This window comes from Daucus carota, chromosome 9 (genome assembly GCF_001625215.2).
Source record: "Daucus carota subsp. sativus chromosome 9, DH1 v3.0, whole genome shotgun sequence".
Taxonomy (NCBI): Eukaryota; Viridiplantae; Streptophyta; class Magnoliopsida; order Apiales; family Apiaceae; genus Daucus; species Daucus carota.
The window spans coordinates 12,969,179-13,113,357 of NC_030389.2; the positions used below are offsets into that span (position 1 = coordinate 12,969,179).

The window sequence follows — 144,179 nt, forward strand, 5'->3', positions numbered from 1 at the left end:
TCAGAAATATCTATAAGGGGTTTTACAAATAAAATGCAAAGAAACATCACAACTTGACATATTAATACTACGGGGTTGTCCGACGGGTTGACTGTGGTTGTCCGACGGATAGGCTGAGGCTGTCCGACGGGTAGGCTGGGGCTGAAAAAACACGTCGCTCAACACACATAATGGACGTCTACAATAATCATTCTAAACACATTGTGAAAGCCATGTATGAGTAAAGGTTTCGGAATTACATTGACACGTCCAACATTACAACATTTCATGAGACTGCCCGACGAGTTGATCAACTTGTCCATATATAGTCGACGCCTTCAATCTACAACACGTGATGGTTTGAGAAGATGACGACTTACATGTATCACATCGTTCAGAGGTGCACAAAAACTTTGAGAGGTATTTGTCAATATAACATCGAGCGAACGGGCAAGCAGAGTCAAGCAACAAGATCATCATTATTAAATCTATAGAAGGGGCTGACGACATGTAAGGGACGTTGGGCTAAGGAAATTCCATGGGTCTTGTGGTCCGACGGGACAACACTGAAGATGTCGACGGGACACACCCATATAGTCTCGTCTATGGAATTGAAGATGTCCTGACGCCAGAAGTCATGACATCGACGGCAAGATATGTGTTGCAAACATATGACGAGAGGAGGCACTAGCACATGACATGGACGTTGTGCATGAACTAAGAGAAATGGCGAAGATACGGATGGAGTCGTACCGACAGAGTGTAGCAAACGCCTACGACAAACATGTTCATGTCAAGACATTTAACGTTGGCGACTTGGTCTTGCGGAAGGTATTTTAGAATACTATGGATATGACGGTCGACAAGTTTGCTGACACATGAGAGGGCCCTTACCTTGTTGACTCTATAGTTGGACACGCAATATATCAGTTGTCAACTTTGGACGGAATATCAATACATGCACTAACAAGGAAACGTTTCGTATGACTTGGAGAGATTTTATTAATTAATTAAATAAATTAATTAATAAAATCTGGGGCTATTGTTATAACTGGAATTTTCAACTACGACGTAAATAATTAATTGCTGAATTATAGAAAAATGAATGGTGTAAAAATAAATATTAATATATTTATTTTTACTAAATTTATTTTTGACAATGAGCTGCGCTTGGATAAACGAGAAGAATGGTTCAAAGCTGGGGACGTATATCTCGGAGTTTATATTTTGAAATGGTTGAGAAGAGATAAGGAGGTTACGAGAACGTGGGAGCTAAATGGAGGGTAAATAGGAGTAAAGCCAGGAGAGAACTCTAGTGGCTGCAGTATATATAAACACTTCTATCTGAGATGAAGACCACGATCTGCCAGTAGATAAAAACTGATACACTACTTATTCTCTTTAGCTGAGCATAGCCTACTACCTACACACCCATGCATTCCATCAACCTACCTAATTATACTAGCTCATCTACAAAATCAACGCACCTTCTAGTTTGCTTTTTTCATTTTAATATGTCATTTTACCATTAGCAAATTGTATCAAGAAATTATTGTACGCAAACATTTCATAGTGGAAAGATAGTTTCGGCTGGGTATTAATCCCCACCCGCGGTTTTTACCCTTTTTCGGGGTTTTCCGCGTCACCAAATTCTCGTCTTGTTTTATTTACGTTTTTGTTCAAATTAATTCACTTAGCACTCACCCGTACAAAAAATTGTTAAAACAGTTTGTTTTCGTTTCTTGATTGTAAGCGGTGGTCTTGATTTGGTGATGAAATCCTGTCACGGTTCAGGTTGATAGCTAAAACGGTAGCTCCATCGGGACATGATGAAGAGGGTACTAGTAATTCAACGAGAATGCATGAAACGAGAACTTGTATTTGTATATACATTATCTTCAAAATATCGTTTGATTGTCTCTTCATATGAACAAACGATGACAATTTACTATTTGTTCGATTCGATCATTGAGGTAGATGCTGCATGGTTTTTATTATTAGATTAACTTTTTTGTTAAAAAAAAAAGAGAAGAAGACGACTTTTTTTTGATAATTTTTTTCCTTCAAAAGATAAGGAGGAAGTATATTAGAGATGATATCGAAAAACCTAAATATTAAATAGATATAAAATATAATGGCAATATGTGAATATTATTATCCAAAATTTTGGGTTGCAGTGGTGTCCCATGCCCCCATTCATCTTCCAGGTATACACACATCCCTCATTCATTTTGTTTAAAAAATCCAATATCGTGCGGTAGCATCAATGAGTTGTCATTTAGACAACACAGTGTTTATTTGCACAATATGCCATGTGTGTTTATGTTGATGACTCGTGTATACACGCAGAACCTCACAACAATGTGGAATCCCAATAATTTAGTCTGATTTTGTCAATGTCGTTCTATCTCTTCATCTGTCGTTATAACTAATTCATTCATTCAATAAGTGGTCCATACCAGATTTAAAACCGAGGACCTAACCGTTGCTGCAGCCTGCAAGACCTGCTCAACTCTATCTAGATGTGAATTCCATGTCTATGCATTGCAATTTGCAGCTTTGCAATCATCGGAATGTTTCCACAATTGACAAATTATTTGCATAAATCGATTTTTCAAAAAAGGGCAGTTTTTTGTGCTGTAATATAACCTAAAACAAACGGTATGCATGATTTTACGACTATCATTATTCATTATTTAAGGGTCGGTTTGGGCAAATTTTTCTTCGAGGGCTTGTTTCTTTTGAAAAATTTAGATATCTATTATCTATTATCTATTATATCTATTATATATATAAAAAGGTTAAGAAGGTGTTGTGTATTTGATATTTAGCAAAAGAAAATAAGAATTTATTTGAGAAAAAAGTAAAGTTCTGTGTATTTTCTTGACAAATAAACTTTTATTTGTGAAAAATAAGGTCAGTCAAACACGTCCTAAATATTTTTATTATATTTTTGTTAAAATTTAATGTATTTAGAATAAATGATTCCGCTCACACTAATAAATAAAATTCCTATATCTACATAAATCATTCGACTAAATTCGTTATATATTTTTCACATAACATTATTCTGTTTTCATATAGTTACAAAAATTCATTTTCATGTTTAAAAATGACTTTATCTCAAGATACGTGGGAATAGTGAACGTCGGGGGAGTAGTATATCCGTCAGGTTTCTTGATTAAACTTAATAATTCATATGAACATGTAAGATGTATGTCACAGTGACATAACAGGTGGTTTGGGAGTTAGGTAAACAAAGACAAGGTGAAGAATGAGTTTTGTGCGAAATGACGGATTATAAGTTCATAGTTGTCGCAACAGAGATTAAGATTATCTTATTTACCTAGTATTACTACTCCCTCTGTCTCATTTAATTCTATACGTTTATTTTCAACTGCTCGACACGCATTTCAATGCTCTTATAAAATATAGTTCCGTAACTTATTTTTGAGATTTTCTTTTTCTGTATAAAAATATAACATCCGAACTTTAATTCACAAAAAAAAAATTAAAAATATATGACACAACTACACTTTACAGGAGTATTAAAGTCTGTGTCGCGTCCCCGTCCCCCAATGTATACTATTCAGGGGGACGGAGGGAGTATTAATTTGATTATGCATTATTTGAACAAGTCGGCTTATCCAGAATAGTACAGTAGTAAACTTGTCATTTCATCTTATCTCACCCAATATCTTGTTTTGTTATTCACGTGTTCAGGTATAACTTTCCAACATTTTAGGTAAGCTGTGTGTAGTATTATTTAATATGGCTATAGAATTATAGTTTTGGCGGGGCTTTTAAACCCGGCTTCTGGAGTTATAAGTTAGAAGCATTTATTCGTACCGTTTGTGTAAGAAGTCGAAAAGCACTTATAAAAAGCTAAAAATCCCAACTTTTGTTTCATGATATTTATTTTTTTCTAAACACTTTAATTACTTATAAGTCTTATCTAAATTCTAATTTCTACTTGACTTTTTTTTTGCTTTAAGCAAAAAGCACTTATTTTAACCTCGCCCAAACGCCCCATAAAATCGGAGCCACTTTTCATGAAGGATAGGAAACTCCACACAAAACTGCTTTAATTTCTTGTGGCTCACGCTTAAAATAGGCTATTCAGGTAAGTAAAAAGTTGTCACTTGTTTCTCTTCCAAGTTATTTCATCTCTCACCACACAAACATTGCCTAATACCAAAATTTTCATTTGATTAGCACGCTTTATATCTTCTGATTTATGCATATTTGATACCGAACAACTGTCAGGTATTTAAATTTCTGTAATCGATCAAAATATGTGCCGAGTAAAGTTGTTAGGGAAGCCATTATGACAGCCAGAGCAGCATGAAACTAAGGGCTGAGTTTTCTGCCACGTGTCATCATATGACAGGGAGTTTAGTATGTGAACGTTATCTTCCTGGCCAATATCTCATGCGTTCATATGTTTATAGCCAAACAAAGAGTACAAATTATTAATTTCCACATTGCCTTCCTCACTCTCTTAGCTTTTGTATAATGTGTTCTCAGTTTCCTACATTAGAAAGTAAGTTTCCAAGTTTCTTCCGCAACTAATAAACTCTGTTCTGTTGAGTTATGTACGTGTATTCTTATTCGGTTTGTCTAGTGTGTGCTCATGGGTATATACTAAAAACTAAATTTTATGTATTTAGTTCATTTTGATTAGTATGGTCGTTGTATATGCAGAGAGTTAGACTTTTATTAAGAAGTAGAGCGAATCAAAATGAGTTAAATGCATAGAATTTAGTACTTAGTATGTGCTCATGAGCATATCATAGAAAAACCGATTCTTATTCAGTATTTTTGCTGCTTGCATGAAGATAATTACTGTACATAGATACATGTGAACAAGTACATATATAGCTCTTACAACTATTCAAATAGAGTACTAGTTTAAATAACTGACAGGGTATTTGTCATGTCTGAATCTATAGAATTGAACAAGTAGCTAGGCCTGACAGCTCTTGGCTGAAATGAAGCCATCATCAGCACCGAAAATCGCGCAACCGGAGTCGAGTTCTTCAGCTAGTTGGATGGTTTTTGATGAGAACAATAAAGCGGATGCGGATGCTATTAGGGAGAGGACAGCGGAGTGGGGACATATGATAAATCCGGAGGATGGAGACCGGAGTCGAAATGCGTCCGAGAGATTCGGACGCAATAATTCGACAGAGTCGGAATCAGGTATCCCGAGAGTCTCGCAAGAGTTGAAGGATGCTTTATCGACATTGCAACAAACATTTGTTGTGTCGGATGCTACAAAGCCGGATTGTCCGATTGTGTATGCTAGCAGTGGATTCTTTGAGATGACTGGTTATTCGTCAAAAGAAGTCATTGGAAGAAACTGGTAAGAACACTACATAAATGTTTGTCGGTTTACCTGGTGTGCCGATGAGCACATGCGAAGCACTAAATTTTATGTATTTAATTCATTTTTGATTGGTGTTGTTTTTATATATATAGAGGATCCATCGTTATTAAGAAGTAGGAATCGATCAAAATAAGCTAAATACATAGAATTTAGTGTTTAGCATGTGCTCATGAGCACATCATAAAAAAACCGAATGTTTATAATCTTCTTCTTGAAGTAATTAAGTTAACATTTATGTAGCTTCATTTTAGCTTCCGATCCCATATACGTAGAAATATTTTGTCGGTGTTTTAAGATATCAGTCGGTTCAATTTGAATGGATATCAATTTTAATTTTAACGTTTTCCATCATGTTCTTGTTAATATCGAATTTTAAACTTTTTTAAAAATTTTAATTAACCAAAAGATCATTTTAAAATTGTGTCGGGTGTTATATTTGAAATTTGTAAACACCCCAAGATCCTAAAATGAAGAAAATTGTTTCAATGTTTATTTTTCCACAAATAAGTAGTGCAAGGTTACACAGCTGCAATGCACTGGTTGAGTGCCGATCCAAAGATTATAAAGTTTTTGAAAATTTAAATTTCTGAAGTTTAGAATATCAAATGGGGTGGATAGTTCTCTTAAAAATCGATCAAGAACTTTAAAATGGCTTGAGAAGGGGATAGCTATGACGTATCAGTAATTCGCAACTTGTTGCGGTTGCAGTCGATTTCTACAAGGACCAGAGACAGACCAAAATGAAGTGGACAAAATAAGACATGCAGTGAAGACAGGAACAAGCTATTGTGGAAGGCTTTTTAACTACAAAAAAGATGGCACTCCGTTTTGGAATCTACTTACAGTTACACCTATCAAAGATGACTCTGGCAAAACCATTAAATTTATTGGGTACTCTACATTTCCCTTCTCTCTTCTTATTTTAACTCATTTGTTAATTTTGTTTCACATAGATTGTTATTTTGTTAAGTTAAATTGATACGAAAAATGTGATACCTCTGTGCAGAATCATGTATAATGTCCCATTTTAGCTTGTTGAGTGCTTTAGTTATACCTGTCACATTGGGACTTGTTGACAAACTCATGTGTTAAGTAGAGTAATAGGAATGAATTGAATTAAAAATAAACAGAGTGAATGATAATTAGCAAATTAAAGGCGAAAAGAATGATGTGACAGGGGAAAAAAACCTAACTGTTTAAATTTACTTTAATAAAATTTGTGTAGAAAATGCATAGAAGTAGCAATTAAGGCATTCGTTCCCAAATTTGTGGGGTTTGGCATTCTATAGGTTTTTGTTTATCTGGTAACTTTTCTTCATCTGACAAATGCAATGGTTATTTGGCAGAATGCAGGTTGAGGTCAGCAAATACACAGAAGGTGTTAGTGAAAAGCTATTGCGACCAAATGGACTGCCCAATTCCTTGATTCGTTATGATGGTAAGGGGAATTGCTAAAATTGGTTTTCAAAATTACCCTTCCTGCATATTTATTCTTCGTAATCTTACTGTGCTAGCTCGTCAGAAGGAAAAGGCCTTGGGTTCTATGAATGAGGTTGTACAAACTGTGAAGCACCCACGCTCTCACAAGGACGAAAAGGACTATCCAAATATTGATTTTACTCACTTAAAACCATCCGAAGTTGAAAGTTTGCATGCTCCTAATAGACAAACTCCTCGTGTAATGTCCACAAGTGACCCATATCTCAGAAATTCTACTCAAGACTCCAAGAGTAAATTTAGAAAATCACAGCATGCAGCATCAATGGAGTGAGTTTCTTTCTAGTACATCTATTTATTAGTTTTCATTATACTTCTGCAAATATTTATTACTTGTTTAGAGTGCTTCAGCAAAATGAACAGGTGCTTCAAATCTTATTTCTTATTCTGGATCAGCACTAGTAATTCATGTCTATTGTCTTCAATTAAGATAAATGTTACTGATTACAACGTATCAATTAGATTAGTTGTCACTCTTCCAGATATCGTTTAAGTAATATTTGTTGAGAAATTCATGAAGAACATTATACAAGTATGAATGCTTTATTGGCTACTGTTTGTTCTATTCTATAAGGAATCAATAACTACTAACTTCTATATGTGATGATAGATGATGCAGTGACAGCCAAACTCGATTCTCACCCTTACCAAGAAAATCTAGATCACAACTATAATGTTCAAGTTTAATTCCCGAATTTTAGCAAGTTATTTGGTCATAACTCGTTCTTTGTCTCTGTAGATATTTATCTTATTATGATCAACATGCAAACTGTAAGATTGTTGTTGGCTTTAGTACTTCACAAAAATAAGTCAGTAATTATTGATGTCATATATGTGTAGTGGGTATCAGGAGAGGTCTTCTAGCACTGCAGTAAAGCTTGAGGATCAATTGAGTATTGAGCCTGAAGTTCTTATGACAACAGACTTGGAACGCTCTGATAGCTGGGATCGTGCTGACAGAGAAAGGGACATACGTCAGGGAATTGACCTAGCAACCACATTGGAGCGCATTGAGAAAAATTTTGTTATATCAGATCCCAGACTTCCTGATTGCCCCATCGTAAGATAAAAACTAAAATATAACTTTCATCTTACTGATTGCTTAAGTTACCTTTAAAATTCACTTTTGTAGATTGTGAAATACTTGTTGGTTGTTTTGCTGTTCATTTGGATTAAACTTTAACTATCACCATGTTTCCCAATGCGCAGATATTTGCATCTGATAGCTTTCTCGAGCTGACTGAGTATACACGGGAGGAAATATTAGGAAGAAACTGCCGGTATAAACCTTCAGTACATCTACAGATAATTCTATGTAACATTTGACTTGTTTTACTCTTCTGGGATGTGTATGAGTTTTTAAAAATGCTTTATCAAGGCCTCATCCTAATTGATTGACTTTCTTATCACTTTGATTGCACAATTTCTTTTGGATGACAGTTAATTCTTAAACACAACTGCTGAGACTAATGACTTTTCAAATTAGATCAAAAGGTTTATAGACATTTAAGTTTTTTAATTCTCTTATATATCTTTTTTTCCTTTCAAAACAAATATATTGATCTGTAATATAAGGTTCATGTTACAGGGCCATATCTCATATGGTTTTACTTTCAGTATTGGTTTTGTGACGGACTAAACTTTTTACTCATGTATAAAGATATCCTTGTATAATAGCGTGTTGTCCAATCAGATGGATCTCAGAAAGTACTCAAATTTAGTCTGATACTCAGATGATATTTTAATGGAAGATTTAGAGTTGGTCCCCTAAAAGCTTCAGTACTCTTTACTGTTATTCTAACTTAAATAGTTGAGTCCCTCACCATGTAATGTAACTAAACTTTTGCCTATTTACTCGCATATTTATATCATATATGTTAATTATCTAACAAGAATATTGATCATCCAGATTTCTTCAAGGACCTGAAACAGATCAAGCAACTGTACAAAAGATAAGAGATGCAATTAAAGAACAGAGAGAAATTACAGTGCAATTAATCAACTACACTAAGAGTGGTAAGCTATCGCTTTCAGTAGATTCTCTGTTATTTAGAAGATTTTTATTTGCTGACAATCTGGGAACTATTATTTCTTTGCACGATATCAAATATTAAAGGGAAGAAATTCTGGAATCTATTTCACCTGCAACCTATGAAAGACCAGAAGGTAGCCACTAAATATGTATTTAATTAGTTCATTATGACCCATTTTCATGGTATCGAAATTTGTGTAACCTGCTCCTGCTAACATTTAAATTTAATGAAACATCTGCAGGGGGAACTCCAGTACTTTATAGGTGTCCAACTAGATGGCAGTAATCATGTGGAGCCACTTAAAAATCGTCTTTCAGAGAGTACAGAACAACAAAGTGCTATGTTGGTACATCTTCTGTAATTGTTTTATTCAGTTACCAGAACCAGATATTTTACTGCATGTCATCGTATGTTTATTAAGTGTTCTTCATAGATTGTTTATCTCCAAGTGTTTGTTTTTTTTTTTTTGCTATCAATTTGCTGTAAAAAGGCACTTATATATTAATTAGGAAAATATTACCAACATTTATGAAATATCACCTTTCTGAAGTCATGATGTAGAACATTATTATAGCGTTGAGACACAATAGTATATTGGTGATGTTCTATAAAGTAATGATCCAAGATAATTCGAATGTTTTTGGTGCACTAGAAACTAGCCATTTTTGAAATATTTATAATCACAGCCAAATGAGGGAATATGGGATTGATTTTAAGCCTGAGACAAGCAGATGTGCATACACATTAAATTAACTCAGGTAAGCATTAGTTAGGCGCTCAGTAATCAAGAACATTTTAGATGTCAGCAGCTCATAGTTAGTAAAAAGAAGGGATTGGAAGCATGCAATTAACGCCTGTATTATCAAACTTAATTTTGTATTGAATAGTCTGAAAAATTATACATGCTACAAACGGATTAATACAGATCGTAGCAGCCTCTTTGTCATTGTATTTTTGATGTCCCAAGAGGTAGTCGGGACTTCCATTATACCCATCTGCATTGCTATGACACCATAAAATTGTAGAAGCTTAATCTTGCCATAAAAGGGAAGAGTGGAACAGTTAAGTGGCAAAAAATCTATAAAGTTAAAATAACATGAAATTGTTGAGGGAATTACTGTCCCTACACTCGGACAATAGTGGGAAGACTGCTATTTATAAGTGCGAGGGAACAATACGAAAACTTAAACATCTTCTTATGCATATTTAGAAAATCTGAACAGAACAAATGATGTAATAGTAAGAGAAGTATTATTGCCACCTAGTGCACCTATTGTAATATAAATTTTTTATAAATAACTAGATATTCCATATTCACATTTTCTGCAGGTCAAAGCAACCGCCAAAAATGTTGATGAAGCTGTTCGGGAACTTCCTGATGCAAATTCGGTAAGGTACTCTTTTCCACTCTATTTGAATGTGGATAAAGTTAATGTGTGTTCATTATCTTGTTACAATAATTCTTTGTTGATCAATTTTTTGGTCCTGCTAAGGTAAAAGATGATTTTTTTAGTTCAGTTTTTTTTTCCAGCTATTTGCTCTTCTTGCAGTTTTGTAAGTTGTGCTAGTTAAATATATTTGCATCATAAGTATAAAGAATGCATTTTTGAAAACAAATTACTTTTCTTGCACACTTTAAAGAAAATATATGAAGTTTATCCGCTGAAAGTTGTGTACTCTTACACCAAAAACATTTTTTAACTTCTACATCTGTAATGAAACATTGTGATTTCCAATCTATAGGGTCTCTATTGTTTAATACATTTTGAAGCTGAGTAATACATAAAACTATATAAGGAGAACCCACATTAAAAGGAAAGAAATTTATTGCGCAAGTCCTCATACTCAATTTCCATTTTGGCTGATACAAGTTTGAACATTATGCCACTGACAGACTGTTGATGACTTGTGGGCTATCCACTCTCAATCTGTGGTGCCAAGACCTCACAACAGGTACAATTCAGGCTGGCTGGCTATACACAAGGTACCAATTAAGAGATTTGCATTATATTAATCGAATACGTCTTACTATATATCTCTAGTAACTTTAATCATATTACTGCACTATTATCTGAGTAATATGATTCCTCTATGTTTATGATCATGCAATATGCTTCTCGTAGTCTCGAGTCTCGATTTTGGAAGACAAAACAATTTGATGGAAAATACAGTTTGTAATCCGCTATGCTGATGTAATTCGAATTTGTAATGTTGTCATATATCAATATAGCTGAATGGCAGAATTTAGAACATATTGCTGACCACCACCCCCGCTCTCACTCCCCTCGCGTCCCATTTCCCATTTCTATGCAGTATTTACACTGGGTGGATGGGTGGGTGGGGGGGGAGGGGGGGGGGGGGGACAAATGTGTTGTGCATTTCACAACAATTGAACTAAGGACTTGACCGGTGTGGATTGTAATAGTAGCACTTGGAATTAGTCTTTACTTATAAAATGAGTTAGGTTCATAAATTTGATTTCACAGTATATTTTTCTGGTTTAATTGGAGAGTCAGATTCCATAAAAGGCTATGTAACTCTCATCAAGCACTCAAGCGAAATCGAAAATTTGCAATTAAACACAGGAGTGAGTGTGGAGCTGCAGAACTGCATAAGTTGCTCCTTGATTTGAGTTTTTTTTTTTATATTTGGGTGCCGACACACAAAAACCGGAGTCCTTCACCTCCTTTTGTTGCATAATATTTATTATATTTTTCTGTAATTGTCTGTTGTTGATTTCTATTGAACAAAGTGTTCCTATATCAATGCCGAATCTCATGTTATATCATGGTATCTGCATTGTGTACTCTAGTACTGTCACAGGCGGTACAGGCGCAAAGTTATATGTTTCGCTAAAGACCTTGTTACCTTTTTGATTTATAGATTACTGCGACTGGGGAGAAAATTGGATTAAATCATTTTAAGCCCATAAGACCATTGGGTTGTGGCGACACTGGAAGGTGTGTTCACTTTTCCTACTCATTAAATGCAGCAGTCACATTACTGTAATCTTTGGCGTACTGCAATTCTGCTTGGTCATATGTACTTCTGCCAGTAATTAATGCAGTTAGTATAAACATATTATTACTTTAAGCAGTCATCAATATATCTTACAAAAGTGTGAAAGGGATTTTTGATATAGTAGGATATTTTTCAGCACCTTCAAATCAAATCCAATTTTTTATTTTGAAAAATCATATGATATGTGTAATGTTATCAGTGCATCTGCTCCTTGAAATGAAAAAGTATTTGTTTGGACATTGTTTGGACATTTGGCACACTGATTTGTGCATTCAGATTAGTAGATTACACTGATGCTGCAAAGAAGAAAGAATTGAAATGAAAGGACATGAATGATAGAGGGAAAGAAAATTTCCTGTCTAAGATTAAGAAAAAGAATAATCAATTTTTTTGTAGATAGGTTATTTTATAAATATTATAACACGTAATCATAGGAGTTGTCAAAGTATGAACATTATGTATAGGCAGACATCTTGAATTGTTTGATACTTTCCCACTATATTTTTACATAATTACATGTATGAAAAATTGATGTCATAGAATATCTGACACGTTAAAAGCTATCTTGTGTCAACATAACATTAAGAAAATTCAGTTTATATACAAAAGTCTCTATATGGACATGCCGGTGTTATGTAAATTAACTTGACTTGGAGATTCAGGCTTGTCATAAAACCTAATGACTAATCAAGATAGGACATTCGAGTAAGTACTTGGTTGGCCTTAATGATGAGACTGCACCATCTGATACTTATGGGGGATGTTTACTAGCACAAGTCCTTTCTTGATTGTCTACTCCTCCCTCTATCCTAAATTGGATGATCCAAACAAGTTTCTTCTTTAAAATTAGATAATTTACTTAAATTTAAGAAGAGTAAGGTTGATAACCATTCATCTGACAAAGTTGTACTCAAGAGTAGAGATACAGAAAAACAGTTCTGCTAATTACTGCTGGTTACATGCAAGTTTCTAATGTTTAATTTTTTTTGAGGAACTTTAGCACTCAATTCAGTCAATTCTTTGCTGCAGTGTTCATTTGGTAGAACTAAAAGGAACAGGTGAACTGTTTGCTATGAAGGCGATGGAAAAAACCATCATGTTAAATCGTAACAAGGTATGAATGCTTCATATTTCGAGATTTCTTACATATGGCATTCTATCAATAATATCCTTCTGGTTGTTTCATCATAAGCTAATTGTTGTGCACTTTTACTAGTGTGATCAAATAGTTATATATGTAACTATTCACTCTCTAACATATGTGTGTGTGTGCGCGCCTGTGTGTGTGTAAATATGTGTGTGCATTGTCTGGCCAAATCATATAACTAGAAGGGTCACAAAGAATCATGTGCAGAATTTTTTTACAGGAAGACAATTCTTTTCCATTTCCTTAAATTGTGATTGTTTATCATTTTGGATTACATTCTTTTTGGAATATAGTCGAGGCGCCACCACATGATCTCTTACAATTAATTAGGCAAAGGACTGGTTGTTTATCACTAACTTAAGGGTTTCATGCGAGTCTTATGTTGAAGTTTGATGTTATTTACAACCATCTTTAGTACATTTCCTACACTGAAGTTTGCCTGTATATATGCCTTGGTTTGAGTGTTGAGTAGATATGGTCACTATCTTATTAATCTGCTGAATAAATTTCCAAATGATATCTGTTGCCACAATATCAATTAATTAGTTATCTACATTTGCTTTGGCTTAGCATCATCCTTTTAAACAAATTTCAAGTTCGCTACTGTCGGCATATAATATAATACAAGCTCTGCTTACCGTTTTCTATATATATGGAACTATGCAAATTGTTTCTTGATACTTAATTTTTCTTTGTACCTCATATTTTCTTATGTTTCACTATCGGTGATTTTATGTATGTGCAGGTTCATCGAGCATGCATAGAAAGGGAAATCATATCATTACTGGATCATCCTTTCCTCCCAACCCTATACACTTCTTTTCAGGTGTGTACTAAACAAGCATTTAAATGTCAAGTCCAATATATTAAAACCTAATCCAAAGATGTTTAAGATTGCACGGACGTGTGCCACCTCTGCTCCACAAACAGGGTGGGCAAGTGCAAGATATCTAGAACTAGTCACTTATTGGTGCTTTAATATAACATTTTTTAACAGTTTGAAAGCAGAATTAATGGTGTATTTTCTGGCAGACTAACTGGCATAGATCATGTCACTTGAAAATCCCACTTAGAAAAACACAAAGGACATTACTGATTTGTGGTTCCAACTTTGGTAAAAATGTTAATGTAAACACGTCAAGAGTTCCAAGAAGAATTAAGAGAAAATAGGTTTCATATTTCTTAATACCCTTACAAAATACATGATACAACCTCGCAAACCAGAGTTATTTTTGTTTAAGAAGTCTGCCTATTTTAAATTTGTGGTCAATCATGCATGGTACAACTTTGTTTGCACATTATAATTTAATATTACTTGATTGTAAAAGATTTGTAATTGATTGGGCTATACTGGTGGCACTAATCACTCAAAGTTGTTTAATATGAATTCTATATAAAGAGTATTATTAAGAATACTAAGCTTCCACCAATAGTATGAAAATGGGTAATTAATTTTTACAGCAACAAGTGGACGAATAATTTGTTATTTACTGGTTTATATCACAATATGGCAGTAAATTACCAACTCAGCTTATTTATTAAACATTATTGTTCCATAGCTTTTGAATACATAGTAGACACACTACTCCGTCACCATAATTTTCCTAGTATACTTTAAAATTTCTTTAATATGTATCTAGTTATCCTCACTCAGATCATGCCTCATTTCCATCTACTTGCATTAATGTCTTTTTTTTTCAGACTTCTACGCATGTTTGCTTGATAACGGACTTTTGTGCTGGAGGGGAGTTATTTGCCTTACTAGACAAGCAGCCACAAAAAATATTTAAAGAAGATTCCGCAAGGTATATAATTAACATTTGTGATTAGAACATATTTAGATATTTAATAAGGCAAATACTTATCAATAACATTTGTGACTAAAAATATTTAAATATTTGTGACTAGAATATATAACTGATACTTATTTTCCTATACATGCTGCAACCATCATTCTTACATTTTAGAATATTTATTCTATTTTTGAAAATTGGTGCGTGTCATGATGGTTATTTTACTTGACTGTTGTTATACCTTCCAAAAAATCTTCTTTTGATGTAAAGGGTAGCAAGCTGATAATTTCCGCGCTCCTCTAAAATGATCTATCATAGTTTTTTTTATTGTCAGAAGGTTGCATATAAGGAACAGCACCTGGAGAAACTACTTAATCTGTATACATTTTTAGAGTTGTGGTTGGTACATTTTATATAAGCTCAACACCGTAAAACCATAATATTAAGGAACTGTCTTTGCTGAATGATGCAAGTACTGATCATATAGCAGTTGTTTTTCTCATGACTGCCTATTAAAAATTACCTGTTATTTCAATACAGGTTCTATGCGGCTGAAGTTGTTATCGGCTTGGAGTATCTTCATTGTTTAGGTATTTAAATAATTGAGAGAGGTTGCTAATAATGGTCGTTCTGTTTTAAAAATATTTCATAGATGCAAGTTCTTGTAACACACTTGGTAGTATACTACTATACAGGGTGTACTTATGTTACCCTGTGTCTTATATTGCGAACTAGTTGCCCTTATATACTTATAAGTTATAAGTATATTGTTTTGCCTGTAGTGCATCTGACATCTTTGATAAGTTTCTGATATATATATTAAATTTTATTCGAGTACTAATACTCATCTTTTCGAACATTAAAAAGTCTTTGTGAAAAGTTATTTGATGTTTTATAATTAATTTCTTTTTTGTTTTTTTAAGTCATGAATAATTTCTTTTCTTCAAGTTCTGTTGCTTTAATTGTCTTGTGGATCACAGAAGAAACAGAAAGCTTGGCTAGATGGGTGTCGATTGTCTGCTTAAGTACTAAATTGCTAAAATCATAATATTCTAGTGTTTCTACATGAAATTCATTTATTTTAAACCATTTGGTTGAGTATCCTTAGTTTAGACTTATTAAAACTGCATCCAGGTACATCTGAAGTCAGTTTCTGGCTTACAACATTGATCACTAGTATATTACACATTACAGTTGGTTGAGCAATCTTGTGACATCTGATTTTTTTCTATGTTAATCACACGTGTTACAGGTATAATATATCGAGATCTGAAACCGGAAAATTTGCTACTTCGGAAGGATGGGCATATCGTATTGACTGACTTCGATCTTTCGTTTAGGACTTTCTGTAAGCCCCAAGTATGCCACTATCCTCCTGTTAAAAGTTTAGTGTTAGCAAGTAGATTATTTTTAATATCACTCTGCAGTTATGAATGCCACGCCTACTAACAGATCAAAAAACACCTTTTATTAGCGACTTTATAAAGAAAGTGGAAGCAGAACTATCTCCCAAGTATAACTAATACTTGAATTCAGTTTCTGTTTGATTCTTTTTTTTTTTTGTCAAAATTGATATACTAGCAAAATGTACTGGTTGGAAAAATATACTTGTGGTAGCAATATTTTTGTAGTTATTTAAAGATATCATCCTACAGCACAACTCAAAATTTCTATTCCAAGTTATCCTTCAATGTAAAGGAAGAACAAAGTTTCACCACTAAATATAAGTTGAAATCTATATAATTCTTTAACTTAATCTCATCAATTTCGATGTGTTTCCAGTTGTCTTCTTAGACTGTAATGCTCTCAGTTTTTTATTATGATGAGGCTCACAATTAAAATTTTGAAGCATATTGTTACATAGGCCTTTTATGGTGACATAGTTTTGCTTTTAAATTTCTTGTGTTGCACTTGATTTTTCTGCAGGTCATAAAGCATCCAGTACTTAAACGTAGAAGATCCAGAAGCCAACCGCCACCAACATTTATTGCAGAGCCTGTTACACAGTCAAATTCATTTGTTGGAACTGAAGAATATATTGCTCCAGTATGCTGATTCATAATTTTATCTGAAGATCATTCTTTGTTTTCTATTTTTCTTGAAATTTTAAAGAGTAAAACTGGAGAATAAACAAATAAACCAAAAAAATAAATAAGCAGCTAAACAGAACAATTTAAAGACAAGGATCTATTGCTAGCCTAGTGGCAAGGCTCCTTTTCCCTCCTTGTGAGCAAGGTCATTGATCAAATCTGCACAACTCTTCGTGTATCTAATAAATTATGTTCCAAACTATACAGTATACAATATGAAAGAAGTAACAAAAAACAAAAGGAAATCACTCCTAACTATAATATGCTTCATAAACAAATCCATTACTAACTGTTGTATAATAATCCCAATATTATAATGAAGTCATTTACTTGTAACAAAGTGCTAGATTCATATAAATATAAAGAACAAACAGTTAGTAAAATATGAATTTCCTCCTGGCCCAGCATAATATCCCTCAAGTAAAGCATGTATCTTTATCACATGCACTTAGCTTGACAGATGTGGATTAGTTAGTTGCCCTTAAAATTTGCTGAACACATCACAAAGCTGATTATTATTCAAATTGCAAGTTTTTAACTGTCTGAAGCCTGGTTCGACCTTATATATCAGGAAATTTATGGATTTTTTTTCCAGGAAATTATTAAAGGAGGTGGCCACAGTAGTGCTATTGATTGGTGGGCACTTGGTAAGCACATGAAGGATATTACACAAATTTTAATCTGTCTGATAAATCTATATATGTATGTTCTGTGTTATTTTTATATGGTATCCTATTTAGTATGATCCCTTTTACATATTCTTGAAGCAACTAGCATTCTGAAGTTCTTACTCTTGTTGTAAAATGTCCCTGTCTTATTTTGATTGTTTAATACACAGTGGTGCCTCCTTGGTGATATATATCTGGAAAAAATAATCAATTTTTCGGAAAAAATTAAAGTGATATTCCTAGAATAAATGTGAAATAATAATAATAATCAGTCTTGAAGCACTTAGCAGCTTACAAGGGAAATTTTAATGCTGTAGAGTGGATAACCATTATAAGAAATCGTCACTTTTTGAAAGTAAACATCTCATTCTTGTCCAGATCAAGCTATTATCTTCATTTCCCTTTATCTGTAAATGATCTATTTTCTAAATATCAGGTATACTGCTCTATGAAATGATTTATGGCCGTACCCCATTCAGAGGGAAAAATAGGCAGAAGACTTTTGCCAACATTTTGTACAAGGACCTTACCTTCCCAAGTAGCATTCCGGTAATATTTTATTTTTTTTGAAAATGAGCATATAGATATAATTGTGCAAGTTGTTCTGTTAGGGATGGTGTTTATGTTTAGTTTGAGCTTCAGCTGTAGTATAATATATATGGGATCTGTTCTCCGTAAAAAAACTTATGTAAGAATAAAAGAGAACTCAAAAAATGATGATAGGAAGGATTTGTTTTAGGTACGTCAGAGTTTTATCAGTTTCACTATAAACTTCTGCATATTTTTTCTTTTTAGTATTTTGTTGAATTGCAAAGCGTAGTCGTTTTTGTAAGTTAAATTTCTTATGTTGTCCTGGTCAGTTAAGATTTCTTTGTCTGTCGCCAACATAGTTATTTTCTATATATGTTGTTATGTTTCTTCTTTGTCCAGGTAACTAAGTTATCTAAAAGTTCGAGTAAACTATTGCTGCAAAGGGATGATAATATGTAACAATATTTTAGGTGATTTTTCCTTTATTAGTTTGATAGCAAAACACAGAGAAAAGCTTCTGAATTTCTATATAATATTTACTATTCAGAGGAAATAATTTTGTAGCCATTCTTTTCTCTAGCTCTTTGTCCAAGTCATATCCATTATGGACTTGGGTTTATTACTTACGAGTGCATGAACCGATAGCGTTTCTCTTTTAAACACTTTGTAGCATTGTAGCTGGTGTGAATTTTGCTTTGTACAAAATGCAGGCGAGTCTGGCAGCCAGACAGTTGATTCATGCACTGTTGAAAAGAGACCCTGAGAGTCGGTTAGGATCAAATGGTGGTTCCACTGAAATTAAAGAGCACCCTTTCTTCCGCGATATTAAGTGGCCTCTTATTCGTTGCATGGTACATGCTCTTGATAATTGAACACACTCACACACCGACCTTGCCTCGGCAAGGTATGACCCTTCAACCTCTCTCAAAAGGGATGAGGTTGATACTGTGAGGCATGGTACTTGCTCTTTAAAATCTATTTAAAAAAACATTGTGCTACGGCTTTGGAAAAAAATAAAAAAGAGTCCCCATAAAGATTTTAGCATATATCAAATATATATACCACAATTTTCTCCGATTAGCCCTGAAACTAATAAAGATTAGTTTAGTGGTTTTGGCATCTAAATGCCATATTAATTGAAAATTTTATAAGGCATCTTAATATCCTATGGTACCACTTTTCGTCAGTAAAATTACCATTTTTTCTGAATTTAGTTTCATATTTAAGGTTTTCAGGATAGCTAAATTTGTGGTTCAAGACAATATTTAAAATGTTTTTATGCCTTCGCAGCAACCTCCACCTTTAGATACACCTCTTGAAATCATCGGAAAAGAGTCGAATGCCAAGGAATTAAATTGGGATGATGATGGAGTTCTTGACAGTAATATTGATATCGATCTATTTTAGAGGTTTGAATTTACTAATTACAAGCTTATTCTTAAGCATATTCGAGTGTCTGGTTATCTAATATCACCCTTATGCAGCTACGATTGAAGCAAATGGTGATAGGCAAAAGCTGATAATCCTAAATATTGTGCTATCTTTGTTCTGCTGGAAAAATCACCCGATGGAGAGTCTGATCAGAGTTTGTGTATCATCATTGTAATATCCTGTTTAAATTATGTTATGTGCAGTTAGTTATCTTGAGTTAAATTGTTTCACATGAATAAACACCAACAAGTATGCTAATAATCCATTAAATGTGATAGGGAAGAAATGTTTCATCTGAATAGTTTGTATGTGTCTGCTCATTGTCACCATTTTCACAATTAATGCGGAAATTTTGTATACGCAGACATTTTAGTTGTAAGATTTTGATTCTTATCCAAATTACTATGAATTATAGTAGTGTGTGTTTGGTTCTGATCATGTTCTATAGAATATGATATCAGAATCCAAATTTTGTTAACTGCTGGTAAACATTATATATCAGGTACTAAAATATTTATACAAATAATTTACATTTTTGTCCAAATAAAAGTAATAAACAATTCGTGCATAACAAGGATATGTGCTAGTATAAACACAATGACAGAAAGGGAAAAAAATTCAAAAAGTGTTATGCAATATAATCTTAGTAAAGTGTGTGTGTGTGTGTGTGTGTGTGTGTGTTAGTTTTTTCCCGGACTCTGGGGGCTGCGGGGGCTGTCTGCATTCTGTTTGCTCTGGTTGATCCTGGCAGCTGCAACCAACGATGCTGCGACCCCTCCCGGATGGGTAGTGATGTTAGGATCATTCCTCAACTCTGCCCCAATAACTCCTTCAGCATCTCGACGTGTCACTGGTTTATCTGATGGTAACTTTGAAGCTGCGTCCTGAGATTAATCACATGCACAATTTTGTATCGCATTTCTTCATAGCAAAAGATAAATATTGGCGTTTAAAATTAATATATTTCCTGAAAACTAACCGCAAGAACTTCACTCAATTTGGTTTTCTCCTCGTATTGTGTAAGACGAGCATTTCTTGTTGCCGCGGATTGAGCTGCTGCAGCCACACCACCAGGGACGATGTTGGTACGGCCTGTTGCTCTGACTTCTGCAGCTTGTATTGCAGCTGCATCACTGTAATCAACTGCTTTGTTTCCTGATGTTAATGCTGTTGCTTCAAGTGCTTCACCAATGGTTATTTCGCCTCTTCGCTCACCAACCTTTTTATCAAAGGCGTCGTTTATCAGAAATCACACATACATTTAAAGGGCGTCTGAAAACGTGCATTTCATTTCGAAAAATGGATTTCAAATGACAAGATTTGAGTTGTTATATCAAATTCTCATATTTATACTAATATCTGAATGTTTTGCATTTCAAATGAAATCCAAATCCATATTCCCAAACAGATTATTTGTTTAAATTCAGAATTTCAAATGTGATCGAGGTTCCTAATTAGACCTCATGGGAATTCAACCATTTAAGAAATTGATTTGGATATTTATACAACAATATAGATCAAGCAACTCCAAGCTATACAAAAATGTATATTACTTTTCACTAACATGACTTGGGGCACACAACTAAAAACATATTTGCATGGTTCAGTGATCATTGGCGGAACCAGGATTTAAAACGACTTGAAAAAAAGATGTTATTTGTACCTCTTGTCTGACGACAGGACCACTAAGCTCAATCTTGTCATTTTTGGTTGCTAATGACTGCTCAAATTCCTCTCTTCTGGGTTGTTGGCTCATTCTGATAAAATCAATCCAAATTGATGATAATGGGATAAATGACAAAAATCAAGGTTGTGAGGAACTTAAATTGTAATGGAAGAAAGTGCATGCACCTAAATATGGATAACCATACACTAGCCATGAAACCTATTGGGCAACCGTGAAGAAAGCATTGGACTCAGTCTTGCCATGTAAAAGTCGTTTTTGTTACATTTTTTCAGCCAGAAATACATTTCTCCTTGCTTCACTTGACACTCTGTCTTAATATATTTTTTTTGGATTTTAATGTTCAACTGAATAGTTGTATAATGGGAAAAATATCAAAGTGGTGATTCGTTCCATTCAAATATATCAAGTAAGTCACCACTTTCCATTTTGGCTCAAATTGGTCACCGAAGTACCTCTTTTGTTCAGCCCGTTAGATTCAAACAAGCGGAACGATCGTTTTTAACATTAAATATTAAAATAAACGTTAAATCAATAGAAGATATTCACGTGGAGATGAGTTGGCATGCTAATTAGATTAAGACAAAATAAAATCCAAAGAATCTCAGACAAATATAACATGTATATGTATATGTCCTTCATTTCCCGCGCATATATGTATGTATATTGTGTATATTTGTCTCAGATTCTTTGAGTTTTATTTTGTCTTAATCCAGTCAGCATGCCAACTCATCTCCACATGGCGGTCTTATGCTAATTTATTGTTTGTTTCAACGTTTAACGTTAAAAATCACCATTCTGCTTGTTTGACTCTAACGGGTTGAACAAAAGAGGTACTTCGGTGACCAATTTGAGTCAAACTGAAAAGTGGTGACTTACTTGATATATTTGAATGGAATGAGTCACCAATTTGATATATTTCCCGTTGTATAACTAACCAGATGGCCCGCCCTGGAACTTACATATTTGTGGCTTGTTTCGTTAATGCTGGGTTAAAAACTTAAAAATGAATAGTATGTTATTAAGAAAATTATAATTTATATTTTAATATTCAAAATAATTCATAATATTATATATATTAAATTATATTATTAAAATTTAAGATACAAAAGTTTGATCCATTACAATTATTATTATTAGATTATAACTGTTATTACTTAAATCAAATTGATTAGGATCGTAATTATAAATTTTCAATATTTCATTATGATTTTATTAAAAGTTTGATGGTTTGAATCCTGTCAACAACATATTAAAATAAATTATTAATTTAAATACAAATAAGAATACTATTAATTATTATAATTTCACGTGCATCACACAGATTATAGAGTGATATACATATACATACAATTACTCAAATACAATCGTTATAATAAAAGTTAAATACAAATTAAGAAAAACCATTTGTAGAAAAACCATTCTACAAACATCATTCATCCTTGGTGAAGATTTATTCCGATCCCTCAATCCAACTCGTGCTGGCTAAAATCTCACCAAGACTTCGAATAGGTTTGGAATCCGACTCGCGCTTACTAAAACTTCGAACTGGTTCTGGTAAAGGTGCTAAACAATCCAAGAACCCAAACTTAGCCCTATTATGGTTCAACTAGACCCAGCCCAACCCTCGACCCTATACAGACTCCATCAAGGCGCATTTTTCTTAATTGCATTAATTTATTGTTATGGATCAAAAATCGAAGGGTGAGCTTCGTGCTTTTTGACTGCTGTTGTGAGTCGGAACTCAAACGGATCCTTACAAGATGCCTACGTTTCTTCAGCGGGGTGAAGAATTAAGTCAAAAACGTAGTTCTAAATTGGAGGAGTAGCCCCTTTATATAGTGATCTATGGGTTAAAGATTGATTAGAAGTAGGATCTCAGGTGTTAGATAGAAGTAGGTACTTGAGTTTGAGATAGGATATGACCGATCCTTGATCCTTACCTTGAGTTGTTGGAGGTCATCTAGGACTCTAGATAGTCATCTATGAAAATCAGAGTCCTTGTAGGACTCTTGGAGTCTTAGATTCATCAATCTGACTCCTAGTCAGAGTAGGATTCGAGGTTCGGGCCTCGACAGGGATGGGGGCTCGTTCCTTGAGATTGGACAGCCCATGTTTCTCTAACGTGGGTGTACAACGAGCTTTTTATAGCCTCAATTTACTAGCTACGAATTTTGGATGATAGATCACGAACCCGGGCCTTCTTTCTTAGGCTTTTATCACACATGGACCTTCTATAATCCAATAATTATTAGGATTAATTTCAGACCCATATCATTTGCCCTCCAATTTTGGATAAGCTTCGTAGAAACTTTTCTAAAGTTTTAGAACATGGGATTCGTTCAAGGCAGCCGCATTTGAGGGACTTTGAGGGCATTCTTCCACTAATAGCATTAGACGACTTCTTCAGCCTTTTCAAGAACTTTTTACTGACTTTACGAGCCTTTTTATGGAGAAATTGTTCTTATAGTTCACGTCGTTTAGTGTCATCAAGCATTTTCATATTTTTGCAGGACTCAATTCTATTTTTTTTGGAATTTAATGATTTATTTCAAATTTTCTAGAATTTTCGGGCCAACAAGTAATTTTCAAAATAAATTGAAATTGAAATTTCAATTTTACGGAACTTTTCCAAAATCTTCGGAATTTTTCGGAGTTTTTTGAGGAAAATTAGGCACCTAGGTCGACCTTGGGGCTCACCCAGGTCGAGGGCGCTCGTCGGGCGCGATAAGGCGTTAGGCATCCAAGTCGACGCTGGAGCACACCTAGGTCGATTTAGGCTGCTCAGGGCACCCAAGTGGACGTTAGGGCACTCTTGGAGAGCTCCTCTAGCGCTCTTGGGAGCTAGGCATTCAAGTCGATGCTAGAGTTCACCTAGGTTGATTTAGGACGCCCAGGTCGACGGTGGGACGCTCTTTGGGCGCTAGAGCTCACCCGGATCGATTTAGGACGCTCAAGGTGCCCAAGTCGGCGGTCGGACGCTCTTTGGGTGCTTCTCTGGCGCTAGAGCTCACCCAAGTCGATTTGAGGCGTTGAGGGAGCCCAAGTCGACTCTGGGGCGCTCTTCGGGCACTTCGTTGGTACTCTTGGGCGCGTCTCGGGTGCTAGAGCTCACCTAGGTTGATTTAGGTTGCTCAGGATGCTCAGGTCGACGTTGGGGCGCTTCTCGGGCACTAGTGCTCACCCAGATCGATTTAGGATGCTCAGGACGCCCAGGTCGATGTTGGGGCGCACTTCGGGTGTTGGGTGTCCAAGTCGATGCTGGACCTTACCCAGGTCGATTTAGGGCGCCCAGGTCGACGTTGGGGCGCTCTTTGGGCGCTTCTCGGGCGCTCTTAAGTTTAATCATGGGTTAAACTTGTTAAATCATGAGTAATCATTTGATTATACAACTATTAAGTATAATCATGACTGATAATCATCTGTTAATGTCATTAGCTAATCCTTTAATAAAGATTAGGCCTTAACTAAGATTTTAGGGGCCCTTTTTAGGCTAATCCCTTGATTAGGGGTCTATTGAGATTTCTTTGAACATCCAGATCTACATGTTCCAGGGGCTGAAGTGTAGACCTCATTGAGCTCTAATTAAGCTCCTTTTGTTCATCCAGGTCTATTGGCTCCAAGAGCAGGGGTAGACCTCATTGAGCTCTATATAAGCTCTTCTTGACCATCCAGGTCTACAAGCTCCAAGGGTTGGAGGATAGACCTCATTGAGCTCTATTTGATCATCCAGGTCTATTGGCTACAAGAGCTCGAGTATAGATCTCATTGAGATCTAATTAAGCTCTATTTGACCATCAAGGTCTACTCGCTCCAAGAGCTAGATGATAGACCTCATTGAGCTCTAATTAAGCTCTTCTTGACCATCCAGGTCTACAAGCTCCAATCGCTGGAGGATAGACCTTTTTGAGCTCTAATTAAGCTCTATTTGACCATCCAGGTCTATTGGCTACAAGAGCTGGAGGATGGATCTGATTGAGATCTAATTAAGCTCTATTTGACCATCCATGTCTATTGGCTCCATGAGCTAGAGGATAGACCTTGTTGAGCTCTAATTAATCTCTATTTGACCATCCAGGTCTATTGGCTCCAAGAGCTAGAGGATAGACCTCATTGAGGTTGAATTAAGAGTTTAAAATGTGTTAAAGTCGAGCCTTTCAGAACTCACGGTGTCGAGGTAGCTTATAGTCCAATTGACACTAATCTTTTGTTTGTTGTTCAATCATGAATTAATATATCGCTTAATTTGTTCAAACATGAATAATCAATTAGTTACACAACTATTAAGTTGAACAGTAGTCACCCGTACATATCACAGGCCAATCTTTTAACTAAGAATGAGCCTTGACTAAGGTTTTAGGGGCCCTTTCTAGGCTAATTTCATAATAGGATTCTACTGGGCCTTATCAGGCTAAAGCTTGGAAGAATCAAGCTGAGGGCCACAGAAAGACCGTAGAATCCCTATTTTGATTCATTCATTTTAGATAAACAAATACTCAAGGAAAACATTGAAACACTAGATAAGGAACAATCCTCGAGATATTTTATTGAAACTATAGTAGAAGAGATAAACAACTGAAATCAACTAAGTTTGAAACTAAATGACCGTGGTCTATCATACCTTATTCAATGGTCATCTACTTACTAAGACGATCAAACATAATAAATTTTCAAGTTGGTGGCTTGCCAACTCCTTGCAACCTCAACTCCATCCAGGGTCTGAAGCTTGTACTAAATCCCCTTTTCTGAAGAATCGTTCCTTGACTCGGATATTGTAGCAATAGGAAGCTCGTTTCTGGCTTTCCACTAATTTCATATTGGCCTGATCTTGGACCTCACATATCATATAGAGAGAGCAAGTCTCATTCCTTCTTTATTGGCTTTTGGCTCAAACTGTTGGTCCCTAGTGGAGGTGTGAGTAATTTTGAAAGGCACCACTGCTTCGGCTCCATAAGCTAACTGAAAGACTACAAGTCTTGAGTCTCCACAGACCTTTAGTTTCTTGACTCTCAAAGTTCTAGCTAGTCCAAGGCCAACCATTAAGTCTTCACATTCAGCCTCGTTGTTTGTTGTAAGAAAGTCCAGCTTTATAGAATACCCAATGATGAACCCATTAAGGGTTTGGAGCACAAGCCATGCACCACTAGTTTTTGTTTTTGAAGCTTCGTCAAAAAGCTCCTTAGGTTTCTCCTCTTCTTTGGGTTCCTCTACCTTACTCTCCTGCCCCACGACTTCCTGGTTGTTAATGGTGCATTCAACTAGGAAGTCATCCAGAGCTTGAGATTTGATTGCCACCCGTGGCTTGTATCAAATGTTGAATTCTCCGTGGTCTACTGCCCATTTAATCAATCTTCCATTAGCCTTCACTAGCATATCATCGGCATAGACCTTCATGGTCTTCCCAGTTAGATGATCAAACGTCATAACCTTTTCTGGTTAATATAGATACAAGGAGATAGGAACCAAGTCTTCAATCGGTAGAACCTGCCCCCCACCCCCGACTCCACCGGGTTTCAAGGCTGTAACATAACAACTCCTGGCCGTTATTTGGTATCCTTTTCCTTCTCCAACTCCTTTCCCTGTTAGGAACTTGATTTTTTTCAAGTAGTATGTGGATGTTATGGCTTTAAAGTCAGAATCATCAAAGATTAACGTAACCTCGGTCTGGCCCTCTTCGGGGTTTCTCCAACAATAAACATCACTTCTCTAGCATAAGCCTTCTTTGAGTTACCAGAAGTACCAGCAGCGGTTGGGCCTCCAGATATTACATTATTCACAGGCCCTCAAGGTAAGTTCTCCTATCACGGTCATCAGTGTCCCTATCGCAACTATCATCGTCGCGGGGATTCCTATCTCCGTCCTTGATATACCTAAACAACTTGCCTTTCTGGATCAAATTAAAATTCAATCTCATCCTTCAACTGCAGACAGTCAGCGGTCTTATGTCCCATATCTTTATGAAATCTACAATATAGGTCCTTGTTCCTCTTTTCTGGGTCAGTCCTAATGGGCTTCGGCCACGAACTTCTCGCTCTTTCTCAATTTCCATTAGAATCTGACTCTTGGGGGCATTTAGCCTCGCATACTCAGTGAACCTCGGTCCTGATTGCTTCTTGGTGGATGACTTTTGACCATCTTCCGTCTTCAAATACTTATTATCAGCATCATATTCAATATCGTTCCCCCGCTTCTTAGAGTCCATGGTTGGCCTTGGTTGTTCAAGGATTTTTCCATGATTTCCTCTGCCTTAATATATTTTCCGGCCCTTTCTTGGAGCTCATTTATGTTATCAGGGGCCCTCTTGGCTAGTGAGCGACGAAAATTGTCGTCCGTGATTCCTTGTTGAAGGGCGATCATCGCTACCTTTTGGTCCGAATCCGGGACCTTGAGTGCCTCCTTGGTGAACCTATTCATGTAGTCTCAAAGGGACTCGTTCCTGCCTTGGTGAAGGTTCATTAACAAAGCAGAACTCTTGGCATGGGTCTTTCTTCCAATAAACTGGCCTATGGAAGCCCTACTCAAGTCTGAAAACGAGGATATAGAGTTTGGGGGTAAACGACTATACCAGTCTTGAGCCATCCCGTTTAAAATATGGGGAAAAACTCGACACTTGATGGCCTCCGTGACTAGTTGCAACAACAAAGAATTCATAAATGTCCGTACATGACTGACAGGATCACTCGTTCCATCATAAGCCTTAATAGTGGGCAATTTGAATTTCCTTGAGATCCTTGCTGTCATGATCTCCTCCGTGAATGGTGGAATCGGGTTATCTGGATCACCAACAGCCAAAAAGTGATTTTATTTATACATGAGTTTTGAGGGTTCTCGGCCCTTGATTGAGGTTCGGGCGGTTGCTACCTTGCCTGGATTACCAACATATCTCTCTTCAGTTGAGCAATTTGCTCTTCAAAAGCTCGAATCCGGTTCTCATATTCCTGATTCGTAGGTCCACGGGACTCGGGATTATTCTGTCTAGGATGGTGTTGGGAGCCTCGGCCCCGATCTCCATCCCTCCTTCTGCGTGATGGAACATCATAATCCCTATCCGACTCTTCAGATGAGTCGTAATCCGTCAGATAAGCATCATATTCATTCGTGGGTCCTCTCGTTGTCATCACGACTGTTGAATAATGAGTCCCAGCATCGAAGGTTATCGCCATAAGACTAGTCATGGGGGGCATAGTGCCGAAGATCACGGTACTGAGGTTTGAGCGGCGGTGGTTGCGCCACTGCCGATAAGGGTCAACGTGACTGGTGGTGCGATGGTGACTGGATTTGAGGTTCTAGCCATGTGGGTGGAGAGCGGAATTGGTTGGGTGGAGGTTCCGGCGGTGACCTGAGAAAAGGGTGGATGCTGGGTTTTGGTCTTGTCTCCGGCCGAAGAAGTATGAACTTCTTAGCATAATCTAGTGGATCCCATGGTTGTTGTCTTCTTCCCACAGAAGGTGCCAACTGTTATGGATCAAAAATCGAGGGGTGAGCTTCGTGCTTTTAGACTGCTCTCCTGAGTCGGAACCAAACGGGTCCTTACGAGATGCCTACGTTTCTTCAGCTGGATGAAGAATCAAGTCAAAAACGTAGCTCTAGATTGGAGGGCTAGAGCCCTTTGTATAGTGATCTCTTGGTTAAAGATCGATTAGAAGTAGGATCTCAGGTGTTAGAGATCTAGTAGAAGTAGGTATTTGAGTTTGAGATTGGATAGGACTGATCCTTGATCCTTATCCTGAGTATTTGGAGGTTATTAAGGACTCTAGATAGTCATCTCAGAAAATCAGAGTCCTTGTAGGACTCTTGGAGTCCTAGATTCATCAATCTGATTCCCAGTCAGACTAGGATTCGAGGTTTGGGCCTCGACAGGGCTGGAGGCTCGTGCCTTGAGGTTGGACAGCCCATGCATGTTTCTCTAACGTGGATGTCCAACGGGTTTTTTATAACCTTAATTTATTAGCTACGAATTTTGGATTATAGATCACGAACTCGGGCCTTCTTTCTTAGGTTTTTATCACATCTGAGCCTTCTATAATCCAATAATTATTAGGATTAATTTCAGACTCATATCATTTATACTCGATTATTAATTTAGTGGTTTGTATGAGAGTAATATCTCCCATATATATACATATACATAAAGATATAAATATAAACCATGTGAAATCTTGTCTATGATGTCACTCACTCCTAATATGACATCATTCATCCACGACCCATCCACGACCCCATACAATCCATCTCAAGTCCATTGGAGCCTCACTCCAGCCCATTGGAGCCTCACTGAGACAAGCTCTAAACAAATCCAAGAGTCTCCACCACTATACGAGGCCCCTCCCAGCTCCATTAGGCCCTACCTAAGTCTCACCAAGTCCTAAATCCGAGTCCATTCCTCACAACCTTTTCTAGTACATTGATTTCTATTTGATATTTATTAAACTGATTTTTATGGGAGTAGAAAATTGTATATATGCAAATAAAGATGTAAGGGACAACATGTAGTCGACATTCATTTTATTTATATTATCTGCATATAAATTGTGAATATCTTATTTTAAAGACCATACTTCATGCTAATTTTACAAAATATATACTTGTGTAATTTATAATTTGCAGTTTAAGTGTTTTTTCGATTTGGTTTCAAACAAAAATTTTTGTCATTATGCACCCTAATGTTTAAAAAGCGCTTCGATATGCACCCCTTTGATCATATTCCGTCAATTTGACTGTTAAATTTAACGGCTGGAGGGGTAAAACAGTAATTTTGTATGGAAAGAATCATCAGATGGAAGTCTACAAAATTACTATTTTACCCCTGTAGCCGTTAATTTTAACAGTCAACTTGACGGAATATGGTCAAAGGGGTACATATCGAAGCGCTTTTTAAACATTATGGTGCATAATGACAAGAAATTTTGTTTGAGACCAAATCGAAAAAGCGCTTCAACTTATGGGGTGTAAAGTGTAATTTACTCAATATACTTTTACAAAGTTAGATAACCATTAATCTTGATCTTGAAAAATTATTGCTACCATTTATCTTGATCCAAAAATAATTATTGCTATATTTTATTATATTAGTAAATAAATTATAGCGTAAGTGCACTATATATTATATAATATAAAATTCAAGTTTGAAATTTTTATTCACATAAAATAACAAATTACAATTTGGATATATGACAAAAGAAACTTTTTCATGAACATCATTATTTGTATACTTTTTTCTTTTTAGGTTGATAAATACAGTAACACGTGAGACAATAACATACAATTGATCATGAGTGAGAGTATAACTAGAAGTAGAAGAACATTTTCTTATTTACATTAACCCAAATCGTCATTGCAAAACATACATGTACTGGCAACTGTCATACAAAAAACTATTTCAAGTTTTTGTCACGAGCGTCATAATAAATCTTGGGATAATATATATGCAGTTTTCGGATGACATCTCATAACTATCTCATACTCAATTTTTCATTTAAATAATGTTTTACAACCATCAATGTACATTGACAAATAATAAGAATATGATTTATAATTCCTTGTTAACATGATTACAACATCAATTTTTAACTTAAACTCATGATTAGGAATTCCAGGCACGTCAATGGAATTGAAAAGGTCCATAGAGAAATTTGAATTATGATCATTTATGTCAAGGGGCGGGCCTAGGATTCTAAACTTACCGTGACCTGAGCATTTTTTTTTGCACGTCCAATGAGAAGACAAATAAGCAAACTATCTTATAAATGTAAAAGCAAAAATCAAATAGTTCAACTATTTACTTGCAGCCTCACATATGCAAAGACTAGTAATAACGATTTTGGATGGCCGGGGTTAAAACACTTGTGCATCCTATTCATTATCCAAAATCTGATTGAAAGGATTTCCCACTTGATCAGTTACCTCTTCTACTTGATTTTCCCTATTTCTCCCAGTTTCCCTCTTAAGTTCATTTGTGTGTGTGTGTGTGTGTCTATATATATATATATATACCAGGCTAGTGCTCAAATGAGAACCCCAACTAATGTGAGATATGATATCTAATCTCAGCCCCACATTTTTATCCCTAAATTAAGTCACATCCGCACATTTTATAACCCACCCATCCACCCACCCACCCATTGCCTCCTCTGTCTCTCTCGATTGTCTCCCCTCCACCTCCTCCAACCCACCACCATCACGCACAGCCCACCACCATCACGCACAACCGCCCACTACCATCAAACACCAGATCTATTGTCTCAAATACACGCGCCCCTGCTTTCATCCCCTCCCCCGCCCCCGCCTGTCGCGAGCTCCGCCGCCACCGCGACCTTCATCTCCGACTCCTCCCCCGTACATGCACCGTGGCAGTTCTCGCTCATCCCCCGACTCCAGCCTCATCTCCTTTCCATTCTCCACTCTAACCTTCAATATCCATCCGCCATTCCCTTCGACATGTATGTAGCAAATCTGAGATATTTTGTATGGAGGATGTATGTATGGCTGAGATTAGTTGGGGGTTTTTGGTGGTGTTTTTGATATTCCGACGGTGATTTTGTTTTGTAGTTGGTGATTTTTCGAATCTGAGGTAGATGGTGGTGGTGTGGTGGTTTTAATTTTCAGATGTTGATTTTTGGTTTTCTGGCGGTGATTTTAAGTTATCCGGTGGTGATTTTATTTTATAGTTGGTGGTTTTTCGGATTTGGGGGGTGGTGGAGGTGGTTTGTAGATTGTGGAAGTGTGGTGATTTTCATTTTCTGGCGTTGATTTTTGGTTTTCTGGGGTGATTTTTAGTTTTCTGGTGGTGATTTAATGTTTTCCAGTGGTGATTTTATGTTTGCCGGCAGTGATTTTCTAGTGGTCGTCGGAGCTCGTGGTGGTCGCCGGAGCTCGTGGTGGTGGTCAACGGTGGTTGAAGGTGATAGGTAGTTGAATTAGAAGATGATAAAATATTAAAATATTAAATGAATGGTGAGAGATAAATATAATGTATTTAAATGAGTGGCTGAGATTAGATCTCATATCTCACCATAAGATTGGTTCTCACTGGAGCATGACTCTGTACATACATACATATATATATATATATATATATATATGTATGTATGTATGTATTTATGTATGTATGTATGTATGTATGTATCTCTTCTTTCTCTGCCAATCTCTTAAATATCTTCATTAAATTCCTATTTGTTATAAGAGGTTGGTGTTCCATCTTATAAGCGTACTTGAATGTAGGAAACACATAACCCAACATCAAACCTAATTTTTTAGCTTCATCTTCATATTCAATGACAACATTCAAATTGTTACACTTATCTATATCTACTTTTACATCAACAATAGTGGTCTTCAAAAAGAATTTTAACACTTTGTTATCACCCATTTTGCAGATATATGAAGCAACTAACAAAAGCATACTTGTAAGAAGATTAACAGGTGAAAATGTATATATATCCCTACAAGAACAAATATGTATATATATGTGCATGCATCTCAAACAAACACTACGACTACTCATATATGCATTACACGAACAAGAAGAGGGTAGAGGATAGAGAAATCAGTACATGTAATCGAGATTGATAACGAAGAAGATGCAAGTGACGACGATCGACAAACCCCCCTTCACTATGCAGAGTTTTGCTTGTTATAAGTCTGTGTTTGGGGATTTTTCTCTTTTTCTTCTATTCAACACGTGTAATCGTATTTTAATTGTATTCTGTATTATTTTCAATTGTTAATACACGCTTAAATACTTAAATGCTTCTGTACTAACGTTTGCTTAATGATTACTCGACGGAATGATTTTTAACTGTCTAATGACAAACACAATGGTACTAATACTCCGAGTATCAAATACTCAAACAAACATGAAATTCAGACACAGATCCATACAGACAGAACACATTAGCAGACATAAAAAAGATGAATTTAATATTTGTCATAATCCCGTTGGACATTCATCCAGCAACCCACATATGGTGGGTAATTAAATGCCTCCGGGCATGACCCAAATGATGAATCCACATTTTCACAAATCACAGTTTAACAGGAAATACAAATAGAAAGGAAAAGGAAAAAAATAAATAAAATCCCACAAGTCGGTTCAACGCTTTTATTTCTCTTTTCTCCATTTCAAAACCTGTCCCCTCTTCATCTACTTATACACACGCATATACTTACAACTATACACTCCCTCGAAACTCACAAAAATGGCGGACCGAGGCTTAAAAGTGATCGACGGAGCAGACCTTCGATCCACCGATCTCACTCTGCCGGAGCTTACTTCCACCGTCACCGGCGATCATCTCATCAAACTCGTAGAATCCGCCGTTTCCGCTTCACTCTTTGGCCTTACATTGCCGGAATATCTCAAGTCTTCAGCTCTCCGCCGTCTCGACATCGGCGAGTCTTTTGCGACCAAGGAGTTTCAAGTCGACGAAGCTCGTGTTGTTGCTAAAGACTTTATCGCCGCCATCGCCGATCAACTTCAAGGTCTTTTACACGATTTTAATTTCTTCGTGTCGTGTAATTATCATGTATATGCATGTGTAGTAGTTATGAGAATGATTTGATTTTGCTGAATTGAGTTTGTTGGATAAGTAATTGAGTTGTTGACTGTATAAACCGATTCGTTGACTGGATTACAAATTACATTTTACTAGTATATCAATTGCTTTACATTGATAGAGCTGGCTTGGCGGAAATAACGATGAGATGGTGAGGTGCTTACTGCGAATTGTGAATTCAGATCATGTGCAACTTCTCGAATAATCAATTTTACAATAGTCACAAGGAACTGCTGAAATATGATTCTATATATCTGCATGGAATTTGAATTTTTATGATATTAAGTAGTTGCAGTAATTTTTTGAATGTCTAATCAAAATAGAGTTGAAGGACTTTTAATACAGGTTCTATATGCTATTGGATTGTGTGTGGGTATTACTTTGCGTACTTAAAGGTTGGTAAATTTGTTGTGAATGAGCCAAGTTTATAGAATAGAGTTGTTCAACATAAAGAGAGCATGATTTGCCAAGAGAAAAATATTCTAGTGGAAGTTTTTTAATAAAGGACAAGATTAGTTATATGAAACTTAATCTCCTTTGTGATGCAGCGGAGTCGAATTCATACAATATAAAGTTTGTAATAATTTTTGTACATTTTATGTTTCCGGAATTCCTAAAGTAATGGAAGTCAATGGAATGAGGGCCTTGTGCTTTAAAAGCCAATATATAGCTACCGCCTGGTTTCTGAAGTTTATGTACACTCTAATCTAAACCACTTTCTTTATGTATTCTTTACGAGATTAGTTTATCATGTCATTAGCTATATGTCAAATTGTGACTTTTAAATAGGTTCATGTCAGTTGGATGGCCATTTCAAGACATGCCAGAAGAATTGCTTTATGTAAACTGTATTCTGTTTCTCCCTTTCAACTTTTTATTTTGGAAAAGATAGAGAATCAAGAAGTGCGATGGTTATCCTAGTTTGAGTTCGAGTCTAACCTCCACACTTTCACTGCTTAAAAATATTTTGACTATTCAAGAAAAAAAAATATATTCATTACAAAGCTATCTGCAGTTCTTAGATAAGACATGAGAAGGTTTTTCTCCCAAGTGACTGGTTTACCAATTAATTACTGTCTTGACTAGTCGACTTTAAACTGATAAATCCATTTAGTAGTCCCTATTAAAAGAAAGTTTTTGCTTTTCAGAAATAAATGTTTTAAATTAGATAAGAATAGGGAATTGTTATAATGTTCTGCTAGACCCGTTAAAAATGCAAAAGTATTAAAGATTAGATGGGTATAGTTTTTCCTTTGTATGGAGATTTAACTAAAATTATAATCTGTTACTTCTAGATTGGTCAAAGAACAATTTGTACAAAACATTTGTTTGCTTGTCATCAGTGTAAAGAGGATGTAGTTTGTTGTTTACTATGAATTTTTTGCTTTCAGATGATCCTCTTGTTGTAGCTGTTCTAGATGGGAAACCTATTAGTATGTTTTTGGAGGATGAAGATGATTTTGCAATGTTGGCAGAAGATCTTTTCACTGATTTAGATACCGAAGATACAGGAAAGATTAGTAAAAAGGAAATAAGAAATGCTCTAGCCTGTATGGGTGTTGAAATGGGCATTCCTCCTCCTTCAGGTTAGTTTTTATTTTCATTTTGAAACTCTGTGAAACTGTGATTTTAACAATTCTCTAAAACAATTTATACCTAATTTTGAGGATACTTGACAATCTAATTTATGTGTCAAAAGTTTATTTGTGTTCCAAGTGAACATGTTGCTTCCATGTAACAAGGTTATGGATGATCATAGTTTATAGCTACCTCTGTTGTCACCGAACTTCTTTAAATAGTTCATACTCTGTATGTGTTTTGCTAGAGATGGCGCTTGTCCAAATATACTGATTCTTTAGAAAGTTTGAAAATGGTACCAAAGTCAGTATATAAATGTTATTCTATATGAAAAAGGTCTTTGACCAGCCAGTAAGTCTTTCCGTCCCACTCGCTAGCGACTGAGAATTTTCAGCTACAATATGAATTTTTTAGCATATTGGACACGAACTAAGACATTGTTAAATTAATATAGTGACTGAAATTGCTCAGCTATGGTATGTTTAGCATATTGGACCCAAAATAAGACTTTAACTTAATTTAATAGAACGAGTTAGAATGATACTACAATATCTTGAAGATGTAAATATAATGAAATGGAGTGATTGAAGAATGGTACTATTCCTAACACTTTGCTAACATAATGAAATGGATCAATTATACCTGGTACACAGTGCCAATACTAATATCTATCTGTTAGGCGATGTGCTGTACTCACCTGTCAATTTTATGATTGAACAGAGTTTCCGCCTTTAAATGAAATCTTAAAGAAGCATGGAGCAGACGAAGACAAGCAACTGGGGCAGGCACAATTTGCACTAGTTCTGCAGGCAATTCTGCAAGATCTGGCAGATGCTTTGGCTAAGAAGCATATTGTCATTATCCAGAACATCAAGATCAGTAATGGATCTAAGCTAATTAAGGTAACTGGCGCCCTTCATTTCTTCTTTCTCAGGGAAGTTATTGGCTGCTGGGTAGCAATGCCATCCACTGGTTGTGAATATTAGTGAGATTGCCACTACTGTTTATTATTATAAATTCTTGCTGGTTACAGTAGTAAACTGCAAGAATATTTGACTACCTGTTTATTGTAGATTTTCTGGCCTACTAGGATGTTTATTACCGAAAGCTAGTCCTATATATTATATATTTCTAGGATGAAAATAATGCTAAAATAATGCTATGCGATTGGGAAATAGCATGTTTAAATACAGCCAGTTTTATATAATGCTATCAAATTTTTAACTATTGACCTGATCTCGTTTATGCGAATGCTTTGCAGCTATTGGCCAATGAAAAGCTTTTGAACAACACAATAGATAAGATATTGCAGGACAGCCATTTAGGGAACGATGAGCCAACTGAACAAGTAATTAGGCAATATCTCGAGGAAAATGGTGGGGAATTAGGGTTGCCACCAAAAGCAGCTGATGATGATGTGATTCTTTTGTATGATTCTATATTTGCTAATGTAGTTACTAAAAAGCAGAGTACTTCAGAGTCAGAGAAGGACGATTTTAAACTTCTGATGATAGAGATTCTTGGAAAATTCGCAGAGCAGCTTGAAATTAAACCTGTTCTTCATGATATTGACAACTGAAGTCTGAAGGGTGATCGAGCGGGCAACACTTCCTATCTGTATTGTTGGCCACTTATGTTTCGATATCATATATATGTATACATTATATACTGGATTTACTTGGGGACATATATCATGTAACTAACTGATACAAAATATTACAGCAAAAGACTTATGCAAGTTTACAAGTCCATGCAACTTTTTATTTTCCCTTCTGACTTCTGAGGTAGAATCATAGAAAGATAGCATATTATTAATATGATACTGAAACAGCTTGAATACTTCGATGAATATAACCAATACAAGTATGCTTTAAACTAAGCTTCTGCTATCCCTGCAGTAATCGCTAGCAGAGCACCCCTTTACGTTTGAAGTTTTATTAAATTTTGATCGAGTATGCTCTGTGTTTGAGTTGTAATAGGTTGGTTTTGTGTTCTTTTGCACTTGTCATGGCTAAAGCACTACAATATGTGGCCAAATATCATCAAAATTTATCTCTTATGATCAGTTAGCTATTAATTGAAATCTGATTGTGATTATTTGTGTAATATATACAGTTGAAAATGGAAAGTGGGAGTTAAGAAATGAACGGTAGAGGACTTGAAATGAATTGGCGGTAGTCCTGATCCCCAATTTATCTGGTAACAAACTCATTGTCTAAATTTAGAGTTGCAAAGGCTGGTTGGCTGAAATGCTTCTACAGCAAAACATAAAATTAAATGTACAATACAAATACAAATAAGAAGAGTTGTAATAATAGTTTCATTCTCTAGAATAACTCTCTTCTCATTTGCTGGCCGAGGCGGTTCATACTTGCTCCGCCACGGCCGGTGTATCATCGTAATCACCATCGTTGCCACCGTCGTCTTTAGCGACAAGCTTCATTAATAATTATCCCTAATTATTTCTGACAGTTTTGTTAGGACACAGATATACTCTCACGTATATTTATGGCAGATAAGGCGGAGAAAGCATGCACATCTTCGTGCTCAGAAATTGAGTTGTTGCAGCGTTTAGAACAGGTACCAGTGCCTACCAAGAAGAAACTGAACAAGCAAACATCCATGTCTGAAAAACCCCGGAATATGTTATGGGAGAGGCGCAGGAAACAACACAGGAAAAAGAAATCGTCAGACAGCAATGACGTTGGTAATGTGACAGACGAGGATCTCAAGGAGCTTAAAGGATGCATTGAGCTAGGTTTTGGATTCAATGAAGAGGAGGGATCACAAAAGCTGTGCAATACCTTGCCTGCTCTTGATCTTTACTTTGCTGTCAACAGACAGTTTTCTATGAGCCCTGTTCAGAGTCCAGGAAGAGCATCATGCCCTGCGCTTGGAGCCTCGTCTTCCTCACTTCCTGAAACCCGATCCTCATCTTTTATCAGCCCCAGCCCTAGAAGCGGTGATTCAGACCCATGGAAGATTTGCAGCCCAGGTGATGAAATATATCTAGCATCACAAAATCTATAAAATTCATACATTTTGCTCAGATTTTTCATCGGATTACATATCAGCCTAATTGTGTACTGGGTGTTTTTATTTACAGGTGAAAATCCACAACAAGTAAAGATGAAGCTAAGGCACTGGGCACAAGCAGTTGCATGTTCTGTAATGCAATCATCATCAGGAGGGGGAGGAGCTGGCTAAGCATATGTACACGCAGGAAAATATCGAAACAGAATAGGTTTAGCAGATTAATGGGAATCTCAGTTATCTGAGGATCAAACAGGAAGAGTTTAGGAATGGATGTCTTCTAGGATTGTTAGTTACTGATATCCTTGTATCATCAGCTAAGTATATAGGTAGCGGAACGATCTATTGTTTGATCACCATTGTATGCAAAACTTGTATGGCCCTCTTTCTCCTCTCCTGTGAGGAAAAACTTAATGCTCAACTGGTACCTGTATTGAATTTACTCCTTTTGTTCCTGTTGTTGCACATTGTTTCACTTTATTTCCTGTTTTTGATCCGGTTGAAACTGAGCATCCATGTGCTCAAGACCGGCCCAAGAGACTTGAGTGTCCAGACGGATTTTGAAAATGGTGCCCCTTATTTCCCAAGATCATAGAGAAAAAATTTACATAATCAAAAAATTGTTTGAAGATTAACCCAATCATTTCAAATGCATGTAAATATATATAGGTGCATAAATTTATCATTATATACTGCATAGGTTATAATAGTCAAAACAAAAAGGGAAAATAGATTTTTTTGCCACTCAACTTATAGTGTTTTTAGAAATTTACCACCCAACTTATTTATTTTTGCTTTTAGTCACTAATGTTAGGTTTGGTTTTATTTTTAGCCACCAACTTAGGTTCGGATTTGATTACGAGCATTATAATAATTTTTTGTAGCATCATTTATACATAGTGATAGTATGTAATATTTTGATGATGTGTCGTATGTTTATATCTTTATATATAGTAATAATAATATAAAATGAGCCGATGAAAATTAAAATCAGAAAAAATCGTAATTAAATTCCAAAAATTCAATAAATCATGAATATGAAATTAATGACTTCAAACAATTGACCTCCTCTCATAAGATAAAGTGTAATTGAGTAATACGACGCATCATCTTTCTCTATTAAAATTTCAATCGACTAGCTCAGTCTAAGATATCTTTTAAATTTATTTTCAAAAATTTTAATAACTTTGTCTTATTACAATTTTCAAGATAAATAAATAGAGAGAAAAACTTAATTTTCGATGATTGTCCTCTATATATAATACATCATTTTATATTATTATTACTCCCTCCGTCCCTCTCATCAGTTTACAGCTTTTTCTACTGCTTAGCACGTATTTAAGAGTCTTATAAAATATAGTTCCATAACTTATTTTCGTGATTTTTTTTGTGTGTAAAAATTCAAACGCTGAATTTTCATTCGAGAAAAAAAAATAAAATTATATTTGAAACTACATCTTTTAAAGGCCATAAAATGCGTGTAACATTCTTATCATCCAAGGTAAACGACTTTGGAGACATAAAAAGTACTATATATAAAAATACAAACATATATGAAATTATCAAAATATTACAGACTACCACTATATTTTAATAATGCTACACATAATATGTAATGCTAATAATTAAATCCGAACGTAACTTCAGTGACAAAAAAAGCTGAATCTAACACTAGTGAGTAAAATAAAAAAAAATTATAGTTGAGTGGTTAGTTTCTAAAGACGCAATAAGTTTAGTGACAAAAAAAATTATCATAATACTAGTAATCAAATCCGAACCTAAGTTAGTGGCTAAAAAAAAAACCAAACCTAACATTAGTGACTAAAAGAAAAAATAAATTAGTTGGGTGGTGAGTTTCTAAAAACGCTATAAGTTGAGTGGCAAAAAAATCTATTTTCCCAAACAAAAAACAATAGCATTAAATGTTGGGTCATATTTGTATTCTAAATGGGTTTGTCTAGTGTGTGCTCATGGGCACATGCTAAGCACGGAAACTCATAAATTTAGTGTGTTTTCATTGGTGTGAATACAGGGGTCATCATTATTAAAAGGGTGTAAGCCAATCAAAACAAAAGAAAGTTATCAAACTTTGTGCTTATTGTGTGCCCATGGGCACACTACAGAAAAACAAATCTAGCCTTGCTATTACAATTCTGACATGCATATGCAACACTCCCTTTTCATTGTCATTAATCATGGATCATATATTGTCTCGTTAAAATCTCGTCAGATAAAAATTTAATGGGATAAAAAATTTAACTAAGGAAAAAGAGTATCATCTCCTCTTGGAAAAATTAAGCATTCATTAGGAATTTTGCTACAACATATTTTTGGATTGATTTATGCAATACAATATAAATTTGGTATACACCAATCTACCAATCAACCATTAATGACACAATAATACATCATTAAGGCATAATAAAGCTATCTTATATGGCCCCCATGAATTATAGAATTCAAATATAATAATCAGCATTCTATCAATCAATCTTCTAATGAAAACACAAAAATTCAAATTAAAACTATTAGAGAAAAATTAAATTCCAAACATAAACAAACTTAAAGAGAGTCAACTTGCAATTCAAAAAATAACTAAAATTAAGATCCAAAATTACTACTATTAAAACCAAACTATATCCAAAATTACAAAGCTAAAACTAAATCCATACAATAAAATTAGTCGATTAGAATAAACATTCATCATGTACACTAGCGAAAAACTAAGAATCGTAAATGAGGATACAGTACACATAAAATGTAACTAATCATATAATATAAGATCGATTAATCTTCTCAAATTCTGACAAAAAATAAATAAAAAATGATGAAATAGGATACAAAACAACCCATACAATAATAGATTCAAGCACACAATTATATCTAATTATAAAAAAAATAAAATATGAACCACACCACAATAAAATATACCGTAAATTAATAAATAATCACATAATCATAATCATATAATTTTATATTTTGGAAAGAGCACACATGTTTTTCATGTTATTTTTTTTAATGAATTTCCACATATCTGAGTCATGACAATCTTGAGCACTCTGGCTCGGCCAAAATTAGTACGTTGCATGTTTATTGATGAAGAAGAACGTTATTTTGATACACTGTGACTTGGATTTGCCTCACTACCTCACCGTTTGCCTCATGAGATGGACCCATAAATCTAAATGAATTTGGTGTCAACACATACATATTATAAACAAGAGTTGGGCTCCTTGGAGACTTATTCTTTTGGAGTCTTTGGAGACCATATCTACAACCCTTAGATTAGATCCAAACTGAATGGTAGATGTGTAGGACATGTGTCTTTTACTTTTTAATCAAAAATTACTGTATATCGTCAAAGTATAGTAGCGTTGTAACCGTACACGCACAAGATACTAACCCCTGCAAAATACGACAGTACCAATCCTATGTTCTTATAGACTCTCCCCTTAATCAAGGGCAAATCTTTGAGAGATAGTTACTGGATAGCTAAAGAACTGCGGAACAACAGAACTATTGCGGAATTATTATCGGATAGCAATTTGACATAAAGAATCTATAAAATGGCCACCAATCTGAAGGTTCATCTCGTAAAACCATTTGCAGAACACCAAATACATCCAAAAACCTAAAAGATTATTGGGGTGACAAAAGATGGAATAGAGACAAGAACACAACTGTACAGCAGAACAATGAGACAATTAAGGGGTACATGATGAAAGACAATAGATTAGCCGAGAACCGCCATCCAGAAATGATGCAAGATTCGTAACTGTCAATTGTAAATTCTACATATTGTACACATACTCTACAGAAAGATACAGAGTAATGAAAAGAAATTTTCTTAATTATAAATAGAAATTATATCAGCCATTGGATTATAAAATGGATCAAAGGTCAAGATGCAGGACTCCAAGTCTCCAAAGATTTGGGGTCTCCACTGAACTTAAGCCTTATAAACAAATCATTATATAAACTCACAAATGGATTTTCATCCGTCACACGGACGTCTGCATATATAAGTTATCTCTGACAAATAAACAAAGTTATTTAGAAAATCTTGCATAAGTTAGTTCATGCACAAAAACTATTTTCGAAAGAATTCCCATAATATCTCTCGATTAATGATACCTGTTAACGGAGGATTTTGGTTAACAAGAATTTTGTGAGTTTGGGGATTTATGGTTTATGAAAAAAGAGGGGTTGAGCTTGAGAGATGTCTCGATTTGTCTCGTGTATCGGATCTCATATCCCAAGATGCCTGCGTACCTATGTTTTTATAGGATCAAACCCACACAGTTCTGTTAGGATTGAGCCTATCCCGAGAGACTTTAGGGATAAGCTATATTAAAATGCTGAATTAATTGATTTTAATCTAATATAATCTTCGAGTTGTGATACTTTCCTGATTTAAAAGATATCATTTGGAGATATTTTCTGTGATTGTTGATTCTTTCCTCGTTTCAGAGAGAGGATAATTACTTGTGGCCAGGTAATTAATTAATAATCTGAATAAATAAAAGAATTTGGGAGATTAATAGGAAAATAGGCTATGCCAAAATATGGCATAACAACAACCCCCAGTTCTTCAGTGTAGCTGGATGTACTGGAGAACTAAAAACTCTTCGATCTTACAAATTCCTGTAGTCGCTGAAACAACTAGAAATAATATATCAGTAAAACATATGGACATTATAGTGCTAGCAGTATATGCGTAGATGCAAGTATGACATCATGTAGGGACCAAAACCGGATATAAATCTGCCAAGATTTTTAAAAGTGCGAGCTGTATAGTTTAAAATCCATGCGGACTTTATTATCAAGTTAGGACCTTGGCATTTGTATCGAACCCGAATTGGCGCACACGCTCCTCAAGTGTCAAAGCAAAACGCAGGATGTAGCAGATACAAGTCTTTTTGTCAAATGAATATACCTGAGCGAATGTGTGTGACACATTGACAGGCCTTCAATCATAAAAAATTACCCCTGTGCTCGTGGAGCGGGGCCTTCAATAATGTAAGATTACCTTGTGCTCGTGAGAGAGCGGGGCCTTCGATAAAATATGCTGCAGACTTTGGTATCCGCCATCTGGTAGTTGCTGACTCTTTTTTGGTTGGTGTAGCATTGCAGGACTTACAAGTTTGCCCAGGCTACCCTACTTGACAAGTTCAGTTCGCAAGTTTGAAATATTTTTTTTTTTGACATATATAACCGCGACAATATGCAAAATATTTTACAAGCGCAATCCAACATATAATAAGCATGATGATTGAAAATTGTCGCAGTATAAAAATTTTCTTAAAAATATGATCCTTGTAAAATCCTTCAAAATTGCAAGATGTACTGATAAATATTTTTTTCTTTAAGAGATGCAGCTCGTACGAAATTTTCAAGACGCACAATTATCCAAAACATAAATATCTCGTATGATATATTTTTTTAAAATAGACGTGTTACCCGAATTTGGGCTCACGAATAATTTTACAAGCATAAAAATAATACTCGCACAAATTTAATATTTTTGACAATAATACTTAATAATATAACCTGTACGCATGCATGACGTAATTTAATATGCAATAAAGATGGAATGAGGTGAAAAAGAGAACTTATCTCATAATTTAATAATGCCAAATTGGAATTCCCAAAATGTGGCCAAATCCAGTTGCATTCTTGGTCCCAGACCGGTCGTACATTTGAGTTTCATGAAAACCTCTCGTAACCCACCCCGTATATTCATTATTATTGAGATTTATCTGTCCTCCACAGATAAAAATAAATCCTCCCACTGTGGTCGCCAATTCTTAATGGAGGATTTTGGTTAACAAGAATTTTGTAAGTTTGGGGGTTTATGGTTTATGAAAAAAGAGAGGTTGAGGTTGAGAGATATCTCGATTTGTCTCGTGTATCGGATCTCATATCCCAAGATGCCTGCGTACCTATGTTTTTATAGGATCAAGCCCACACAGTTCTGTTAGGATTGGGCCTATCCCGAGAGACTTAGGGATAAGCTATATTAAAATGCTGAATTAATTGATTTTAATCTAATATAATCTTCGAGTTGTGATACTTTCCTGATTTAAAAGATATCGTTTGGAGATATTTTCTGTGATTGTTGATTCTTTCCTTGTTTCAGAGAGAGGATAATTACTTGTGGCCAAGTAATTAATTAATAATCTGAATTAATAAAAGAATTTGGGAGATTAATAGGAAAATAGGCTATGCCAAAATTGGTTGACAACAAATGTGGGCACTTACGTGATTGTAGGAAGAATATCCGAAGAACATGGGACGGGGAGTGATGGATGGTGTAGCTGATCTTGTGGTTTGATCCTCGAGAGAAAGAAAGAAAGTGTTCTCAGACGTTTCTCATCAAGAATTAGCTTATTAGCACAAGAGGCCTACGTACCCTTATTTATAGGGGTTCAAGCTACCACGTAGTTCTTACGGGCCAAACTTCTTAGCATGGGCTAAGTGTCAGTCCGGTCCATCAGGGCCCAGGTCCGTAGGGCCTTGAGGGCTGCCGTCAAAAGAGGCCCATACTCGCATGGCCTAGGCCCATATGGCAAGAGGCTGTCATGGAGCGGGTCGAAATGTAGATAATGATCCAATAAGCGGAGGTAAAGACCTCGAGATCCATACTCGTGGGCCCAACGGGTCCAGGCACGAGCCTTCACGTCTTCATCATCCTCTATGGGGCGAGGGAGCCCGTTCATCCTCTATTGGGCGAAGGAGCCCATTCATCATCTTACGGGGTGATGTAACCTGATCATCCTCCATGGGGCGAGGGAGCCCGATCATCATCTTACGGGGTGATGTAACCCGAAGTGGAAGGCGTAGCCCTGATGATGAGAGCCCAAAGGACTTAGTAGAATAAAGCACCTGACCTTTAGGGATGATGACCCCTATAGAGTCCTCCTTAAGGCCTAGCTGGATAGTGAGCCATGGGATGGGGACCCCCCAGACTGGCAACTTTCATCTATAATGACCCCCAAGGATAATGAGGCCATGAGATAGTGAGGCCCTAGGCTCACTGTTCTATCTTCATGATGACCTTTAGGGATGATGACCCCTATAGAGTCCTCCTTAAGTCTTCATAAATATTCTAAGTAGCGGGAGCTCATCAATGTGATGGCCTATTAGAATGATGAGCCCAAAGAACTCAGTCTAGAACAACCATTGAGTCCAGAATCCGCGGCCCAATCCTCCCTCCAGGCAGGGGAACCAGATAATCTTCATAAATAGAGGTGGACAGGCCCACCTCCGTGATCCATATATGACTATGGGCCTGCCGAGGTCCATGCCGATTTTTGGGCAGAACAATACCTATCGGTATAAATAAAAATTCCCACTATACTTCAGTATTACCCAAAGATAAACGGTATTACCCAAAGATAAGTAAATATTTTAAGTTTTTGTTTTTTTTAATTTATTTGCTAAATACAACATTTAACTCTGCATATAAAATTTTGAGTTTTACAAGATATGTAGAATAGATCTACATTCTCTCTTCATAAGACAAGATGATATTCTGACTTCTGAGGGATATAAGAATACAAAACATTGTGAATCTTTTTTAGATTATTCAAAAGATGATCAAGACATTGAAATAGAAATATCTTATATTAACACCGAAGTTTAACATATATATAAACTTGTGAAGAGAGCTCTTTCACAGCTGCCAAGTCCTGAAGCTATGTTAAAGTATCTCAACAATTACACTTTACATTGTTCACCACCTGAATTGTTCTCTGTTTTTTACATATACATACAAGCAAACCAGAGGCACTAGATACTGAAAGATACTCCAAAGCCTGCTTTATTTCATACGTTTTTCGACATCCTTATTTCTTGAAGTAGATGTTGGATGGATCCATGGTTATTCCTTGTAGTAGTAATAGTCATTCTTATTTTTTTCATGCTGAGTAACAGATGATCACTTCTGCTTAGCCTTGAGTTGTTTCACATATTCCTCGGTGGCCTTGAGTGCTTTCCCGTATTTGCTTATCAACTAAAATTTCAAAATTTAGGAATCATAATCATGCACTTTGCATACTTATATCCTTGAATTCTTCTTTTATAGTTGTGGGAGCTAATTACCTCGTCAAGTTCAGTCGGGGTGATGATCAAGGGAGGACTCATAATGATGTGGTCATAGACGACGCGCACCAGCATCCCAAGCTTCTCACACTCTGCTCCAAAATATGCACCTATGCCTGAGGAAAAGTTGCATGGGTGATTCAACCATGTAAGATGACTACTTTACCATTCCTAAAACTACAAATTTACCCCATTCTTGAGGGAAGAGATCAGTTGGCGACTTGTTATCTGTGAACTCTGTCACAATGATTAAACCAGTTCCTCTAATCTGCAAATGAAAATGTATATACTAAGTATGCATTAACATGCAAAATCAGTTAGATATCTCAGTAATTACCTCGCCAATAATTGGACTGTCGGAAAAGGCCCTTATACCATCTTGAAACTTCGGAGATAAGTTCTTCACCTGCTCAACAATATTTCTCTCCCTGGAAATGAAGTACTACATGATTTAAAATCTGGTGAAGACTATATATATATGTTATTGACATAGTCAGCTACACTCGGATAAGCCTTGATACAAACTCATTAGTTATGCATAAATGCCTATCTAATCTAGTTATACCCACCCGATGCCAGGAAAATTGTACTGCATGTTGCAATATCTCTAACTAAATCTTCGTCCTAGCATAGCTAGGTGTGGAAAAGGTTAAGAGTGTTAACCCAAGTGTTATATTGAGAAGTCGAGAAAAAGTTGCATTAAATGTAATAAGGGTCCAATTGAAGTGTGGAATGTTAACAAGATGTATTTGGCAACTAATATTCTTGCTTGTTAGTATTTCAGCTTCATGTGTGCAATAGAAAAGCAGGAAACTTGAATCTCACATGGAAATGTATATAGAATAGTAGATCATTTTCTTGCAGATAATATGTTTATGAGCTAGCTAGGGAACGTAAAGTTATACTTAAAACTGTGATTACTGTATTCTCCCATTCGTAACTCCTGAGACTTGTTAGCTCACATAGTAGATCATGTTCTCCCAGATGATACGTATTTCAGCTAAGAAAAATTAAATTGATACTTAAACTGTTATTACTGCATTTCTCCCATTTGCAACTCTGGAGACTTGTTAGTTTATGGCTACATAGTCATGAAGAATTTATTACACCTTCAAAGCTATTCAAGTGTGAAATTAATTTTTGAATTGAAATCAGTGGATGTTATAAAAGCATACTTGTAGATCTTCAGTGCTTCTAATGCAACAGCACAGGAGACTGGATGCCCCGAAGTAGTGAATCCATGATTAAAAGAACCTGACATAACATAAGACTAAGTAATGTTTCCAAGATGAGAGAAGTGGTAATCACTGTCAGAATGTTTCAAAATCATACCCAGTTTGTTGCTTTCAGAGTATATAACATCTGAAACTTCAGGGCATACCAAAACAGCACCAATTGGCATATATCCGGAAGTAAGAGCCTGGAGCTTTCAGTTAGAGATGCGAGGCAAAAGCAAATAAGAAGTAGACAGACTTTAGTCCGAATTTACCTTTGCTACAGAGACAAGATCTGGCTTGATATTGTATTTATCGCAGCCAAACATAGTTCCCAGTCTTCCAAATGCACAAATCACCTAGAATGCAAAAACAACAGTGGTTGAGGCTGGTGTACTCGCCTACGTTCACAGACATAGCTTACCTTTAAAATTTACGCAGAAGAAATGGGAGTACCTCATCAGCAATAAATAGAATGTCATATTTTTTGACAATAGCTTGAATCTGCAGAAGGATTATATATGATAGTCTTGTTAGGGTCAATTATGCATAAAAGATAGAGTAGGAAGAACTATTGCTAAGGGGACATCACTCATATTATGCACATGATGCATATTTATCATAATGTGTTTGAATCAGCAGGATACTTCAACACAAGACCGAATGATGAGAAGATCTTACAAACGAATCGCTTACATTAATATGGAGCAGTTTAATCACATTACAAATAGAAAGGAAAGCAAAAGTTAAGCTCACTTTATCAAAATAAGTAGCTGGAGGTGGAATGACTCCTCCTGCCCCTATGACCGGCTCTGCAATGAAGGCAGCGATCTGGTACAAATGATAGTAAAGTCAGCCAAGAATCATTTCTTGTTTAAATCATATTATTCATCTAAAGGATGGTTAGGTACCGTCTCTGGTCCCTCTTTTAGGATAAGCTCTTCCAAATTATTAGCTAACCTTGTTGAGAAATCTTCTTCTGTCTCACCTAGATGATTCAGAATACCCCACTTAGAACTTGGAATATAAATTCTGTTAGTGACAAGAATTAAGTTATGCAGAGTAGGTCTACCTTCAATACGATATCTCCAATAATGAGGGCAATCAGTGTACAAAACAAATGGAGCGGGCAGATCAAAATTCTGATGCAGTGGAGTAAGGCTGCGAAAAGAAAAGGTCTGTCAATAAACACGTTTTTCAACACACAACAAAAACACCTTTAAGTGCTTACCCTGAAAGACTAGCTGATATAACAGTAGATCCATGGTACCTGTCAAGAGGAATAGATTACATGAGATATGAAATCTAGAAATAGAGAAGTGAAGATACGTAATCTGTCAGGCAACTCACGAGTTTAATCTGGAAATAATCTTTTTCTTGTTTGGCCTTCCAAGTGCGTTGTTATAATACCAAACTAGCTTTACCTACAAAAATATTATTGCTTTCAAATTCATATCATAGCTATTATTTCAAAGAAATAAAGCTAAGACATCAATGCTTAAGACAGTAATACTACCTGAGTATCATTGGTTTCTGAGCCACTATTTGTGAAGAATACTTTCTTCATTTTATTAGCAGTAAACATTTCCAGAAGCTCCTTCGCGAGATCCTGCACAATTTTGACAGGAAACTTATATATAATTGAAAAGCATGTCTGGCGAGAAATGCTTTACAAGTGAACAATAAGCGTACCAGCGTGGGTTTTGTGGAACGATTCCAAAAAGAATGATAAAACGGCAGGGTGCTAAGCTGTTTAGTTGCAGCATCAATCAAGCGTGGTTCACTCCCTCCTGGAAAATGATAGCAGCAGAAATATGTAAATTTAAAAGGACAGTATGTGAACAGGACAGGAACGGAGAGAGAGAGAGAGAGAGAGAGAGAGAGAGGGAGAGAGGGAGAGGGAGAGAGAGAGAGAGAGAGAGAGGGAGGGAGGGAGGGAGAGGGGGAGCGAGAGGGAGGGAGGGAGGGGGGAGAGAGAGAGAGAGGAGGGGGGGAGAGAGGGAGGGAAGGAGGGGGGAGAGAGAGAGGAAGGGGGGGGAGAGAGCGAAGGAGGGAGGGAGGGGGTGAGAGAGAGAGGGAGGGAGGGAGAGGGAGGGAGGGAGGGAGAGAGGAGGGGGGAGAGGGAGAGAGAGAGAGAGAATATACCTAAGGCTGTGCACCATAGACCAGCAAGAGAATCAAGATACTTTTTTCCATTCGTGTCATAGACATAACAACCCTACAAAATCAGTTGACAGTAGTCGATTCACTTGATCCAAGCCATGCTAATGTAAACAGTGGTACTATATAAGCACAATCAAAACCTCTTACCTGGGATTTGGCTATGAGAAGAGGTTTTTCATTCGTTTGCCACCCAGCCGTAAAAGGTGGCAGCAAACCATGTCCTTTATATCTGATCATTACATCGGAGATTCATAAGTATGTTAATATCTAGACCCAAATGTTGCAATCCAATCTTCTTGAAATCTAATCATTAAAGAGAAAGTGTACCCTTGATCATCAGCATCATGATGAAAATCCTTGTGCATGGATGTATTTGAAGCCATATGTCTAGCTACTCTTATACAATAAGCTTCTGATAAACTTGTGGAAGCTGCTGCAGCCTGCAAACATCAAATTTATATAAATTCAGCATTCAACTCACAGCTTTCCTGTAAATAAACCATTTACACACATTGCTTATTCCTTGGACAGAAATTATTCTATCAACACATATATTCTTTTTAAGTAATAGAAATAACTTACTTTTTTAGGAAAATAATATTCGTACAAATTATTTCCTCTTTTTAATCAAAGTCCAAATAACTCTTTTTTATTTTATTCAAGGTTTCTTTTCCGCAGACAAGTTAAAGTATGAGCTCTCATTTTTATTTTATTTACATACCTCTGTCAGATAAATATGAAAGTTAAGTTTTTCATAGTTCAAAATATAATGAAATGCTGAACACGGCATAATACACACACACACACACATATTTCTCAAAATACATATTTTGATAACTGTGATAGACACTAGTAGCTATTATTTTAAACCAAAACTAAAATTATCGAGATATTAAAATGCGTGGTTTTAATTAAATAATTGTTCATAACAAGAATTTTTAAATTGTAATCGTTTTAATCATTTAGGTTGTGTTCACTTGGATTGAATAGAACGAGGGGATAATGGAATGAAAAATTATATAAAAGTTTTATGGAGAAAGAAGAAAGTATGAGATAATAGTGACAAAATATGAATGTATCTAAATTTCTTGTGATAAAAATCGTAAGGAAACATGATGTAAAAATAAAATGAGCATTCCGGTTAGTATTACAGTTAAAATAGTTAGAATGGAATGATTGAAGGAATGAAAATTATATACATTTTTTTTTATCAACACCATTTATAGAGCACAAAATTCATTCCATTCTTTCTCGATTCCATTCAATCCAAGTGAACTCAATCTAAGTCTTATTCGTATCACAATTATTTAGCAGATAATGTACAAAATCTGTGCAAAAAGTAAACCTACATACTAAATCTTGTAGCAAAACAATTAAACTATACATAACGAACCTGTAGAGCAGATTTTCTAGGGGTGGAAGCTGCTACTAATAGAGAACAAATCCAATTTTTCATAACTTTATACTTAACAGAAGTAGCGAGAGCTTGAGAGGAAGACGTGTATATATAGTAAAATATAGGCGAGAATCGTTTCGTTTGAGAAGTTTTAAAATACACATTTTTAATACATCTCTAGAAACCATAGGCCAGAGAGAGACTCTCACGATTGGTGAATCAAAATTCAAAACACATTCGTGTTTTCTTTCTTCTTTTCTTTATTTATGTCATTCTCTCTTTTGGATGCAAAATCATTATACATTTCTAGATACATGTATGTGTGTGTAAAGTGGCAAGTTTTTTACTCTTTATCATCTATCTCTCTGGCTGGGCAGTCCTCTCCCAGTAACTTCTTTCAAATGCATCATGTCCAAGTATATCAAACTGAATGTTTCCTCAAAAAGCTTAATATTACCAAAAGGCTACTCTATTATAATGAGTAGAGATGGTAGAAAACTATCAGTTTGGAGAGGGAGGAATGGAGGATCTCGACGAGTTGTGAAATTGTGCACAAGTGGGAGGGGGGAATCTCGTCATTTTTGAAAAATTGCACAAAAGTTGCATATTCAGTTCCGCCATCTCCCTCTCATATACATAGAAAATATGAAACTTGCACAAAACAGTTTAATTGTCTTTTGAAAACTTGAAATTAAAAAATAAAATAAAATAATAAATCACAAGACCAGCAAACTAGAAACAACTTCTTCAAGTCAACCGGAACCAACAAACTGACATATGGTAGGATGTAATTAATTTTGGCGCATAGGGGATGAAGCCCCACTAAGGTAATAACAATTGTTGTTCTCGACTGATTGCAAGAATGTCTCTGATCCAACTGCAGGCTGATACAAGATGTTAGGAACATTTAGAGTAACAAACAAATGTCTAAGTTTATATTATCTCTAACCCCGTCAAGAAGGTTTTCGCTTGCCTCGACTTGTTTCCAGTTGTGTAACATTCCAATGCTCTTGAGATTCCATCTCTTTCACACTGTTTACTATGTCTTGAATGTTGTTAGACAAATGTTTATTATGCTCCTCAATGTGCTCAAAAACTAGCTCCAATTGCCTTTTGTAGGAGGCAGCTCGTTTTTTCTCAATAGCAAGCTGCTGGGACAATTCCTTTATCTTGTCGTGTTCATTCTGTATAAGACCAAACGATAACAAAAAGTTAATCAGTCCGCAATGTTTTGTACATATATCTAGATATATTGAAGGACTGCTTGCTGCACAACAAAAACATACACGACAGCCATATGTAATAACTGCTTGTTTTTGTGTAAATTTTAAATACCCAGGAACTGGAAGTTCCTTTGTCTACTTATCAAAGAACAACACATAGTAACCGGTTTGAGTTTCAAGCCAGTTGCAGTTACATATCTGATTTACATCGAAGCAAACGAGGGCCAAGTATCCAACAACATGCTTATTCTGATGTTCGTCTAATTTAAACAGGAGAAAAATTATAAAATGAATCCAGAATAAAAATTAAAAGCAAGAACATCTAATCTAGATGCCATAAACTAGGCGTTTAAATCAAGTTGAATACATGCAAAGATAACAGAAGTTTCTACAATTCAGAGGTGGTCCAGCATCAAAACCACACCACAACTGGAGCATCCCAAAACTGACCTAGAAGACATATTATGAGTTACAATTAGCCTACTTGTTTTAGGATATCCATTTTATTTTGGAGAACATTGAAAACCTCCCTCCGTCTCACTCATTTCTATACAGTTTTTTTTTTTTGCATTGTTTGGCATGCATTTCAAGGCTTCTATAAAGTACAGTTCTATAATTTATTTTTAAATATTTTTGTTTCTGAATAAAAATTTAAACATTAACTTTTTGTTCATAATAAAAAGAATTTTGAAATAATCTATAGAACTATATTTTATAAGAGCTTTAAATGCGTGTCGAGCCCTCTGTCCCAAACATATATAATTCGCTCGCTGAGATAGTGGGAGTATTAGACAAAACATCATATCATATAAAAATTTATATATAATATATTGAGATAGTCGTAGTAGCAAGGAAAAAGGAGAGAATCAATTAAGAGGGAGATTCGTCGGAGTGAAGGGATTCATTGAGACTTCAAATGAACTTTACAACTTTTATTCTTTGTACTTTAGTTTTTATTCTTATGCTTTGCATTCTAGATTCGTATTTATTTTATCTTATCAAGAGTAGATAATCCTTTAATCCAATTCTTAGGTAGTATCCATTGACATGTTACGTTTGTTTAGTTGTATTATATTTTCTTTTGATTATTTGTCATTGGAAGCTTAATACAGTTAAGGGGAGTCCAACTTTAGTTTGAATTCTTAGAAATATGGAGATGAATGATAATTCTACATAAACACAATTTAAGTATTAGATCAAGTGGTGATAGGCGAGTTGTAGAATTAAAAACTCTTGATTCTTAATAGTCTGAAATTCTTGATTCTTAATAGTCTATAGTTATAGGTTAATTGACAATGGGAATGATATTTAACAGATGATTATGATTTACCTTGGGGAGAGAATTTTATAATTATTAGAAGAATTGTTTTTAGCTAGACAAAAGACACAAAGTAGACACTAGTGAAATGAGGAATCCTAATTATTGAGTTAATTTTTCACGTATTTATTATATACTTTGTATTTGTTTATAAAATTAATTAGTGGATAATCACATGCTATCAAACGAACCTCCATAATTCCATACTTCTAAACTGTAGTAAACAAAAGGCTTAAAATTGATATTAGTCCATCCTAGTGAACAGGTTTCACAATATACACATCAACAACAGTATTAGGTATTAGAGGCAGTAATCATCCCCTTTCCTTTGAATCAAAAACCATACAACTACGCCGGGTGGGGTTTGGGCGGAGGGGGTAATGAGATGGTTTTGCAACTAACTAAGCTCATAATTTCCTCTATTAGCTTTGTTTTTCATCAAATTAATTTGTTTATGAGAGTTCCAATCACATCTCATCAAGGTGAAATTCGAGTCAAAACTATATATTAGTAACAAAATTGAATATCTGTGCCCAAATGTCGTTTCTTGCATTTGGTGAGAAGTTCATTGATAATGAAAATGTTTTAGTGATGGAGATACCGAAGATCAGGACTACAATCCCGATAAGGAGCAAGCTGAGTTAAGTGAGTGTGGCTTTTATTCTAACTCTTCCAGTATGGATAGCAGTATAGCACTGACGAAAGTATGTAATCACAAGAATCATAGGAAAAACAAGAGTACACTAGTAAAGAGAAAGAGAACAAAGCACAACATAGATTGAAGGATAAAAGTAACGAGAAAGTTAAAGATAGTGGGAAGGAAAAAGGTAAAGAGAAGGTAGTAGAGACTGGACATTACAATGAGAAGGACAATATGAGTGACGATATTGGATAGTTTGATTCTAATGGCTCAAGTCACTATGCTCATAGTGAAGAGGAAAGGATAGCCTCCGAATCCACTGAAGAGGAAGAGAGATCCTGGACCTAATCCAGAGACAGATTTGGATGATCCCAAGCTTCAGTCAGGAATGTAGTTTGCAACAACTAAAATGTTCAGAAATGTTGTCAATAAACAAGCAATAAGGGAGTGCATGGATTATGAAAGAATAATGAAATTTATTTATGAAGCAAAGTCATTGGAAGATATATGCTTCCAAGATGCGGAGGACAGACACATATCAGATCAAGGTATACAACTCCAAGTATACATGCATAACCACTTTTCACCAAAAATAAATAAATTAAAGATGGATTACTGAGTAGTATGAGGATGATAAAAGGATGAACCCGACATGGCCTTTAGCAAGGTTTTTAAAGAAAGTTGAATGATGACACTGTCATGTGTCAATATGTGCAATAGTAAGGGCAAAGAGAAAGGCTTTGTTCAAGATAAATAGGAAGAATGTTGAAAAAGGTATGGAAATATGGAAATGAGTAGTTGAAGGTGATGCTAGACAACACAATCCAGATAATGACAAAGGATCAAGAGTTTGCTAAAGGTTAAAAAAGGTTCAGGAGTTTCTATACATGTTTTAGGATGTTAAGAGAGGTTTTAGAAATGTTTGTTGGCCCATGTTAGTTTTTTATGGCTGCCAATTAAAAGGGCCTTATGTTGGTCAATTACTTGGTGTAGAGGGATGTGATGCCAATAATGGGGCTTATAAAATTTGATTACATCAGAAAGGGCTTATATCATTTCTAACATAACATCAAACTAAGATCACCATTCAACAGAATACTAAAACAAAACTAACACCAACAGCAACATACATAACTGCATCTACCAAAAGTCAACATACTTAATTACAAACTAATCAAAATCTTCAGAATCAGGGTATTCAACTGCAACTTCATTCATCCTAGCATTCAGCACCATCTTCATCACAACATCAAACAGACTAACTATGCCACCATTGATATTTCGTGCTTCTGCTTCAATTTATTGAGCTATTGAGCTTCGTGCCTTTGAATCAATGTTTCACTCTTGTTGCTCCTTAATTACATCAACAGTTCGATTTTGAGCTCCAGTGGTGGGTCAATACTCTAACGGAAACCCCATGTATTCTCAGCACACTCTCGGAACTTCATCTCATTCGATAATAATCGCACATGAAATCGAGAATCATATCACATTCTTCAAGGGAGCAAGTGTTTGGGAGACCGTGTATTTAAAATTAGGGTTTATGAAAGGAAAACATATTAATAAGGGCAAGTCTTCTCCACGCTCAGTCGATAACAATCACACAGAAGATCGAGAATCGCATCACATTCTTCAAGGGAGCGAGCCATTTCTTTGTTTGAGGGTGAATGTACTTGAAATTAAGATTTATACAAGAAAAACATATTGAAATGGGGGAGACATTGTAATATATAGACAATATCTCCGTTGTAACATAGATGGACAAAAACACCTTTGATCAAATACACAGAGTTAAGAGGATTTGATGGAAGTACACAGATGGTAAAGGTGGCAGGTACTTTTTTAATTTCAGTATCTCAAGTGATCTGACATATAAAGTGCATGTACACAAAGCACACTCAATCTATTATTTTCAATACTTAACCTATTACGCAGAAATCTGCCACGAGTTAAATTCATAAAACAGCAGCTTATTATGCCGTTATTTCAGTTCAACCTGCATGTGTTAAAGCCTCAACTCCCATTTTGGCCCTTCAGCAATAGAATGATGAACTAAGCTTAGCCACTTGATTGTCAAATTTATTGATTTATCGTTAACATATAGAGACTGGATTAGATTATTTCAGAATGAAAAGTAGTATATTAACCACAATTTACATAGTCTGGTTGGTACTGAACTTATTTATCTGCCAATTTCTGAACCTCCAAGAAGTATGTAGGACAAAAGAAAAAACTGAAGGTACATCTCAGCAAGGAGCTTTTACTTACAGAATGAACTACGCTTTCTTATTTCTGTAATGCAAAAGATGCTTAAATTGTCAAAGAGATTAATAAAGAAATCCTACTACACTTGGAAATGACTGATAAAAACAGGAGGCAGAATAGCAGTTAGAAATCTTAATAGGATACCATGCTCAAAGAAAGCTTTCCACCCAGTCCTCTTCTAATCTACATAAGTCATCATCCTTGGCCAAGCCTTTTCTAAGTTCTCCTATTTAATGTCCTATTTTAACTGGCATTAATACCTTGTTGGCTCTAGAAATTTGGAATACGCATCAACCAGCAAATTTTGATGTACAGAATCGTGCCTCCATGCCTTTAAAGTTTGGCACTTATACAACCGACCCGTTTACTTATATTCCATATTTTCGTCCTATATAATCCCTCTTTATTTTGTTTCCAAAGAGATAATAAATATTTTTGTTTCTGAAATTTCCACCAAACACTATTGGTATATATGTTTGTGACTGAAAGATTCCATACTCCATGCGACAGCTCTGGTATAATAACCTTGTGCTTCTAATATTAAATTCAACATTTACAAGATTCCCCAAGTCGCAATATTTTTCTATTTATCTAGTTCGGTTCTATGTTACTCAGACTCGGGTACGGAGTGTCGGATACGACACATATCCGAGTGTCGGACTTGGTAATCTTGAAAAATTAGGACACGGGGACACTGTCCGAATTTTGGACACGGATACGGGGACACGGAAAATTTAAATAAATTAATTAATTTTATATAATTAAATTAATATTTTTTATATTTCTTAATTATTATTTTTAGAAAGAAAAACAAACAAATAGATTTACTTAATAAAAAACGTTCAGGGCCCGGAGATGTCTGTTATACATAGGAGTACAATATAATAATAAATGAGGTAATGTTTCTTTTGTGCAAAGTACAGCTGGACGACTAGCACAGATGAATGTGGACAATATAATGTCCTGATACATGTATCATGCCATACAACCTATACACACATCCATATGTCTTCTTTTAAGTCTTTTTCTTATCGTCTTCACTTCATCTCCTGCTTTTAAAATCTCTCTCATCTTCGTCCTTTCATCATCATCTCTTCTTTTCTTTTGTATCTTTCTACTACAAGTCTACGACGCCTTCAATCCAACGAGCTTCATATTTTTCCGGCGACGGAAAAAGTGTCGGTTTTGCAGATGGCGAATCCGCCCCGTATCCCGGGTTGTGTCCCGTGTCGTGTCGGGTCGACACGGGTACGGTGGCCGGAAGCGACGAGTCGGAGTAACAGAGGTTCGGTTCAGATTTATTGATCTAAAAAAATTTACGCAACAACTGGGGAAGATTTAGGAGAAGTGGTAATCCATTTGTGTACGAATCAGATCAGAGAGTAAAATAAAACCAACTCTTCTGGTATATGAGATGATAGACAGATAGAGCTAGGGGTGAAATTGGTATAAATGAAGAAAAAAGATGGAGACCCTAGGGATGTATAAATGTCAAACTTTAAGGGTACCAACTACAGTTTTGTACCTGGAGGGTTCAGTATATTAGGTCAAACATTGAGGCCCCAAATAATATTAGCCCTTCTTCTTTTCTTTCACACAACGTATCATCCAAACTAACATATGTGTTGGTTTCCAACAGCAATAAAATGAGTCTTGGGAGGCACATGGAATTTAAATATTAATTTGTATTTATTTCATTTTATTCAGTAAATTTATTGTCGTTTATAAAATGTTATATAAACAGTTCACTTACAGAATAAAAAAAAAAGCCTTTGCTTCCTTTATAATCAAGATTTTACTTGGTAATTAAGTTTTGGGGTTTACTCTAACATAAGAATATGTAATCTTCTATTATTAGAAGACTTTGTTTTAATATTGAAAAGAGATATTATTTCTCTTTGTTACAGGCAATGATCCATACGAATTCTTCTCTTCAGCGGAGAAACCCTAGAACCCTAGGTACAGTATCCTATTTTACATAAGTTTTTAACTGTGACTGAACTACAGAAGAATTTTTCGACGAAATGAGAGGAAGTGATAATACCATTTGATTACGGTACTCTGGTGTAGCATATTGCATGATTCACTGAAAGTACAAATGGCATCACTTGTAAAAGAATAAAAGAGCTTTTATCAAACTGAGGCATGGTGTAGGACTCTGCATATTGTAAATATTGTAAAATTTGACAGGGTCTTAAGAGGCGGTGGGATAAAATAACCTTGTAATGCAGAGAATATCTAGAAACTTGGATATATAATTCAGTAGACTTATTCTTAAACATAAATCATTCTATAATATTCAGCTCGATTAAAGAACAAATATTATAACTATTTACCTATATATAACCTAAAATTTGACCAGTTAAAATACCAACTAAACTTTAAAAAATATGAAGGATTCAAATTCCCAAATATCAAAATCTAATAAAATTAAGGAAGTTAAATATTGTAGAAAGTATTATAATCATACTAAGAAATTAAGAGCAAGTACTCAACTAATTTATCTTTATGTATTAATATCATACAATTACTATTGGCTAATTGTGCATTATGCACAAATAAGGCATCATAACTAAAGTGAGACCAATAGACCATTCTCGCAACAAAAGAACGGACTAACTGATACTTTAATATTAAATACAACTGGAAACATGTCTTCGAGGGAAGTCAACAAGTTTTCTTTCGCTTATTGAACTTTTTTTGGCTTTAAAAGCATTGTTTCACAACACAAGTTTAATCCTTAAAATTGAAATCAAACCTAAAGCTTGTCTTTTTCTGCTAAACGTATCAGTTTTTCCTAAAAGCCCCAAAATGGCAGTAATTGTTATTTCGATTTATATCAGAAAAAACTTCTTAGTGAACCCAGGAGTAATTTCATAATAAGCTTTCATGAATTTAGTCAACATGTCTTACAAGGATAATTATATGTAAAAATATGGTTCCTATAGAGGTACAGTATCCCCCTAAAAATCAGCCTAATTTATTGCAAATGCATAGTAACATTTTAACATAACATATTTCAGTTCTAAGATCTGTGCAACACTAGATATTAAATTGTGTTATAAAAATGCAAAACTCACCGGATATTGATCATACATCAATTCCCTACGACCTTTTCCAGGGGTCAATCCATGAGTGTGCTCCTTTACAAATTTCGTAACTATCCATTTGCCATCGCTGGCCTTTCTGACCAGAATCATCGCTCTGCAACCAACCCTAGTTTCTGCCCTTTGTCTTACAATCTTCTCACGTCTGTCAGGCATCCTAAATCCCTCTTTATTGCAAACAAGAGCCCGACCAATGGCAGTTCCATCTCGCCTTGATCGAGAAAGTTTGCTCACCCGAATAACGAAACCTAATCTAGTAGCATATGTGTTATAAAATGCATGTGCAGCTGCCTCAGATTCAAATTCCTGTCCAAGATATGGTTCCTCTGAACCTGATGGGGTCTTATCTAAAGGAAATAATGCCCTTTGAGAGAGATCTTGATCTGATTTAACGTCAAGAACCTGTTGAAATGTACCTTCATCAGAACTTTCACCAATCTCGTTTCCATCAGCTCCCCTGCCTTCCATATAAATGGAAGCACCAGAAACCTCGCCGTTGTGATCTTCATCAACCTCAAAACCAACTGCAACATAAGATTTCCTTCACATGTGTTAATATCCGAAAAAAGAAAACAACACACAACTACCTACCCAAAGCTGATTACAATATAATCAATCTACTCAAACAAATGTCAACATCAGCATTGGTCCTTATGCAACATTTAGTTTGATGAATATTTTAAGTTCAATTTACAACATAAACAGGAAATCATGTAACAAGACGAATTATGAAGACAAATAAAGGAATGTTGTACTCCCGACTTCCGATTACACTAGTATAACTCCAAATGCATCAACTAGAGAGACATCCATCAATGTAAATCTATCTTATCAATCACAATGTCGCCATAATATATAATCATTAAAAAGTAACACCCCGTGACTCCGCTGAACTCGTATAATAACTTAATTGTTCAACTTCACCTTTTGCTATAAAATACTCGAAAATACTTTTCTAGAAACGCAATTGTACAATACAGGACTTGCCTAATTACTGTAATTCAAAAACTATGAATGAAAACATCAATACATAAAAATATGGAGTAATTAATCTACCTCTATTGAAATTAATAAAGAATATTAGAGGCAAATTATAAGAGATACCTTGAGTAATCTGATGATCGGAAGGATCAGCGGAGAGAATATTCCGGTCACCGGCGATACAATCATGAGTTGATTCATCCATCTAGGAAGAACATTCAATATTACCAAAACAGAGAACCAATACTTGGGTATGAATTCAGTTTACTAGGGGGAAAACCCAAAATGCCATATGGTATAAAAAAAAAAAAAAAAAAAAAATTAGCCCCCTTTTATGCATATTTGTCTATTTTACTTTTTTTAAATCGAATTGATCTATTTTACTTATTCTTAAATTCTAAATTCTAAATTTATTCTTCATCTTTTCTTTTTCTTTTTACTTTTCAAGTGCTGTGAATATTTCTGATTTTTTGAAAATAGTTCATCAAAATAAGAACTTATTTGTAATCCATAATCTATTATTTTAAATAGAATGAGGGTAATTTAATTTTATTATAATTTTTTAAATGAATAATATTTAATTGTTATAAATTTTTATACTGAAAATATCTTACATTAGATATTAATTAAAATCAAATTTTAAACCCGTCAACATAATCATTAAAATCAAATATTTACATCAATAAATAATATACAATTCAAATATTAGAAGCGTGTATAATTTAATTTTACAATAATATCATGTTATTTTAATATAAATAATAAAACTCACGAATTTCAAGTTAGTATTATTGAAAAACATATAGAAATATTAGTATCGTATTATTCAAAAATTATTATATTTTTCTATAATATATAGTGATATGTGGGTCAGACTGATCGAGCTCATGCAAACTGAGTCACACAGTCCAAAATAGGCTTGTCAACCGGAGATTCGATCCGATCCTAAATTTAATAAACGGGTATGGAGTGTTAAAAAAATACGCGATCCGTTATAAATCCAATCCGATAAGGATCCGATCTAGTAAGGAGCGGATACGGATTTTATGTGATCCAATCAGTTAAAAACCCAATCCAACCTATATATCATGTGCAATAAAAATAATATAGATTATAAGTAATTCAAAGTCTTCAGACTTTAGAATTTTACCTTGATAAAACACCTAATTCATCCAAACTCAGGTCCCAACTTCTCACGACATGATAGATTATCTTTATCTGTCATATATAGATTACCATTAACAACAAACAAATAGCCTATAATTGCCACTCTTTTTGCACAATCCTACTGAAAGACGACTATATAAGTCTATGATATCTGCAAAATTACTTCAGAGCTTATTCAAATATGGTCTGTTTTCTTTCCCGTCTTAATTTTCCTTTGTATATATGTTGCTTGAATTGTTTATGCACTTCAATACAATTGTTGATTCTTCTTTTACTTTTCAGGATAAGAATGATAAAAATTAGAACAAAAGTATGAGAGCAGACAAGGTGACTGATAAAATGCCCCAGAAGCCTGATGTGGTGGATGTAGATGCAAAAGATGATAAAAAAAAAAAGAAGGAAATTAACGTCTCTGGTATGGAATGACTTCACCATATATAAAGACTCTGCTGGAAATGATAAGAAGTCTTTTGTTGGGGATAGCAATTCAGGAACTAGTCATTTGGCTGCTCATTTAAAAAGGTGCACTGCTAAAATATATAAAGATAGAGGCCAAAAAACTATTGCCACTATGAAAAATTTGGATGGTAAAACCAAGGATGAAACATTTAAATTTGATCAGCATAGGATCAGGATGGATTTAGCAAGGATGATTATTAAGCATAATTGCATTTAATATGGTTGATCATGAGTTTTTCGAACATTTTTGTTTTGGTTTGAATCCAAATTTTAGGCTCCCGACTCGAACACTGTAAGGTCTGATATCATTAAATTGCATGAAGAGATGAAACATAAGGTCTATGAAATGTTGACGGGGTAGATTCTAGGGTTACACTTACCACTAATATATGGACTTCTGATTCAAAGAACTTTGCATATGCTTGTTTAACTGCACATTTTATCGATTCTCATTGGGATTTGAAGAAAAAGGACTAGAATTATAGAGTAATTGGATGGCCACATGACGGGGAGTCTTTATTTAGATTTATCTCTCAACTAATCATGGAGTGGAACTTGGATAAAAAATAATTTTCAATGGTTGTTGATAATGCCACATCAAATGATACATTTCAAAAATTTATTTTTCAACAAAACAAATATTTGTCCATATAGTAAATAACAATTTAGGCTTTGTTAAAGTACACGTGTCAGTAAGAGATACATGCATATATACACAAAGTCCTCAACACAACTAATTTTCTATCGTTGCCGAATTCTACATCTATTTTTTCTCTCGACTTCTCTCTTCAAGTCCTAATCAAACCAAACTCAAAACTTCACCAAAATGAGATATTCTTCAACACTCACTATTTCTACAGTTCCAAAGACCACTAACTACCTTGCCATTGTTGACCCCTCTCTCGCCATCACCTAGTACAAGTGTTTTGTCCATTTGTTAAGAGTTTCGTATATTGCTACAGCCTTAACTACAAACCTCACTCTATAAACAAACTTTCTTATGAATTTTGGAACTCAACTATAGTTACAAATTAATGTGGATGTAGAAAAGGAAAGCTTCAAACAAGCAGTGACATATAAAACCATTGGATGAAAATAACATGAACGGGGCTCTAGGACTGCTTGTGAAGAATTACTTAGTTGTTCCTACTGAAGATGAGATTCATAAGTTTCTATCATTATAAGATATATGCTGATGAGGTGGAGTTGGCCAGGCTGAACAAGAAACATCTCAGGAGGGAGTGAAGCTTCATGTTTGATTCTATGTTGAAGGTGTTTACCTGTAGAAAATAAAACCAAACCAAACAGACCTAGTATATCCCACTTAGAGCCGGGTCTGGGGAGGGTAAAATGTACGCAGATCATGCCTATACTCTAACGAGTAGGGAGGTTGTTTCCGTGCAGATCCCCGGCTTAGTGCAAGACAAAGTATAGTGTGAGATATATGTAAATAGTACCTAAGCCCATGGTTGCTAATCATCAAAGCATACGGACATAACACTCAAAAACCTCTTTGTCGCTAATTCATCTGTCCATCAATAATTTGAACCTTTCATTAAAGCATAACGTCGGAACAATCAAAACCTCTGTAAGCCACGAGACCGAGTCTCAACTACTCTAATATGTTGTCTCTAATCAATTTTATCTACTGTCATATCACCCGTGAGATTAGGACTCCCATATCCAAACTTAATTGATCAGCCCACGTCCGACGGGGCCGACCTCTCTTTCTCTTACCCCAAACCAATATATCTGAGAACACATAAGATAGCACATAGATAGTGCATTCACTTGCTTATTATGAGAATCAACTCAATATAGAAAGATTGATTCCTGAGGAACAATCCATTAGGCTATGGGGAAAGAAATTCAAAAGTTCATAAGACATAAGTATGATTGGAATTTTGTGCAAATACAACTTTGATACAAAGAACAAACGTCCAAGATGAAAGAAATAACAAGGATGGGGATGATGACACTAACTTCAGCAAGGAAAATCCTTCAAATCCTATGTCAGATGATTCATAGAGGTCTAAGAATATAAAAAATAATGGGAATAATATGCATGGGAAAATGACAAAAAGGATGATAGAATGGGAGATGGTAAAGGAGGAGATAGGACCACAAAAACCTACTCCAAAAAGAAATAGTCTACCTTGGATGATTTCACAACTAGCTCTACCACATCTCAATGCCACAAGTGACGTTAATCCACAACAAATGTATCTCTAGCTGTTTTACGACTTGTAACTCCTACCAAAACTCAAACCAAAATCTCACCTCCAAAAATCGAAACACAGAACCCTATACAAACCCACAATCAATAATCAACTAGCAATAACCCTTATTCTAATTGATAAAGGGTTCAAACTAGTCGAGAGATCAAATACTTTTATGCCTACAACCAAACACATTTCGACATATAATATTGCCCAAGTAATGATCAATTGTAGAAGGGAATTTGCATATAATTGTATAATATTTTAGACTTTTTGATAGACAATGAACACAAATATGAATAACAAACAGTTTTTATTGATCTTTATATAAAAATTGTTACAATAGTCTATCAAGAAATACTGATGTTTCTAAGAGCTGCCATGCTTTTACATCAATCACTGAATCAAGTATAACAGTTTTTGATAAAAACATCTTTTATTCTTCAAAACAGGCTTCATCTTTAAGCACTCATTTAGAAAATCTTTTTCAGCTCGTATAATGATTCCCAGGATTTAGTAATACAAATTGCAGTTAGATTTAGAAGCACAAAAATATATTTTCCAAGCTTTTAGTTATTTTGGAATCATTAACTACCTTTACTAGTTTTCATATTTAGAGTTTTGATGTAATCGAAGTATGTAGACGAATTTACCTTAATGTTGTTTGTTATTAATGGCCTATGTTTTATTATTAAAGAATTATTTAAACCAAATCGCACTACTTTATTATCAAATCAAATTTGTTTGAGAAACAAAATTACTCATACAAACAGGTTAAATGAAGAATTTGTTTATTTATACCAACAATTTCCTGCAACGTTATTATGACAAGAACAAGAATAGACTTGCATGATTAAATAACTAATTTTTTTATATAATTAATTATTTCTGTTAAAATATATATCGCCCTGCGTCGCGAACGTATTTAGGAGTTTATATGTGTGTGTGTTAGTTAAGATAAGCTTTCATCTTTTATACTTCATTTATACAGAAATTATATATTAAAAAGAATGCATAAAAGGGATGACGACGAACACGTATTATCCATTCGACTTCATTTATATACAAAAGATATAGTAAGAATTTTAGCAACCACTAAACATATAATAACTTTTTTATACGTCATCATTCGTTTATGTAATTTATTAAACTAAAGCCGATCCCGTATTCCTTCACCGGAAAATGTAGGGATAATAAAATGTCATTTATTCGGTTTCGTTAATTACTATTTAACTCGACACAAATTAGCACTTACTAGTCTGATTACTATTAACTCGATACAAATTAGCACTTACACTCGATACAAATTATCATTTATTAACCTATAACATTTAAAAAAAATTATTTGGAAGTCAAAATCTATACTTCGTCATATATAAAATGGATAGTAAATCAATACAAAATTTTAAATATATGGACATCCGTCCCAAATTATGATGTCTTTGCATAGTATAAATGTATTCTATTAATATTTTTTTATTTAATTTATTTCAATGCCAACTATTTAACGTTTTTGAAATAAATATTAAACGTATTAATCTTTTCTAAATAATAATCAAATCATATATACATATCTATATAATCATATGCAAAATAAGGCACATATTACAAAATAGGTAATCGATTTTAGCTTCATATGAAAATTACAAAATCCGTAATTCTATATAAATATATTTATTTTATAGTCAATTGGAAAATAAAAATAAAATAAAACAACAAATTACCATCTCTAGGATAGCACGTTTACTTTTCTACCCAGAAGATTTGAAATAGCTTTAAACTTGGCTAATTTCACGTTCCTAGATCCTTATTTCAGGCCCAAAAATACATTTCAAAAAATCAAAAATAATTTCCTCCGACACTCACACAATAAGAAAATGAAATAAGTAAAAATATAAAAAAATTCTATAAATTACTCCTGTATTAATAAATCTACCTATATATACACACATACACACAGATATATAAGCAATATAAACGCCGAACAGCTCAACGAGATAAAGAGAGAGAGAAAGCGCGACAACGAACAACGAAGAAAAATTGGCTTTGATTTTCGCATCAACTCTGTAAGTATCGTATCTATCGGTTGTATCTATCGTCCAATTCGTGTTTCGCGTTGTTGATTCGTTGAATTTTTGAGATCTGAATGTGTAATTTTTGGATTATTTGACGCTTCTTGATATTTAGGGTTTTGTGTTCATCGATCCGTTCAATTCAAGATCTTTAATCTGTTTTGTGTATGTATATGTTTGTGTGTGTGTGGATATGTTTGCGATTGCGGAATTAGGTTTTTCTTTGTTGTTTCGATGATTTTAATCCTTGAAATTGGGGATTTTTATGTGTTCCTGCGTGTGTGAATAGGTGAATTGGTTTTTGTGGTTTCGGTGTTCGGTGAAATGAAATTAAGTGAGTTTTGGGGGTTTTATCTGAGAAATGTTGTGAAATGTTATGTTTTTCGGTGCGATTCTTTCTAGGAGGTTTTGTTATGTATGTCTGTGTAATTTGGTAGTGTTGTGTGTCGTAAAGTTTTTTCTGGAAGTTTTTTACTTGTTCATTTTTCTACTAGAAAGGGATGAGTTTTTATCTTTTTATTATTTGTGATTCGGTTTGTTTGCTTAGATTTAAGTCATTACTTGGTAAAGGTTTTCAATAAAATTTTTAAATAAACCTTGTTTATACTTTGAAGATTGACCCTTTTTGCATGCAATAATACGCCAAATAATTTTCAAGTCCTCAAAGTACATGCCTAGGTGTTATAGACCAATAGAAATGAAGTGAAAGGCTGTTTGAAACTTGATTTCAGAGGATATCAGTCCTTGTAAGGAAGGAAATAGTCTGGGGATTGTAATCCCTTGAAACGAACTCGGCTGTTATTGCAAATGATGATATAAGTTAGACTATCGTCAGTACATAACTCCAACAGTGTTCTTGTTATCATTTCTTTCATGTTGTAATTTATGTGGGATTTATTTGATTGCTGTTACTAATGTTTTGGAGTCTTAACAATAACGGGCCTGGTGTACAGTTTAATAGATGTACAACAGTTGGGACATTCATTGAGCTTAAATAAGGAAGCCGAACCACAGTTATTCACTTAGTCTCTTAGTAGCTCATATTATTTCCTCTTACTTCTATGGTTCCACCCTCTTTCTTAATTTCGAATCAATGCTAAACCTTACTTTTTAAGCATTTGTACTTATCTTCTCTGTCAAAGGGGTATAATCTTACGTGTTGCAATTTCTTTAGTCCATGATTTTTCAGCAGTTGTTGTGAGATGTTTGTTTTTTTAGTTCACTGGTTAAGATATGATTTTGGATTGTTATGTGATTTTTTTATTGAATAGGAAGTTGTGAACGAGTTTTTTATCCTGAGATATTGATAAGGTTGATTCCAAGGCAGGAAAGATATTATAAGCTGTTGGTCTGTTACTGCATTGCATCTACTATTGTACCCACACACATTGGATGTACTATAGCTATCTATCAATGAAAAGGATATTTAGCCGTGTAAGGGCTGGTCATTGTATAAGCCCCTATGACAACAATAAACATTATCATGTGTGTGTGCTTAATTATTTGTAGTGAAGCAATGACTTGTGTTTATTGTGTAATAGTTATTGCTTTTTATTCTATGACCTCATTACATGCAACATAATTGGTTGTTAAATGATATATAATTCAGAAAAAGAATTACCAAGAATTCAACATTGGAAAATCAGTGTCTTACGATAGAGTGAGCTTAATTTGAATGTGTTTGATGTGATATATTGATAACTGTAATTATGGAGTATAAATATGTACATTGAATCTATGGATATAGACCTTAAGATTTTATCTGGGCAAGGGAGACGAGACCAAGGAGTCGAAGAAATGGCATTCTGATGAAGCTAAGTGGTGGCTGGGTTTGATTAGAAGATGGTTCATTATGTTGATGTAACTGTAGATCCATAATGTTTTTGTTGTCTTTAGTGCTCAGTATTTTATGTATTAAATCATTGCGGTTTGATGGGGAGAAGTCCAATACTATTCTGTGTTTGAGATGGCTATTGTAATTGCTTATATGGTTTAATTTGCATTATAATAAACATTCATATCGATAATTTGGGTTACGTATGTATTTTAGTTTTTCTGTGATTTAATACCAAATAACTGCATATTTTATATGTATATTTATTTATATGACATCTAATATTGATTTTATCTTTCTATCGCAGCAGATTTGGTTTTATCCGGTATTATATTGTATACTTATTTACTTTTCCCATTCGAAGGCGATCATTTGAGTGAATTTTTGCTGATATTTCTTCTAGAGGTCTTTCGTGATTGCAGAAGCATTGCTTGGCAGTGTTCTAATGTTGAGCCATTGGACACTATCTCTTAAAGATAGTAGCCGCAACAACTAGAAACAGTTGGATATGCCATACACTATTAATTGGCATCAATTTTTAACATGAGAGGTGTTGGCATAAATAGGTAGATAAGCTGGGACGGGACAATGTTATAAAGGAACCCTGTGCCATTTCTAAGAGCGGGGCCATAATTTTGTTTTACGAAATAAAATTAAGTACTAGTAAATACACAAATACTAATTTATAACATCTGGATTCGGCTCTTGTTCTACCTCTTTTCTCACCTGGTGCTACCCAGCGCCGTCCCTAAGAGGTATTACTCAATAATAAGAATCTGAAAGAATAGTTGTTGACTTGGCCGCTGATTGAGTATCGAGGTAGACAACATTTAAGAGTTTTTGTTTCAAGAAAATATTATGCATGCACATCTGTCTGATATGTTTCCTTATATCATAGTTTGACCTTTAATGTTATGAACCGCCTTACATCTTATCAATGGTATATCGTCCTTTGTTATTATTATCTTTTTTCAGGTACAATGTTTATTTAACAGTTTATAAATGTTTGTTGGTTCACATTTTGATTTTGATTCTATATTTAATAATATCAAGCGGACAATGTGTCGTAATAGGAAAAATTCAAGTGTAAGGTATCCTAGGAGAAAATATAGCAAAAACATATGATTGAATTCCAATTTACTAGTACTTCTGGATCCTACATTAAACTCCAATACGTATGCACTCTCTCATTATCGGAGGTTCCCCCACAATCTTTTGCTCTAGGCTTTTAAATTAAAGGGCAAGTGGTCTGGTTTTGTAATGGAAAACTGTACAAGCATCCATCTTATCTTTTACAAAATCTCTAAATAAGAGTTGTTTTACTATAATTTTTTTTATTATTATTTAAATATGATGGCTTCTTCACATAGTATTGCTCTGTGTTTATTAAGTGTATCATTATAATGATTTCAGTATCTAATTGGTGCATGTATAGAAAGCGTGATCATTTGGTGCATATTGCATCTCTTATGCTCTTCAGCACTTTTATGCCAAGTAACTGAGACTGGGTTTTGCTGTTGTATTGTAGATTTTACTTGAATCTATAGAAATGTCTCCAGCGACAAAATCAAAGTCCAAATCTAAGGAGAAGCCCCTCACAAAGGCTACCAAAGAACTGCAGAAGGCTTCTCAGAAATATCCCGAATCCAATAATGGTAGCACTCCTGCAAGTGCGTATAATCCACTGTCTGGAACATTTCATAGCCTGGATTCTGCGTCAGGGACCTCTTCGCCACCCCTGCAGAGCAATGGTCGTTTTCGTAATATAGAAGAAACAGATGATCACTCTGGTAACCTGCATAGAACAGCTATCGAGTATGATTCCCTTTCCAATAACGATAGCTGTTCCGGTGAATCAGAGGACCATAAAGAGAAGGCAACTACTACAGCTATTCGGCCGGATGTAGTTACTGTGTCTGACAATGAGAAGCGAGAAAAGATCCGTCAGAAGAATGAGAGGAAACACCAACGTCAAAGGGAGAGGAGAGCACAAGAGTTGCATGAGCGCTGCAGTGGGTATCTCATGTCAAGGAAATTAGAGTCATTATCCCAGCAGATTGTGGCAATGGGATTTACTTCTGAGCGAGCGACTATGGCTCTAATGCTGAATGAAGGCAGACTTCAAGAATCAGTTAATTGGCTTTTTGAGGGAACTGAACAAGAGTCTCAAACGAAGGATATTGGTAGTGGTGCAAACTTGAAAATTGATATTGCTGAAGAGCTTGCTCGGATTTCTGAAATGGAGGTTAGGCACAAATGCTCGAAACAAGAGGTTGAAAGAGTAGTTGTTTCATGTGAGGGTGACCTTGACAAGGCAGAAGAGACGTTGAATTCTCAGAAGCCGGAACCTATTACCCACCCAAAGCCTGAGGAGAGTGCCTCCCTGAAGCATGCAATGATGCACCAAGAAAAGCCTACTTCTGCAGTCACTACACTACTAAATAGGAATGAGGGTGAGATGGCATACTCTAAGGGGGCAGTTGCATTGCCAACACACCCTGCAACTGGGTCTAGAAACCAACTTTCTTCAAAAATTATCCCTTCAAAGCCCCAAACAGAGAAGAGGGTTTCAGGAAATTACAATTCATCTCTGTCATACTCATCTACTGGACCTATACAAGTAGCATCTTCATCAGCAAAGGTGATGGCACAGCTTGGTGTTGGCTTGGAAGGGAGACCTTTTCATCAGGGAGCAGCAATTAAGGAGCCAATAGTTATGATGCAACGTCCCCAATCTATAAATATAAAGCCGAGTAGTGTCATTAACAGCAGTGCTTCTCCACCAGGGACAAATCAGTGGTATGGTAACAATGTCATGGGTGTTGATAACATGATTCTTAATGGTAAGATGGTGCACAGTCAGAGTTCAGGAAATTTCGGAACTGGTTCGCAACACTTCTATCCCCAATCACAGAGTAGAAATCTGGGCCCGGATAATCCTAGTTCAAGGCAGTACAACACTCAAGCTCAATATATGCAGCAACGTGCATACATGTCCAACTCGGTTGATCCTGTGGCAGCAAGGCCGGTAGCCCCCTCTTGGAGTCCTGTGGGCACTTCATCATCTCCTTCACTCACTGTGCCATCTTCTCTTGGTCTATTTTCTGGTTTTGGATCTGGTGCAACTTCAGGTTTACCTTCTCATGTCGATTGGAATGCAAGGGACATGATGTCTCATTGTGATTACAATAGTATAGATTGGACACTGAAATCAAACCCCATGTCGCCTCCAAAATTAAATGATTTGATGCTAGAGGACAGATCAGGTGGCCTGATGCGGGGGCTGTCGTCCATGCACAGTACAAATGGGGTTAGAGTTGCAGGATTGCAGGATGGCGGACCAACGGAAGCAACAACTTCTGGTGTTCCTCGAGAGTGGACCTCACCTTTTGCTGGGAAGGACATCTTTAGCTTGCCCAGGCAATTTGTTACTTCTCCCTCTCCTTAAGATAATTAGGGAGTAGGATAAATGAAATTTAGGACTAAAAAGAAATAGACAGCTTTGGTGAATTTAGTGTTGGAATGGATATGCTGGTGGTTGTTTCTTTCTTCCATTAAACAAAGAGAGTTGTTTCTTCTTGCTTAATGAACTATATGATAAAAGCCTCTTTAAACGCCTGATTTGCATGTTTGAAATTGTTTTGTTTTTATTACTATCTTAGATATGCAGTAAAGTACTAGGAGCAGTCACTTGAGATACAGTGAAACACGTGTCGCCACTTATTTTCTGTATTACTAGAATATATATCTTTACTGAGAAATCACATAAGTTGATCTTTGGTCAATTGGGGAAAATTTAGTATCACACTAAGGATTCAATCTTCTTGATTATCAAGGGGAGAGGAAAAGAGAACGGATAGTGGTACCTGCTAGTTGCTTTGACTTGTATATCCTGTGAAATTATTGTTGCTTAGACCTTTATCCTGTGAAATTTTTGAATCTGTCTAATGACAGATCTCGGTTTCCCCTATCCATCCAAGAAGAATTATTGTACATCATACTTAGATGTAACAATATCATGTTATATTTCATATATGCTCTTTAAAGTATAGCATAGCATACCCTCCGCCCTAGATCTGCACATATATTTGAAGTACCCTGTGCCTCCAAAATCCTGAACCCAAATTCGGATAGTGTAATTGGATGACGCCACGAGTCTTATCCAACGTCATATCCTCAGGTGAGTTTTAAGACATTCAAATTTGGGCCTAATGGTTTTTTCTCACATGTTTCTTCTCTTCTGTTTCATCATAACTTCCCCACTCTGATCTTATCATAAATTGAAGCTACTCTTGACGCTTTATGAATTTCCTCATGAAAATATGTTCATGTGTGCTCACAAGTCTACTGTAACATCTCAATTTCTCTCTCTCTCCCCCGAACTTTGGCTCATGTGCATAAGAAATGTATACCAAGAGACCTTATAATAAATTCTCTTGAAATTAATTTACTTTTTAGATGCATCTTCTTCACCACTCATTCTATATTGAGCATCTATGTTAAAGTTACATCATAAGGATTAATGGTTAAATACTGTAGTAATTAGTATAACTCTGAGGATTGTCTGTGTTACTAAGAATTTGCATTACTATGTTAAGTCTTTGCTCTGACACTGTGATTGTGTTAAGAACGGTGTTAAAGAGATTTGCAAACCAATGTAATCTCAAACCAAATGTATTATTTGTATAATCACAGTAGAATAAAAAAAAATTGCATCTTTTCTTCAAGACTAGCACCGTGATTGTGTCAAGACTTGCGCCATGATTGTGTTAAAGAAGGGTGTTAAAGAGATTTGCAAACCAATGTATTATATGTATAATTAGGGTAGTATAATATTAACTTTGCATTTTCTTATTCAAGATTTTGAGATTGAAGTTTTTGTTGTATAATCCATATTTATTATTTCTATAATAGAGCAAATATTTGTATTTTAGGATTGAGTTGAACTCAGTTCTGAATGATCAGTTCTGAATGATTGATTCATGAATTTTAATGAACTCAGTTGATTGTGTTATGTGTTCTTTTTATTGAACGGCACAAAATTAACAATAACACGAAAGGGACGTGATACATGTAATCCCTCCGTCCCCTCAATTTGTTAACATTGGAGGACGGGAGCTCGTCATGCATTCTAATATTTTCATAAAATATAGTTTGATAAATTATTTTGAATTTTTTTCCTTCCTGATAAATATTTACAATCTAAATTTTTATACATGAAAGAAAAATTTCAAAAAAAAATATGAAATTATATTTATTCGCGCCTTAAAATGCGCACCGAGTAATGTAAAAAAAATGTAAAGAAATGAAAGTGATGGATGGAGTATTATTCAAATCAATATCTAAGTGACAATAACATGACAACAAACGTGACGTATTATTTGACCCCACATTTAAATAGGAACGAACTAAATTTAGATAGCCCAGATTATTGAACAAGGACATGAACTTTTGTGTTGAAAATAGATAGGATAGATCGTTGAGAAGGTTGGATTATATACTTGATATCGAACAATATGAAATTAACAAAAACACGAATAACACGACAACAGATGTGATAATATGTATTACTTGAACCAATATCTAAGTAATAATAACATAACGAAAGACGAGATAACACGTATTATTCGGACCAAATTATAAGTAGGAAAAAAAAATTGGATTTAGATGGTCTAGATTATCCAATAAGGACATGGACTTTTGGATTGAAAATAGGTAAAATAGATTGCTGGAAAGGTAGGATGATATACTTAATGCCTTTAAATTGCATGTACCATGAATATATAGGCTTGATATAATTTAGAAAATAGTAATACGTGGAGGAGGTTAATGAAAAGGGTGCATATTTTCTCGTGAGAAGTATATTTTTTTTAGTCCTAAGACTTTCACATAAATGAATTGTGCCAAATACAATACCGAAAAGATCGGAAGAGCTTCTTTCATGCATAAAAATCTTTCCTAGAACCAGAGGGCATGTCGAAATGCCCCACGAAAATTTAGATAAAAATTTTGATGTCTGGAAAAAAAACACTCAAAAGAAAAGCAAAGTCCGCGGAACTAAGAAAAAAAAGAGAATTATGATTCAAAAAAGTCTCTCAACTAAAAAAAGTTCATGCAGAGATTGCCCCGAAAATTTAATCAATAGAACTTTAATGACTGAAAAGAAAACTTAGATGAAAGACACAAGATCCGCGAAAAGGAAGAAAGTAAAGAGAAGAGAAAAAGGAGGAAGACAAGAAGGAAATAAGCACAAAGGCTTATGTCAGGCACCGAAACAAAGTCATCAAAATGACACAATTGTTAATAAACGGTAAACAAAATCGCAATATACGATTAAAAGGTCATCAACTATGACACTCACTTGAAAGGAAAACAATAACTAAAACTGCATATACAAAAAGGCTATAACACAATTACAATATAAAACATTATATGTCTAACTATAAAAAATCACAAAATCAAATTACGAAATATATAACCAATGACAAAGGACATATATGACAAATACATTTTAAAATATTAAGACAAAAGATATTGAACTCATACCATTATCGTGGGGTCAATTCACACGATCCTTACCTTATCGAGTCTAAATAGATGCAGACATCGGACATGGTTAAAAATGAATTGCAGTCACCTAACTCGTTATTGAATCATGCCAATTGATTTATCACCGAATCAAAATCTTGAAAATCCAGCAGATCTAACATTCAAGAACATATCCAATGAGGAGTATTATTGAAAAAACTTGTGGGTAGTATATCTAGCTAATTGGAGTAATGGGTCATATTGATTCATGCTAGTGGGTATACTCAATTCTAGATATTTTTAGGTAATTTTTTAATATATTGATATTATTTGTGCTAGTGTAATAGCCTCTTCGGATTTTATTATAGTACTTGTTTAGTGGAATTAAATTTGAGAATAACTAGTGATTGTTACTTTATGTTAACATATAAGATAATGTTGTGAAATATAAGTCTCATTCTAATTGACAATTCTTACACATATGTATATTTGATCAAATAAGGAGCATTTTTATGGATATCATAACTGATCATTATCGATAAAAATTGTTCTTTCCTTTTTCTGCACAAAAAGACGATAAAATTGGGCGTTGTCTATTTCGTGACACTTCCTATATTAATCAATGCTTATCTCATTTCTTAATATTAAATGTAAAACTCCCAAAGTGTTTATCCATTTAAGATCTAAAGTTTAAGCTAAAAAATATATGTGCTCATTTGTAATCATATCCACTTTCAGTATTATGACCATTGAAACTACCTTTTATTATACTGAAAATTCTCAATTAGTATACTTCTGACCAAATTATTCAAGTATCCAAAAAGTTCTTTTCAAATATAATTGAACAAATTCCAAGTGAAATAAATTACTTTAAGTACCTAACAACATATGACCACATATAATAACTCATACAATATTGTCCTCCATGTTTGTAGAAAGGAAAATGCTAACTGTAAAAAATGTTCCCAATCTCAAACTCCACATGTCATCTTCTATTTGATATGTTAACAATAAATGAAAATGAACCCCCTAAATTTACATCAATTAGCATCAATCAAATCATCCTATGTTGACATATCCTCCATTTCATTTCGTTTAAGAACTTTTTTGAGAAAATATTTAGGATACATAGCACCACTCTATAGAAAATAGTATATTCTGTCATTTAGCAAGTTAGCTAGTTCTGAATAATAGTTTTATCAATCAACTTCTAGATTTCCTTACTTCTACCTAGTCTCTTGAATATAACTACATCTAGTTTTCTTTTTCACAAGACATTAGCCAATTGTATAATTCTCTAATTCAAATTTAAACTACTAATTTTGAAGTTCAAACTAGTCAATCCCTATATCCCTCAACTAATGCCAGACTGATTTCACAAAAATATGATCACTATTATGATCAATGAGCAAAAATAGATTAACAAACATATATAGTGTAACTAGTAGGATACCAACATTAAGCAACTAACAGGATCAAATATAAATTAAACAGGTTTAAAAATAATTATTAAATAAAAATGAATACAAATACCATCATAATGAATAATATAACAAGAATTACCATACCAAGCTTGTTTCAGGTCACTAGTATTATTCAATTGTGAATGTTAAAAGAACCTCAATTCAATGTCTTGTATTACACATAAACAATCCTAATCCTGTAAAACAATATAATTCAACACTATCAAATGTAGTAAGAATGATCAAATTATAACAAAATATTTATAATCAATTGAAAGATTACAAGATTGAAATCTAGAGATTTAACGCAGATAGAAAATAATTTATACAAGAAATTTAAAGATTTCAAATGAAATGAATGTATAAAAGTGCATATATATGAATATATGAAATGAATTTTGAAAGGAAATAAAAGGGAAAAAGAATATACATATATTACGATGGAGAGATATTTAATGGGTAGGTATGTTAATGATCACCGGCGATTTCTGATTAATGGCGACATAGTTCAGGATATTTGACACGTTTCAAGAGAAAAGCGATTATCGTGCGCGAATTCTTCCCACATAGTTACTAACAAGAGTAATCTTAGGGATTGTTCGCTTCACATTATATAGGTGTCGGATGCGGGTTTCATCATTCGATAACCATATATGGTCTTTAATTTGAAAATGTAAATCTTAAATTCATAACTCAGGCCCATAATATATATCTTTTGATACCCAGGTTGGAGGTGGATATGAGTGATGGGTATGTGGAATAAAATTAAATCAGTTTATCTACACCTCTACTAATAAATTTAAATGTGTATTCCTAAAATAAAATTTATGATGATGTTGTTTAATCTTAAGTGAGTAATAGTTATTTACATCATAATATTTTATATACGGGTTAATTATCAAATTGGGCACTCACTTCACATCAATATATCATCCGGGGCACTCTCGAATTTTTAGTCTCATTTGAAACACTGTTTTCAGAAATTGTATCAGTCTTAAAAGTAAAAAGTTAAATTCAAAAACAAATCGACAGTTTGAGATGTGTTACTCATGGGGATTTAACACAGTAGGCTATAGAGAATATGTAGGTACGATTAATTGAATTTCTGCGTCCAAAAAATGGCTATATATGTATTATTAGGGTTCTTCATAACCTATCTCTTCCACCATCAATTTTACCCATTTTTTGGATGCAGAAATTCAATTAATTGTACCTACATAATCTCTATAGCCTACCGTGTTAAAGCCCCATGAGTAACACTTCTTAAACTGTCGATTTGTTTTCGAATTTAGCATTTTATTTTTAAGACTGATACAATTTCTGAAAACGGTGTTTCAAATGAGATCTAAAATTCGAGAGTGCCCCGAATGATATACCGGTGTGAAATGAGTGTCCAATTTGATAATTAACCCTTTTATATACTTGTCAGTCAACATGTGAAGTCAATAAGCATTCGTAATCTTGGATATCTTAATCTTAAATAAACTATATAGTAAAGTCTGTATAACAGGAGAAGCGAGAAGACTGAGATATATTTCCCTTCACAACATTGTCAGAGCTATAATAAAGAAATTTTAAAAGATCAAGATTTAATCATGTTTTGGGGTTAAATAATAAATTTTAAAGTGAATGTAGATCGTGGAGATAAAATCTAACACATTTTAAGTACAATGTCGCCCAGTCAAAGATTTGCAATATGCTGACATGTTCAAATGACTTAACGCAAACTCAATAATATTGTACTGGAAAGTCATATTTGGTGTACTTAAATTAATGTTATAGACAAGTGTTATTGTCTACTAGAAAAGTCATACGGCAAATTCTCTATTACTTATAATAAAATCATTTACCGTAAACTCTCAAGACTCTACGACAAATTGAAGAAATGTTTTATAACAAACTCTTCGAAAAAATGAAGAAATATCTTATAGCAAACTCTAAAGACTTGTAACGAAGTGAAGATGTTGACAAGTCAAAGAATACTACCACAAAGTGACTCATCAACATGATATATAACAAGTTCTAGATAAATCAAGACTATAGCAAAGAGTTCACGAAAAGAAAACTAAGTGAAATTTGGAATCACCTACAAAATTTTTAATGGAGGCCAAAATTTGTAGCATCTACACAATTAGTAAATTATAGTTTTATACGATGGGATAGGTGCCAAGCATATAACATCGATGGGTAGGTACAGTGATTACATATGAAAGTAATTAAGTGTTACTTCAATTTTTACTCAACCAATTATAGAGAAAGAAGTGAAGTGCTCTACACTTCCTTGTTAACTCTCCACAAGGTGCCCCAATCAACAACGTGCCATACACTTCCATGATCTATTCACTAAGATTTCCCATACAAAGTGTAAGATTTTCCATACAAAGTGTACAAGAGTGTAACATACATAGTAATTAAGAAATTCTTAGTGTTCAATTTGTGCTGCCCTCCTTGCTATATATTATTCTCTCTCATGAAAGCAATCTAAGTTGTCTTGATGTCTCTCCTTGAGGTGTCCTCAAGTGTGCACTAGTACCATCACTTAAAAAATAATTCTTGATCTGCGAGGTCCTCTTATAGAGTGACTATCAACGTGCTATATAGAGTGAGTATCGGTGTAAGTGGTACTTGAAATATATTTAAGTTCTTTTTAGTTGAGGTGCCTCATGCATTACTCTATGATAACTTTCCCCGTAGTACAACATATGCATGAGAAACTTGTTAATTTTATTTTTTTGTTTCACATGGATGCATGTAGCTTGAGTGGTCCCACCAGATTCTTTACATCGTAGAACGTCATCTCAACACGTATTTAAGGCTCTTGTTAAGTATAGTTTCATAATTTATTTTTAAAATGTTCTTTTTCTGAATAAAAATTCAATGTTTAGAATTTTATTCAGAAAAAGGAAATTAAAAAAATAAATTATGGAACTATACTTAACGAAAGCCTTAAAATGGATGTCGAGCCCTCCATCCCTCAGCGTAAAGAATCTGGTGGGACGGATGGAGTATAATTTTTCATTTCATTCTCCCCTCATTCCGTTCCATCCAAGCGAACACATCCTTAGATCGTATTTAACACTCCTTCTACAATCTAACTTATACTAGAAGAAAAAATGACTGTTAATCTTAGATGGTATTCAACACCCCTTCTACAATTTAAGGGGCCATTTGTGTGAGCTTATAATAAATGCTTCTTGCTTAAAGTAAGAAAGTGAAGTAGAAATTAGAAGTAAGTTAAGAATTATAAGTGATTAAAGTGTTTGGGAAAAAATGAGAATCCATGAGATAAAAGCTAGTAGTATTCTCAGCTTGTTAAAAAAAGTACTTGACTTTTTACACAAACAGTACGAATAAGTTTTTATAACTTATAAATCCAGAACCCGGGCTTTTAAACCCGACCAAACACCCCTAACTCATACAGGAAGAAAAGATCACAAACCGTCGTATATGAATAGAAAGGATGCCAGCACTAAGATTCCAATGCAGTTACATAAACTACATTGACGAAGTTTTACATGTCCCCGTGAAGATCAATCGAAGACAAACCGCGCTTAGAGCATCTCCAAGAGACTATTCATTTAGGCTCCTAACTTGAGATTTGAGGAGGGAGAGGAAAAATGTTGCTCCAACAGACTCTTAGTGGCTCTTTAGATTATCTCCAATAGGCTCTTAAATAGGCTCCTAACTCAAGATATAAAGAGGATGTTCAAAAATTGAGCTCCAAGAGCCTCCTAGTGGCTCTTAAAAACCTTAAGAGCCTCTTCTCTCTCCTCTAATTTAAGTGCTACTAGTTGGCTCTTAACTTCATAAAATAATCATTTTCTCCTATTCTTACATTAGACTCCCACTACATGACAAATGTTTGAATTCAAAATATAAATAAAATATAAGTTAAGAGCATATATAAAGAGCATTGTTGGAGTTGACACTCTTAATTTTATATTAACTTACTAGGAGCTTAATATTTTATATTATATATAGGAGCCAACTAGGAGACTATCGGAGATGCTCTTAAATCACTAAAAACCTCTTGTTTCTCTCTCCTCTCTCCTCAAAGTTAAGGGCCACCACATTGCTCTTAATTTAATTTTTCACAATAAAAAAATCCTTCCCTCCAATTCACCTTCATCTTTCCCTCACTTTTGTTATAGTGGAGCCCAATATATGAATAAAATATGAAATAGAGAAGAGATGTAGAGAGTATTGTTGGAGTTTACACTCTTAACTTTGTCCTGAATTGCTAAGTGCCACATTTTTTATATTATATTTAGGAGCCAACAAGGAGGCTTCTGGATATGCTCTTACCTATTCAATCGCGCTCACGTAAGAGGTTATCAGTAAGAGGTTATCAGTAGGAGGTCATTAAGACAATAAATATATACTCCCTCCGTTTCAAATTACATGTCCACTTTCAAAAATTCACATAGTTTAAAAAAAGTGAATTTTGAAAAAAAAAGAGGTGGGTCAAGTCATTAATTGAACATAATATGTGGCATATGGTTGATCTTGGATATATAAGTTAGAAATATGTGAAGTAGAGTTGGTTTTGGAAATATAAACTTGCACTGAAAATTGAAATGGACAAGTATTTTGAAACAAACTTTTTTTCCTAAAGTGCACATGTATTTTGAAACGGAGGGAGTACTGATTTTCTTTGGGCAAAAAAGGATGTATATTGATTTTTATTCGGATCAAATATAAACTAAAATTAAATCACTTGAAAAATTCGATAATGCGGTTTGGATTCAAACTGAACCGGATCAATTTGGATAATTTTTGGTGGCAAACTGACAATCACCCTTCCCACGCACAAACCTGTTTTCATATCACCAGCCATGGAAATACATACAAATATACATACATTTATTCATATATTACAGTAACAAAGATGCTAGCGATGAGTTCCCAGACTCTACCACTCCCAATAACACACACTATTTCACACACAATCTCCGAAAGAACCTACATTCCATCTCACATTTACACACACCCTTGTGCTACTTTACTTGAACTCTGCACTTCTCTTGAACAACTTCACCAAATCATCCCTTTAATCATCAAGAACGGTCTTTATAAAGAGACCCTTTTTCAAACTAAGCTCATTAGTCTATTTACCAAGTTTAATAGCTTAAACGAAGCTGCTCGTGTTTTTGAGCCTATTGAAGATAAGACTGATGCTATGTATCATACTATGCTTAAAGGGTATGCTCATGCTTCGGTTTTAAATGATGCGGTTTCGTTCTTTTGCCGGATGAATGTGGAAAATGTTAAGTATGTTGTGTATAACTTTACTTATTTGTTGAAAATTTGTGGGGAGTTTAGGGATGTTAGAAGGGGGAAAGAGATTCAGGGGGTGTTGATTGTTAATGGGTTTGGTGGGAATTTGTTTGCTATGACAGGGGTTATGAATTTGTATGCCAAGTGTGGGTTGGTTTTCGAGGCATTTAAGATGTTTGAGAGAATGCCTGTGAGGGACTTGGTTTGTTGGAATAGTATGATTGGGGGGTTTGTGCACAATGGGCTTGCCAAGGAGGCGTTGGAGTTGGTTGGGGAGTTGCATAGGGAGGGGTTGAGGGCTGATCATGTCACGATTGTTTCGGTTATGCCTTGTGTTGGTAGTATGGGGGCGTTGAATATTGGGAGAGCGATGCATGGGTTTGTGTTGAGAAGTGGGTTGGAGTCGTTTGTGAATGTTTCTACGTCGTTGGTTGATATGTATTGTAAATGCAGGTGCGTGGAAACTGCACGTTTGGTTTTTGATGGAATTGAAGGGAAGAATGTTGTGTCGTGGAACTCTATGATTGATGGGTATGCCCAAAGTGGGGATGGTGCTGAGGAAGCGTGGTCGCTTTTTCAAGAGATGTTGAATCAAGGGGTGAACCCGACTGGAGTTACTATAATGGCGGTGTTAGTTTCTTGTGCTGTTTTGGGTGATCTTGAAAGAGGTAAATTTGTTCATCAGCTAGCTAATCAATTAGGACTAGATAATGATGTGTCTATAGTGAACTCTTTAATTTCCATGTATTGCAAGTGTAAAAGAGCTGACATTGCTGCCGGTTTGTTTAAGAATATACAAAATAAAACTATTGTTTCGTGGAATGCTATGATATTAGGGTACGCACAAAATGGGTATGTGACTGAAGCTCTTGATTACTTCTGCAAAATGAAACTGCAGAACTTGAAACCTGATTCTTTTACGTTGGTAAGTGTAATTCCTGCTCTTGCTGAGTTATCAGTGACACGTCAAGCAAAATGGATTCATGGTGTAGTAATTAGGGGTTGTTTCGACAAGAATGTGTTTGTGATGACTGCTCTTGTGGACATGTACGCAAAATGTGGAGCAATTTATACTTCTAGGAAGTTGTTTGACATGATGGATTACAAACATGTAACAACATGGAACGTTATGATTGATGGATATGGAACTCATGGGTTTGGAAAGGCTGCAATCGACTTGTTTCACCAAATGTTACGAGGGGATGCAAAACCAAATAGTATAACATTTTTATGTATTATCTCAGCCTGCAGCCACTCGGGGTTTGTGGAAGAGGGAAAACAGTTCTTCACCATGATGAAAAAAGATTTTGCAGTAGAGCCTTCAATGGACCATTATGGTGCTATGGTTGATCTGCTTGGGCGATCTGGCCGGCTTCAGGAGGCATGGGATTTCATTCAAAATATGCCAGTTGAACCTGGTATTAATGTATTAGGTGCTATGCTGGGCGCATGTAAGATCCACAAAAATGTTGACTTAGGGGAGGTGGCAGCAAACAGGCTGTTTGCAATGAACCCAGAAGAAGGCGGGTATCATGTGTTACTAGCGAATATTTACTCTAATGCTGCAATGTGGGACAAAGTGGCTGAAGTTAGAAATATAATGGTAAACAAAGGAATCCAGAAAACCCCCGGATGCAGTTTAGTAAACCTCAAAAATGAAGTTCACACCTATTCCGGAACTGTAAGACATCCACAATCTAAAAGAATTTATGCATTCCTCGAGACGCTACTGGATGACATTAAAGCCGCAGGGTATGCACCCGACACGAGTTCAATTCATGATGTAGAAGATGATATTCACGAGCAATTGCTCAAGACTCATAGCGAGAAATTGGCTATTGCATTTGGCCTTCTCAACTCCAGTCCTGGGTCTACCATTCACATTCGGAAGAATCTTCGTGTTTGTACTGATTGCCATAACGCGACAAAGTACATCTCACTTGTCACAAGAAGAGAGATTATTGTACGTGATATGCATCGTTTCCACCATTTTAAGGACGGGATGTGCTCTTGCGGAGATTATTGGTGAGGACACACTGCATATGGCTTATTAGTGACATCTCTTGTAAAACCATTGCATTCAATTACAGTAGTGTTTTACAGTTGAAAATGGTGCCCTGAAGCTAATTCTGGGCATTCTTCATGTGTAGCAAAAAGATACAGTAAAACAAAATTTTAGACATGGTGTTGTCTATATGTTTTTTCTGTACAGTAATTTAGAATTAGACCCTAGGGAAAAAGAATGGACACCTATAAGTACAATTTTGATCACCTTTTTTATATTTTATTGTGATTTCCACTGTTCGGTTTAATTATGAATACCAACTTGAAGTGCATGGGAGTGGTTGTAAAAAAAATATTTCTGTGTTTCAACTAGTCTTACGTTTATAAAAGGTTTTTTATTCCAAAAGTATAAATTTGATATCTAAAATCGATTATAAAAATTGGTTTAAGTTTTAATGTGGATCCTTGGGAAAAAAAACCGGGGCCTGGTGTATGACTACTATAAAATATTGAGGTAACATGTGATGTCGGCTGGTATATAATATTGTGATAATAAAAAATCATTAAATAATCCTTACTTTATTTCTAATATTGTATTAGTTGTTTCACTGTATTAGTTAGAAACAGCGAATCCTTACCTTATTTCTAATACTAGCCTTTATCCCGTGCGAAGCACGGGCGGGTATATTGTTCGTAATTTATTATTTATAATTTAAATTTTAACATCATTTTATTAGTATTTTAGTATTAATAAATTGAATTTTAATTAAATTAAATTATTCAACTGACTATATTTTCTCCCGATATATATAGGGGTGGTTTCTGGTACAAACTTACAAACTTTATGCGTTCAACACATATATAATTTGAGTTCAACATTTTTTTAACATATTTTGTTGAACATCGATTAAAATTATGTTAGGAAAGTACATTAACTAATTTTTAAATGTAAGAACTAAGTTAAATGTATTATATAATTAATATTTATGTTTCTAGATCATACCCAAACCCCAGAGGTATAGTTTAAGCATCTTTATAGATATATTCAACACAATGATAATTAGTGTTCTACACCCGATGTTGAACCCCAGTTATAAATGTGTTGAAAGAACGATTTATTTATGAGTTATTTTTAAAAATTGTGATGTTTTTTGAAGAATTTTCAACATGTATACTTTCTATAACTAAGGATTAACACGATGGGAGAATAAAAAAAAGTTTGTAAGTTTGTAACTTAAAATTTTTTTTATTTGATCACATCCCAATATATATATATATATATATATATATATATATATATATATATATATATATATATATATATATATATATATATATATATATATATATATATATAAGGATTTTAGTACATTTAATCCGAATTTAGTACACTTAAATTTAAAAATTAAAAAAATCAGAAAATTCAAATCTTTTCCAAATATAGTCGATCGTGTAATACCTTTGAAAGATTCAGTAAATCAATCGAATTTTAACATAATTTTGTAATCTTGGTTTTTTTGACAACAATAACTTTTAAGATTAGAGTTAGAAAGGGTTATGTAATGGTTCGTGTTTATATTGAGATAGAACACATTAAAGTTAAAAAAATTATATGAAAGTTCTTGTTAAAAGAAGATATTCAAAATTGCATATTTATAATTTTATTTATAACATCATTATAATTTTTTTAATGAAATATTATATGATAATGCATTGTTATGAGTGTTTTTATTATTTGAAACTGGTTAACAATATAATACTAATAAACTCCACATTTGTAGACTTGTGTCTTGTAGTACTAAAAGGAGAGTACCAAACCAAAGAATATAACTAAAACCTTGGACTACAAATTATACCCATGTTGACTTATTATAGTATAGTATAGATTGTATGATATATTTTAAAATTACTTCTGAAAACATACAACGATGAAAAAAACATACATAGATCCCGAAAATATATGTAAAATATAGGGTTCTGGCAGCAGAACCTTAGTAGTTCTCTGTTTCTATTTTAAGTATTGCCTCTCTCTCGAGCGCGACTCACTGTATTAATTATAATATTTATTCGGATCGTTAGTCATAATTAATTTAATATTTTAAAATTATATATTACTGTATATTTTATATATGGAATAGATTTATAAACATAAAATAACAGAAATTTATGTAAAATTTAAAGAGTAAAATCATATACATAAAAAAATACATGTTTTTAGTTATACGGGAGATATAATCCACCCTTTATATAATATAATTCAATAATCTAATAATTTAAATATATATCATTTATAGTTATATTATGTGTATCTAAAATTGATAATCATTTTATAATTTACAACAAAGAATCTTTCAAGAATGACAGATCTGGCCTCCCCTCTCTCTTATTTTTCTGGGCGCCGTCAGAGATTTCATCGATTTTCACCGATGAAAAGCTCCGAATCAGCTTATTTCTCTTGATTTGTTCTCGTTTTCTCAGTAATTCTCCATACCGGATCCGTTTCAAGATTTAGATCTACTCGATTTTCAAGATTTTGATATGGTTATAAATCGATTGAGATGAGTCAATGACGAGAGCGATTGCGATTCAATCTTAGCCATAACAGTGATTACATATATTTATATTCGATAAGGTAAGGATCGTGTGAATTGACTCCACGACAATAGTATGAGTTCGAAATTTTTTGTTTTAGTGGTTTTAAATACATTTGTCTTATATGTCCTTTGTAATTGGTTATATATTTATTTTTTGATTTTTATGATTCGTTTTATAACTATAACTATATTTATAAGACTTGTTGTTTATTTGATTTTTTATTGTGTCTCTTTCGAGGGAGTGCCATAGTTGATGGCTTTTTGATCATGTATTGCGATTTTGTTTGTCCTTTATTAACGATTGTGTCATTTTCTGATGACTTTGTTTCGGTGCTTGGCATAATTTTTCGTGCTTGATTTTTTTTCTTTCCTCCTTTTTTTCTCCTCCTCTTTAGTTTCTTCCTTTTCGCGGACTTTTGTCTTTCATCAGGTTTTCTTTTCAAACATTAAAGTTTTATTGGCTAAATTTCCCGGGCCATCTCTGCATGACCTTTGGTTAGTCGGTAGACTTTTTTGAATGAAAATTTTCCTTTCTCCTTCCGCGGATTTTGCTTTTCTTTTCGACGTGTCCTTTGGTTAGATGAAAGTTTTTCATGTATGAAAGAATCTCTCCGATTCCATCGATATTGTATTTCGATACAATTCAATGACGTGAAAGTCTTATGACAAAAAAATAAAATTGATAATCATTTTATTACTCTAAAACGTAGATATTTTGTATTTTTCATATTTATTAGAATTATATATTCAATTCTCAATTTTTTTATTATTTTATTATTTTCATTTTTTATAATTGATCGACTTTTGTATATTATATAGATATTTTTAATATGATATTATGATTTACGCTTGGTCACCGGAAAGGAAAAGGAAAAACTACGGCAAAATGGTAAATACTATGAATGAATGACTATATATATATATATGGGCCTCCTCCACTAGAAACTAAATTAGCCTAGAAACTAGAAACTAGTCTTTGACAAATATTTGATCACCGTTTGTAACTGCAAATCACTCTTTTGTACATCACAAATCACTACTTTTTATATAAGAAATATCATAAATATAATTATATAAATATACATTATATACAACGTATATCATCATTATCTTCACTCGTACTACATTGATGAACCTCCTCACAATTCACATCATGATCAACCTCTTCCACTACTGTGACTGTCACCTATAACCATGATTAACCTACTATCGTTTGCCACCATTAATTGTCATTACTAGTGACTCTTTACCACCACCACGCATCTCATCTCATCATTTTTTACCATTATAAATCCTCCATAGTAATAATTGATCATTAATAATCGATCAACAGTGGTATACATAAGTAAATTTAGTCAATTATCAACAATAAAAATTGTTAATTTTATTGTATAAAATAGTGATTAATAGCGTATAAACTAGTGATATATGTATTTATAAACAGTGATAATAAAAGTGGTTTCTAGTTTCTTGAATTATATTGGTTTTCATTTGATCACTTGCCTATATATAATAATAATAATAATAATAATAATAATAATAATAATAATAATAATAATAATAATAATAATAATAATAATAATAATTTTTTGTTAATTCGACAAGAAGGTTGGAAAAAATTGAATAACTGAATAACACAAAAAAATATCATAATCGAATTAAAACTAAATTAATTTCTCCGAACAAATAAGTTTTATAAGAGATGTATGTATTTCACATGACATTTGGAATGCTTGTATCTCAAAATTGACCGAGTAACAATTGGGAAAAAATTAAGAATTTTCAAATATCATACGGGAGTTCAGATATAATTTGTTTTTATATTAATTTTCATTTATTTTTGTATTAATTATATTTAATAAATCTTGTTGATTTGTGTACAGTGCCCTGAACAAGAAAGCATATAATATGATTTCTTTGTTACGAGGCTTATGTATTACATAGTCAATCTTGGAATAATCCTAATATAGTTTGGAGAATGGTAAAGTAAATTACTAAAATACTGTTATAAAAAATATGGAATTCAAGATTTTTTAAATAAATATGTTTTTTTTTATTTGAAAGGATCTTGGCTTGCGAAGTTAGCGAAATCAATGAGATTTGAGAATTGTGGACTATTTTTTTCTTTAATAAATTTATAATCAGATAAATTTTTCAAATATCTAATTAGCTTATTCACGATATTTAATTAAATTAATGTTGTGTCAAGAGTATTTGTCGTGGATCTTACTTTTACATATTAAACTTTCCTTCAAAATGGTTCTAACATGTGGTATTTGTCATCTTTTATTTTATTTGTGACATGATAGAGTGAAGGGTGTTGGTCCTGTTGGATCGCCAACATATGTATGCTGGAAATTCGGTATCGCACAGTTTTTCTGTCGTTCGACTAGTTAGTCAATAGCTAAGATTTGAAATTAAATTCGCCCGTTTAATATTTTTTAAGTGTGTCCGTCCGTCTAGTATTTTTTAAGTGTTGTAGACCTAATTCAATATTTTTTAAGCATTGTACAAACATAAATTGAATATATACTACATTTATAAAGCGTAGTAAGCACAATATATGTTTGGGAAATTATCAAATGTACAGCATTTTAACCCGTTAATTACAAAATTACGGTATCCCTCATATCATTGCAAGTTTACGATTTTTGGAAAGAAAAGCTGAGTGGTTTTCAAATATACATTACTAACTAACGTAACGACATCTCTACTCTCCCTTCCTCAATCACAACATCTTAGTCTCTTCTTTTGCTTCTCTCTTTTACTTCCCGTGCTAATCTCTCTCCCCCTCTCGTCGCTCTCTATCTCTCTCTCGCTTCCATCCTCTCTTTATTTTTTACCAGATCTCTTCGTTTCTCTCTCATCAAAATCGAAAACGGAATGAGTCTCGATTAAAGGTATCATATAAGTGTATATATATAACTGTGTGTATATGATTATATTTGTGATTGTGTTGTTGGTTGATTAAGAGTATTGATTGTGCTCGTAGTTTTTGATTTTGATTTTTGTAGTTACTTTTGTGGTTGCTTTTGTAATATTAGTATTGGCTCCGCGGGGTACTTATTTTTGCTATTTGCAACCACTTGCAACTCATATGCAATTGAATACTTATAATTTTCAAAAGAGTTTTTTAAAGTTGAATTTGTGGTTGCATATATGGTTGCTAGCGGTTGCATATGCAATCACTATTTTTTGTAAATATTTTTTGAAATATAATATATTTGCAATATGTTTTAAAAAGTGACAGTATTTTTACAATTTTTTTTTAGATTTTGATATTTATGAAAAACCATATATATTTCCTCTCATGCACCCGGACTAAATACTGACTCCGCGTACGTATGTGTGGGACCAGCTGAAGGACGGTCTCAAACTTGTTTCCGTAAAAAAGTTTAGATGAATCAAATTTAAATCTAAATATAAATAATGTTAAAATACTATTTTCTTCATTCCAAATTAGAGGAGTTAGTTGACTTTGGACACGTAACTTAAAATGCATTGACCGTATAACTCCGAAATTTATTTTTCTATTTTCTTTTCTGTAAATAAAAATTTTATATTTAAATTTGTATTTGCAAAAGTAAAATTTCAAAAATAAATAACGTACCTATGCGGTCAATGAATTTTAAAGTGCGTATCAATAGAACAAAATCAATAAATAACTCAACTACTGTCCAGACTACCAAACTTTTCATTCCATACTTTAACTTCTAGCTTTAAATTGTCGTCGGAACAAAAGTCGAATATTTACGCACAGAAAATGGTCGGCCGGAAATTCGTGGTTCACCACCGCGACTCCAATTTCGACGTCGACTACGACACCAACGACTGCCTCGAAGTAAGTCCTCTACACACACACACACACTTGATCTTCTCTCTCTCATCTTCACTTGACTCTTTGTCTTTTCAGGTTCTCAAATTCCAGTTATTTTCCCTCACTTCGATTCCGCCCGACGAGCAAAAAGTTTGTATTTTTACACTCATCTCATTCTTCAATTTGATGCTTATGTGAATTTGTTGTTAATTTCGTGTTCTGATTGTGTTAGATTCTTAGTGGAGATGGTGATAAGCTTGTGGTGGATGATTCTGATCTTGATTCTGTTTCCGATAAGCTTCGTTTGATTTCGATTAGTGATCGGGAGGAGGAGGACAAGAATCCTCAAGTTTTTGACTTTGAGAAATCCGATGAGGAATTCGCTCGAATGCTGCAGGTTCTTTCCACGACTTTGTTGAGTTTTTGGATTTACTTGCTTTTTAACTACCTACTAGGCTGGCGGCGGAATTCCGATGAATGTTGAACAAGTTGTTACAGGGCGCATTTGAGTTTGTTGAGTCGTGTCCATCGTGTCACACATTGCAATCCTCGTGCTCATTTGACATTTCTAGTTAAATACATTTTTATTTATAATGTGATGATATTACTTATAATCTACTATGAGCACCGATTTTTCGGATTTGTAAACATATAGAAGAATAATCTTTTATCTTGTATCATGTGCTGTTGATTTGACCAAGTGATTAAATAAACACTTTTTTGGGACTAGGATTCTTTGATTACTTTGTGTTGTTTTTCCTAATTTCGAACAAAATTTATTATTTATGTAGGAACAAGAAGATAGGCTTATGCTTCAGCAGGTAGTTGTGAGTGAAGAAAAGGGAGTCATCGAACAGAAGATACGGCCCTACATTGATCAAGTCTTAATGGTAATTGAACAATTGCTTCTGATGTTTTTCTCATTACCAGTTGCAATAATTACTATAGATTAATATTGAAGGCTAAAAACATTAGATGTATGATGTAAGTTAGGGATCTCGACATTCCCCTTACAAGATTGAACATGTCACATGTATACAGGGATCCAAAACACAAGTGCGAACACCGAATTTTATTATTTTCATGTTAGAAGACAATGATCTTTACCATTACATTTGTTGCACTTAAATTTGTATAAGCTTTGAAAACAAAAAATTTAAATGATAAGAAAAGAAAAAGGTTCTCTTAAGTTCTTGCTCCCAAGTCCAAACTAATAAGTCTCGTGAGATACTATTCGATATCCAATATTGCTGGTAGCCCGGTAAAGTATTCTTATCACCGTAAATTGGAGAGCTGGAACAGGGCTGTCAAATTCAGCCAGCTATAGTTTCTTCCCTGTCGATGTGGAAATAGGTATACACCAAAATATTATTCTTAAACCCTTAGGCATTTCAAGCATTGCAATTGGAAACCATCTGCATATATTAGGAAAGCTAACTTTGAGAAGCCTGAGATCTTTCCATGTTGACATGTTCGATTATCATATTAACATTTAGCAGTGCAAGCATTTTCCTTAAATCACCTGTCTAAACAAAGGCTTCTCATATATTGCCAGCTAATGGTTTTTGAAACATCTTTACAATTCCTGTCAATTGCACTAAGCTATTACCCCTGGCCCAATGGTTACATTTATGCAATGAAATTGTGTTTCACACTCTCTATTTTAGAGGTTTGCAGGATGAAATCCTCCTAGAATCTTATTATCCTCCAGTATTTGGAAACTTCTATACGTCTATTCTTTTTGGCTGATTTAAATTTTTATAGATCACATAAAAAAACCTTTGGTCAGTCTATCCATTTTCTTAAAAGCAACCAGGCAGAATAAAGTCTCTTAGGAAATATCTTTCAACTCAGAAGCAAGAATTTATCCAGCAAATTTAAGTGAAGAAATTGCTAGCTAGAGCTTAGTAAGTGCCCTCTGAGTAATCGCGAACTGCAATAAACAGCCATTGACAATAAAATCAGAATTTTCATCAATATACAACTGTTTCATCAACTGTAACAATCAGCTGTATAGAAATTCTCATTATGTGTAGGAAATCTTTGAAAACAAAGGTTCAATAGGACTATGAATTTTTCACGTCTATTAAATTTTCTACCAGAATGAAAATAATTCAAATCCGAATTATTATTTTTTATTTCAATTGATTAATATACTTATAATCAGTTTGAAAAAAATAGGAATTTGAACAGGAATAAGAGAACATGATTTGCATTAATGTGAAAAAATGATAATCTGTGAACTCTCATTGACATTAAAAGCAGATGATTATAAATTGATATCCACTGGATAAACATAAAATTCCTAGCTCAATTTTTTTTAAGAAATTTCATTCAACAATCTGCTAAAAATGATGTGTGAAGAAAACTTAATGATCAATTAGATTTGGCAATGTATTTATCAGCGTTTGGAAAGTATTTAGTATTGAGGCGTCTAGTATCGGAACCAGAAATTGAAATAATCTGGGGCTGAAATCTAAAATGATGATGATGATGATGATGATGATGATGATCATAATAATAATAATAATAATAATAATAATAATAATAATAATAATAATAATAATAATTTACTGATTATTTGAAATCAGCTATGGCTCATTTGAAGAAATCAGCTAATTTTCAATGGAAACATAACTGAAATAAAAACTATGTAGTGATTTTTTGGCTCAACAGAGGCTTTAACCTGGATTAGTTCCTGACGTTCTTGTCAGGCCGTAAGGCCACCCATAGGCTCAGATCGTACATCTCTAGCCATTGTGGGATAATACCGGCTGGTTTCGTGTCCCCACCTCTGGACTCTTGCCATTGTGGGATAATACCATCATCCTTTGTGTCCCCACCTCTGGCACTTAGCTAATCAATTTTTCGAGATTCGGCTATGATACCATACGGTAACAACCCTAATTTTCAGACCATTATCTAACAGCTGAATCCAAATCGAGTATGAACAATATTAAATCGAGATTCAGAAAAAACTAATTATTTTTATGAACCAAAGTAGATTATTAAAATCTCTAAAGGACACCACTAAAGAGTCTGAAATTAACTGAGTCAAGTCTACAAATTTATTAAATAATCTAACCAACTACATCTAAAGACTGGGTAGCACTCATCTGATGCCCCGCTTATCCGTCCCCTGGCCCCGTCAATGCTTGATTTATTCAGCCTCTGTCATTCACGATACTCCTTTTCTACACTTAAGGTGTCTAATGTATAACCTAGACAGTTTATTGTTCTTTTCTTCCAGGTGACTAGTAACTAGTAGGAACTTCTATAAGTAGCCTGATAACATGTTACTGCTCACTCATTTTAGAAGTTAATAAGTTTAGTAGGCGACTCTATGATTGTTAAATGGTGTCTCATTGGCATAAAGTCTGATAGCATTGCAAAATCTTTACTTCATTAGTTGTTCCAATTTTAGGCCTCGTGTTGTTTGGTTGGATTAATGAAATTGGGGGAAATGACATGAAATGTGTACTAGTTTATGGGGAAATATTCATATTTTTAATTGTACAGCCAATTCAATTCCTAGTAATTTAGAGTAAAACTCACAGCTAGCAATTCAGGAACGAGTGTTTCATTCTCATTACTAATTTTTCCACTAATATCATGTACAAAATTTCCAGTTCCTCATTTTTTTTATAATTCTGCTTACCTCCATTCTATCTCTATTAATATTTTAACAATGTTTCATTCCATTCTTTATTCTCTCCAATGCAACAGAGCATTAGTGTTGAAGAATATGTCAGCGATGTTTGTTAAATAGGGAGATTGGAGATAATTACTGTGTACCGTCAGAGTTTAAATCAAGTTGTGGACAGGTCTAGGTTGTTGTAATATAATAATGATAATGATAATGGTAGCGATAGCAGCATAAGAAAACTATAATCTGCATTTGAACATTACATGATTTTAATCTTTGTATCTGTTATGTGGCTTTTAGTGCAAATATGTAAAACTAACAAATTTTGTTGTAGTACGAAGACCCACATCGGCAGGATGTGGCGCGAAAATCGGTGCCTGTGGAAACACTGGAGGAGAAAGCAGCAGTTGCATTGGCCAAGGTTGGAACTATTCTGAAAATAATAATTATATGAAACTAGTGTTGATAAAAACAATGAATATAGGCAAATTATATATATGAAAAACTAATTTTAAATTGAGACTATATATGTCGATTTCAGATTTGACGCATATATATTTTTGATGAGCTTGCGTTATATATTTTTTATGAGCTTGCTATTATATTATGTATTAGAATTGGTTTAAACATTTCAACTGGTTTTTTAGGTGGACATAGGATATTGTAAGAAAACATACTGGAAGTTGGAACCCACACATTCTTTAGTGCCACAGGAATACCTTTAGATAGTAAATGATGAATTCAAATGTTTATGCGAGTTAAATTTGTTATTTTGCCAAAAGAAATATTATTTATGCTATGTTATTGAGGAAATTCAGGACGCCTAATTTAGTAATATTTAAGTGAAATTAGAAATTCTGTTTCTTCTGGGAGATTCACAGGGTATGTATGGAAATAGTTCTGTGCTCCGGTTTGTAGTTATATAGTCTCTCATAATAAAAGAATGCAATACGAGTTGGTTTTTGTATTTGTAAGCTTATTCTTTCCAACCTGATTTTATGCCTAGCGTATGAATACTCTGAATCATCTGTATTTTCTCTGTTTAATGTGGTATTGTTTACAATATGATGTATCTTTGATGCCTTTTTCCAGGTGGACCGTAGACGTACTTATATATGGTTTAATTATATCTTAATCTATTTTTTTCTTAAAATTCTTTTTGGCCATGCTGATGCTTTGCACAACTTTATTTCAAGGTGGGAAATTTTACACCGTCAAAGAGTGATCAAGATTACGCTTTCTTGCTTCAGTTGCTATTCTGGTTCAAAACATCATTTAGGTATGTTGTGTTTGAAATCATTGTTATGTACTAGTTTTTTGAGACAATGGCTCCAAGCTAACTGATCTAAGTTTGATTTGGTTAGTAGATCAACTAGATCTCTGTTTGCCTATGTAAATATTGGGATTCTGGCCCTGAAGGTGACCTTAGGAATTTACCTGAGGTTGCAAGAAAAGAAGTATAAAGGATATTTTTGTGAATACGAGGGGGTGGTCTTTGTATTTACAGATTTTCCAGTTTGATTTTGTATTATAAATTGAAGTAACCTCAGTAATGTGCCTGAGGACACCCTCAGGCCCATTTCGCTCTTATACATTATAGTTGGCCAAAGTTTGATCGAGTTCAAGAATAGAGGACAGTGAGTCTGCTGCAAAGTTTGCAAGGTGACATGTTGGTTTTTGATATCCCTTGCAAGAGTGAACCAGTGCCATCCTTACTTTTGATAACGATGCTTGTTTCATAACCCTATATCTTGTTTCCGTTTTTTTTTTTTTGTGTGCATGTTGTTAGAATTTGTCCACATTGGTTTTGGGAGGGGCAGGTTACTAGAATATAAGCAGTTAGATAACTCCATTAGTTGAGGCCTTTTGTAGTGTTACGACTTGCTTGCAGCCCAACATGTGTAACCATGTATAACTGTTCTAGCTATTTGCTGTTCAGTGTTTCATTGCCTTACTTCCTAATAAACCTGCACGAGTTAATTAAATATTAAGATTTCTGTGAAAGATGAGCAAGGTACTATTGTCTACTGTACTAGTTCCATTATCTGTAGACCAGACCATTCCAGAATGCTATGAATGACATGTGTTTGCATGCCCACACTCAGGCGTACAGAACAGACTGTTTGGATTCTGACAATGGCCTTGGACACATATGTGTGTGTCCGTGGTTAGGTGGGTGGGTTCATGTAGGAGTGAGGACTTTCATGCCTTTTGTTGGTTCTTTTGTTTTATGATTAACTTTGTAACATATACTTATACCTCAAGTCGGAAAGCCTAATCTTCTGAATCAAGTTCCTCTGTTTATCTTTCATCTTAGGTGGGTAAATGCACCTGATTGTGATGTTTGCGGGAAAGAAACTCTGAGCCATGGCATGGGTGTTCCAGATCCTACAGAAACTCATTTCGGAGCTTCCAGAGTTGAACTTTATAGGTATCACCTGAGGGCTAGACTTGATTAGTTGTAGTTGTTACTTGGAAATACAGGTTACTCTTTATTTTACAGTGAGCTTTTTAGTACTTTGCCTTAATTTGAAGTTTGGATGCAAGTTATGAGTTTAAGTTATAGTTTGTATGAGTTCGAAGTCAGATTTGCGAGCTACTGCATCTATTAAAGAATTATAATTGTGTAACTTGATGTGCAGGAATTGTTATATGGTTTGATCTTAGAACATATCCCTTTATATGTATTTTTACTTCAATTCGAACTCAACTACTACAGCAATAACCCAATACCTTTCTTATTAAAGTATAACCATCGAATATAAGTTTCACAAATCTACCCATAGGACCCAAATTGACCAAATAAACAAATGAATCACTGGTTGTTTTTTACTGAGAGTATATTATGTGTCTCATCCGAGGATCATTATCTCTTCACCTTCCATCTACCAATTTAAATATGATCTAGCCTTCTTCCTATTTTCAATGGACAGTAGTAGTCCCATGTCTTTATTCATTTGGTTCAGTTGTCTCTCTTGTCAAGTTTTGAGTCCAATACGTGCTTCTTAAAAGTTCAAGGGATGATTATTCTCTGAAGTCGATCTTAGAGGTTAAATGGTTAGCCCATCAAACCGAGTGCAAGTGTTTCTATTTTCTTAGTTTAGTGCTCATAACGCTCTGTCATCATGATGCAAGACTGCAAAAAGGGGAACTACTGTTAGTTTTTTTTTTAAATTGGTATCTGCTCAATCTACCAAAATTTGTATTTTAGAATGGATATATACCACTATACGGCTCCATTTAAGGATCTTATAAATGAATTTCTTTACAAATAATTCTACCTCTTTTTGTTAATGATATGGTTTCGGGGACATATGCTATGAGCTATAAACCGTTTTCAGCCCTTTGGCAGCCCGGGTATGTCTCTTAGTATCTGCTATCAGGCTTTCTGAAAAAACAAAGGAGAGGTAGATTATGCTAGACAGATGATTTTAAAAAAGACTTGAAAGAAGCAACGAGAATGTTAGGACGGTTCTCAACTGATATAGTGAGACAACAAAGACAAAATGTACTAGGTTTGATAAGAATGTTCAAACATAATTAGAAAAACTAGAATGTAATGCGCACCAGGTAATGTTGGTGTGGTTATACTAGAAATGCAATGCAAGTTATTTGATTTGGGACAATGCTCATATAAAAATAAGATGTCCTTAACTATATGTCATCTTTCATTAAGTATTACCTGAAAGGCTTAATCTAGCGGACCCCTTTCCTCTTGGTCAAAAATTTACATCATTAAACTTTACCAAAAAATTGGTTAAGAATTCACTTAATGCTAGTGTTCCCCATTTCTGGTTGAAAGTGCAACATTTGATCACTTCTGTTTTACCAGTATTCATTTGGATTTTTTTAGGGCTGGTATTATTCTCGTACTTACGTATAAAAGAACATTCTGGTTATGCACATGGCATCAGAAATTGTATCCTGTTTAGAATTGTGAATTGAAGTTGTTGTGCCTCAAAATTTATTCAGAGAAGCAAGAAATTTAAAATAGAAAGCACATGACATAAAATGGCTTAAAGTTTTTAGTTATATCTAGGCTAACTTTTATACTTACTAAAATACTAAGTAATATCGTTTCATATATAAAAGCTTTATCAATCGTCAGAAAAAGAAGCAAACTTCTTTTTTTCGATGAGCAGCAACGAAAAATATTTTTATGTTGTACTATTTACCATCTGACTTCTAGTCTTCATATTTTCTTTTCTTTTTGAATATTACATTTAGTGATTTAGTTTTCTTTTTATATAGTAGGGGGCTAGATGTTTGTTACACTTTCCACAGAATGCAACTCTCCTTTTTTAATCTTTACATGTGTTTCAACTGTTCCAGATGCATGACTTGCTCAAGAATCACTCGTTTCCCGCGGTATAATGATTCTTTGAAGGTACTGGCCTCTATCTTTGTGGTTGTTAACGCTCATGTATTGAATATCGTTTTACTTCCTCTTATGCAGCTGCTGGAAACAAGAAAAGGCCGATGCGGCGAGTGGGCCAATTGCTTCACACTCTATTGTCGAGCTTTTGGTTACGATTCTCGTCTGGTAAGTTGCTCATTATTCTCTGGCTTCCTAGCTGATACCCCTGTACTTTTCTTAATAATTAGGGTTGTAAAGGGATTGTGTCGAGTCTAAACATCAGTAAATTTGAGCTCATTTTCTTGAGAATATATTCTTCAAGTTCGGTTTTAGGTTCAGTTCATGTTTGTCAGGTTGGCAAACTTATTCAAAGTGCACACAAGCATTGGTATTATTTTATTTTATTTTTAAGTTCAGCGCATTTATGGTTTTGAGCTTGAAAATAAACCCGAGTTCTTTGTTTCTTGTTGATTTTCAAGTTCATCTCGTCTATACTTCTGAGCTCGGAAATAAGCTCGAGTTCATTTGCAAAACTAGCATGAAACTTTTTAATTCTATCCTAACACTCAGGGTATCATTGACATTCCTAGTAATAAGAGGCCATGGGTTCAACATATATGAATATCTGGGAATTGTAGTACAGGGGGATGTGACCTCTATATGATCTTTATATAATTATAAAGAATATTGTATATGAAAAAAAAAAATTAAAATTAGAAGACAATGGTGCATCACATGGGTTAAGCCTTCGTATTAGGTTTAGCCATGGCTCAGTTTATATATCTTAATACTTCTAACCTCGCTGTCAATTTTTCGAGCTCCACATGCATGTATATTACTGCCAAAGAAATTGGTCTTTTTCATCTTGGCACCTGGCAGTAAAATATTTTCTAATAACATTCGGGTCGCTACATAGAATTTAATTTCCTATTTGGGAAAACTGATTTGGCCATGTAGTTGTTCTAGATAAAGTATTGGGTGACTGAAAACTCGGCTTAACCAAATTCCTTTAAAGAGTACTTGCTCCTTTCATCTGCTCTAAGCTTTAGGAACTTGTAGTTATACAAGATCTTACTTTTTACCTCTTTCAGATCATGGATTTTACGGATCATGTTTGGACAGAATGCTTCTTGCCTTCCCTGGGAAGGTAAACCCCTATCCCCAAATTGCTACTATATTTTGATTATGTGCAGACACCCTTAGCTGTTTGCTGTGTTTAAATAACAGATGGATGCATCTTGATCCGTGTGAGGGAATATATGACAATCCATTACTATATGAGAAGGGGTATGATACTGCTAATCTCATTCCAGTTCTGATACTCGGCACTTTCCCTTTTCTCAAAATACTTTTTTCTTTTTTGCTTGAAGCTGGAAGAAAAATCTCAACTATATAATTGCTATTGCAAGAGATGGAGCCTATGATGTCACTAAACGTTACACAAGAAAGTGGCATGAGGTAATTATGGATTATTCTCATTTCCATTGAAGCTAAAATTGTCAAGTATCTTTTCTATCAGCACGCAAGATTAGATACTGTGTTTTGAATTTGGAATTTGTGTATTTTTCACATGGAAGGTTCTACATCGGCGAAATCTAACTAGCGAGCCTGCTCTTTCCTCCTTTCTTTCTGATATGAGAAGGGATTGTCGCAAGAATTTCACATCTCAAAATTGTTCTGAACTTGAAGAGCGTGACAGTAAAGAAGCAGATGCACTTGAGAAAGATTTGTATATGAAAGATGATCCTTTAACCTCATTACCTGGGAGAATCAGTGGAGATAAAGAATGGAGGTTGCTGAGATCCGAAATTGGTCCTAATGGGATTAGCTCTATAAGCACCTCTTCTTGTCCGGTTCGAGTATGTATTGATGAGCATGTAACAAAGATTTATAATGGATTTTATCCTCTCATTGTTCACATGGTTGATCAGTCTTATAGCAAACCTAGGACTGTTGAAATCCTCAATATAATAAAAAGAATATTAGCGAATATCAAAAAGTCCCCTTTTAGAAAGAGAAGAACTTCCATAGATTTGGCTTCCAATGATGCAAAACACTTTGTGAGTCAGACATTGCCGTATCTGGGTGAATTGTTTGATGCTCTTTCATTGAAGACTGAAACTGATGCAGTTGGGAAGGTTGATGTATGTTTGGCTGCTGAACCTGTTAAGACCGCGTTGGCTTTGCCTGTTGTGTTTCACGCCCTTGATGATGTTATCCAAAATGTCAACCGTAATGATAAATTTAACGGAGAGTCTCTTGCTTGGCCTCTCTTGAAGTTGAACAGATTATGCTCCGGTTCAGTTCTTGCTAGTAGTGAAGAGCTTCCGTTTGGAATTGTAAGTAAACTTCTTGGTAGTGCATTCATAGTAGGCTGTTCTCTCTTAAAACTTAAATTATTTTAACTTTTAAAATTATTCTTTGTTCCCTTATTAAACTTTTTCAGGTCACTTCTGCATTTGATGGAAATCGCATGACAAAATGGGAGGAACCAAATGGTGCTAAAGGTTAGGGTGATGTAAATCATAAGATATTTATTATCCTAAAGAATGTTATAATAATAGTTATCCCAAAACCGGACCTGGGTAGATTAAACATTCATTGTCCGAAAATAGTACTCCCTCCGTTCCTGTTTTACTTATCCACATGACTTTTTACACGCATTTTCAGATGCATATGAATGTAGCTAAATAAAGTATTCTTAAACTTTTCTTTTCAGAATAAATTTAAGTGTAAATTCTTATTGAAAAAATAATTTTATTAATAAGAATTAAGAACTTATGTGGCTGTATTTTATATGTGCCTTGAAGTATGCGCCAAAACTAAAGAGGACTACAAAATAGGAACGGATACTTTTTAAGCAAATTATTATTCCTCCAACACATGTCTGGGCCTCTGGGGTTTCGCAAGTGACTATTGTTTTGGTTATTTGAATATAAGTTGACACCTTCAAAATAATTTCCCTTTTCGAACTAATGACATAATGACCAAATCATGTAAAATAAAACTGAAGCATTTTTTTCATTTATTAGGAGCATTTAATGAACTATACACATTTACAGAAGAATAGTTAATTAAAAAACTTTGTAGAACGAATGGGGTTTGAAATTATCTGTATGTTAAAATAATTGACAGTTGATTGTAATATCTACAAAGATGGACCGAAGTTGCCTTGGCCAGCAGAGTGTTTAATTATGAAAGAGTTAAATTTGAACACATGCATCTCCCAAGAAACCAGCTTACTAAGATAGTAATCCCTAGAGCACATTTAGACAAATTATAGTTACCTGTTGATTGTATATTCATCTTCTTTTTCTGCAAGTATGGCTTGTATACTTGCCAATGTCTGTTAGTTAACAATTACATTGGTCATATAGGTTGTTGGATAATATACAAAGTCCCAGAAAATCAGTTCCATGAACTTGTGGCATATGAGTTGATGTCAGCCAATGACGCTCCTGAAAGGGATCCAATGAACTGGTAACTTGTAGCTTCCTTGTATGCTTATCATTAATATTTCCCATGGTTGAATAATAATATGTAGCCTATCATGTCTTTTGTGGGTGGTTCTTTGTTCTTTTTTATGGCCTTTGTTGTTTCATGTACCAAACTTGTTTTAAACAGATTCTTCTGTTAAGCATTCATTGGGTTGGAGAAGGTTTAAGATAGTCCCAAATTTGTGATTTTGTTTTTCTTTGTATAAAAGCTAAATTCATCCTCGTTGGTACAAGTGCCCTAGTTATGATGGTTTGTTTGAACAAAGTAATTTAAAATTAGTTTTGTGAAAACACCAGCAATGAGTTAGTTCTAATCTCAATTAAGCTATGGCATTGCAGGATAATTGTGTGGTAGTATACATAGTTTCCTTGGCATCTCTGTCAAATAATTAAGAAAGTGGTTTTGTTTGTATATTGTGCAAGTACCCTGGTCAGGTCCCTTTTGGTGCTTCACTGTGATAAAATTAAAACTCTGACCTAGCCTTGTAATCATTATTGCAGGATAATAGAAGGAAGTAAGGATGGTGGTTCTACCTGGCATACACTGGATGAACAGATTAATCAAATTTTTGTAAATCGATTTCAGCGAAAAACATACAAGATTACTGCACAACCTGCCCTGTCAAATACATACAGGTACATGATTTTCTTTTAAAAACCTTTTTCGAATTTTTTTTAATTCTAATTAGCTATAAATTGGCAGATTAAGGTTTCTATCAGTACGAGATGTGCAAGCAACTTCACGATTGCAAATAGGTAGCATAGACTTCTACGTGAAGGGCAATACAAGTTATAGTTCGACATAAAATTAATCACTCCCGACTGATTTGGGGGCGTCCTCATGCCTATTGCATATGGAAGACATCCAATTGGGGGGTTGGATTTAAACTTTTTCTGGTCATTGAATTGTTCCCCTTTATTAATCATTGAAGAAAACATAAACATGTATTATAAGCATGATTACTGTTTCCCCGCAAACATTGGCTTTAACTGACTACACATTTGGTAATATAGAATCTTGAAAAAAATAAAAAAATACCCATATTAACCCAACATGAAGCTGTTTGTGCATTCATCAGTTGACGAAGTTTTGATTCTGAAGATGGCTAACTGTGAATAACAATAATGAAAACCATAATGGGAAATTTACAGAGTTTGATTGAGAAGATGTTACGACAATACTACATTATAGGGTAAAATGGTGGTTTGGTCACTGAACTGACCGGAAACTTGCAATTGGGTCATCCAATTCAAAAGCTTTCAGTTACATTATTATACTCTTAAAAAATTTCATTCAGGTCACTGACTGTTACACTCCGTTAAAAATTTGACAGAAAGCTGCCTAAGTATCGTGACTTGGCTTAAATAAATCCACTGTGACATGTATAGTAAGCAGAAGCGGCATTTTGGTTCTCGATAGTAATGTTTTCAACAAATTATTTGATAGGTGACTCGTGACTGTGATTTTGTAGTGAAGTGTCACTATTATTTATGAATTTTTGAGTGTCAATATAATATTATAGAGGAAGATATTCCAAAGAACAAGATGTTTCTTCCATTCTTGATTTTTTGTTTCCTTTGATAAGCTTAATCAAACTATTGCAATTTATTCCACAAATCATAAAATTTTAGTTAATTTGAATGCTATGCAACGGCCGAAAATTCATAAGTGAATTTCACAGCCCATATTGTTCATTGACAATAACTGGTTGCGAATAGATTTCAAAATGACGTTCCCCCATAGATTTAAACATTGATAAGAAATGTTCACTTGCACTTTGAACTTCAGTTAAAAAATTTCCAAAAGCGATTACTATCAAATTATACATTTCATCCACCATGTTTTGTTTGATTTGCTTACATCTTTTTCTTTTTGCAGCCTTTGACGAACACATGTTAAGAGGAAGATAACATTTGAAGACCGGGATATATAATACTTTTAGAATTTCAGAATATATAATACTTTCAGAATTTCGACTAACGATAGAACGATATTTCTGATAATTTTTTTTAAATGAGTAACTCATCTGAGTCACCTTTTCAATCAGTGACCAACTTGAGTCATCGGGCTGTAATGAGTCACCTGATTGATATTTAACCCGTAATTTTAATATTAAAACAAAGACAGTTTTAAACCTGCCACAACTATGTAATTAAATGCTTCAGTTTTCCTTATTAACTACAACATTTATCAACAACAAAACATGTAACTATTTTAAATTTTTTTTTTATTATGATTGATAGTTAAATCAAATGAAAATATTGACGTTTTCTAAATTTGTTTATTTCAGATTCTATAATTCAAATCGTATGTGTAATGTGTTATATGTGTATATGTTGAAGATACTGATATTTTGGTTATATAATTCTTTTCTATATGTTCACCCGTCTCAGAAAAAATTACATTCTGTTTTGTTTTATGTTTGTTTAGTTTTTTTTTATCGAAACTGATGAATATAATAGTATTATGATGCATGCTCTTTTTATTGGTATTTTTAAAATTTTTAATTCAATTATCTTACTTAGAATTTTGTACTGGCACAGTTAAATTATTTATAATATTTGACTTTATTTCTACGACCAAAAATCGATAATAGACATTAAATAAAATTGAAATATGGACTATTAGTTTGAACAATGATTTTAAAAAACCCCAAAACTATAGATCTTTTCGCTTTCATGTAAACTAACTATTATCAATGGGGATAAATATCAAGTAGGTCACTCGTTTCGTTCAAATGTATCAATTGAGTGACTGATTTTCAAATTGACTCAAATGAGACACTCATTAGAAAAATTTGTATCAAAAATATCACTCTATCGTTAGTCGAAATTTTGAAAGTATTATATATTGAGTTTCGTACATTTTTTATGAATGATATTACATCTAAAGGAAGATTCTGAATTCTAGTATTTTAGATAATATGTTTAGATTTTTAAAAATTTATCTCCAATTTATATTTATTTAAATCAAATAAAACAACCAAAATATAAAAAATAAATAGTTGATAAAATTTTATAAATCTAAAAATATTAGCGAAAATAGTAGAACTCGGAATATTTCATTTGGATGTAATACCATTCATAAAAAATGTATGAAACTCAATATATGATAGTTTCAAAATTTCGACTAACGATAGAGTGATATTTTTGATACAGATTTTTCTAATGAGTGTCTCATTTGAGTCAATTTGAAAATCAGTCACTCAATTGATACATTTGAACGAAACGAACTTGATATTTATCCCATTCTACAATGAAAGGATGTACAAATATTCGTATCCAGCGTGCATCCGGAACGTGCAAGGATTCGTAATCAGTTAAAATTAAGAGAGTTTGAGCCATTGTTAATACAAGTCCAGGAACTCATGTACACACAAGTTGCTAGGTTTTCAGGCCTGGCATGTGGTGAGCTAGGACCTAGTTTACATTTTTTGTTTGGGTCGTTATAAATTTTATCACAAGTAAATCATTGTTAATAAAGAATAAAAGTCGTATCTTAATTACAGAACTTACTTCTATTTGAATTTTTACAAAACCAATATTTATTTGATTGCATAACTTACAGGCAAGTAAAACATGAAGAAAAAAGTATTCAACACAATCTCTCTATCAATACCTTGAGATATACCATGTTTTTCATTTGGGATTAATATTTTGGAATAAGAGGCTCTATATCAACCTTGACACTGTTACTCGTACCAGAGCTCATAGAAGTTGACGTAAGGTCCCAAAGCCCATTTAGATGACTCACCGGATATTCAATCTCTTCATACTGTTGTTCAGCGGTAAGTAGTGTATGTGACTTGTCAATACTTTCTAGCTCTGCTGCAACTTGTTTCATTGTAGGCCTTTTCCTCCCATTCAAGTTCAAGCATCTATATGCGATATCAGCAAATAATTTGATCTCTTCTTTGTCACCCTCTTTTGCAAATCGGGGATCAAGAATATCAAATATACGATTCTCTTTCATTGCCAATATGAAATGTGTGGCTAAACTTCGTTCTTCATCATGAGCTCTAGGTGCAAGAATTGGCTTTTGTCCTGTCAAGAGCTCAACAAGCACTACACCAAAGCTATAAACATCACTTTTATCTGTATATTGACTAGATTGGAAATATTCAGGATCCAAGTAACCAAATGTGCCTTGCACTCTTGTTGTGAGGTGAGTTTGATCAATAGCTATTGATTTCGAAGTTCCAAAATCTGCCAATTTTGCTTTATACTTTTTATCTAAAAGTATATTTGAAGACTTGATATCTCGATGATATATTGGAAGAGATGATGCCGAATGTAGATAGAAAAGAGCTCCAGCAATTTCTATAGCGATACGGACACGGATATCCCATGTAAGTGGAAAGTCTTGATTGTAGTCATGAATGTACTCAAAAAGTGTTCCATTTGGGATGAACTCATAAACCAGCAAAGGGACATCTGTCTCCAAACAACATCCATGCAACTTTACTATATTTCGATGGTTTGTTTTTGATAAAAGGACAACCTCATTTATAAATTGTTCCTTTTTGCTTTCATCGTCTATCTTAGACTTCTTCACCGCCACTATACTTCCATCTGCCAACATTCCTTTGTAGACTGTTCCTTGTCCTCCTTGTCCAAGGATTCGATCTTTATTATAGTGATCAGTTGCCATGTCAAGTTCCTTTGAACTAAACAGCTTTGTGGTGTCCACATTACCTTCGATAGACGACACTTGTTGTCGTAACAGTAGGCCACCATTTCTCTCAAAATTCATCTCCTTGACTATACGTACTCTTCTTCGTTTCATAACTTTGCACAGCCACCACGTAGCGGCCAATACCAGTACAACTCCCAAAATAGTACAACTGGCTGCACCACCGATCCGAATTAAATATTTAATTAGTATAATCAATCTCATCACATATTCAATATATATCATATTTCTTAAATTCCCCGTTCACATGTAAAAAAAAATTTTAGACCAATATACAGTGATTATTTTCAATTCATGTTAAAGAAAATATATTTTTGCATTATTAATATGTATATATATATATATATATGTGTGTGTGTGTGTGTGTATGGATCCACTCTCTCATGCATCTCTTCCTCTTATAAGTGTCCCATAATGCATCATTATAAATACTATTTTCTATTATGCGTTCGTAGACACAATAACGACCACTCTTTAATTAGATGGTGAATTTTTTCTGACTCTAATATCATTAATAATGATGGTCCCCTTTATGTACAAAAATATCTATCAATAAAATTCTACCAACTTAGGGTCTACTTGAGAGTGTTGTTAAAAATTGTTGTGCTGTCAAAAATATATTGGTAACAAAAGTGCTGTTATAGTATTCTGATAGCTGTTTGGTAATTTTTTTGGCATTTGGATATTTTGAGTTATAATATAAGAAAACAATGTTTTTGATGAGGTTTGGTATTGAGATCTATGACAGCTTCTGGTAAAAGCTAAAAAAACAGTTTTTTGCAAAACCATGAAAGGACAAGTTTTTCCTAAAAGCAGATTCTGAGTTCAAAACTTTTGTTCAGAAAAACTGCTTTTAGATATACCAAACATTTTTTCACATACTTTTCAGCAAAAACTTGATGTTGTTTTCAACAATACTTAAATAAGAAAATAATTATTATGGGACACACTATAAAGATTTTAATAAATATACACACGATGCATATAAATTTTTATTTTAAATTTCAATTAATGGATTAAAAATGAAGTTATATAACTTCTTTCTTTCAAATTGACTTAATATTATGAACTTCTTGATTGTAAATGAAAACCATCCAATATCATTCTACTCGTAAAAACATATATATATATATATATATATATATATATATATATAAGATTTTTCTGCAGAAACTCAATTTTTAAATAGAATTTCAGGATTTAAATCTAAATAAATGTATTTTACATGGTTTAGTGATCAAAAATAATTTCGGAATATAATACATAAATACGACATTTTTTGAACATGCAATTCTGTCGGAAAACCCTAAGTAATACTTGAATTAAGGCTATAGGTTCTAAGAATTCTTAGACTAAGAATTTTAAGAGAAATATGACCCATACATACATACATACATACATACATACATACATACATACATACATACATATATATACATATATATATATATATATATATATATATATATAGGGTCCTGCTCAATAAAAAATATTAAAATAGAAACTAAATACAAACCGATGCGATTAAATAGAATGGTAAGGTATTCGGGACCGGAGATGGACCTCGAGATGGGCAAAGATGGGTTCTAAGTGGGGTCTAGTAGGGACGGGGCGGGGTCTAGTACTGGTACCGTGGTGGGGCCACGTTTTGGCTCTTAAAGGTAAAGCTGTCTAGAACCTGTCCAGGGCATGTGCGGAGCCTTGGCGAGGCCCTAGTGGGCCCAGGGTGCATTGAGTGGAGGCGAGGGTGGGCCGTGGGTGGGTGATGACCTATAAGGGTGTGTAATGACATATAAGGGATTGTTGATGTCATTTATGTATAGTTTTTCTTAGTTTGTATTTTAATTTTTATTTGAGTGATTTGTATTAGAGCAATTGCATATATATATATATATATATATATATATATATATATATATATATATATATATATAATATGCTACATGAGAAATAAAATTTGTCTTTTCATAGATAATAAATACTATCTTGTAATAGTAACATTATTGTGTTACAGGACATATACGAAAATGCACAAAAACGTGGATATGGGTGTGTAGTTTAAATTCTTATAAAAAAGTCCTTTATCAATAGACTAAATCTCATATTCTAAAAATATTTTTTAAGATACCAGAATTTAAAATTATTTGGTTGTGGTAGCATGTAAAATAAAAGTGGAAGACACAACTAAATATTATTCTTACTTTTCAAACACATTTCAATCTAATTATTTATAATTGCAATGATTTAAATGATATTGACATTTAAAACGATGAGTAGAAAAAAGTATAAATAATGATGTTGCAATTGATAGTATATGTCCGATAACATCATAATAATTAGTAGGACTTCACATCGGTATAAAACCTCATATTAGAACACATATCACTAATTTACTCATCGTTTTAAACGTCGATATCATTTAAATCATTACAATTATAAATAATTAGGTTGAAATGTGTTTGAAAAGTAAGAATAATATTTAATAGTGTCTTCCACCTTTATTTTAGATGCTACAACAATTAAATAAAAAATTTTGATTCTAGTATTTTAAAAAATATATATAGAATATAAAAACTATTTGCTCTTATTTTATAGTTTTTGATTATTTTTTGATTTAATTTAAAATCAAAAACTAGCAAAACTCTTGTTTTTTTACGCAATACCACCTAGAAACAAAAAAACGTCCATAATCTGACTAATCATTATTTTTGTATATTTTAATAAAATTAAACCGAGTTTTACCCCTCATTTTGTTAAATTTTTATATATATCAATTTATATCAAGTCCAACAATGTCTTAAAGTGGTGTCCTAAAATAAAATTTAAGACATTTGGGATAAAAAAATAATCCAACCGTGTTCTAGTGATATCTTAAAACACTAAGACACACAAAGTATTATAATAGTTTCCTGACAAAAAAAAAAGTATTATAATAGTTTAACTCACAACTAAGTCATTAGTTTGATTAAATAATAGTCAAAACTCAAAACAAGTATTATAAGTTATAAACATAAAAATAACATAAATAAATAGTTTAACGACTTAGTTGCAAGTTTCTGAAGGTGAGTGACCACCAACAAGTTGGCCCTAAAGTTGGGTATGAATCTAATGATCTTCCAGCTATAAACAACCATGTCAGCTTTCCCTTTGATTAATAGCTTACAACCAGAATCTGACTCAAAGTTTTACTAGCTAGATTAATTGCAAAGTCGTTGAGTTTATCTACCCCAAATAGTACGTGTATCTGATGACTATGGTGTCATGTAAAATTAAACAGGTGACTGACTGCATCCAAAAATTCAAATAGATTATTCTTTATAAATTTGACTCAAACTACTTATCAATTAACTTAATTGTATCATTTGTTAAATCCAAAAATTAAAATTATTTAAAATTGAAAATTGGTAACATACGAAGGTAGAGCTCGTTTGCAATTCAATATGGTTGCTAAAATTTTCTATTTGACTCACAGAATCATGGTAAAATTTAGCTTTAATTCTTCGAAATGTCAAAAATAAGGATAACCACCGTCAGATTTATTATAATTTCGTGAGCTAGGAAGTTTTACAAATCATATTGAAGTCCAAAACGAGTTCTTTCTTCCAATGTTATCATTTTTTAACTTGTGAAAATTTCAAATTTCGACATTAACGAAATAATCAAATTAAATTAATCAATGATTGATTTGAATCAAATTTATAATAATTGATCTATTCAAGGTTTTTTGACGTAACGGGTCGCCTGCTTAATATTTAAGCTTATGATCTGAGTTATAAATTATGTCGTGAAATCACTCGAGCGTACCTATTGCCAAGATTATCCGAGCTTTCTTGACATTGGTTGCTTCTGTGCATCCACGTGCGTTAGTATCTAACTCCCATCCACGCTTGCATGAACACCTGTATCCTCCTGGCGTATTCATGCAGTTCTGCGCACATACTTTTTTGTGTGATGGTGCACACTCATCGGTATCTGCAGGAAGTAAATATTGTGGGATTTAAGTGAGCTGGAATATCAAATTAAATCCACCCTGAACTAACAAATGTAAGTTGCTGTAAACTCAAGCGCCTTCTGTTTCAAATAACATGTCTATTTTTTAGAAAAAATATTTTCAAATTAATTATCCTCTTTAATATAATAGAGTTCATTATTTGTATTTTTTAAGAACAATTTTATGCGTACTCTTTTCATTCTAATATAATAATTGTTTGAAAAGTTTGAGATGTAAAAATACATATTTGTACATATAAATTTCCAAATTATTTATCTAAATAAAAGTTTAACATCTATAATTTTATTCAAAAAAAGAAATCTAAAAAGTTATAACTTATAAAATTCATTTTTCTTGTACTTGCAAAAAGTGCGATTAATATTTTGAAATGGCATTAGTATCATACATCTTTGGTTCATATTCGAAGATCAACTATATATTTCACATAATATATTGAAAACAATGCAATGAATTTGTCTATAAATGTATTTTTTATAAAAATGAAATTTCTTAAAATGTGTAATTATTTGAAAAGTGAATATGCAGTTTTAAACTTGGGAGCAGAGAGTAGAAAGTAACAAAGTTTAAGTTTTGTATAGAAGGTAGCATTCTTAACTTCTTATAAGTGTTTCAGTCTTTTTACACAAACGGGTCAAGAAAAGTGGAACCCGTTATGAAAAAAGGTTAGAAGTCGGTATTTCCAAACACGCACATGAAAAATGGAATGAATCAAATATTTTGCAACTTTGAAACAGAAATGGTAATTTATTGCAAGATTTTACCTCGACATCCATGCGGCAAATAAGGATTTCCTTGATAGCCTTTCAAGCAAGAACATTTTAGATTGTGACAAGTAGCATATGTTCCACAGACGGACATGTTTCTGGAGACATTAGTAGGTCTTAAGGTGTAACATTCATCGGTGAGGTTCAGGTTCCAATCCAGCACAGCAGGAACTTCTTTCATTAATTGCACACTGTAGATATCAGTTAAGTTCTCAAACCACTTCTTATTTACAATGAATGCGTACTTGCATATATCATCCAGATTTTTATCATCATCAGTGGTTCTTAAAGATGTAGTGAAATTCCAAAAATATGGAGGAACTATTGCTTGGCAGCATTTTACACCGAAACAATCACGCTTGTCTATTGTCAATGTCTTCTGGTCGCAAAATGACATGCACCCTCCAAGATTCGATCCTTCTAGGTTCTTGATCACAGCAAGATTATTGCATCCCATTGCAATGAATAGATTTCGAGTTGAGGAGAATCTGAACGGTTTGTATACGAATACCACTCGTTGAGCTAGGCCTCGATTCGAACAATCTTTAAATACCGGATTCTTGACCTCAATCGTGCCTTCCAGTACAGATATATTCACAACCTCCAGATTGCTATAATTGAGGAAAGGCTTGGGTGGGGTGAAATTGTCATTGCAAGATATTTGGATCCTCCAGTCAAGTGAACAATTGCGTCCGATTCCGAATGGATAATGAATAGTAACGTCTCCACATTTTTGTGGACAATCAGGCATTGCGACAGAAGTTTCTTGTGCAGAAACCTCTTGTATAAGCACTGATGATACTAATATTATCTTCAGCACCAACTCCATACCCATCTTGGCTACTCCTTTGCACATCTTTGCATATAAATATTTGTTACTCCTTTACCGATCTTTGGATATAGATATTTATAAGAAATATTCTTTATGGTACACTCGTCGAATTGGCTTTTGCCGATAGTACCATCATATTTTTGAATTATACCTTTGGTAACCCTGTAGTTATGATTTTTCACGAAACCGGTCCAAACCGGCCAAATCGAATATTTCGGTTTCTTAACGGTTTGGTTTCGTTTTGGTTTTGGTAATTAGAAGACCGAAAAGTTTCAGTTTGTTTTCGGTTTTCACCTTCAACCCAACCGAAAATATCGGAACGGAACCGTTAGCACATATGTTATATAATTAATATATATATATATATATATATATATATATATATATATATATATATATTTAGGTATTTAAGTGTTCAAGTGTTAATCAATATTATAGATATTTATTACTTTTGAAATTATTCTTCCCTTTTTTCTCCATCCTTATTTTATCCACCTTCATAAATGATCAACCTTTTTTTTTTTATACTTTTGAATAAAACATTTTGTTTAGTTTATAAAATAAAATGAATTATTTGTTTCCATAAGAACGTATAAGGGTAGCAACTAAAATTATTTATATCGAAGAATCATACAAGTTTCACATTTATCTTTTATTAAGTATTTTGTTAAGTGACAAAAAAAGGAGCATGCACCTAGAATTATTATAATTTAATAAAAGTGTACAAGTTTTTTTTTTTTTTAATATTTTGGTATTAAACAGAAACCAAACTGAACCAATCCGTTAAAAATCGGCTCGGTTTAGATATCGTTCACAAATTTCAGATACATAAAAAATATACATAAAAAATGGTTTTGGCATTACAAGGAATTTCAGATACATAAAAAATGGTCGTTTGGATTCGGCCTATCTTGAATTTAAGTTGTAAAAATATTTGTTTTTATCATTTTAATAGTTACAATCTCAGTATTTACAACCCCTTTGCAATGCTATTTGGGCGCTCTCTAACATTTGTGGACACCTTGAACTTGCAAATCCCAAATATGGGCACTCTCAACGAAAGTTGACAACACTACAACATTTCTCGATATTTATGACGGGAATTTTCAGCCTTTTTCGTCGTAATTAATACCATTTATGATGGAAGTTTTCTGTCGTTTTAGCAACCGTCTTAAGTTCTAAAACTGGTCAGTAATTTATTTTGTGTCGCAAGTTTTCACTCACGTCGTAAGGTCAACCACATGGACCCCACCGCTCAATTTATCAACCACAATATATGACGAAAATATCAGTCATATTTCAGTGTGGACCCCACTGCTCAATTTATCAACCACAATATATGACGAAATGTTCCGTTGTTAGTTTAGCCACGTGACCGTAGTATTCGATGAAATGCTCCGTCGTTAGTTCAGCCATGTGGACCCACATCCCATTTTTTATCGTAATATTCGACGAAATATTCCGTCATATGTTTTTGTCACGTCGTATGTTTGTCATATGGACCCCACTGACCAACTATCAACCACGTGAAAGAAATTTCCGTCATATGTAGTATTTATGACTGAACAATAGTCGTTTATATCTCAGATGTATTTTTAAAAAAATACTGTTTTTCTATCGTAAGTACTCGTGATTTGAATATACAAACAGGCCATTCATTGGTCCCAAAAGTATCTTACAAGGCCATTCATTGGTGCCAAAAGTTCCGCAATAAACTTAGCACTACATAAACAAAAGTTTTGTTTGACCATTTACCGGAAATTAACCCTTGATCACCGGACCACCTTTAGGTCTTACATTAGGTGGTGCCCGGATTTTACGATCTTCGGATTCCGTACTCCAATTCCCTTCAAAGTCCCCATCTTTATCATTGTTGCCATTACCTTGAGCGGGGGCCTTCTCCTGTATATAGAAGAAAAGACAATCAAAAGTTACGACGAAAAAATAAACATATCATTCTCCCCGTCAAAGTCCCCGTCTTTATCATTCTTGTCATTCCCTTCCGCGGGGGCCTTCTCTTGTATATAGAAGAAAAGACGATCAAAAGTTACGACGGAAAAATAAACATATCATTCTCATATATTTTTCGTTTTTAAACAACTATAATTATATAATTATGTGAAATTACGACGGCGGAGTTACGATGGAATCAGAAACCATTTTATTTTCATTTATTTTTTGTTTTTAATTAGCTAAATATGTTAACTTACGACTATGACGAAAACGTAACTTCCGACGTTCTTTACAACGGTGTTTTTCCGCGGAATTTTTTTTATTATATTTTATTAGTTTGCGCCTGAATTCTAGCGAATAAAAAGAGTAAATACGATGAAAGGTGGATATGTCATAAGAAATGACAAGAACATATGATGAATATGATGAATATTGATTTTTTGTCATAAGTTTATAAGCGCTCCATCTTTTTCATATATTGTAAGATATCCATCATAAATACCCAGAATTGTTGTAGTGAAATGTGGACACCATAAATGAATAAATAGACAAACAAAAGTGGGTCTAAAAGTTGTTAGGAATCAATAATTTTTGATGATAACATAAACATTTTGCAACATGTCTTACTTAGAATCTTTATCAAATTTCAGTTGTAATTGTTACATTTCTTGTCTTTGGGAATTATCAACGGATGGGTAGAATAGGATGGCTAATTGTAAATATCCAATGCCATGTAATTTTATCTAAGTGAAGGATATTCAACTGATGAGATGTAACTATTCAACTGATGAAGACTGGATGATGTTTCAACTGATGAAAATCAAGCATTCAACTGAAGACAAAGTGTTCAACGGATGATGCTGAGGAATTCAACTGATGAGACTGGAACAGCATTCAACTGATGGAGTTTGTAATTCATTCAACTGATGAGCCGGGCATTCAACTGATAAAGTCAAGAGCAGTTGAAAGCAACCAGAACTTTCAACTGATGAAGCAAAGAGCAGTTGAAAGTGACTAGAGCTTAAGTCTGACAAATCACATGGATCGAATTACACTAAAATAGACATGGAAGCCTAATTAGGAAAATAAAGAAGAAGCAGAAACATACTTATCTCATGCAGTGCAATCTGGATCAAATCAAGGTGATGGTCAAAGATGAAGACATCTCAGAAAGCATGCATAAGACAAAGTTGTGCAGCATTGTTTTTAGATTAGAGTGCATTTTGTAATCTAGCTAAAAGCTTTGTAAAACTTGGAGTATATAACCAAGTTAGTAGCATCAGTTGAACTTGTTCAAATTACTTGAGAGAAAAATCTGAGAGTTAGAACTTGTTTGAGTGATGAACCAGCAGCTGTGCGAATTGTAAACAATCCACAGATTCTTCGATATAAAATCTCACGGGTGGATCATTCAATCCACCCGTATTTTTAATACTTGGTGTTTTTCTGTTTACTGTGTTCTTAGTATATTATTCTTGAATCTTTTAAATTTGTAAAAGATTGTATTCAACCCCCCCTTCTACAATCTTTCTCTTAGTTGGTGTAAAATAACAATTGGTATCAGAGCCAGGTTCCCAACAAACAGGGAAAAAGATCAACACTGCTAGAGAAAGATGGGAAAGAAGGATGCTGGAGTGAAGATTCCTGTTCTTGACAAAGACAACTATTTTCACTGGAAAGTGAGAATGCATCTGCATCTGTTGTCCATTGATGAAAGCTATGTGAACTGCATTGAAAAAGGACCTCATGTCCCCATGAAGGTCTGCACAAGTATGGGAGCTGATGGTGAAGACATGGTAGGTAAGATGATTCCAAAACCTATCCATGAATATTCTCAAGAAGATACTGAAGAAGTGCACAAGGACAAGAAAACCATGAACCTTCTGTTCAATGGTTTGGATCAAGAAATGATTGATAGTTTTATTAGCTGCACAAGTGCCAAAGAAGTTTGGGACACCATCAGGACCATCTGTGAAGGGAATGAGCAAGTGAGAGAGAACAAAATGCAGCTTCTGATTCAACAATATGAGTCATTTCATTTCAAGGCTGGTGAAAGTTTGAGTGATACATTTAACAGATTTCAAAAACTGTTAAATGGTCTAAAGCTCTTTGGAAGAGTATATCAAGTTAAGGATTCAAACTTGAAATTCTTAAGAGCTCTTCCCAAAGAATGGAAACCCATGACAGTCTCTCTCAGAAACACACAAGAATTTAAAGACTACACTCTAGAGAGACTGTATGGAACCTTAAAAACTTATGAGCTTGAAATGGAACAAGATGAAGAGATTGAAAAAAGCCAAAAGAAAGGGCATTCATCTGTGGCTCTAGTTGCATCTCTAGAGGATACTGTCAAGGACAAGGGAAAGTCTCAAGTTGAAGAAACTGAGAAGTTGGTCAAAGAGGAGAGCTCAGAGTCAAGCAAAGGAAGAAGAAAAGAGAAAGAAGTAGCTGATTCTGGTGAAGAAAGTGATGGAATTGATGAGCATCTAGCCTTCCTGTCAAGAAGATTCTCCAAACTGAAATTCAAAAAGAATTTTAATTCTGCAAAATCTTTTAAAGGCAATCCCAAGTCTGATAGAAGCATGGTAGACAGATCAAAATTCAAGTGCTTCAACTGTGGGAAGGCAGGTCACTTTGCAAATGAGTGCAGAAAGCCTAAAGTTGAGAAGAAGTCAAGTGAAAACATTGACTACAAAAAGAAATATTATGAACTTCTCAAACAAAAGGAAAGAGCATTCATCACAAAGGATGATTGGGCAGCTGGAGATGATTCTGATGAAGAGGAGGAGTTTGTCAATCTAGCTCTAATGGCCAACTCCACAGATCAAGAAGAAAACACTGGAAGCAGTAGTCAGGTATTCACTACAAATCTAGTTGAGTTAACTAAAGATGAATGCAATGCTACCATTAATGAAATGTCTACAGAATTGTATCATTTGCATGTTTCTTTAAAATCTCTTACTAAGGAAAATAGTAGAATTAAGGAAGCTAACACCTTTCTTAGTGATAGAAACAGTGTCTTAGAAGCTCAATTTATTGAGTTTGAGAAGCTGAAAATTGAGTGTCAGACAGCCAAGGATGATCTCTTGGTTGTTCTGAAAAGAGAAGAGATCATAAGAAAGCAGCTTGATAAGGAACAAGAGATTATTGCCAAATGGAAATCTGGTAGGGATGTTTCCACCAATATCATTAACATGCAAGGTAGAGAGACCTTTGTAGAGAATGAATGGAAGAGGAATAAGAAAGTGCTTGAGATATCTGAGAACAGTTCCGGTGATGAGAATACTGATGATGATCATCAGTTGAAAAACAAAGTCTCAACTGATGAGAGTCATCCGTTGAACAAAAACTCATCAGTTGACAAGAAAATTCTCAAGAAACTCAACAAGAAGTATGGTCCTGTTAAAAAGAATTTTGTTAAAGGTGAGAATAGTTCTTCTGAGACCAGTGATACTGTTCATAACACTCTTAATTCCAGTAACAAGAACAAGAAGAAGTTGGATACCAGTGAGCATAAATCTGAGGAGACTAAAAAGAAGAAAGGAAATAGAAATGGCAAAATAAGAGTTAACAAGCACACCAATTACACTCCCAATGCTAGTGCTCTTAGGAAAACCTGCAGTAAGTGTGGTAGTGTAAATCATTTATCTGCCAACTGTAAAACTGTGATTGCTCCTAATTTATCTTTGCCTATTCCTATGACATCTGTTCCTCACATGAATTTATCTGCTATGAATATGATGCCTGGTTTATTGCCTCACAATCCTTATTCTCAGCCTAACATGCCATATATGTTCAATCCCTATTTTAATGCCTTTAACATGCCTCAATTTCATTCAAATTTGCATGGAATGAACAATGTATGCATGCCTCAAAGGCCTGTGTTTGAAAACAGAGTTGATATTCCAATTTCTCAACCAAAACCAAAGATTGAATCAATTCAATCCAAGGTAAAGGTTGAGAAAGTGGAAAAGATTGCTAAGACTAACAAATCTGGACCCAAAGCAATTTGGGTACCAAAATCAACTTGATCTGTTTGTAAAATGTGTGCAGGGAAACCACAAGAAGAATTTGTGGTACTTGGATAGTGGATGCTCCAGGCACATGACTGGTGATTCCTCCCTGCTCACAAAGTTTGTGGAGAAAGCTGGCCCTAGCATTACCTTTGGAGATGACAGCAAAGGATATACTATGGGATATGGCTTGATTGCCAAAGAGAATGTCATCATTGATGAAGTTGCATTGGTGTCTGGTCTTAAGCACAACTTGCTTAGCATCAGTCAGCTCTGTGACAAAGGTTACAAAGTTAATTTCACTCCTGCAGCCTGTGTTGTCACCAAAGGAGATGACAACAATGTGGTTCTGATTGGACAAAGGAAAGGAAATGTATATGTAGCTGACTTTAATTCTGTAAAGTCTGAATCTATCACTTGCCTTCTCAGCAAAGCAAGCTCAGATGACAGTTGGCTATGGCATGAGAGATTGTCTCATCTAAATTTCAAAACCTTGAATGAGTTAGTAAAGAAGGACTTGGTAAGAGGTTTACCCAAGCTGGAATTCTCTAAAGATGGATTATGTGGAGCCTGTCAGCTAGGAAAGCAAAAGAGAAGCTCCTTCAAAAGCAAATCTCTTTCATCAATTGTGAAGCCCCTTCAGCTTTTGCATATGGATTTATTTGGACCAGTCAACATAATGTCCATTTCAAAGAAGAAATATTGCTTAGTGATTGTTGATGATTTTTCAAAATTTACTTGGACTTTCTTCCTGCATTCTAAGGATGAAGCTGGGAAAATCATCATCAATCATATCAAGGCATTAAACAACAATCCAGATGTCAAAGTTGGAAGGATAAGAAGTGACAATGGAACAGAATTCAAGAACTCTGTGATGAAAGAATTTTGTGAAGAAGAGGGAATTATTCATGAGTTCTCTGCACCAAGAACTCCACAACAAAATGGTGTTGTTGAAAGGAAGAATAGAACTCTTATTGAAGCTGCAAGAACCATGATTAATGAAGCTCAACTTCCAACCTATTTTTGGGCTGAAGCTGTGAACACTGCTTGCTTCACTCAAAACATTTCACTAATTACCAAACCTCATAATCTAACTCCCTTCCAACTCTTCAAAGGAAAGAAGCCAACAATTAGCTTTCTTCATGTATTTGGATGCAAGTGTTATGTTCTAAGAAATCAAGGTGAAAATCTTGGAAAATTTGAGGCCAAGGCAGATGAAGCTATTTTTGTTGGATACTCTGATGGAAAATCATTTAGAGTATATAATCTGAGAACCAACATTGTTATGGAATCAATCCATGTAGTTTTTGATGATAAGAAGATTCAAGGATTCTCAGATGAAGGATTTCATGATAATCTCATATTTGAAAATGAAGGTGAAGGTGATCTGTATGATAGTGATGATGATGATGATGTTATTCAAAATGTTGGACTTAATCCTGGAATTAATATTCCAACTGATGACTCTCTGGTGCAAGAAACAACTGCAATTGGAAATTCAACTGAAGCATCAGTTGAAACTACATTGGAGGGATCAGTTGAAACACCTCAAGGACCATCAGTTGAAAGAATGTCTCAAAGTTTCAATCAGTCTAGAAATAATGAGATGTCAAATTTAGGGGGAGCTTTCCAACATGGAAACCTGAACTTCAATAATGAAGCCACATCATCAAGACAATCACTTCCACCACAAAGAAAGTGGACAAGGGATCACCCTTTTGAGCTAATTATTGGAGATGCAAATGCATCTGTGCAAACAAGAAGAGCAACTCAAGATGAGTGCTTATACAGTGCATTCCTTTCACAGGATGAACCTAAAGTCATAGAAGATGCTCTCAAAGATGCTGATTGGGTTCTTGCTATGCAAGAAGAATTAAATCAATTTGATAGAAACAATGTATGGAAGCTGGTACCCAAACCTAAAAACAGAACAATTGTAGGAACAAGGTGGGTATTCAGAAACAAGGTGGATGAGAATGGAGTTGTCACCAGAAACAAGGCAAGGCTTGTTGCTAAAGGATACTCTCAATCTGAAGGAATTGATTTTGATGAGACCTTTGCACCAGTTGCAAGACTCGAAGCAATAAGAATCTTCCTGGCCTATGCTGCTCATACAAACTTTAAAGTTTATCAAATGGATGTCAAGAGTGCTTTTCTAAATGGTGAACTGGAAGAGGAGGTATATGTCAGTCAGCCTCCTGGTTTTGAAGATCCAGAATTTCCAGAGTATGTTTACTTCTTATTAAAAGCACTCTATGGACTAAAGCAAGCACCAAGGGCATGGTATGACACTCTGTCTCAATTCTTGTTAGATAATCATTTGTCCAGAGGAACTGTGGATAAAACACTATTTTACAGAAATGTAAATGGTGCCTTTATTCTGGTTCAAATTTATGTAGATGATATAATTTTTGGTTCTACAGATGAGAAACTTTGCAAGAAGTTTGCTAATCTTATGAAAAGTCAGTATGAAATGAGCATGATGGGAGAGCTCACCTACTTTCTTGGTTTACAAGTTAAACAAGTAAAGGAAGGTATATTCATAAATCAAACTAAGTACATTTATGATCTACTTAAAAAGTTTGATTTATTGGATTGCAAAGAAGCTAAGACTCCCATGCCAACAGCCACCAAATTAGAGTTAAGTCCTAATGAGAAATCTGTGGACATCTCTAATTATAGAGGCATGGTTGGTTCTCTTTTATATTTGACAGCTAGTAGACCAGATATTATGTTTTCTACATGCCTCTGTGCTAGATTTCAATCTGATCCTAAAGAATCACATCTTATTGCTATAAAAAGAATATTCAGATATCTTAAGGGAACACCAAATCTTGGTATTTGGTACCCTAAAGACTCTGGATTTGATCTAATTGGATATTCAGATGCTGATTTTGCAGGATGCAAAATTGATAGAAAAAGTACAACAGGCACCTGTCAATTTCTTGGTGACAGATTGATTTCTTGGTTTAGCAAAAAGCAAAATTCTGTATCAACCTCTACAGCTGAGGCTGAGTACATTGCAGCTGGAAGCTGTTGTGCACAATTATTGTGGATGAGAAATCAATTACTTGATTATGGATTAAGTCTCTCAAAAATCCCAATATTTTGTGACAACACCAGTGCTATTGCTATAACTGAAAATCCAGTACAACACTCAAGAACCAAGCACATTGACATCAAATACCACTTCATAAGAGAACATGTGATGGCTGGTACTGTTGAAATGCATTTTGTTCCAAGTGAAGAACAGATTGCAGATATTTTCACAAAGCCTCTTGATGAATCCACATTCACAAGGTTGGTAAGTAAATTAGGTATGTTAAATTTCTCCTAATTTAGAGTGAATTTTTCTGTAATTTGGCAGCCAGAATTTGATTAATTTTGATTTATCAAAATTGAATTAGTTATAATTCTGGATAAAGTCTATAATATTTCAACTGATGAACTAGTGAAATTGTTTCAACTGATGTTTGAAACAATATCCTCTTGCTTTGTTTTTCATTCAACTGATGACACCAGTTGAAGACGCTTTCAACTGATCTTCATCAGTTGAATAGGAAGTTTAAAGAGGCGCTTATTTCATCCGTTGAAAGTATTATCAGATCTGAGCCGTTGAAATTTCTTTTGTCTCTCTCCTACTTTATACACACGATCGTGTGTGTAATTTTTGTAGAGTTCAATAAGAGTAATTTCCTCTCAACGGTAATTTCTCAGCCAATCACAGCAATTTCCTGAGAAAGTATTTAAGTGTTTTAATTTATTTTCATTTCCTTTCATCTCACTCTTTCGAATTCTTAAAGCTCTCTTCTCTCTCTGTGCAAAAGCAAACTCTAATTTTTCCTCAAGCTTTCTCTGTAACTACAATGGCACCAATGAAGAAGTATACTGCACCAAGTGGGTTCATTTATGAGAAGAACAACTTCGCATCATTTGTGGATACCAAGGCAGTAGAGGGGAAGGAGTATCACAGGATGATGGAGTTCATCAAGTCAAGCCAGCTCTCTTATGCTATGCTTGAAGCTCCTACCATCTACCATGAGATAGTGGAGGAGATGTGGACCTCTGCAGAGTTTAATAGTGAGCATGAAACTCTAACCTTCTCTGTCAATAATGAAATTCATTCTGTCAATGCTGATGTTATGAAAGCATGCTTTAAGATTCCTGAAGATACTGTTTTATCTTTGCCTAGTGATAATCAGTTGGTTAATTTACTTTATGCCATGAATTATGTTTTGCCAACTGATGCCCTAGGTAAAATAGAAAGAAGGGGTCTTAGGAGAGAATGTAGTTATTTATGTGATGCTTTTATTAAGGCATTTTCTGGTAAAATTAGTAATTTCAATGCACTTACTTCCCAGATTTTACAAATGCTTTACATGTACCTGACTAATGAATATTTCAACTTTGGTGGTTTGATGATCCAAGAAATTGGGGAGAAACTAGGTGATAAAACTGGTAGACCTAGGAATATTTATTATGTCAGATTTCTCATGATGCTAGCTAATCATCTCAACAAAAAGCTAGTTATTACTAACAAGGAAGCCAAGCTTCCCAGTTTTGTGCAGGAAAAGAGAGTCTTTAAAGACCTCTTTAGGATGAATTTATACCCCTCCTTGGAGGTGGTGTACCTGCCAATAATGGAGGCTGGAAAAGAAAAGGAGGTACATGGCTTTCCTACTACTCTCTCTCAACCCTCAACTTCTTTGCTTTCTGCCATCAGGGCTGTTGAAGAGGCCCATCAACAGTCCACACAAGTGGCAAAACCTTCTAAAACCAAGTCTTCTAAACCAACCTCAGATGCCTCCCAAAAGGCATCTGTTGTAAAATCCAAGAAACACAAACCTGAGGGTAGTGTGATTGGAGGATGTGAGGGGGAGGGAAAGGGTGAACATAAAAGAAGCCCTAAGAATAAGGATGGAGAGATGTGTGTTGACCAGCTTGGCCACTCTGCAGTCTCCCAAAAGACTGTAGATGTTAATATGGAATTAAACTCATCCCTAGCAGCATCCTCCCAAAAGGATGTTGCTATTGAAAATAGTCCTCAACCAGGGACACAGTTAAAAGGGGGAGGGACACCACTTCTTCACCAATAAAAGCTTATGGGAGAAAGAAGATGAGAAGTGACAAAGTTAAGCACTCTGCACACACACAGGCATCCATTCTGTATTTTATGCCTTTAACTTCTCAAAGTCAGATTGATGTGACTCCAATAAATGTGGAGTCACAGCCCCCTTCTTCATCTCAACAAATCACCCATATTTATGATCTTACCATCTCTACTACTCAAACACAATCCCCAACCTCTTCTGTGGATGTGGAATTAATTCACACCACACTTGTAAATTCTCCATCTTTGGATTTTATGGAGAAGCCCCCATCTGAGATTGATCATCATCATTTTGATGATTTGTTGGATCTTTCTCTTCCACTTCCTTCTTCTGTGACAGTGTGTTCTGTGGATTTTCCTTTAAAATCAATCACCACAGACTCAACTATCACAGCTTCTAAACCTATTTCTTCATTTTCTTCAACTGATCTCCCTCATCAGTTGAACAGTGTTTGTCCTTCAACTGATCTGCTTAACAGCTCTCATCAGTTGAATGCATCCTCTACTCATGTTTCAACTGATGTCCCTCATCAGTTGACAACTGCTGCTACTTCAATTAATTTACCTTTTTCTACAGCAGTTGATCACATGGTAGCACAAACACTTCTAGGATTGAGTGGAGTGAGCTATGGAGTGGAGAGGCAGCCTAGTGAGCTGGCAAAAGGAGAGGGTGTGGAGAGTCTGGCATTTTCTTCTAGCCAGGAAAAAGGAGAGGATAAGAGTGACCCTTTAGTAAGGGTAAGTGAGGGAGAGGTAAGTGGTGTGGTGAGCCAAGGGGAGCCCTTGATGCAAGAAAAGAGAGAAATTGAGAGAAATGCAGGTGTCAATGAAGGGTTTAGTGAACAAGAGTTTCAAGCTGAATACAGATCCATATTGGATAGTGTTTCACTAGACCCTGAGACTTTTACTCATGGGATGTCCTCCATTCAAGAATTTGCCAGATTGGACAATCAAGCAGCTGAGAGGCACCTCAATCTGATTCACACTCCATCTTCTATGCTTAGAGCAAAGGAGGCATTTACAGCTCTGCCTGCCAATGCTGGAGATGATTTTCATTATGATGATAGTGATGAAGACCTCAATGATGCTCTTGAGGAATCCCTTGTTGAACAACCTTCAACTTCTCTTCCTTCATGGCTCTCCATGCAGTCTGCCAATGCAACTGTTGTTAGCATGGAGCTGGAAAGGCAAGCCTCCACCATTCTTCAATCACAATCTGGAAACTCATCCTCCTCTCCAGCCATCTCTGCCACCATTGCCAGTCACGCTCTGGACAATCTCAAGCTTCACAAATATCAATCTCTCCATTTTCAGCATGAGATAGAGCATCTCAATTCTCTCATTGCCTCTGTTAAGACTGATCTGACCAAACAAATTGATGAAAAGCTTCCAGCTCAGGTCAAATCAGCTCTTTCTGAATCTGAGCAAAAACAACTCCAATTGGAAAAGCAAGTGGAAGCTCTGGAAGGAAATGTCTATATCTTAAACTCTAGAATGGATGAGATGTTGCAGCATCAAAGAATTCAGACTGGACTTCTTCAACATCTTCTTCTTGCCTCTGGTGTTTCACTTCCCAGTCCATCCCCTACACTTGCTGCTAACAAAAAGGGGGAGAAAGAATTACCAACTCCTGCAGAATTGATCAGTCAAATTCATCCTCCTTTCCACACTGAAAGAGAAAAGCAAAAGATTGAAAGGATGAAAGAATTGGACTTTATTGCAAAGAGAGTGGCTCAACTGGGCAAGAAATCTTCTACATCTCCTACAGCCACCACAGCTCAAATCTCTTTTCCAACCACAACCACAATTCTCAGGGTGATTACACCTGAGATTGTTATTCCTTCCAAGACAGAAAAGGGTGAGCCATCATTCTTGAATGAGTTCAAGCCCATTCTGTTTCCAAACAATTGTGGTTACTCCAAGCCTGGAAAAGACTCAAGCTCAATCTACTTTCCACTAGCCAGGCCTGACAAAAATGAATACAAGCTTTTGGGCCAAGAAATCAAAAGTTACAAAGACTGTGCAGATGTGGCCTTAAAAGCTCATTTTGCCATCATCTACAGAGAAGGCCAGAAGCTGTTTATTGGAACTGGCCATCCTCACTACTCATTTGCAAAAGCTGAAGAGGTGGCCAGAGAATGTGAAAAAGAGGAGTTTGAATCTCAACTCTCTTTGAATCAAATAGAGGTTGATGAAAGGTATGCTATTGAGCTGGAAGAGGAGTTGGCAGCTGAGCTTTTAAATGAGAAAAGATTGCCTCTTGAATCTTCTCCAAAGAAAAAGAGAGTCAAATCTAAAACTAAGATGCCTGAGGCAGCCAAGAGAAGAGAAGAAGTGCCAGAAAAGCCTATCTCAAAGCCTTCCTATCCAATCAAGGACACCACAGTGGTACATCCAGATGTCAACTTCCATGATGAGCCAATAATGCCAAAGGAGGAGCCAATTGACTTGGAAGATATCCCAATTCCAGCCTTTCTTGTTCAAGAAACTTCCAAGCCTAAGAAGAAAGTCAAGTCTGTGGCCAAGAGGATGGCTAACCCTCCTAAACCTCCAAAAGAACCTGAAAACCCTGATGACTATCTCATTATTGCTAACATTGAAGAAATTTCTGAGTTGGAGCTGGAGCTGGATGATCTTCAAGAAGTAAGAGGAATAGAAGCAACTTCAAAATTACCTGAAAGATTGGTATTCTCTTACAAAAACAAGGGTGATGTCATCTGGCCTCTTCACAGAGTTCTGAATTCTGAGGGATTCAGTTCTCTAACAAAAATATATGGATCTATGAAGAGGACTGGAGGATTTACACCACCTGCAAAGCAAATGGTACTAAAGAGAATCCTTGAGATCAGGAAGGAATGGAACTCCGATGCTAGTCTACAAAGAAGGCTGAAAATTCCCTACACTGGAAAGAAAATTCATCATGAACCTACTCCAGTCATGGAATTTAGGGACACTCAAGGTGTTAGGAGATTTTTTAGACCTAAAGATCAACTCAAGGTTGCTAGCTTGAATACTCTGAAGACTCTCCAATCCAAGCTCAACAGACAAGACAGTGATGAAGAATGGTTCTACAGGATCTTTCAGAAACAAATTAATATTCTTGAAGAAAAACTTAAGTCCAGAAGAAGAAGATCTTCTAGGAACAAGTAACTGCTCAGTCTAGAGGAGCATAATTATCTGTAAACTTTTCTAACTCTTGTATTTAAATTCTGCATTTTATTTTATTAATGTTTTGTTATCATCAAGTGTAGAATTTATGTCTGCATCTTCTCCAGTCATAAATTGGGGGAGATTGTTAGGAATCAATAATTTTTGATGATAACATAAACATTTTGCAACATGTCTTACTTAGAATCTTTATCAAATTTCAGTTGTAATTGTTACATTTCTTGTCTTTGGGAATTATCAACGGATGGGTAGAATAGGATGGCTAATTGTAAATATCCAATGCCATGTAATTTTATCTAAGTGAAGGATATTCAACTGATGAGATGTAACTATTCAACTGATGAAGACTGGATGATGTTTCAACTGATGAAAATCAAGCATTCAACTGAAGACAAAGTGTTCAACGGATGATGCTGAGGAATTCAACTGATGAGACTGGAACAGCATTCAACTGATGGAGTTTGTAATTCATTCAACTGATGAGCCGGGCATTCAACTGATAAAGTCAAGAGCAGTTGAAAGCAACCAGAACTTTCAACTGATGAAGCGAAGAGCAGTTGAAAGTGACTAGAGCTTAAGTCTGACAAATCACATGGATCGAATTACACTAAAATAGACATGGAAGCCTAATTAGGAAAATAAAGAAGAAGCAGAAACATACTTATCTCATGCAGTGCAATCTGGATCAAATCAAAGTGATGGTCAAAGATGAAGACATCTCAGAAAGCATGCATAAGACAAAGTTGTGCAGCATTGTTTTTAGATTAGAGTGCATTTTGTAATCTAGCTAAAAGCTTTGTAAAACTTGGAGTATATAACCAAGTTAGTAGCATCAGTTGAACTTGTTCAAATTACTTGAGAGAAAAATCTGAGAGTTAGAACTTGTTTGAGTGATGAACCAGCAGCTGTGCGAATTGTAAACAATCCACAGATTCTTCGATATAAAATCTCACGGGTGGATCATTCAATCCACCCGTATTTTTAATACTTGGTGTTTTTCTGTTTACTGTGTTCTTAGTATATTATTCTTGAATCTTTTAAATTTGTAAAAGATTGTATTCAACCCCCCCTTCTACAATCTTTCTCTTAGTTGGTGTAAAATAACAAAAGTGGACACAGATTATTCAATTTTTATCACAATTCTTTTCGACCATATATAGGACAAAAATGATATTTGTTAATTTTGATTTAATTAATAAAAATGAAAGGTATTCAATTTGTTCATGGGTGAACAAAAAAATTTCATTTAACAAATTAAATTTGTATTTGTTCGATTTAATGAAGGACGGACACAATAATCTTTTAGAAATTTATTTATAATTGTTTTCGATTTAATGAAGGTCGAACACATAATAATTTTTTTAGAAATTTATTTTTTTTAATATGTTCACCTTATAGGAGGACGATATTTTGTTTTAAAATTTTTATGTCGAAGTTGTAATATAATTATTTATTTGAAAAAAAAATATTTGCTTATTTGAATATTACCATAATAATAATAAATATGTAGCAACGGTCAAATAAAGACTATATTTTTGTTTATTTAAAGAATGAACAACATCTCAGTTTATCATGTTGTCTCATCAAACAAGACAATTTCTTTCAATCATCTCTTTCATTTGATAGTTAAGCTTTCTTATGGGTAACGATAAAAGGCCCGGAAACAATGTACAACTCGGAAATTTCATAAACAACGGGAGCAAATTTGATGAAGGGATGAAAGAATGTATGAGTAAGAAAGAAAGGGAGTTGCGGAAGTTGTTGCAAAAAGGGAGGATGAGAAGATGGAGTTTGCAGTGAAGATGCGGTTGGTAGAATATCGAAAAGCAAGAAAAAGTAAAGACTGGGTAACCGATCAAGGATGAATATCACATATGAACTAAATCAGGCTTGCCGAGATTATTACTATCACAAAGATAAGGATATAAATGATGCTTGTCTTTTAAGAAATATTATATATGAGTAACGGATAGCTGTTGAAAATCACCTAATATTAAAAAGGAAAGGCTAACATTTGAACGCTAACAATGTAAAGACAAGTTGAGTTATTTGTGTATAAAGCGGAGAACAAACTAAATAAACTGGTATGCTGCAGGCTGCGTGTTTTCATACTATAAGAGAAAACTGGATACTTCTCATCTTATTAGAAAGAGCAAGATTACATGCTTAAATAATAATGAACCCACCAAACGTGGTGCCAACAAACTAGGAAGTGCTAACTATATCCTAAACAACTTCAAACTTGATAACTCACTTTACTGCTTCCTAATATCTTTTCGCATCCTATGCTACCAACCTACATTATCTAGTAACCTGGTAGTGCATACAACCAAGTCCTACGACAAATAAAACACTACAACTCATTTATTCAATACTAAATAAATATATAAGATATTCAAATAACAAATTTAAGATTAAATTCCAACAATCACCCCCTTAATCTTAAATTTGTCATTGAATCCTTCCAACCCGTATGGCTTTTAAACTTAGCCCGTTTGGCTCTCAACTTAACCCGCATTGCTGTTATTTTGTCCGTCTGACGAATCACTTCATTGCCCATGTGGCACTATATTTATTTACCCGTTTGACACCTTTTGCTTACCCGTCTGGCACATTGCTCCTTTGCCCGTATGGCACTCCTTATTTGCCCGTCTGGCATGTCACATATGTCTATAATAAAGCTGGTTCTTCATCCTCGATTAGTGCAAGGTTCACTTCTTGTTTTTTCTCTCGTTCTCGTCGTGGTTTACTACATTTTGAAGCATAGTGACCCATGATGTTACAGTTGTAGCACTTTATTCTACTCTTGTCACGGAAAGAACCACCTCTCACTCTTTGATTCTGAGATGCCAAGAGAAGTTGCCCACCGTGCTCTCGTTCTTGCCCTTCATCCTTAACTCGTGAGCTTTAAGACGACCCACTACCTCTTCAACTGTCATGACCTTAACGTTTCGAAATTGCTCTATGTTTGAAGCTATTCGAAGAAATTTATCCAGAACCGCACGTAGAATTTTCCTCACAACACTCGATTCTTCCATTGTTTCTCCCAGGACCCGGATATTAGTCACAATCCCGCTCAACTTCATGCAAAAATCTTCAATCTTTTCTGTTTCATTCATGATTAGGGACTCGAATTCTCCCTTTAACGCCTGCACTTTTGCTTCTTTTAGTCGTTCTACACCCATACACATCGTTTTAATCGCCTCCCATGCCTCCTTAGCAGTTTCTTTCTCCGCAATGGTCAACAACACATCTTCGGGCACGCCTTGATATATTGCTGCAAGGGCCATCTGGACCGTTTTATCATTTACGGTTACCTCGGCAGCCTTCTGCTCGATCGCACCCCAAACTCCTTGGGCCTTCATGAACACCTTCATTTTAAGGGACCACGTCGTGTAGTTGCTTCTGGTCAGCATCGGGTAGCTTAAGCCCACAAAACTTTCTTTTGTCTTGGTCGTTTCCATGGTTACGTTTGTGTGTTTGGATTGATATTTAGGCATACAATGAACCTGGCTCTGATACCAAGTGTTGAAAATCACCTAATATTAGAAAGGAAAGGCTAACATTTGAACGCTAACAATGTAAAGACAAGTTGAGTTATTTGTGTATAAAGTGGAGAACAAACTAAATAAACTGGTATGCTGCAAGCTGCGTGTTTTTCATACTATAAGAGAAAACTAGATACTTCTCATCTTATAGAAAGAGCAAGATTACAAGCTTAAATAATGGGTTTCGGTCCCAAATAACCAAATTTTGGACGTTAATGCTCCAAATATCAAAATACCCGATAAATGGCCCTCACTAACATTTAGAGACGCATATGGTGTAGCGTTTTGGTTTTTTAACCAAAACGCTACATCCTGTAGCGACTTAGGTTTCAATTTTTTTTAAAACATGCTAAACGCTAATGAAAGTAGCGTTTAAGGTTTCTGTAAGAATATAAAACGCTAATGAGAGTAGCGTTTAAGTCTGGATTTAGGGTTAACACTGCTTCGTTCTGGTGAGCTGTGGGCTGGGCAGCGTGGATCCACAAATTGAATTGAATCAAACGTCATACGCAATTGCCGTTATAACCTTTTCATTTTCATTTTATTTAATTAAACAAAAACACCACACATGTTAGCGTTTCCATAAAGTTAATTTATTTTGTTAATTTATCCTAGGTCCTAAACTCTCGATCCTAAACCCTCAATCCTAAACCCTAAACGTCGGCAAATTTAATATACAGTACGAATTAATTATTCTGCAACCCAAACCTAAACCCTAAATGTTAACGATGGTAAATTAATTTATTCTGCCGGTTTCCCGGCTTTAGGGCCTTCGGCCCTGCAGCCTCAATCCTAAACCCTAACCGTCGGCCAATTTAATATACAGTACGAATTAATCATTCTGCAACCCAAACCTAAACCCTAAATATTAACGGTTGTAAATTTATTTATTCCACCGGCGTCTCGGCTTCAGGGCCTTCAGCCCTTCAGCCTCGCTTAATTAGGTTTTAGGCTCGAGGGAGTAGGGCCTACCGGCCCTACACCCTCAATCCTAAACCCTAACCGTCGACCAATTTAATATACAGTACGAATTAATCATTCTGCAACCCAAACCTAAACCCTGAATGTTAACGGTTGTAAATTTATTTATTCCGCCGGTGTCTCGGCTTCAGGGCCTTCGTCCCTTCAGCCTCGCTTAATTAGGGTTTAGGCTCGAGGGAGTAGGGCCTACCGGCCCTACACCCTCAATCCTAAACCCTAACCGTCGGCCAATTTAATTTACGGTATGAATTAATCATTCTAAAACTTAAATATGAATCTTAAAATATTAACTGATTGTTAATTTACGTTACAATTATTACTTTATTAGGAGTTAAGAAAATTATTTTCAGAAAAGAAAAAATAAACAAAAGGAGGTGACCTTGGGTTGGGCCCTAAACATTGGAGACGATAAACACATTAGCGTTCGTCCGGGTTAATAGGCAAAAAGATCACTGAACTCATGACCAACTTGCAGTTGGGTCACTGAACTCATAAAGTTTGCAAACGGGTCATAAAACTAAATTTAACTTGTGGTCAACTCACTAAACTAATAAAAATTTGCATTTAGGTCACTGTACTGTTAAGTATGAGTTGACTTTAATGGCAACCGTTAGAATAAATAATAAAAAATTTGAAAAAAATATAAAAATAAATTCTGAAAAATTAAAAAAATCTGAAAATTTTGAAAAAACTTTGAAAAATATGGAATTTTTTAAAAATTTAAAAACTTCGCAAAAAATCTATAAATTTGGGAAAAAAATTAAAAAAACGAAAAAATCTGGAAATTCAAAAAATATACCTAAAATTTTGAAGTTAAAAAAAAATTTCAGAATTTTTCCAAATTTCCATATTTTCTCAAAGTTTTAAATTTTAGAAATCGAGTTTTTAAAAAATCAAATTTTTATATTTTTTTCAATTTTTTTAACGGATTCCGTTAAAGTCAACTGATGTTTAACGGTGCAGTGATCTAAATGCAAATTTTTATTAGTTCAGTAAGTTGACTGCAAGTTAAATCCAGTTCTGTGATCCGTTTGTAAGCTTTTTGAGTTCAGTGACCCAATTGCAAGTTGGTCATGAGTTCAGTGATCTTTTTGCCTATTAACCCGCGTTCGTCCTAGTTACATATAAAACGCTACTTCAGAATTGTCTTTACTTGTCATTTGAGGGCCATTTTTACAAAATCTGTTATTCAGGGCATTAAACTCCAAAATTATGTTATTTAGGGCCTTTTTTCTTAAATAAATAATAATGAACCCACCAAACGTGGTGCCAACAAACTAGGAAGTGCTAACTATATCCTAAACAACTTCAAACTTGATACCAATTGTTAGGTCCAGATACGATTGTAAAAGGGGGGGGGGTTGAATACAATCGATACAAAATAATCGCGGAAGTGAATCTGATTGAATATAACTTGCTAATCAGATTTATGATTAATTAATATAACAATGTTTGAAGTCGTTATATAATTAAAATGGTTCAGTTTTAATGTCCACTAAAGTTCGTAGAATAAATTCGACAGGGTATATTCTAGATTTTAGTGATTAAAACAACCGGGTTATCAAAGCACAGAAAACTGTGGATATAACGATCAAGCAAGTTACGAACAACTTGAAAGCTTTACAAATGCTTTGATTTACAAAGTGATGAACACTTGAAATGAAGAACACTAAGCCATATTTATAGGCAAAGCATTTGTACTTGTAAGACAATTGAAAGACAAGACAATTGTGAGTAGCAAAGACAAAGTGGCAAGGGCAAGACAATTTTAGATTGCCTTGCAAGCACAAGACACAGCAGAAAGACAATTTTATAGCTAGCAAGACAATTCAGAGCTCGGTCAGACAATTTTCATTCGGTCAGACAATCTTCATTCGGTCAGACAATCAACAATTGTCTTGCTGATCTTCATTCGGTCAGACAATCAACAATTGTCTTGCTGATCTTCATTCGGTCAGACAATCAACAATTGTCTTGCACGCTTCCTGATTTCTTCGGTAAGACAAAGTCTGATTGTCTTGGCTGTTGCTGCATTCATCCTAGAAGCAGACTCGGTAAGACAATCTTGGATTGTCTTACTGAGTTTGTTTTGATGATTTAAGGATGTAAATTAAGATATATATTAAATAGAAAATTATCCACTTAATTAAATTAATCATATAAATTCATAAATTAAATTAATTCGTGAGTGAATTAACTTAACAAATAAATTACATAATTAATATAATTATTTGTGAAGTGAAATAATAATCTATTAAATATTTAATCACCTATTCTTCAGTAGAACAGCTTCCCGTCTTCTTTAAACATTAATAACTTCGTCTTGATCTGTCGAACGAACGAACCATCAAATCTGCTTGACTTCAAATATTTAATTTGAATAACTGATACACAGATGTACTGTCTGGTTCATCTGTATCTAGTTAAATCAAATATTATTTGTCAAATAAACATTAAGAAATTGATTTGTTCGTCGAGTCTTCGTCTTGTAAGTACATCTTCATTAAATGGAATCTTCTGATAAAATAAAGTATAGAAACTTTATATCTTCTGAACTCCTGGACGTGCCACAAAAGATTATTTGTGCACTGAGGCTTGAACATATTAATGAACTTCTTTCAGTGGTGTGCAGCAGCATCCTGGAATTTATCTGACATATAATTCCCATAAATCATTTGACGTTCTTCGTACGGATTCCAATGACTTGCTATTTACTGAGCTTTCTTATCTGAGTTGAGTTGTACCTCTTTAAATACAAATAGGCTGAACATATGCCTTTCAAGAGAGCTCAGAGTCAAGCAAGGGAAAAGGAAAAGAGAAAGATGTAGCTGATTCTGGTGTAGAAAGTGATGGAATTGATGAGCACCTAGCCTTCCTGTCAAGAAGATTTTCCAAACGGAAATTCAAAAAGAATTTCAATTCTGCAAAATCATTTAAAGGCAATCCCAAGTCTGATAGAAGCATGGTAGACAGATCAAAATTCAAGTGTTTCAACTGTGGGAATGCAGGTCACTTTGCAAATGAATGCAGAAAGCCTAAAGTTGAGAAGAGGTCAAGTGAAAACATTGACTATAAAAAGAAATATTATGAACTTCTCAAACAAAAAGAAAGGGCATTCATCACAAAGGATGATTGGGCAGCTGGAAATGATTCTGATGAAGAGGAGGAGTTTGTCGATCTTGCTCTAATGGCCAACTCCACGGATCAAGAAGAAAACACTGGAAGCAGCAGTCAGGTATTCACTACAAACTTAGTTGAGTTAACTAAAGATGAATGCAATGCTACCATAAATGAAATGTCTACAGAGTTGTATCATTTGCATGTTTCTTTAAAATCTCTCACTAAGGAAAATAGTAGAATTAAGGAAGCTAACACCTTTCTTAGTGATAGAAACAGTGCTTTAGAAGCTCAATTTATTGAGTTTGAGAAACTGAAAATTGAGTGTCAGACATGTGATGCCCCAGGAATCCGGGGGCCTGGATCCTGACGTCACCACACAAAATCTTTTAAAACACTTTTGAAAACTGTATTTTTGAAAACCAAATAATTTAAAACCTAAAAGCGTTAATAAAAGATTTAAAATAGAACATTTTAACCCCCTAAAACAACAGGATCGCATCCAGGTTATAGTATTGAAATTAGAATCAACTACTATCATTATCGGATCAACTTCGAAATCACTGTTAATCTAGTACAACTATAGTTTACAACTGAATCTCAATTACACAATTCCATCTAAGACCAACCTTGAACATTTTCCTGAATATCTCTCTTGACTATTGGATACTTAACAGCTCATACTCTTCACCTACCATTAGCCTTAATATCCTTCTCCGAAATTCTTCCCTGTAAAGTTAATACATAAAAAAGGGATGAGCTTATAAAGCTCAGTAAGCATATACGTACGATTCAACTGAGTTTTATTCACAAAACTTGGTGAATCAAATGAATATTTCATCAGAGTCATCAAAACAGTTTCACACATCAAGATGAGTTGAGTATGAGTATTCAAGCATGATTAGTTCATCAATTCATCAAGTTGGGATCCCGACCAGCTAAACAATCGGTTTAGCTTTACTTCCAATAAGGAAGCATCATCATCAGTTCATCAAATATCAATGCAAGAATACTCATTTCTCATCAGAAAATCATCAACAAAATGTTCACCAAAACATTATAAAATATTACAGTGAAGGGTACAGTATATACTTACAGTGCACAACGTTCTCGAGTCCTACAACTTCATTCCCTAGAATGTTCACACATTTATTAATTATAAGTCACACCTATATTAATTAATTCTATAATCACAGCTAACCTAATAACTGAGCTAACAAAACTATAAAAATAAATCATTAATTAGGAATAAATAAGTAGACGTACCAAATTTAGAAGCTATGCTTCGCTTCCTAATTTTAGTAGTCACCATGGGCTGTGTATATATAAAGAAAGGAAAGACTGTCCTTCTTATTCTTCTCGATGTGGTACGGTGAGTATGGTTTTAAGAAAATACCATTTGGGTGGGCGACAGGGGTGACATCAAGGCGGCGCCTCGGGGCTGGCGACAGGGCCGCGCCTGCCTCGACCAACATATTCTTAACCTAATAGCTAAGCTCTTGCTTATATTCCTGAGAATATATTATCATCTTCTCGATGTGGTACAAAGGTGGTTGTGGGGAAATAAGATTTGAATTGGCGACACGGTAGCGCTTGCACCACAGCGACAGGGGTGACGCCTAAGCAACTGGGCGGCGCTTGGCTTACATAATTTGTTGAATAATTAGATCACTGGTTATATTCATAAGAATATACCATTATGTTCTCGATGTGGTACAAAGATGGTTCAAAGAAAATAGAATTGAACTGGCGACAGGGTGGCGCCTAAGCGTCGGGGGTGGCGCCAAGAAAGGGGGAGCGACGGGGTGGCGCCAACCTGGCTTATATTCACAAACTCATAAACCAAGTTATTGCTTATATACATAATAGTATGACATATTGTAATCGATGTGGTACAAAAATAGGGCAAGGCGCTCCAAGGGCGCTAGCAAGGCGCTCCAGGGCGCTGCTAGCTTACGGGCGCTGGCAAGGCGCTCCACGGCGCTGCTAGCTTACGGGCGCTGGCAAGGCGCTCCTAGGGCGCTAGCAAGGCGCTCCAGGGCGCTGCTGGCTTACGGGCGCTGTCAAGGCGCTCCTAGGGCGCTAGCAAGGCGCTCTAGGGTGCTACTAGCTTACGGGCGCTGGCAAGGCGCTCCTAGGGCGCTAGCAAGGCGCTCTATGGTGCATGGCCAAAATCAACAAGTTTTTGTCAAACTTTGCCTCGACTCTTGCTATATATTCTTATTCTTGCTCATTTCTTTTATCAATGTCGGTTTGGAGTTTTCTATTCAATATAGAAGTTGTACTATACCACATTAAAATACACATTATGTATTATTCAAATAAAATGGATTCGGGGTATTACAAGACAGCCAAAGATGATCTCTTGGTTGTTCTGAAAAGAGAAGAGATCATAAGAAAACAGCTTGATAAGGAACAAGAGATTATTGCTAAATGGAAATCTGGGAGAGATGTTTCCACTAATATCATCAACATGCAAGGTAGAGAAACCTTTGTGGAGAATGAATGGAAAAGGAATAAGAAAGTTCTTGAGATTTCTGAGATTAGCTCAAGTGATGAGAATACTGATGATGATCATCAGTTGAAAAGTAAAGCTTCAACTGATGAAAGTCATCGGTTGAACAAAAACTCATCAGTTGACAAGAAAATTCTCAAGAAACTCAACAAGAAGTATGGTCCAGTTAAAAAGAACTTTGTTAAAGGTGAGAATGTTTCTTCTGAGACTAGTGAAAGTGTTAACAACACTCATAATTCCAGTAATAAGACCAAGAAGAAGTTGGATACTAGTGAGCTTAAATCAGAAGAGACAAAAAAGAAGAAAGGAAATAGAAATGGTAAAATTGGACTCAACAAGCACACTAATTACACACCCAATGCCAGTGCTCCTAGGAAAACTTGCAGTAAATGTGGTAGTGTAAATCATTTATCTGCTAATTGTAAAACTGTGATTGCTCCTAATTTATCGTTGCCTATTCCTATGCCATCTGTTCCTCACATGAACTTATCTGCTATGAACATGATGTTTGGTTTATTGCCTCACAATTCCTATTCTCATCCTAGCATGCCATATATGTTCAATCCATATTTCAATGCTTTTAACATGCCTCAATTCCATTCAAATCTGCATGGTCAAATGCCTGTGTTTAAGAACAATGTTGATGTTCCAATTTCTCAACCAAAACCAAAGATTGAACAACTTCAATCCAAGGGAAAAGTTGAGAATGAAGTAAAAGCTGTTAAGACTAACAAATCTGGACCCAAAGCAATTTGGGTACCAAAATCAACTTGATCTGTTTTTCAAATGTGTGCAGGGAAACCATAAGAAGAATTTGTGGTACTTGGATAGTGGATGCTCCAGGCACATGACTGGTGATTCTTCCCTGCTCACAAAGTTTGTAGAGAAAGCTGGCCCTAGCATTACCTTTGGAGATGACAGCAAAGGATATACTATGGGATATGGCTTGATTGCAAAAGAGAATGTCATCATTGATGAAGTTGCATTGGTGTCTGGTCTTAAGCACAACTTGCTTAGCATCAGTCAACTTTGTGACAAAGGATACAAAGTAAATTTCACTCCTGCAGCCTGTGTTGTCACCAAGGGAGATGACAGCAATGTGGTACTAATTGGACAAAGAAAAGGAAATGTGTATGTAGCTGACTTTAATTCTGTAAAGTCTGAATCAATCACCTGTTTTCTCAGTAAAGCAAGCTCAGATGACAGTTGGCTATGGCACAAAAGGTTGTCTCATTTAAATTTCAAGACATTGAATGAGTTAGTCAGAAAGGATTTGGTAAGAGGAATACCAAAGCTGGAATTCTCCAAAGATGGTTTGTGTGGAGCTTGTCAACAAGGAAAGCAAAAGAGAAGCTCTTTCAAAAGCAAATCTCTTTCATCAATTGTGAAACCTCTTCAGCTCTTGCATATGGATTTGTTTGGACCAGTCAACATAATGACCATTTCAAAGAAGAAATATTGTCTAGTGATTGTTGATGATTTTTCAAAATTTACTTGGACTTTCTTCCTGCATTCTAAGGATGAAGCTGGGAAAATCATTATCAATCATATCAAGGCATTAGACAACAATCCAGATATCAAAGTTGAAAGGATAAGAAGTGACAATGGAACAGAATTCAAGAATTCTGTGATGAAAGAATTTTGTGAAGAAAAGGGAATTATTCATGAGTTTTCTGCACCAAGAACCCCACAACAAAATGGTGTGGTAGAAAGGAAGAATAGAACTCTCATTGAGGCTGCAAGAACCATGATTAATGAAGCTCAACTTCCAACCTATTTTTGGGGTGAAGCTGTGAACACTGCTTGTTTCACTCAAAACATTTCTCTAATTACCAAACCTCACAATCTAACTCCTTTTCAACTCTTTAAGGGAAAGAAGCCAACAATTAGCTTTCTTCAAGTATTTGGATGCAAGTGTTATGTTCTAAGAAATCAAGGTGAAAATCTTGGAAAATTTGAGGCCAAAGCAGATGAAGCTATTTTTGTTGGATATTCTAATGGAAATTCATTTAGAGTATACAATCTGAGAACCAATATTGTTATGGAATCAATTCATGTAGTTTTTGATGATAAAAAGATTCAAGGATTGACAGATGAAGGATTTCATAATAATCTCAGATTTGAGAATGAGGGTGAAGGTGATCTATATGATAGTGATGATGATTGTGATGACACTGCTCAGAATGCTGGAATTAATCCTGGAATTAATATTCCAACTGATGAGTCCTTGGTGAAAGAAACAACTGCTATTGAAAACTCAACTAAAGCATCAGTTGAAACTACTTTGGATGCTTCAGTTGAAACCCGTAGAGGATCATCAGTTGAAAGGATGTCTCAAAATTTCAATCAATCTAGAAATAATGAGATGTCAAATTTAGGGGGAGCTTTCCAACATGGAAATCTGAACTTTAACAGTGAAGCTACATCATCAAGACAATCACTTCCACCTCAAAGAAAATGGACAAGGGATCATCCTTTTGAGTTGATTATTGGAGATACAAATGCATCTGTACAAACAAGAAGAGCTACTCAAGATGAATGTTTGTATAGTGCATTCCTTTCACAGGTTGAACCTAAAGTAATAGAATATGCTCTCAAAGATGTTGATTGAGTTCTTGCTATGCAAGAAGAATTAAATCAATTTGAGAGAAACAAAGTTTGGAAGCTGGTACCCAAGCCTAAGAATAGAACAATTGTAGGCACAAGGTGGGTATTTAGAAACAAGATGAATGAAAATGGAGTTGTCACCAGAAACAAGGCAAGGCTTGTGGCTAAAGGATACTCTCAATCTGAGGGAATTGATTTTGATGAAACATTTGCACCAGTTGCAAGATTGGAAGCCATAAGAATCTTCTTGGCCTATGCTGCTCATGCAAATTTCAAGGTTTATCAAATGGATGTCAAAAGTGCTTTTCTGAATGGTGAACAGTGAACTTGAAGAGGAGGTGTATGTGAGTCAGCCTCCTGGTTTTGAAGATCCAGAATTTCCAGAGTATGTTTACTTTTTATTAAAAGCACTTTATGGACTAAAGCAAGCACCAAGGGCATGGTATGACACTCTATCTCAAACTTGTTAGATAATCATTTTTCCAGAGGAACTGTGGATAAAACACTATTTTACAGAAATGTAAATGGTGCATTTATTCTGGTTCAAATTTATGTAGATGATATAATTTTTGGTTCTACAGATGAGAGACTTTGCAAAAAGTTTGCTAATCTAATGAAAAGTCAGTATGAAATGAGCATGATGGGAGAGCTCACCTACTTTCTTGGTTTACAAGTTAAACAAGTAAAGGAAGGTATATTCATAAATCAAACTAAGTACATCTACGATTTACTTAAAAAGTTTGATTTAATGGATTGCAAAGAAGCTAAGACTCCTATGCCAACTGCCACCAAATTAGAGTTAAGTCCTAATGAGAAATCTGTGGACATCTCTAATTATAGAGGCATGGTTGGCTCTCTTTTATATCTGACAGCTAATAGACCAGATATTATGTTTTCTACATGCCTCTATGCTAGATTTCAATCTGATCCTAAAGAGTCACATCTTATTGCTATTAAAAGAATATTCAGATATCTTAAGGGAACACCAAATCTTGGTATTTGGTACCCTAAAAACTCTGGATTCGATCTAATTGGATATTCAGATGCTGATTTTGCAGGATGCAAAATTGATAGAAAAAGTACAACAGGCACATGTCAATTTCATGGAGATAGGCTGATTTCTTGGTTTAGCAAAAAGCAACACTCTGTTTCAACCTCTACAGCTGAGGCTGAATACATTGCAGTTGGAAGTTGTTGTGCACAAATATTGTGGATGAGAAATCAATTGCTTGATTATGGTTTAAATCTCTCTAAAATCCCAATATTCTGTGACAACACCAGTGCTATTGCTATAACTGAAAATCCAGTACAACACTCAAGAACCAAGCATATTGACATCAAATATCACTTCATAAGAGAACATGTGATGGCTGGTACAGTTGAGATGCATTTTGTTCCAAGTGAAGAACAAATTGCAGACATTTTCACAAAGCCTCTTGATGAATACACATTCACAAGGTTGGTAAGTAAATTAGGTATGTTAAATTTCTCCTAATTTATAGTGAATTTTTCTGTAATTTGGCAGCCAGAATTTGACTAATTTTGATTTATCAAAATTAAGTTAGTTATAATTCTGGATAAAATGTGTAATATTTCAACTGATGAAATAGTGAAATTTTTTCAACTGATGTTTGAAACAATGCGCTCTTGTTTTGTTTTTGATTCAACTAATGACACTAGTTGAAAACACTTTCAACTGATCATCATCAGTTGAATAGGAAGTTTAAAGAGGCGCTTATTTCATCAATTGAAAGTATTATCAGATCTGAGCCGTTGAAATTTCTTTTATCTCTCTCCTGCTTTATACACACGATTGTGTGTGTAATTTTTGTAGAGTTAAATAAGAGTTATTTCTTCTCAACGGTAATTTCTCAGCCAATCACAGCAATTTTCTGAGAAAGTATTTAAGTGTTTTAATTTATTTTCATTTCTTTTCACTTCACTCTTTCGAATTCACAAACTTCACTTCTCTCTCTGTGCAAAGAAAACCTTCATATTCTTCAAGTTTTTTTTAACTGTAACTACAATGGCGCCAATGAAGAAATACTCCTCTCCCACACACTTCAACTATGAGAAGAACAACTTCGCCTCTTTTTTTGACACTAAGGCTGTGGAGGAGAAGGAATATCACAGGATTAGGGGTGAGTATAGGGCGGTTCGGACGGTTTGGAGGTCTAAACCAAACCAAACCGAAATAATCGGTTTTTCAAAATCTCAATCCAAAACCAAACCATTATGTTTAAAATCCAAAACCAAACCAATCCGTTTAAAACGGTTCGGTTTGGTTTCGGTTTAAACCGTTTTTTTATATCTCTGTGCAAAGAAAACCTTCATATTCTTCAAGTTTTTTTTAACTGTAACTACAATGGCGCCAATGAAAAAATACTCCTCTCCCACACACTTCAACTATGAGAAGAACAACTTCGCCTCTTTTTTTGACACTAAGGCTGTGGAGGAGAAGGAATATCACAGGATTAGGGGTGAGTATAGGGCGGTTCGGACGGTTTGGAGGTCTAAACCAAACCAAACCGATATAATCGGTTTTTCAAAATCTCAATCCAAAACCAAACCATTATGTTTAAAATCCAAAACCAAACCAATCCGTTTAAAACGGTTCGGTTCGGTTTGGTTTCGGTTTAAACCGTTTTTTTATATATATAAAACAAAATTAGCAACAAAATTAAATTTAACTTGAAAATAAGGAATCAAAAATCCAATTTATATTTTCTAATTTAATCGTATTTATAGAGGATACAAGAATATATTAGCTTGATAAATAAAAAGAGACGGAAGAAAATAAAAAAAAATGTGATTCGTATACTTTTATAAAAATATAAATAAAAAGAATGGAAACATAATACATACATCAAAATTAATATCGAAAAATAGAATAAATAATATTTTTAAAAAAAATCTTTACTAAGATACCTTTTATATGTTTAAGATTTTATATTTTTTTTGTAGATTATAATTTTATTTTAATATTACATTATTAGTACATGTATATTAATGTTTAATTCTACACACTCGGTTCGGTTCGGATTTATCGGTTGGTTTGGAGGTAAAAACCGAAACCAAACCGAAATAATTTGGTTTTTATAATTTGAAACCATAACCAAACCAAACCGTTATTAAACCGTTAAATTCGGTTTGGACGGATTGGATCGGCCGGTTTCGGTCGGTTTGGAGAAATTTTGCTCACCCCTACACAGGATGATGGAGTTCATCAAATCCAGTCAGCTATCTCATGTCATGCTCTCAACTCCAACTATCTACCACGAAGTTGTGGAAGAGATTTGGACAACGGCTGAATTTGATAGTGAGGATGACACTATCTCTTTTACTCTTAAAAATAATGTTCATGTAATTAATTGTGATGATTATGAATGCATGCTTTAGAATCCCTGAAAATACTGTTTCTACCTTGCCTTCTGATATCCAGTTAGTTAACATGCTTTATGCCATGAATTATGTGTTACCAACTGATGCTTTAGGTAAGATTGATAGGAGAGGTTTGAGGAGAGAGTGGAGCTTTTTATGTGATGCATTTGTTAAGTCTTTTTCTGGTAAAATTAGTAACTTCAATGCTATTACTTCTCAAATTCTGCAAATGCTCTATATGTTCTTGACCAATGAGTACTTTAACTTTGGCACTTTGATGATCCATGAAATTGGGGAGAAGCTGGGTGATAGGACTGATAGGCCTAAGAACATATATTATGTTAGAGTTTTGATGATGTTGGCTAACCATGTTGATGACAAGTTAGTCATCACTAACCAGGAAGCCAAGCTTCCAAGTTTTGTGCAGGAGAAGAGGGTCTTCAAAGACCTCTTAAGGATGAATCTCTATCCCTCTTTGGAGGTGATTTACCTGCCTATCATGGAGCCTGGGAAAGAAAAAGAGGTACATGGCTTTCCTTCTACTCCTTCTCAATCCTCACCTTTGTTGCTTTCTGCCATCAGGGCTGTTGAAGAGGCCCATCAACAGTCCACACAAGTGGCACAACCTTCTAAAACCAAATCTTCTAAACCAACCTCAAGTGCCTCCCAAAAGGCATCTGTTGTAAAATCCAAGAAGCACAAACCTGAGGGGAGTGTGATTGGTGGAAGTGAGGGGGAGGGAAAGGGTGATCATCAAAGAAACCCTAAGGATAAGGCTGGAGAGAAGAGTGATGACCAGCCAAGCCACTATGCAGTCTCCCAAAAGACTGTGGAGCTTAAAAAGGATTCAACCTCATCCCTAGCAGCATCCTCCCAAAAGGATGTTGCTATTGAAAATAGTCCCCATCCAGGGACACAGCAAAAGAGGGGGAGGGACACTACTTCTTCACCTATAAAAGCCTATGGGAGAAAGAAGCTCAAAGGTGAGAAGGTAAAGCACTCTGCACACACACAGCATCCATTCTGGATTTTATGCCTGTAACTTCAACTTCACAAAGTCAGTTTGATGTGACTCCAATAAATGTGGAGTCACAGCCCCCTTCCTCTTCTCAACCTATTGTACATATACATGATCTTACCATATCTACTATTCAAACACAATCCCCAACCTCTCTTCTGTGGATGTGGAATTAATCAACACCACACTTGTAAATTCTCCATCTTTGGATTTCATGGAGAAGCCCCCTTCTGAGATTGATCATCATCACTTTGATGATTTGTTGGATCTTTCTCATTCAATTTTATTCTACTGTGACAATGTGTTCTGTGGATTTACACTTAAAATAAATCACCATAGACTCAACTGTCACAGCTTCTATGCCTTTTTCTTCCTTATCTTCAACTGATCTCCTTCATCAGTTGAATAGTGTTTGTCCTTCAACTGATGTGCTTGACAACATTCATCAGTTGAAAGCCTCTACTACTCATGTTTCAACTGATGTCTCTCATCAGTTGACAACTACTGTTACTTCATCTAATTTACCTTTTTCCACAGCAGTCGATGACATGGTAGCACAAACACTACTAGGATTGAGTGATGTGAGCTCAGGAGTGGAGAGGCAGCCTTGGGTGCTGACAAAAGGAGAGGGTGTGGAGAGTCTGGCAATTTCTTCTGGTCAGGAAAAAGGAGAGGTAATGAGTGACCCTTTAGCA

The 144,179-nt window shown here is 34.7% G+C and overlaps 11 protein-coding genes across 11 annotated transcripts; 6 read left to right on the forward strand and 5 right to left on the reverse strand.

Annotated features, from left to right (window-relative positions):
- The first annotated feature begins 4,383 nt into the window (after positions 1–4,383).
- LOC108202683 (phototropin-2) lies at positions 4,384–19,993 on the forward strand. Its single transcript, XM_017371199.2, has 24 exons — positions 4,384–4,522; positions 4,932–5,344; positions 6,077–6,259; positions 6,715–6,806; positions 6,883–7,135; positions 7,706–7,925; positions 8,075–8,145; positions 8,775–8,881; positions 8,982–9,031; positions 9,140–9,244; positions 10,228–10,287; positions 10,793–10,882; positions 11,782–11,858; positions 12,949–13,033; positions 13,812–13,892; positions 14,768–14,871; positions 15,400–15,449; positions 16,112–16,218; positions 16,786–16,905; positions 17,545–17,596; positions 18,054–18,166; positions 18,859–18,999; positions 19,439–19,557; positions 19,633–19,993. Exons 2-23 carry the CDS (start codon positions 4,971–4,973, stop codon positions 19,553–19,555), a joined length of 2,652 nt encoding a protein of 883 aa, XP_017226688.1. The 5' UTR covers positions 4,384–4,522; positions 4,932–4,970; the 3' UTR covers positions 19,556–19,557; positions 19,633–19,993.
- Positions 19,994–20,054: 61 nt separating this feature from the next.
- LOC108202684 (late embryogenesis abundant protein 47) lies at positions 20,055–21,463 on the reverse strand. Its single transcript, XM_064084372.1, has 3 exons — positions 21,243–21,463; positions 20,559–20,798; positions 20,055–20,463 (listed from the first exon to the last, which is right to left on the reverse strand). Exons 1-3 carry the CDS (start codon positions 21,333–21,335, stop codon positions 20,260–20,262), a joined length of 537 nt encoding a protein of 178 aa, XP_063940442.1. The 5' UTR covers positions 21,336–21,463; the 3' UTR covers positions 20,055–20,259.
- Positions 21,464–33,342: 11,879 nt separating this feature from the next.
- LOC108200574 (uncharacterized) lies at positions 33,343–37,163 on the forward strand. The gene is made up of 4 exons (XM_017368777.2): positions 33,343–33,743; positions 35,209–35,403; positions 36,116–36,297; positions 36,657–37,163. Exons 1-4 carry the CDS (start codon positions 33,461–33,463, stop codon positions 36,972–36,974), a joined length of 978 nt encoding a protein of 325 aa, XP_017224266.1. The 5' UTR covers positions 33,343–33,460; the 3' UTR covers positions 36,975–37,163.
- A 511-nt stretch (positions 37,164–37,674) lies between these two features.
- Positions 37,675–38,870, forward strand: LOC108202230 (uncharacterized). The gene is made up of 2 exons (XM_017370627.2): positions 37,675–38,390; positions 38,502–38,870. The coding sequence occupies exons 1-2, from the start codon at positions 37,904–37,906 to the stop codon at positions 38,600–38,602; spliced, it is 588 nt and encodes a 195-aa protein (XP_017226116.1). The 5' UTR covers positions 37,675–37,903; the 3' UTR covers positions 38,603–38,870.
- Positions 38,871–46,319: 7,449 nt separating this feature from the next.
- LOC108200542 (vanillin aminotransferase) lies at positions 46,320–51,364 on the reverse strand. Its single transcript, XM_017368735.2, has 19 exons — positions 51,302–51,364; positions 50,236–50,348; positions 50,056–50,137; positions 49,891–49,963; positions 49,438–49,535; positions 49,262–49,354; positions 49,096–49,169; positions 48,977–49,015; positions 48,818–48,906; positions 48,657–48,733; positions 48,502–48,576; positions 48,202–48,249; positions 48,021–48,104; positions 47,864–47,951; positions 47,707–47,785; positions 46,869–46,959; positions 46,721–46,799; positions 46,532–46,647; positions 46,320–46,442 (listed from the first exon to the last, which is right to left on the reverse strand). The coding sequence occupies exons 1-19, from the start codon at positions 51,362–51,364 to the stop codon at positions 46,368–46,370; spliced, it is 1,536 nt and encodes a 511-aa protein (XP_017224224.1). The 3' UTR covers positions 46,320–46,367.
- Positions 51,365–52,034: 670 nt separating this feature from the next.
- Positions 52,035–61,137, reverse strand: LOC108200543 (protein FAR-RED ELONGATED HYPOCOTYL 3). Its single transcript, XM_017368736.2, has 3 exons — positions 60,962–61,137; positions 59,831–60,381; positions 52,035–52,488 (listed from the first exon to the last, which is right to left on the reverse strand). The coding sequence occupies exons 1-3, from the start codon at positions 61,041–61,043 to the stop codon at positions 52,258–52,260; spliced, it is 864 nt and encodes a 287-aa protein (XP_017224225.1). The 5' UTR covers positions 61,044–61,137; the 3' UTR covers positions 52,035–52,257.
- Positions 61,138–66,614: 5,477 nt separating this feature from the next.
- Positions 66,615–72,207, forward strand: LOC108202871 (uncharacterized). The gene is made up of 2 exons (XM_017371456.2): positions 66,615–66,749; positions 70,118–72,207. The coding sequence occupies exon 2, from the start codon at positions 70,139–70,141 to the stop codon at positions 72,035–72,037; it is 1,899 nt and encodes a 632-aa protein (XP_017226945.1). The 5' UTR covers positions 66,615–66,749; positions 70,118–70,138; the 3' UTR covers positions 72,038–72,207.
- A 9,103-nt stretch (positions 72,208–81,310) lies between these two features.
- Positions 81,311–84,157, forward strand: LOC108200623 (pentatricopeptide repeat-containing protein At1g11290, chloroplastic). The gene has a single exon (XM_017368841.2). The coding sequence runs from the start codon at positions 81,313–81,315 to the stop codon at positions 83,884–83,886; it is 2,574 nt and encodes an 857-aa protein (XP_017224330.1). The 5' UTR covers positions 81,311–81,312; the 3' UTR covers positions 83,887–84,157.
- Positions 84,158–90,140: 5,983 nt separating this feature from the next.
- LOC108202983 (peptide-N(4)-(N-acetyl-beta-glucosaminyl)asparagine amidase) lies at positions 90,141–102,825 on the forward strand. The gene is made up of 17 exons (XM_017371658.2): positions 90,141–90,296; positions 90,369–90,422; positions 90,505–90,669; positions 91,064–91,162; positions 94,253–94,339; positions 95,115–95,197; positions 96,236–96,349; positions 98,251–98,305; positions 98,375–98,461; positions 99,367–99,422; positions 99,503–99,562; positions 99,646–99,733; positions 99,853–100,614; positions 100,722–100,782; positions 101,653–101,755; positions 102,274–102,408; positions 102,476–102,825. Exons 1-17 carry the CDS (start codon positions 90,219–90,221, stop codon positions 102,576–102,578), a joined length of 2,190 nt encoding a protein of 729 aa, XP_017227147.1. The 5' UTR covers positions 90,141–90,218; the 3' UTR covers positions 102,579–102,825.
- A 2,507-nt stretch (positions 102,826–105,332) lies between these two features.
- LOC108201287 (wall-associated receptor kinase-like 22) lies at positions 105,333–110,422 on the reverse strand. Its single transcript, XM_017369578.2, has 2 exons — positions 110,270–110,422; positions 105,333–106,620 (listed from the first exon to the last, which is right to left on the reverse strand). Exons 1-2 carry the CDS (start codon positions 110,385–110,387, stop codon positions 105,422–105,424), a joined length of 1,317 nt encoding a protein of 438 aa, XP_017225067.2. The 5' UTR covers positions 110,388–110,422; the 3' UTR covers positions 105,333–105,421.
- Positions 110,423–111,221: 799 nt separating this feature from the next.
- Positions 111,222–112,097, reverse strand: LOC135149425 (wall-associated receptor kinase 4-like). Its single transcript, XM_064085144.1, has one exon. It carries the CDS (start codon positions 112,095–112,097, stop codon positions 111,222–111,224), a length of 876 nt encoding a protein of 291 aa, XP_063941214.1.
- Between the last annotated feature and the right edge of the window lie 32,082 nt (positions 112,098–144,179).

Coding starts and splice junctions, on each gene's coding strand:
- LOC108200543 (XM_017368736.2), bottom strand. CDS start 61,043: ATGGATGAATCAACTCATGATTGTATCGCCGGTGACCGGAATATTCTC. Junction 60,382..60,961: donor CGATCATCAGATTACTCAAG/GTATCTCTTATA, acceptor CTTATGTTGCAG/TTGGTTTTGAGGTTGATGAA. Junction 52,489..59,830: donor TGATGTATGATCAATATCCG/GTGAGTTTTGCA, acceptor GGTCTTATACAG/AATGAACACGACAAGATAAA.
- LOC108202871 (XM_017371456.2), top strand. CDS start 70,139: ATGTCTCCAGCGACAAAATCAAAGTCCAAATCTAAGGAGAAGCCCCTC.
- LOC108202230 (XM_017370627.2), top strand. CDS start 37,904: ATGGCAGATAAGGCGGAGAAAGCATGCACATCTTCGTGCTCAGAAATT. Junction 38,391..38,501: donor ATGGAAGATTTGCAGCCCAG/GTGATGAAATAT, acceptor TTTTATTTACAG/GTGAAAATCCACAACAAGTA.
- LOC135149425 (XM_064085144.1), bottom strand. CDS start 112,097: ATGTGCAAAGGAGTAGCCAAGATGGGTATGGAGTTGGTGCTGAAGATA.
- LOC108201287 (XM_017369578.2), bottom strand. CDS start 110,387: ATGAATACGCCAGGAGGATACAGGTGTTCATGCAAGCGTGGATGGGAG. Junction 106,621..110,269: donor TCGGATAATCTTGGCAATAG/GTACGCTCGAGT, acceptor TCGGTGGTGCAG/CCAGTTGTACTATTTTGGGA.
- LOC108202684 (XM_064084372.1), bottom strand. CDS start 21,335: ATGAGCCAACAACCCAGAAGAGAGGAATTTGAGCAGTCATTAGCAACC. Junction 20,799..21,242: donor GTCCTGTCGTCAGACAAGAG/GTACAAATAACA, acceptor TTTGATAAAAAG/GTTGGTGAGCGAAGAGGCGA. Junction 20,464..20,558: donor AATTGAGTGAAGTTCTTGCG/GTTAGTTTTCAG, acceptor GATTAATCTCAG/GACGCAGCTTCAAAGTTACC.
- LOC108200542 (XM_017368735.2), bottom strand. CDS start 51,364: ATGAAAAATTGGATTTGTTCTCTATTAGTAGCAGCTTCCACCCCTAGA. Junction 47,952..48,020: donor ATCTTGTCTCTGTAGCAAAG/GTAAATTCGGAC, acceptor TGAAAGCTCCAG/GCTCTTACTTCCGGATATAT. Junction 46,800..46,868: donor ACAGTCCAATTATTGGCGAG/GTAATTACTGAG, acceptor TTTCATTTGCAG/ATTAGAGGAACTGGTTTAAT.
- LOC108200574 (XM_017368777.2), top strand. CDS start 33,461: ATGGCGGACCGAGGCTTAAAAGTGATCGACGGAGCAGACCTTCGATCC. Junction 33,744..35,208: donor CATCGCCGATCAACTTCAAG/GTCTTTTACACG, acceptor TTTTGCTTTCAG/ATGATCCTCTTGTTGTAGCT. Junction 35,404..36,115: donor GGGCATTCCTCCTCCTTCAG/GTTAGTTTTTAT, acceptor ATGATTGAACAG/AGTTTCCGCCTTTAAATGAA.
- LOC108202983 (XM_017371658.2), top strand. CDS start 90,219: ATGGTCGGCCGGAAATTCGTGGTTCACCACCGCGACTCCAATTTCGAC. Junction 90,423..90,504: donor TTCCGCCCGACGAGCAAAAA/GTTTGTATTTTT, acceptor TGATTGTGTTAG/ATTCTTAGTGGAGATGGTGA. Junction 96,350..98,250: donor TCCAGAGTTGAACTTTATAG/GTATCACCTGAG, acceptor CAACTGTTCCAG/ATGCATGACTTGCTCAAGAA.
- LOC108200623 (XM_017368841.2), top strand. CDS start 81,313: ATGCGGTTTGGATTCAAACTGAACCGGATCAATTTGGATAATTTTTGG.
- LOC108202683 (XM_017371199.2), top strand. CDS start 4,971: ATGAAGCCATCATCAGCACCGAAAATCGCGCAACCGGAGTCGAGTTCT. Junction 13,893..14,767: donor CCCTATACACTTCTTTTCAG/GTGTGTACTAAA, acceptor TTTTTTTTTCAG/ACTTCTACGCATGTTTGCTT. Junction 16,906..17,544: donor CTGAAGAATATATTGCTCCA/GTATGCTGATTC, acceptor TTTTTTTTCCAG/GAAATTATTAAAGGAGGTGG.